This window comes from Phasianus colchicus, chromosome 3 (assembly GCF_987193195.1).
Source record: "Phasianus colchicus chromosome 3, bPhaCol1.hap1.1, whole genome shotgun sequence".
Lineage (NCBI taxonomy): Eukaryota > Metazoa > Chordata > Aves > Galliformes > Phasianidae > Phasianus > Phasianus colchicus.
Genome location: NC_143438.1, coordinates 3,156,512 through 3,281,628, shown reverse-complemented (window position 1 = coordinate 3,281,628; position 125,117 = coordinate 3,156,512). Strand labels below are relative to the sequence as shown.

Sequence of the window (125,117 nt, the reverse complement as noted above, 5' to 3'; positions counted from 1 at the left end):
TCCATGGATACCCGTTTTGACTCCAGTTTGTAGTGGTGACACAACATCTTGTCACCAGTAATGATGCATTCCAGGAAACTGTCACCTTTAGTCCGTAATTGGTTCAATAGGTCCTGACAGATTTGCATATGGTGTTCTTTCTTTCCCCATGTTAGTGTTCATGGGACAGCCTGGTGCAAGCTTTGCAGTATTCCAAGTTGCCACCATCATTTCTAATGCATTGAAGCCAATATTCAGCTCCATATACAGTTTCCTGGTCATAATCCACCTATTTGCATGGTTTAGCTGATTGAGACGCGCTTCATTTCGTGGTGTTACAGCTGTGCACTGCCATCTGGAACATGGTTTGTCTTTCATGTTGTTGTTGCCACTGCTGAAACACATCACCCACTGCCTTATTGTACTAATGTCCACAGTTTGGTCTACATAAACATTCAGCAAGTGTCAATGAATGAGTGTAAACAACTGCAATTTTTTCCACATGGAGGAACTAAGTTCCAATTCTTATCTTCATATGCACTTCTGTATCAGTCATAATTTTGTCAAACTGCTCCTCTGTTGTCATCTGTTGCATTGCAATGAAATACAATGGAATCTCTGTGGGAAGGCTGGACCTCTACTGCCTTACCATGAACATTCACCTCTGATGTCGTGGACCAATATAATAAGATAGGAGACATTACTTTTGGAACAGCCCATGTAGAAGCTCACAAAGCCTTGAAAATGATGCTGCAAATGGCTTCACAAAAACAGGATCCAAAGATACTGGACACGTGGATCCATGTGCTCCAGCCATACATCAGTCATTCGTAACCACTCTGCATGTAGTAATGCATGTGCATTATTTCTTTAATGCTGTGTCCTCCACTGTTCATTCTAAAAGGGAATATTTGAAAAATACTTGAAATATTTGAAAAATATTTGAAAAAACAGCTACTAATCCTCAGTGTGGAATGGGCACTAAAACTTCTTAGTGTCTCCACATCCTTCTGGCCCAGGCAGACATAAATTGACAGCATAGCGTGCGTATTACTGAAAATGGAAAATGGGGAGAAGTTTGTGATAAATAAGTAAACAAAGGACTGTTTTTTGGCAAGAAGAAAGCAGTGAGAAAGCTGCAGTACTCATAAGGCATATAAAAACTCCTAAATAAGAAGTGATCTATGAACAAGCCATTTTGTGTGCACTGAAATAGGCAGGGACAAGTTGTTGGAGCACAGTATGCTTCTAAAACAGTCAGTCTTCACTTTCAGACACAGTATTTATCTAGCCTGCTGCCAGTGTGCAGAAATTACTACCCGTAGGTTTACATCTATTCTAAATGGAATAATCTCTCTGAGCAACAAAATATGCCACTTCTCACACCGAAGATGCAGCTCTTGGGTCTAACAAAATTCAAACCATCTATGTTTGGCTGAGAAAACTTGAGTCAAGACTAGGATAGAAAGAACAGCAAGATCAGAGGGAGGAAAATGTTAAGAGTAGTAGTCAGTTGCCTAGGTCAGCTGTCAGTCCTCATACAAAAGGTCAAAGGGAGGCAAGAAAAAGTGCTCATCTGGAACTCTGTGCAAATATGAACTAGACCATACGTAACCCAATTTTGTTTTCCTTTTTCTATGTCATGAATGTTTGGCTTGGCAACTTTGATTTCCTTTAGCTTTTTTTAGCACTATGTAAATACAAATGGTTCAAGTCCATTCATTGTAGTCTTACCATCATACTTTTAATGGATTAGATATATTAAAAAGAAGAATGTAAGTTATGTATTTATTTAGCAGCCTTCCCTACTCCTTTTCCACAATTCTAAGCTGTCTCTTGATCCATTTTTTTCCACACTACTCATTTTTGTGTTACTACCATTGTCCTAGGCTATTTTTGAAAAACAGCTGAGAGCAGCCGTGTGTATTCTAATGGCCAAAACCACAAATTCCACAAAGGGAGCATCTTGAGGTGCTTGCCTGTTAATACCACAAACACGACTGTGCAGAACTGTGCCAGAACTTCTCTGTAAAATACATTTTCCCAGGGATTTACTTTGTATTGCTGGAGTGAGGTGAAGGGGGAATCCTCTGCTATCAGTCAATCATTTGATTTGCCATGTGGAGAAGGACTTGGGGGTCCTGGTAGACGAGAAGCTGGACATGAGCCAGCAGTGTGCGCTTGCAGCCCGGAAGGCCAACTGTGTGCTGGGCTGCATGAAAAAAGGGGTGGCCAGCAGGGAGAGGGAGGTGATTGTCCCCCTCTGCTCGGCTCTTGTGAGGCCCCATCTGCAGCACTGCGTCCAGGCCTGGGGCCCCCAATACAAGAATATACACAGTCATTGAGGGATCCTGTTGGACCTGGGGAAAGACTTTCTTGTCTTTTCTGTTTAGCTTGTAAGCCTCATTCCCAAGTCTGGAGAAAACTGTAGAAGAAAGTAGCCAATTTCAGACACCTCGTTTTAATAAGAAGCAAAATGCTTTTTGTGTAAAATAGTAATCTATTGAGGGTTTTCCCCTTTTCTGAGAACAAGCTGTATTTACATAGATGTTATGCAGTAGAATAGTTAAAAAACCTCTGATGACCATGAGCTATTAAAACAACCTAAATTCAGCCCAGAAACTAAAGAAAACTCAAGACTGACCAAGGAAGGACACTGTTCCAGAAAAGAATAAACTAGCTTCTGATTTGTGAGGCCAACTTATAGAAAATATGTTACACATTTAACTCATTTTGCTAAGAGAAGTAGTTAACTTTTCTAAAGTCTCTTTGAAGGACTTGATCAAATAAGCTCCCAGTTCATCATTTGTCTCCTGAACAGCTGCATCATAACTGCCAAAGAGTGGAGTTGAAGCTTTCACATCCTCCCGATTTGCTTGGAGTAAAATGAATTTAAGCTCCTCTGCTATCCTATCATATTTTTGATGATCAAATCTGCAGAGACTGGCATCATCAATTGGGTAGGTGATGTCAATAGGGTAGCAGTCCTTTGGAACTGGAAACTCCACATTTTTCAGCACTGGCAACTCACAGAGAAATGTGAAAAGGTGTTTAAGTGCTTGGGATGACAATGGATTTCCAAGAAACTTGAACTCCTGCAGTTTCTGACAAGGGCTTAATGCTACAATCAGCATGTTGACATGAGTGTCTTGGACGTTACAGTCCTCCAAGATAAGACTCCTAAGCACTGGAGAGGAATGGTTAAGAAGCTTAAAGAATGCTGATGGATAAAGTTCAGGAATATTGTGCCCACTCAGGTCCAGTGCTTCCAAGTGATAAGAATGGATACTATTGGCTAAATAGATCATATCAGCATGGTTCAGTGAGCAGTTAGAAACATCCAGCATCTTCAGCGGAGTTTTTAATGGGCTGTAGAATTAAAAAGAAAAGGTTTTATGCCATGAAACATTGAAAAACACAAAATTTCACACTTCTATCCGTATTATGAGTGCAGTCACCTGCCATAATCATTATTTTTCTTAATCTCCTTTTAGACATGAAGCATATGCCAACAATGAGAAATATATTTTGCTTCCCAAGCCCTTCATAGCTCCAAAAGTTTTGGTTTAAAGGGAATTAATATTGTAACATTTATATGTTGTCAGGTTATTTGCTGAGTTAATAACAGATCATTACTACAATAAAAACATTGGTGACTTTTTTCACGGAGCTGTTATCATTCATGAGATTTCAATCATGTCTGTTAAGGAAGGATTCATTCCAAGAGGAAAGCCAATCAGTATTCTAACATATCAGTATTTATTTCTAGTTTTGTTTTTATTTTATGTTTTTAAATGCCCAAGAGTTTTACATGTAATTTTGTTCTGAAGTTTCAGACATTCTGATGAAGAAGATGGCTGGAAAAAGAATACTTGAGATTATGTGCAAATGTTTTAGTTGAATATGAAATAATCTTAACTGATGAAAATAAATGTAGATGTAGAGAACCTCAACAAGAATTCTTCCACGCATCTCAACTGGATAAAGATCCAAAAGCAATGCATCCTATTTATTTCCATGGAAATTACAACAGTTACAAAGAGCACAATAATGAGCAAATTCTCAGCTCCAAAAAATTATTTTTTCAACATAGTCGCCATTATTTTCACAAATAATGAGCAACAGTCTGCATGCTGTGACCTAAAAATCTGCTTGGAAGTCTGGAAAATGGCTTCTTTTTCACATTGTTGTTGCCACTACTGAAACATACCACCACCTTCCTGTGCTAATATCCACTGTTTGATCTCTTAACAACATTTAAATGAAGTGCCTTCTTTGTACAGGAGGAATTTTAGACCAAGGTGATTTGTTTCAAAATTTTTGTCTATTTTTTCCAATGCTCTGGAAAGCGCATAGTCAACTTGATTTTCAGTTCAAATATGAACACAGATCACTGGTGGCTTATTATATTTTTAAGAACTGCCATTCCTTTATGGAAATAATTATGAATGTTCATAGCTTAGCTTAATTTGCAGTAGCGAAAGGCATCGGATCTCTCCTACCCTGAGACTGGAAAACACAATGAACAATTGAAATCAGTCTCAAATCAGTTTAATATCCCTCTAGCTATCTAAAAATAAATTATCTGTGAAATCTGTATTTACTGTCCAATTTTTAGAGGAAAAACATTCACTAGAAATCCTGAAAAAAACACTGACTATGACTTAGATCTTGTATCAAAGGCCAGCCCAAGCTGATGGAGATATAAGCTCAAGATTGCAACATACCTAGGTGTATCTCTATCTTGTGTTAGGAGCCAAAAGCATATTCAAATCGTACTTATCAGATGGGCTCTGGAAGACTCTTCTGATTACATTTGACAACATATTGACTTCTCCCCAACAAACACTCCTTCCTAGTTTTCTGCTTCCCACACTCACACACCACCTGAGATGAGACATTCTCACTTCACTTATTCTATAACGTTCTCATATTACTGATGGCACTCGTTGCTGTTCTTTACATTTTGAACTGACAGTAAGATAAGCAAGTTACCTGAGCAGCTTCCGTATTCTTCCTGTGAGTATAGAAAATGCCAGACTGAGCTCAGTCAGTTGCGTCATTTCCCCCATCTTTTCTCCAATGCTAGTAAGCATCAGTTCATCTGCAGCTGTGAGCCTCCGCACATTAAATGTTCGAGCTGGCAAGGTCAAGGACATCAGTAGAGGGAAGTGAATACTGTTGAAGAGTATTTCCAAGTGTTCCATTTCCAAGCGAACGTTGTGAACCACTTCCAGTTTGCGCAACAAAGAGGGATCGGTGAGCTTTATGATATAGAAGAATTTCTGCAAAGCCAGGTTGTCAGCTCTAAATGCCACACAGCAGATCTTCAGTGGACAATAACGTTTCTGCAGCAGGGCCTGCACTACCAGCTCATAGTTGCGTTCTGTAACAAACAAGTCTATTAGCACATCAATACTGATTTCAAAGGCACGTGGCTTGCACTGCTTTTGTTGCAGGTGGACCAGCACTTCTAAACAAAGCTTTGAAAGCAGCTTTGTCCTGGCCCACCTCCCCATTGTCTTCTTACATTCACAAAGCTGAACTTCAACATCTTTTATACCTGTCAGGTCCACCACTTTCAACCTTTTCACACAAGGAGAAGGATGATTCAGCACATAATCTCTCAGCCCTGTCAGACAGCTCTCCAAGCACACTGAGCATCTTCTATGGCTCAGATCTTCCTGGTAGTCCACAGTAGTTCCCAGAAGTTTTCCTATATTAAAGTCAGGAAGTGGCCAGGTCTCAACCAAGTCATGAATCACTTCCCTTTGCTCCAGTAAATAGCTGGCTTTAAAAAGAAGAGGAAAAAGATTATGGGCAACACTGCCAAGATTCTTCCTTGCAAACTCAGCATGTGACACGAACGCTTCAGCACTAAGGAACTGGAGAGACTTCATTGTTTCTTCTTGCTGTTGTGGAGGGTGACTTCTGGGTTTAATTAAAGATCCTAGTTGCTTATCACTTTCTATTTTTAACTACAGCTGCTGTTTGCTACTGAGGGAAGCCTTGTTGGGAATGTAGAATGAAGAATCACATGCTGATCCTCTGCGTTCTATTTTGGAGCTCTTACTCCGAGTCTGCAGCAGATAGCTTCTATGAGACCTTTATTTTGAGAGCATTAATTCATTTAAATGCTCATATTTATAACAAAACTAGCAACTAAGCATAAATGAGCCATAATGTTAAGATCAGAACAATATATATATATATATATGTATAAGAAAATTTCTGTATCTTTCCTATGCCATGCAAAATGCATTTGGGGTTCCAACTTATACAAAGTGATCTTTATTCCACTATTCATGAAATATGCTACACTAAGATGAATAAAAACAAAGTATTTCCTGGGGATATACATGCTGATTTCAAGAGAGATGTCTCAGCACTGTACTTCACCTCAAAACTATAGCTGCAAGGAAAAACTGAGGGGCTACAGTCACTGAGCTACTAAATAACCCTCTTTTTTTTGCCTGTCCTGTTCAGTAAGGAATAGTCAAATAGAGTGATTCCAGGCAAAAAGAAGAGAGATATTAGAAGAACCCAGACTTTTCGTGACCAGAACACTTACCTGTGGTGAGAGATATAGGCTTAAGTACAAAACGAGGTGAACAAGACAGAGCACAAATTTAAAACATTCTCAATTTCTAGGCAAGTATGCTGTTGCTACTGCTTTGAGCAACAGATGGTCTTTTCTTTCCTACTATACGAGAAATCATGGTTTCATTATGATACAGAAAGGGACAATAGTTGAAGTCTGTTACCTGTCGATAATAGCAGAGATGAAGCTTCTTACTTTCAACCTGGCAGTTGAATGACATTCAGTCTTTTATGCTGCTTTTTTTGGGCAACCAGTGAGAAAGGGAATGAGCATAGCTTGGGGTTACTTCAAACATTTCAGTATACACTTCATATATATGTATATTTGCTTTACATTTGATGTTTTGTGCTGTGTTTTATTCCCTTGTGTGTGTGTGTGTGTGTGTGATTTCAAAATCCACTGGGATATCCTGAAAATTGTGCACAAAAAATCCTGTAAATAACTTTATTTTTTCCTCTGTCACTTAGAAAAATTCTTGAATACAATAAAATTGAAAAGTTTGCAGATGCTTACACTCCCAACTCACATCCACCATCCCTTCTCTTCCCTAACTCACTGTCTTCTTTACCTTCCACCCTCTACAAACAATCTCTGCCTCTTCTCTTCCACATTTTCCATCTCTCCAATGTTACCTGTACAAACCAACTGAGATAATAAGCCTGGCTGGTGGAACTGTCTCTGTCTTGAGCTGACTGTGTTCAAATCCAGATTATTGACCTGAGCTCCATGCTATGCCTCACCTTGCTGTTTGAAATGGCCAATGTGAAAGACTGAACTTCAACTGAGAAATGCATTAGGAACTTACAGCACCAGTAAGGTGATAATAACAAATGTAACACAGTTTATATTCTGTTTCTTTAAAAAACAAAACAAAACAAACAAACAAACAAACAAAACCCCTCAAACTCTCCCCAGCAGACAAGCAATAGTGTTTTCATATTTTAAAACTGCAACAGGTATTTCATGTTTTACATCTATATATATTGCACTGATACACCAGCTTATCTTGGAACTTTTGGACCATTAGAAAAAGCTAGGTAAGCAGATTTAAAGTGTGGATTTATGTAAATAACTGTTCAAATGTTGAAATACAGTAAAACTGTACTTATAAATAATGCAAGCAATTTGTGCATTTTTCTTGTTAGACATGAACCAGGTACATATTTCTGTTTTAATAATTTACAAAACTGCACAAAATACAGTAACATCGACACCACTCCAGCGGTGTTAAAAATATGCAGCACTGGTCAGAAATCCACGCTAAAGTATCCCCACAAAATTAATGGCTCTTTCAGCAGCTTTTCATGTGGAGCATCTGTGTGAGCAGCGTCACATCTGTGGGAGCAGGAGAGATGTCACTTCCTTTGCTAACGAGTTTTCTGAAATTAGAGAAAATGATGGGCTGCTGCTTCTGAGGGATCACAGCAACTTCAGGCAGTGCCACAGAGTGCCAGCAGTGGGGTGATGAGCAGCAGAAAGGGGTGTCCATCCATACACAGTGCACACGGTAGGAACTTTCAGGCTGCGGTCTGACGGAAAGTCTACGTGGAGTCAAATTTCAGAGTTGGAGCCCTGAATTGCAGTGAGTCACACAGAGAGCCTGAGAGCTGCCTTTGTTCCACTCGTGCCTGAACGTTGGAGGAGACACAGCAGGCTCCAGTTTTCACTAACTTATTTTCAGAAGTATAAAATTCATGTTCGCTGAGCATTTCCCCACTTGAGATCTTTCAACTGACTTTCAAAAAATGCTGTCATGGTAAGAATTCTCTCTTCTACGTTATTTTTTTAACCCTCATGCTTCTGTATTACGTTTTTTGTCTCATTCTTTTCCTATCCTTTTTTTTTCAATTTTTTTTTTTTTCTGCACACCTGCTTCAGTCGTGCCTGGTGGAGCTGGGACGTGCTACTACTGCTCTTAGGCTTGTCGATCCGTGCTTGTTCAGCAGCTCAGGTCGTAGAAGGTAAAACTTCTCCAAATCACATCTATAAATTGAGAGTAAGAGTTAATTTTAAGATAAGCTTTCTCAATATAGGAAGAGACTCTGAATTGAAGTTCTTCATTTTCTCTGCTGCTTATTGTTCTTAATTTCATATAGGGAAGCTGTTGTAAGTTACGGCACATACGAGAAAAAGAGGTGATCCAAGAAAACTAGCATGGCTTCAGCAAGGGCAGATCTTGCCTGACCAATCTGATGGCCTTCTGTGATGGAGTGATGGCATCAGTGGACAAGGGAAGGGTGACGGATGTCATCTTCCTGGATTTCTGCAGGGTCTTTGACATGGTCGCTCACCACATCCTTCTCTCTAAATTGATGAGGTGTAGATTTGAAGGATGGACAGTTTGACAGCTTAGGAACTGGCTGGCTGGATGCAGCCAAAGGGCTGTGATCAGTGGTTCTGTGTCAGGGTGGAGGCCGGTCACAAGCGGTGTCCCTCAGGGGTCGGTCTTGGGATCAGTGCTCTTCAACATCTTCATCAACGACAGATGATGGCATTGAGTGCACCCTCAGCAAGTTTGCAGATGACACCAAGCTGAACGGTGCAGTCGATGCATTGGAAGGAAGTGAAGCCATCCAGAGGGACCTGGACAGGCTGGAGAAGTGGGCCCATGTGAACCCGATGAGGTTCAACAAGGCCAAGTGCAGGGTGCTGCACTTGGGTTGGGGTGATCCCAGGTATTTATACAGACTGGGGAAAGATCTCCTTCAGAGCAGCCCTGCGGAGAAGGACTTGGGGGTCCGGTGGACGAGAAGCTGGACATGAGCCAGCAGTGTGCGCTTACAGCCCGGAAGGCCAACTGTGTGCTGGGCTGCATGAAAAAAGGGGTGGCCAGCAGGGAGAGGGAGGTGATTGTCCCCCTCTGCTCGGCTCTTGTGAGGCCCCATCTGCAGCACTGCGTCCAGGCCTGGGGCCCCCAGCACAGGAAGGACGTGGAGCTCTTGGAGCGGGTCCAGAGGAGGGCACTGAGATGGTCAGAGGGCTGGAGCAGCTCTCCTGTGAGGAAAGGCTGAGGGAACTGGGCTTGTTTAGCTTGGAGAAGAGAAGGCTGCGGGGAGACCTCATTGTGGCCTTCCAGTACTTGAAGGGAGCGTATAAACAGAAGGGGGAACGGCTGTTTACGAGGGTGGATAGTGATAGGACAAGGATAGTAGTTATGACAGTATATTTTCATATATATATACATAAGTGAGGCACAAAGAATTGCTCACCACCCACCTACTGATGTCCAGCTATCCTCCCAAGAAAGTAGAAGAGAGCCAGCTGAATTCCTACTTCCTTCAAAACTCTCCTTCCACATGTCTTCATACGGTATAGAATATACCTTTGGTCAGTTTAAGTCAGCTGTCCTAATTCTGTTTCTTCCCAGCTCCTCAGGTCTTTCTATGAGAGCAGTCTTGGCTCTGTACAGCAACTGTAGGCATGTGCATTCTACCAACATTGTTTTCCTCCTAGAACCAAAACAGAGCATCATACCTGACACTCTGAAGAAAACAATCGTGTCCCAGCTAAATCTAAGACAATATCCACCCTTTATTCCATGCCATTTGCATGTGCTCTGCTCCCACAGTTTCTACACATCCTAACTAATTACCATCACCTATCTTGCTTTTTGAAATACATATACACACATATTATTCCTGTAGTCTATGGGCCAGCCGTGTACATGGTCAATGGTATTCATTCACTTTCTAACTTTGAGATCCATCTGTCATACAAGACCGTAAATTCATTGATGAAATACAATATTATGAAGTAATTATCATCTTACAATTTAAATCACTGGCTGTTCTCACCCAACATCAAATCACTTTGAGGTACACAACGGAGATCCCCATCCTTCCACATTAACCGCCATATGCATTAACCACCCAGGTTCTTGAAAGTTTCAAAGTCCCAGCACTCATTACTCTCAGTATAGTTTTTAACAGTCCATTGTATTTTTCAATTTTTCTAGAGGCTGGTGCATGATAGCAGATGTGACATACCCACTCAGTGCCACGCTCTTTGGCCCAGGTGGATGAGAGGCTTTTTTTTCAGATATTAGTACCTTTTTCTAACTCAGTTCTTTCTAGGATGCCATGTCGCCACAAGACTTGCTTATCAAGACCCAGGACAGTATTTTGGGTGGTGGCATGGGGCACAGGATATGCTTCTAGCCATCTGGTGGTTGATTCTACCATTATAAGCACATAGCATTTGCCATGGTAAGCTTATGGAATTGTGATATAATCTACCTACCACGCCTCCCATAATTCATATTTTAGCCATCATCTTCCATGCTAAAGCAATTTTATCTGCTTATCTTTTTTAATTACGGCACAAGTTTCACTTTTTTTTTTTGCTCTCTTGTGTAACTAACTACACGTGTGCCAGTAGACAAGATATTTTTCACTTGCATATAAATGCTATTTCAGTGGCACAGGAGATCCTTTTTGAATGGCACAAGTAGCTCTACAGACAGAAATGCCTTGTTTTAAGTTGGGATTTTCACGAGGAGTTGGTGCTTTAGAAATATGGAAGAGATTTCAAGGATATGTCTCTTCCCTCTGGCCCATACTGTCAGCATCACAACTGAATCTTTTCAATTACTTCAGTCACAATACAAACTTGCTTTGTCATCTCCCAGCAAGGTACAGATTTGTTTCAAAAGAAAACACCATGATGACTTTTCGCATTACAACTTTGTCTATGTTCAAGGTATTACTTTCCACTGATCAGCTGATCTGAATTTTGTAGAAATCATCATCTTCATCCAAGCAAAGCTAATACTCAAGTGTTGGACTTATCCCTAAGTAGTGTTTATTTCAGAATTTGTACTAAAACTGTTACTGAGAGGTAGCAATACATCTTGAATTCTACACAAAAGATCTACTGAAAGTGATGCATGAATGCCAACAAACCTCATTTCTAAACCTCAAAAATGCTGTGGTGTTGTTATTAAGGTAAATAACAGAGTTTATTTGGCCCAGGTTCATATGCAGCCAAATGAGTGCAATCTTTTCTGAAATCTCTTTCATGAATAAGAAACGTAAGCAATTTATTGTGAGGACAAAGTCTGGCAGGATGTGTCACAATCAGATGTGCAGGGCCATTGAAAAGCTGCAAGGCTGGCAACTCAGATGGCATCAGCGGTTTCAGAAAACGACCAAAAAAATGCCAAGCATTTGCCATCATGTGTACACGCTGTCAGTTGGAGGAGACCTGGAGAATGCCAAGTTCAGCAAAGGTATGAAGAAGTATCCCATATGATTACCACTTGGAAGAAACTACTTGGATAGAAGGAAGAAAATAAAAAAGCCACATCATTATCATATCTATTCAACATCTCTTTGAATATATGATTTCATTTCAGCTTCAAGTTTATTGTTTTCTCCCCAAAACATTTGGTCTTGTTGTGAACTGAGACTCTTTAACTTTGACCTAGAAGGATAGTAAAGGAAAACACTAAAATAAAATGGAAACTAGTATGATTTAACTACAGTGTCTTTAATGAATCTTCTAGCACCTATCTTCATCCTTCCTTTATATATATATTTAATATTAGGTCAATGGTCACCTTTACTATTAAGTGGGCATTGTAACACTGATCACCAAAAGGTATATAGCTACTGCTTTAGTTTCAATCAACAGGAATAAAAATTTGTTTGCATCTGCAGATCAGAAAAAGACCTGCACAGTAGGCAGCTAAAGCAATGATGACATCTAGTGGTGAAAATAGACGGGATCGTTTTTAAGATGTGGCAAGTCAAAATTTTTAGTTTTAGTTTTAGTTTTTTAGACTTTCAGTTTAAAACAGGACAGACGATTACAAAATTAGTTGGCTAGATTCGACTAAAACTTTACGAAGTTTTATAAGTAAGTACAAAAGTTTTATATCATCTTTAAAATAACAATTAATTAAAAATAAAATCTAGAGGATAATGTGCCTAGAGAATGAGGATCATTAAATCCTATTTGGTGTATACTTATTTATGATTAGATATGATGCTGACAGTGTGAGACAAGGAATAAAAAATGAATATTACCATTGGCTAACCTAATGGAAATATTAGTCCAACAGGTTTCAGCACCTTAAATCTCTTGGAAGTATTCTTATTTTCCTAAATGAAATACATAAATACTAATCAATGGTTCCTTTTCTGAAAGGTATGGAATCTCAAGATAGGTTTATGTTGAAAGAGACCTCTGGAGGTTGTCTGGTCCAATTCCCTGCTCAAATAGAGCTTCCAAAAGCCACTTGCCAACTACCTACAAGGAGAGAGACTCCACAACCTCTCAGGCATAGCTGTACCAGTGCTCAGTCACCCATACAATAAAGAAGTGCTTCATCGTGTTCAGACAAAACCTCTAGTTTCAGTTTCAGTTTGTACCTGTTTCTTCTAGTACCGCCTCTGGACATCACAGAAAAGAGCCCAGCTCCATCTTCTGTGCATCCTTCCTTCAGGTATTTAAAGGCATTGATAACATCACCCCTGAAATTTGTCTTTTCCAAGATGACCAGTCACAGTTCTTAGTCTTTCACCATAGGAGAGGTGTTCCAGATGCTTTATCATAATTGCAGCCCTTCATTTGACTCTTTCCAGTATATCCGTATTTCTAATATAGGGGAGCCCAGAACAGAACACATCACTCCAGGTACTTCTGAGTAGAGGGGAATTCCCTCAACCTGCTGGCAGCACTTTGCCTAATGTAGCCCAGAATATCCTTGCAATCTTCTTTGTAGCAAGTGCAAATTACTGGCTTGTGTTCAACTTGGTGTCCTCCAAGATTCCCAGATCCTCTTCTACCAGACTGCATTCCAGCTGGTTAGCCTTCAGCATATACTGGTGCATGGGTTGTTCCTCCCCAGATACAGGACTTTTCACTCTATGTTGAACTGCATGAGGTTATTGTCCGCCTGTCTCTCTAGCCTGCCTCTGAACATCAGCAGGGCCTTCTGATCAATCAGTAAGCTTTCTCATTTTCAGTCTTGCTTCAAACTCTGCCCCATCATCTAAATCATCAGTGAAGGTGTTAAACAGAACTGGACCCAGTATTGACCTCTAGGATACACTACCACTCACTAGTCTCCAACTAGTCTTTGCATCACTGCCCTGTGGATCTGGTCATCCAGCCAGTTTTCAATCCACCTCACTATCTGCCCAAGAGCTTGTCTGTGATGATGAAAGTTAACTATTGTCTTACTGCTTGCAGAGAAGGCTTTAAAATCAAGAAGATCTTTGTTTCCACTTTCCTTGTTTGTGTAATACATATAATTTATATATGATTTTTTTTTTAATTGGATTTTTCCATTTTGTTTTTCTAAATAATATTTCCTTTCTGTACATGACTGTAGAAAAGGAAGAACTAAGGTATCATCAATACTGTACAGAGACTATGAATAAAATAAGAGAGCATTTGTTTATAAATTTAGCATCTTAAGGAGGGCTATTAGAAAGAAGAGGACAGACTCTTTAGCAGGGTTTGTTGTGATAGGATGAGGGGAAATAGCTTCAGACTAAAAAGAGGCAAGATTTAGACTGGATATGAGTAAAAAAATTTTTACAATAAGGGTAGAGAGGCACTGGAAGAAGTTGTCCAGAGGGGTGATAGATACCCTGTCCCTGGAGACATTCAAGGTACCATTTCCAACATGATTAAAGCAATAGAAAATCAATCTGTCAAGTAAAGAAGTGGTAGTTTACTGAGGAGTCAGAAGAAAAGCAATATTGAGTATATAGAATGGCAGAAAAGTGAAAAATGTAGCAGCTTAAAGAGAAGCAAGTGCTATAGCAGGATAGCTTTCTTTTCTAATCTCATTCTCAAAACTGATAAATATTTAAATCTCCGGCTTTCAAATAACAAGGGAAAGACTTTCCTTACCATATGTGAATTACAAGGAAAGAACAAAACCTCACATGGTAGGACGTTTGAAGCTCAGGTACTTCTCTCACTTTAGTCAGTTGATACATTTTGTCTCCAAAATAAGTTTTGATGGGACAACTTACAATCAAGTAACAGAGAACAGATCAACTTCTGGTCCTGCAGCTTGCATAAGACATATGTAAATTCTTTAACAAGAGTCATGGCTTTGTGTGGTAATATTGAACTCCTACTTTACATTTCCAATGTGCCTTGCTTAACCTGAAGATTTCTAATGTTTAAATTGCATAAAATTTTATTTCAGACTGGATGGATCAATCTACTTGACTACTAAAATAAACTGCCTACCAAAACAGACTTTAATTTTCTCAGAGCCTGTCTCCAAAGAGACAAGTTGTTTTAATTCCTACTCTGTTCAGTTGAAAGTTGTACATGTCCTGGGATGATCTTCTCCTTTAGAAGTAACTTTCAAATTTCTGACCACGTTCTTAGTCACCCCAACCCCAGCAGTCTGAAAAATACAAAATCATTCAATATTTAACACAAACTGAGAGAACTGATTTCTTCAGCTCGTACATTTGAATTGGAAGAACTCACCTTGATTTTTTGGCTATGAACCTGCAAATGCTTCTAGTTGAAAACTAGTATTCACAAAAGTCAGCAGTTTTTGTCTTACACAACTTCATACTAAAAGTTGCAAGGACACAATGCTGCTGATAGATAGCATTCGTCTTTTAATGACCAGAGATGTAAATGAATTTGGTAAGCCAAGTCTCTAACAGAGGATATAGAAGTTCAGTCACTATTCAGGTTCTATAAGTTGAAGATATAACAGTTGGCATCGCAGGTACAAAAGCAACTCTGGTTCAGCAGAACTCTTCAATTCACTACAGCAGTTTAAATATTCTCTTAAGTGTGTGTTAAAATATTTGGCAAACAACAATCCACAAACAACAGTGGACATGTAATAAGTTGTAAGAATTTTGTGGTTTTTATGCACTTAAGATGCAGATAAATAGAATATGCATATTTTGATTATTCAGAACTTTTCCAGAACTTGAAAATATAGCAGCTTAATATCTTTTCCCTAGCACAATAACAGTAAAAAAAAAAAAGATTCATAATGCAATTCAGAGCCAAATATGACTGTTCAGGGAATGCTTCTGAGAAAGGATCATTGTGTACACATTCCCCTAATAGAACAAGAAGATTTACTTTAGTGTGAGTGACTATTTTTACGTGCAGTCTTTCTTTTAATGAAGAAGATACATTATTAAAATGAAGACATATCTCAAATGCTTCTTCCTTCCATAGTGAATGATAAACTCATCCTGACTTTGCACCTGCCCTTGCTCTTTCAAATTTGTCTAAAAGAAAATGGCAATGTTTTTACAGACAGCTGCATTATTTTCACTATGTTTAAAGAAGAATGGGAGAACATGTCTACTCCAGAGCTGAAAGCTGAACATGGAGATATGATACAACATTATGGCAATGCGTTGCTCTAGGTGCAGGGCTGCTCTTGCTCTGTTGATTGAAACAAAGCAATGTGAATCTGTTAGAACTATTTTCAGTTTCAGACAGATAACTGAAAATTCAGTTACCTCTTCATTGTGCACACATGCAATTCCAAAGAGAAACAGCATATCTAGGCACTTTGCTGCTCGTATGTGGTACATGTAGAAGCATTTTAGGGTAGGCATGGCTTCCACAATTCATTTTTCCTTAATTATATTGTACAGCACTGGACTCTCTGGGATAACTGAATCTTACAAGCTCCAGAGCAGTACAAATATAGGTGTTAAAGCTTTCCTGGTCATGTGCTATTATGGTGAAAAAAAAACTGTAGCATGAAAACCAGGTGAACAGCAAAGGATCAGTTGAAAAGAGCTTACATCGCATACTTGAATATCATCAAGCAGGTAATTTCACAGAATCACAGAACTGCAGGGGTTGAAAGGGACCTCAAGAAATCACCAAGTCCATTCCTCCTGATAAAGAAGGTACCCTACAATAGTTTGCAGAGGTCAGTGTCCAGACAGGTCTTGAATATCTCCATGGAAGGAGACTCCACAGTCTCTCTAGGCAACCTGTTCCAGTGCTCCGTCAACCTTACTGTAAAGAAGTTTTTCCACATGCTTGTATAGAACTTCCTATGTTCAAGTTTTAGGCCACTCCTCCTTGTCCTATCACTACACATCACTGAGAAGAGCCTGGCCTCATCCATTTACCTCCCACCTCCTTTTTTCCATGACATAATTGAAACATCACCGTCTCCTCAACAGCCCTTACATCACTGAGCTCTAGCTTCTGAACCCTTATGCACTCTTCAATTGCAACAGTTATTACATGTGCTTATTTGCTCATTTTTTGAATGGGCTTCAGCAAATAAGAGACCAAATCCATAATACTTCCTATTGCCCAGATTCTGTTGCTTATTCTGCAGAACTAGCAGAACTGAAGTGCTGCTGATTTATGTTCTCTAAGCAACTATAAAATCAACATGCAATGATCATCATTTTCATAAAGTGAGGAACTAGGCTGTAATTACTATAATTACTAGACTGCAGTTACTGTAACAACTAGAGTGATGATACTCTAGTCATTCGTATTTCTCTACTAATCAGTTTATTTTTATCATTAAATTATTTTTCAGTTAAAAGAAGAAAACAAAAGTCTGCATACCGACTTAGGGAAATTTTCTAAACTGTAGCTGCACTGGTGTTTTATTCAAATAGACATCAGCAGGACAAACAATGACTAAACTTAGGAAATTTTTCTCTCTATAGGTATCATTGCTTCTAGATCCAATACTCTGTAAATTCAGGCAGTTGTGCTCAATGTATATTTCATTTTTCAGTAGAAAAGTCTAATCAAAATTCCTAACAGTATGGTTGTCCTTAAAATAATGCTAACATCATATCTACCTGATTCAATTTCTTTGATATGTGATAAAAGATAACTTCTATAAATGTGATAAAAGATAATTTCTATAATAATGGGTTAACAGCAAAATTGTAAGAGTTCGGATACTGAAATCAGCACAGACAGAAATATTTCCCTGTAGAGTACTATCATGGAGAGAAGATGCCCAAATTAATGATTCCTATGACTTCACAAAAAATTTCTTCAAGCTCCACAGAAAGAATGAGAGTGGAAGGCAGAAGGAACAGCTTGCCCAACACACATCATAATCATGGGAAACTCTTACAATCTGCATTAAATGAATACCCATTTGTTAAGTTTCAAATGTTTGTCTTCTGCTCATAGGATCATAGAATGCTTTCCATTGGAAGGATCCATAAAGATCATCTAGTTCCAACCCTCTCTGCTGCATAAATGGGCTGCCCTAAGCCCGATCCACTTTGGCCTTGCACACTTACAGGCTTGAGCTGTCAACTACTTCTGTGAACAAAATATTACAGTGTCTGTCCATCCTCATAGTTAATAGTTGTTTCCTAGTATGTATGTAAGCTAAATCTATACTCTTTAATTTTAAACCCATTACCCTTCATGTTATCGCTACAGTCCCTGACAGAGTCCCTCCACATCTTTCCTGTAAGCCTTCATTACGTACTGGATAGTACCTACTCTTCTTACAATATGTCATCTGCACCACTCAGCTTGGTGACATCCATAGAATTGCTGAGGATGTACTCAATTCTACTGTCCATCTTGCTGACAAAAATATTTATACTGGCCAATGTTAATAACAGTCCTAACACAAACCTCTAAAGATACTACTCATCTTCACCTGTACATCAAAGCCATCAATGTGATTTTATCTTTCCTTATTCATTAAAACTACAACCCTCTCATAGAAGGCCATCAAATTTGTCAAGCATAATTTGCCCTTAGGCTGTCATCAATCATGTCTTCAATTTCCATGTGCCTTAGAACAGTTTCCAGAAGGATTTGCTGCACGGTCTTGCTGAGCACAGACATGAGACTGAATGGCCTCATAGACCCTGGGTCTATTGTTTTTCTTCTTTTTAATTATGGGGTTTATATTTCCCCTTTTCCAATCAGTGGGAACTTCACCAGACTCCATAGCTTTTCAAATACAATGGATGAGATATTGTCTCAGCAACTTCATCTGTCAGTTTTCTCAGGACCCTTGGATGCAAGTCATCAGGTCCCATGGATTTGTGCACCTTCAGGTCCTCAGAAGGTCTTGAACCTTATGTTTTTCTCTGGTGGGTGGTACGTTGTTGTCCTGGTTCCTTTGAATCTGTCCTGGTCTTTGAATTCTGTTAACTGGGTTGTATGAGTAGAGAACTTGCTGCTGAAGATTGAATTTGTTGAAACCTTATCCTTCTTCATATTGGCTGTACCCAGAGTGCACTCCTCAGAGTGCATACAGTTTATTTTATTTTGTTTCCCTATGTACTTGAAGAAACACTTGCTATTTTTACATCTCTAACCAAATTAAGCTCCAGCTGCACTCTGACTTCCATGATATCCTCTCTGCACTCACAGACCGTATCCTTTCTTTTGTTTTAACACGGCAGGCAGCGAAGCACCACACAGCTATTCACTCATTTCCCCAGATGGGAGATAGAAAAAAAAGGTAAAACTTGTGAATTGAGATAAAGACAGTTTAATAGGACAGAAAAAGAGGAAAAAAAATAATAGAAGAATATACAAAAGAAGTGATGTACAATGCAGTTTATTAACAATTACTGACTGATGCCAAGCCAGTCCCTCTGCAGTGGCAAACTCCCCCAGTTTTTTGTTCTGTATGACATCATATGATATGGTACATCCCTTTGGCCAGTTAGGGTCAGCTGTTCTGCTTCTGTCCATTTCCAACTTCTTATGTACCCGTAATCTCCTTGCTGGCAGGTCAGTGTAAGAAGATGAAAAGTCCTCAACTTAGTGCAAGAACTTCTCGGCAACAACAAAAACATCAGTGTGTTATTAACTTTCTTCTCATCCTAAATCCAAAACACAGCACCATATCAGCTACTGGAAAGAAAATTAACCCTATCTCATCTGCAACTAGGACAATATTCACCTTTTATTCTTACCAACATATAACGAACATGTCCAACTCATGGCCCAGAGGCCATATGTGACATCATCCACTTCCCAGCTGAGAGGCCTGGCCCAGCTCCAGGCACGGACCCATCTCTCAGCAACAACCAAATCAATAGTGTGCTATTTATGTTGTCTGAGCTGAAACTGGGAAGTGGGAGGGTGCAGTGCAATGCTAACTCAAGTTTTGGCATATAATTTTATGCATTTTGAAACAATGACTAAACACAGTCCTGTGAATAGCAAAGAATATTTGATCTCGTTTTCCCTTTTGATACAGGATAGGTTTTGCTACTGATGAAAAATCATCAATTTTTGGCATATGCGTGACTCCATTTTCATTTGGCATAAATACATTACCTGCAAATTTTTAAATGAGATTTACATATATTTGCAATCAGATATTCAACTCAAAAATCTGATCATGTCTCTTCATTAGGCTTCTATAAGACCTGCCTTACCAGAGGAAGATCTCTCTTGCTTCACAATAACACCTTACTCATGTCATTGCTCTTTGGCAGTAGGTACATCTGTGAAAAACTATTTTGAAGAATGAAGTACAGGAAGAGTAATATTTCATCAAAAATCTGACAAAACTATGAGAACTCACTAAGAGCAGCAAGCATTTCCTTCAAACCAACCTGATGCATTAGATTCACAAAAGCAAGGTCAAATATCCCACTAGTTATACATTTTTTGTTACTCACTCATTTATGTTTTATTAAAAAATAATAAAAAATAAAATAAGCTTTGTTATTTATGTACATATTTTATGTTTTATGAGGGCTGGTCCAAAAGTAATGCCTCCTGTTTTATTATGTTGGTCCAATATGTCAGAGACAGATGTTGACAATGTACGACAATAGAGGTTGAACCTTACACCAATATTGTTATATGTTGTTGTACAACACGTGGCAGCAGAGGTGCAGTCTGACAAAATGGCATCTGACATGGAAGCACCTCTGAAGTGAAGATGTGCAGATTTCCATTGGTGTAGTGTGCTGGCTCTTGTTCACGGCTGGCAAAAATACAAGTGGCTTATCTCTATATTCAGTCTTTATGTATTTATTTATTTATTTTGGTGGCAATACCTTATGGGGGAGGTTACAGCAGAAAGCAGTGTAACTGGCAGTGCAGAGGCAAAGTCATTTGAGTTGCTGCAGTGTGGAAAGATACTACCTTGGCAGAAAACCTTATTGTGAAAGTATGTCACGTATATGCTCACACAGAATCGTAGAATTCTAGAATTAGAATGGTTTTGCTTGGAAGGGACCTTTAAGATCACCTAGTTCCAACCCACCTGCTATAGAAGGGACACCTCCCACTAGACCAGGTTGCTCAAGACCCCATCTAATCTGGCCTTCCATGGAGGGGGCATTCACAGCTTCACTGGGCAACCTGTTCCAGTGTGTCTCCACCCTCAGAGTAAAGAATTTCTTCCTAATATCTAATTTAAATCTACCCTTTTCCAGTTTAAAACCATTTCCCCTTGTCCTGTCACTACATGCTGTTACAGAAAGTCCCTCCCAGGTTTCCTTAGGCCTCCTTCAGGTATGGGAAGGCCACTAACACTCAAGTCAGTACATTGAAGAACATAAAAGCAACCAGCAGATAGATCAGACCCCTAGAACTGAAGTGGATTTGGTAGATCTGAACTGGCAACATAAAGGTGAACTATCTCTAGCTCAATGGACCCATAACCCCTCAGGTCATCAAGGAAGAAATGCAACATATAATGATGGGCATGTGATCAACGGATTGCCTTGACCATGGGCACCATGTATAGGTTATCCATGAATGTGAAAAATGCACTGCAAATATACCAAAAATTGATGATTTTTTCTCAAATTGCACACCCACGTCCTGTTTTCAGCACAGACAGTGCTGATTGCTCACTAATATGTGGTTGTCATTGAGCCATATGTGCATGCCCAGGTCTGGGCTGGGATGCTCAGAGGGTCAGAGCCACTGCCATGATGGCATGGGACAGGAGCTGGGCTGCACGATGGGCTTTGTCAGGACACATGTGGACTGCAGGCAATTGGTTGGAGGTGCCAGCATAAATGTGCAACCATCAAATGTAAAACCAATCATTTGTGATAGTACAGGGAACAGGGCTAGGAAAAAAAAAGGTACGTTATTTTTTATGTTTCAAGAATCAATAAAGCTTCAGAGGGAATGGAAACCCCTAGAGAAAAGTTCATGTGTTTGTGTGGTAAAGACTTTTGGGAAGCAGAATTCACTACTTTCTTCATAGCCTTGTCCACATATAAAAGTGCTGCAAAACAGCTATGTAATCAGTGCCACTAGTACAACTTCTTGCAGTGCTGGTTAAAGCTAAAGAAAATAAAGACTATTTATCTTTAAGCCCGTTATTAGGATCATACTTGTAGCTACCACCACCTCTGCAGAACGTTAGAGTAGTGTATCTCATGTAGCAAGATAAGTCAAAGGTGATAAGGAATAAGGCATATGTTCCTATTGCACTGGAGTGTGCATTCTTTCTGGGAAGATCATTCATGTTAAGAATCAAGAAGGCTACACTTGAGCCCCGAGATCCTTAGCATTTTCTGCACTGCAAAAACTCCATGTTTTTAAAATTAGTGCCAAATAAACACCCTCCTATCACATGCTCTGAGGATTAATATAAGCACAACACTTTATTCAACTTTTGAACTGGTCCTATCTCACCCTTCTCTAGGCATACCACACTATACCCTGGGCTCTTGGATCTTGTATAAACCTCTAGGCAACGGATGTCCTGACTTTGTCTAGGACAGAGTTAATTTTCTTTGCAGACATTGTACAATGCTGTGTGTCCTGCTTTCAGATGGGACATAGTTGATTTTCTCCATAGCATCTGATGCCATATGTTGGCTTTAGGAGAAAAGCAATGCTGATCAGACACCAGTGTTTTAGATGGTGCTGAACAGTGCTGTACAGAGCCAAAGACATTTCAGTTTTTAAGCTTCTTGTATTGTCCTGCCAGCAAGGGGGCTGAGAATGCACAAGGATCTGGGAAGGGGGCACAGCCAGGACAGCTGAACTAAAACTAGCCAAAGGGATATTCCATTCCATATGACATCATGTGAAAGAAAACTGTAAAACTGAGGAGAGTTGGCCTGAGAGGCTGTCAGTGCTCAGAGACCAGCTGGGCATCAGTTGGCAGGTGGTGAACAATTGCTTCGTGCATCACTTGTTTTGTGCATATATAGATACATATACAATGATTGTTATTATCATCACTATTATTTCTCTCTTCCTTTTTTGTCCTAGTTAATAGTTTCTATCTCAAGCTTTCTACTTTTTTTTTTCTTTCTTTTTTTTTTTTTTCTGAGTCTCTCCCCCTTCATATTGAGTGGGAGGAGAGTGAGTGAAAGGCTGTATGCTGTTTAGCTTCTTGCCAGGTTAAACCACAAAACCAAGTTTTGAATTCATAATGTAAACAGTGTTGATAACACATGACCGATTTTGTTCTTGTTGCTGATTTTTCTGTGTCTAATGCTACTTTGCCTGTGAGAAGGCACAAGAAGATGGGAGAGGACATAGCCAGAATAACTGACCTAGACTGATCAAAGAGACATTCCATACCATGCCATGTCATGCTCAGCAATAAAGCTGGTGAAAAGAAGGTGGAATATGAGGGAGATATTTGGAGTGATGGTGTTTGTCTTGCCAAGTAACCACTAAAGCTCTGCTTCCCTGGAAATGGCTGAATATCTACATCTTGACGAGAAGTAGTGAATAAATTTCTTGTTTTGCTTTGATTGTATGCACAGCTTTTGCTCTACCTAGAAAAACTGCCTTTATTTCAACCTGCAAATTCTCACACTTTCACCTTTCCAATTCTCTCTCACATCCCACTGTAGGGAGACTGTGAAAACAGCTTTGTGGTTCTTAGCCATCAGATGAGGTTAAATCACAACTTCAGAGATGACAGGATCTTGGAATGTTTTCTTGTGGATACCTCTCCTGACCTTCTGCCAGGAAGGTAGGTTTTGTTTTGGTGAGTAGAGAAAGTAGTCTTGAAACCTAGAAGTGTATGTATGGAAAGAGGTGAATCCTGCTACCTCACCTATCATGCCAGAATCTATCTTGATCTGACCTTGTTTTGTCAGCTAACTCCTCAGAGACTGGACTAGATGACCTCCAGAATACTCTTCCAACATAACCACTTCTATGATTCTATGATCCCCTGTCTTATGCCACACAAGTTACATTTTCACTCAGCTACAGCCTCAAGGCTCACAGCCCACTTACACAGAGTCAAATTAAATTTCTTTGAATTACCTTTTGGATATAACACAGATATTTTCAGTATTGAAGATGAACGTGTCAAAATTTCAGAGCAAGTAATTAAATGTTAAATGTGCAAAAATGAAGAGGATTAGATTTTGTAAATAACAGAAAGCAGTAGCTCTAAAAAAAACCCAACTTTGGATGCTTATTTGTTCCAGATTGTTCTTGAAAAAGGAACTTCAGGTCACTAACTCACCTGTAGTTGATAGAATTGAAGGTTTTGTGTGGCACATCTCCTAGTTAACCTATAAGAAGAACCTGTTTTCTTTTGAGGCAGAAGTGATATCACTCAGATCCACAAAAGCATTAAATAAATTTCACTGTAAGCTTTGTCTTCCAGTCTTCCCTTTCCGTAATTGAAGAGTTCATTATCATATTGGTAAGAATGTTTGAATCTTACTTGTGGTTAGGATTTTGGAGTAAACTAGAATTTAATTATGACTCCAAGACAGGAGAAGGCCATGGCAGATTAAGTTTCACTTTATATTTGGTCCAGATTGTAGCAGCTCTGAAATAAAATACTTTCTTCCACGTATCAGAATGTTTAGGTCAAAGTTTCCAGTCTCATCTGAGCATAATACAAATACTGGTAGAAGAGTATCCTTCCCTCCTTCCTTCCTTCCTTCCTTCCTTCCTTCCTTCCTTCCTTCCTTCCTTCCTTCCTTCCTTCCTTCCTTCCTTCCTTCCTTCCTTCCTTCCTTCCTTCCTTCCTTCCTTCCTTCCTTCCTTCCTTCCCTCCTTCCCTCCTTCCCTCCTTCCCTCCTTCCCTCCTTCCCTCCTTCCTTCCTTCCTTCCTTCCTTCCTTCCTTCCTTCCTTCCTTCCTTCCTTCCTTCCTTCCTTCCTTCCTTCCTTCCTTCCTTCCTTCCTTCCCTCCTTCCCTCCTTCCCTCCTTCCTTCCTTCCTTCCTTCCTTCCTTCCTTCCTTCCTTCCTTCCTTCCTTCCTTCCTTCCTTCCTTCCTTCCTTCCTTCCTTCCTTCCTTCCTTCCTTCCTTCCTTCCTTCCCTCCTTCCTTCCCTCCTTCCTTCCCTCCTTCCTTCCCTCCCTCCTTCCTTCCTTCCTTCCTTCCTTCCTTCCTTCCTTCCTTCCTTCCTTCCTTCCATCCTTCCTTCCTTCCCTCCTTCCTTCCCTCCTTCCTTCCCTCCTTCCTTCCTTCCTTCCCTCCTTCCTTCCCTCCTTCCTTCCCTCCTTCCTTCCCTCCTTCCTTCCCTCCTTCCTTCCCTCCTTCCTTCCCTCCTTCCTTCCTTCCTTCCTTCCTTCCTTCCTTCCTTCCTTCCTTCCTTCCTTCCTTCCCTCCTTCCTTCCCTCCTTCCTTCCCTCCTTCCTTCCTTCCCTCCTTCCTTCCCTCCTTCCTTCCCTCCTTCCTTCCCTCCTTCCTTCCCTCCTTCCTTCCTTCCTTCCTTCCTTCCTTCCTTCCTTCCTTCCTTCCTTCCTTCCTTCCTTCCCTCCTTCCTTCCCTCCTTCCTTCCCTCCTTCCTTCCCTCCTTCCTTCCCTCCTTCCTTCCCTCCTTCCTTCCTTCCTTCCTTCCTTCCTTCCCTCCTTCCTTCCCTCCTTCCTTCCCTCCTTCCTTCCCTCCTTCCTTCCTTCCTTCCTTCCTTCCTTCCTTCCTTCCTTCCTTCCTTCCTTCCTTCCTTCCTTCCTTCCTTCCTTCCTTCCTTCCTTCCTTCCTTCCCTCCTTCCTTCCCTCCTTCCTTCCCTCCTTCCTTCCTTCCTTCCTTCCCTCCTTCCTTCCCTCCTTCCTTCCCTCCTTCCTTCCCTCCTTCCTTCCCTCCTTCCTTCCCTCCTTCCTTCCTTCCTTCCTTCCTTCCTTCCTTCCCTCCTTCCTTCCCTCCTTCCTTCCTTCCCTCCTTCCTTCCCTCCTTCCTTCCCTCCTTCCTTCCTTCCTTCCTTCCCTCCTTCCTTCCCTCCTTCCTTCCTTCCCTCCTTCCTTCCTTCCCTCCTTCCTTCCTTCCTTCCTTCCTTCCTTCCTTCCTTCCTTCCTTCCTTCCTTCCTTCCTTCCTTCCTTCCTTCCTTCCTTCCTTCCTTCCTTCCTTCCTTCCTTCCTTCCTTCCTTCTTATTTTGATTAAGGGACAGAAATTCCAACAGTCCACTTACTCAGAAGTCTTGTATGGAAAGTGTTCTCTAAATTTGCTGAATAAATGAGTCTAGCCAAAGCAGTGTAATTCCACCAAAATGATACAATTTATTGCCAAATTTTTCATTATGATATGTTACTAAAACATTTCTATAAAGATGCATTAGCAGAACAACTTGACTTACTTAAAAATATTTGCAATAAATTGACACCTCTTGGAAAGTACACAAAAATCTCCGAATAGCAGCACTCCACAGAGTGACAATTTAAGGCACATGATCATTTTACAAACTTTTTAACATAAATCTCTGAATAGATCACATATTTGTAAAACATAATTTCATACAATTAACTTCAGAGCTCAGAGAGAATTCATCAGAAGTCACATACACATTTTTTTTAACATTGCTAGGACATAGTGCAGCATAATGAATATTGTTAAAAATTATCCTGTACATGGTGAAAAATATATAGAAAAGTCATCAAATATTCTTCATTTTTTCATTTACAACAAAGTGGGCCATAGTTACATGTTTAATAACTAGTAATTATGGAATTCCCAACTTGACTTTCTCTGACATAACATATCATACACACACAAAAAAATCTAAAGATATTTTTCAGCGAGGAAAGCTCAACAAGAACTGTACTGGCCTCACCAGAGGTGAACTGATTTATCGACTGATCACACCAAACTAATTAACTGCTATCTCATATGGTAAAAAAATAAACTGATACACACAGCCAGATCCTCACCAGCTCTAAATCTATGTTACTCTGATGGAAATTAGTGGTCCTCGGCTAACTAAAGTACATTGAACAAGCAAGAAAATCCTTGTACCATCAGGACTTGTACAGAAATCTGGATGTAAATAGAAAGAGTAAAGAAAAAATGTGAGATAGATAATGAAATCTTATAAATTGCTTTTCTTATATACCCGCGTAAACATAGAGAGCAATTGCCATAGAAAAAAAAAATAAAAGGAATTATAATCTACTGTATTCTAGCTGGGAGTATTTTTTCCAGTGTGCAAATTGAGAGCATGAAACTTCTTTTTAAGGACATGAAACATTTCAAACTGAGAAACTTTGCCAATTAGAGCTCTGATTTAGAGGCAACTATATGAGAAAACATCTTCCAGAGTCCTAGGATCTTCATAAATTATGAAAATTATTCCAAGGATAAGTCTTTTCACTGCCAGACTGTCCATTTTATCCTCTGTCTGTTGAACTGTGGCTACACTGCCCTTTTTAATACAGACAAGGCTTAAAGTATTTGGAAGCCAGTGGAGAGCTAAGCAGTTTGTACATAATGCCTTTCCATTTCTCCTGTTGTCAAAAAATGGGCTATCATTTGCTTTGCAAAAACTCCTGTAACTCACAGCCTTCTCAAAAGCAAACAGAATCTTGCTGGCTCCTTACAGAAAATAGTTCATTTATAAAGACTGTAGTGTTACTGATCCTTTTGTTTATCATAAGAACACACAAGAACATGAAAATCTTGTAACTTTGGATTTTAAAAACTGTATACGCTTGTGTGTGCAACACTTAACTGGTGAGAACTTGCATCTGCTGGTTAGGATTTACAAATGCTTTATTGAGGTAGCCTAGGATTACTCTAACAAGCATGCAGAAAACACAAGGCATAACATGTCTCTTCTTCTGACAGCAAGACAGCAATGGCCTCTGTACCATAGCAATAAGAAATGGAAGTCTTGTTCAAAGCCAACACCTTACTACCAACTTTGTTGTTGATACTTCAGCATTACGATGTGAGACTGGAAGTTAGATTTTGGCACATTGCACTTTCTAAGTGAAAATGTCTGAGATCAGTAATGACCCTGCTATGTGTCTGTGCTGATCATTAAAATTACAATACATGTTCCAATCAGAACAGGATTGAAATACTTTACCAAATAGTATATGTATATATATTCAGTTCAGAAAATGTGGTATTTACATCATGGAATTACAAAATTTACTGGAGCTTTCCAATTTTCAATTGAATCTGTGTCCAAGATGATCATGTACAGCTGTTTGTGGATTGATATCCAACAACCAGTACTCCATGTCTGTAAAAGCACAGGTTATGTAACTAGGTTTGTATACAATAATTGCCATTGCACCTCTGCAATTTGAACTAGCCTAGCAGGCAATATTAGCAAAGAGTACAAAGATAAAAGCTATGGGCCTGAATTTTCACATATTGCTTCACTCTTAGAGGACGAGTTGGTAAATCTACAATTGGACATCTCACACAGAGTCAGACAGAGCCCATTTCAAAATCTCAGTAGGTATAGTGAAACAAACACAGATTTCCACTAATAAAATAAAACTTATCAAAGAAAGCTGCTGTTGAATCCAGCATTTAGTAATACAGATACTTCCCTGAAGCTGGCTTAGCTCACTTACATTCATATGAAGTAGAAATAAGGTACACATTAGGATCAAGGAAGTGGTTAAACACTCATCTCCTATTAATGTCAAAGAACCTTTACAACTTAACCACTGAAGATTTTGAGACCAAGGATTGGAGACAATCAGGGCAAAGCAGTCTGGCAGGCAGTATCATACATGAATGAGAAGTCTTAGAGTTCTCATTTTTATTTAGTTTTCATATAGGCTAACTTTCATAATAGGAGTCTAATGCAGTTTTATTGACTGTCATTTTACAGAGAAGTGGGCAGGGGCTGGGGATAGGAAGTTCACAACACAAGCATATTGCCTTTATACAGTACTTTGAAACATGGACATCCTGAGTCATCGTGGCACTAACTCTTGTGTCAAAAATGGCATCTGAGAGGCCATTATCCCAATCAGGTATAGAAAGTGCATTATACATAAATTAACAAGATAATCCAACAGAGTATTTGGAAGATGTCTTCCAAAGCAGCAGGACAAATGACAAATATTTACACTTCTGTGAGGCTATTTAAAATAGAGCAGCTTAATTAAGAATACAAAATTGCTTGTGGTTACATAAGATAAAATTATGAGCTAATTCTGGATATTCTTTCATTCTAATACCACTGAGTTGTGGAAATGGTGATGAATGAAGGAAACGACCATCCAGGAGACCCGGACAAAATTTCAAAATGCAGGACTTATCCCTCCCTGCAAAGATTTCTGCCAGAATCAGTACCTCATGATTACTCAGTAACACACATATCAGAGCAGTAAAACATTTTTTCTTTAGTTTTCACTTATGAAAGGCACTGATCCATTTCAGCTGGAGTAGAATTAGCAGGCAAGAGGCTAACCGTTGACTTTTCCTACATTAATTTCATACAACATAAATACTGAATCCCATTAATGAGGCAAAAAATGCAGCCCATTTTGTCAAAAGTATTTACTGGGAAATAACAAATTATGGCATAACAAATTATTTATATATTAAAAAAAAAGAATACTTCTTGCTTTAGCCTTCCAAAAATAATATTTTTTTTGTAACAGTCTACATGAAAAAATAACAAGGAGGCATATTTTCCCTTCATTATGCACTCTTTTAATATGAATGCGGATTTAAAACTGTAAGTGCAGCAGAAAAGCTCCCAAATTTCTGACATCGTGGGATGTCACTTCCTTTCCATCCAAAATCATTCTACAGTAGGCCCTGTGAACCAAGTGGTTTCTCTCAAATTTTACAGAAGACCTTTGTTCAAAGAATTCTCTCTCAGTTCCTCCTTTCAGGTAAGTCCTGGCTCACAACTGTGTTTCCTCTTGCTCCAAAGAATGTGGAGGGACATGGCAAGATGCTGGAAGCGATGCTAGTTTTTGAAGCTTAGGGTGTTGAAGAGGTTTTGGCTTGTGAAATGAACGTCGGCTTTGTACACGCCTGGCTGCAATGGATCTGTAATTTCCTTGTACATCAAGCAACATTTTCTTCTCTCTGGGCTCCTTCATGTAAGGGTCTTCCAACTCTTCAGGTATAAGTAGAGAATTCTCTTCTTGTGAATTCTCTGACTTGTAGCTAACTTCAGAACAATAACCTGAGTTTATCGTCTCTTTGTTATCTGTATCTGCATCTGTTTCCCAGAAAATATCAGGTACACTTGGGTCACAAGAAGCTATGTACTCGGAGACAGTAGAAAGAGAAATATTCCCTCTGTTTTCCAAGGAAGAATAGTTTTGTGTCCAAGGCATTTGAAGACAAGATGGAAAGAAATGGAGGGGATTCTCTGAAACACTTTCATTTTGGTTTAGTTGGTCAGATGTGTAAGGAGAATATTTGTCATCTGAAGAGGAGTATTCTGTCATTTCAACATCTTGGTCCATATCACCTAGAGAGTACAATTAAACAGAAACGTTTGTACATACATATATACTTGTATATTACTGTTCTGGCTAATGGGCTTTTCTTTTGGCTATTCTTTATGAGTGTCTTATTAAAATGAGTGTTTAAGACCATTTTTGAGCTGGGGAACTGTACCTTGTCCCTGTTTCTGTCTTGAACAACCTAAAATGAGCCTTTTGTCCTCGTTGAGAATCAGGCAAAACTGAGTTTAGTATCTGCAATGAATGCAGCCTGCTTCAATACTTAGGAGATGGAGTTATCATCAGGTTATTATAGTGCATCGTTATCTTGAGACATTTATTCCTAATGCTTATGAAGCAAATCTTTTGAAAGAAATTGCACTCTTTAAATAAAGAAACAGAATGTTTCACCAGAAAATCAACTTAGTCTTAACTGTCATCTGTGATCTTTTTTTTCTTTAGACTACATAGAGACTCTTCACGTTTCCACATTTGGTTTCCAATTTACTTCGGTTTTTAAAATCTATTAATTGAAATTTCAATAAAATTTTCCTATTAGGAGAATTTTATTAAGTATGTAATTGAGAGGACTGTTTCTGAGAATAATCAGAGTCCCAGATTACTTTCTCAGGAAACCTAACTTCCCAAAATACTTCTAAAGAAACACAGCACTCAAAGCCCACAAATCCTGATATTTCAAAGATACCTGCACAAAAACTCATACATAGCAGTTTCTAATAATACAGTCACTTATAATATGGCAATAGAAGTGAGGAAAAGAATAAAGGTTAGAAGTTAAATTTTGGAAAGTATTATGGTCAATAATTTATGACAAGCTAAGTGGGAAAAAGGAGAGGAAGACTTCAGTGTGGCTAAGTGTCAAGAAGTTTTCCTTTTAGAATACTGCTTGTTATTCAAGTTTTAATAAGGACATCAGAATTTAACTCACAGCTCTTTAATTAATCCGACATTTCTTTCAAAACACTGTTTTAATAAAACAATCAAAGATATGTTATATGAAACTGAATAGTCAAACAAATTCATCCCTACAAGTTTCTCCATTAAAGTGATAACTTTCTGTAATTACACTTGAACTAGCACACCTTCTGCAAGACAGAAGCCAGAACAGAATAAAAGCAGAACTTCCTTTTCTCTTTGTTTTCCAAAGATTGTTACATTCTTTTCAAAACAAAATTATGCAGTGTTCACTCTAATACTGAGATCTTTGTCTGAAAAAAGTTTCATCAATTAAGCACTTTCAACTTGCCACATTCCTTTATTTGTTGATGAACAGAATGCACTAGGTCATACATACAGTAAATCATGGATTCTACGAAAGCTAGACAACTGCCTGTCACTTTTCACTGCATAATCAGTGCCCTATGTTCCATTCAATTATGATGGTTGAACTGTGACCTGACCCACCTCATTTACTGCACTGACTCTGTAGATTATAGAAATGAAGGCTGATTTTATGGTGTGGAAAATTTTCACAGAGCAAGAATTAAAGGGCAACTGGGATATTTATATAAAACCAGAGTTGATTTATTTTTAAACCTCTAAAACATTAGAGACAATATGTTATTTACTGTAACAAATTTAATTATTTACTGTGTCAAATGTTTTTCTGCTTCTAAAATAAGATATGGATTAAGAGAAATTTAGACCTCTAAGATCATCCAGTACAACCATCCACCTATCATCAACATTTCCCACTAAACCACATCCCTCAGTACATCTAAATGTTTCTTGAACAGCCCTAGGGACAGTGACTCCACTATTTCCCTGGGCAGCCTGTTCCAGTGCCTGACTGCTCCCTCAGAGAAGTGGCATTTGCTAATGTTCAACTTGAATCTCCCCTGGTGTAACTAGAGGCCGTTCCCTCTGGCCCTATCACCAGTTACACGAGAGAAGACGCCAACACCCAGCTCACTACAGCCTCCCTTCAGGTAGCTATAGAGAGCAATAAGGTCTCCCCAGAGTCTCCTCCAGACTGAACAGCTCCTTCAGCCACTCCTCATAAGACCTGTGCTCCAGACCCCTCACCACCTCTGTTGCCCTTCTCTATACACGCTCCAGGGCTTCAATGTCTTTGTGGTGAGGTTTCCAAAACTGAACACAGTATTTGAGGTGCGGCCTCACCAGAAAGAAGTACACAGGAATGATCACCTCCCTGCTCCTGCTGGCAATACTATTTCTGATACAAACCAGGATGCCAGTGGCATTCCTGGCCACCTGGGCGTACTGCTTTCCTATGTTCAGCCAAGCATTGGCCAGTACCCTTAGGTCCATTTCCTCTACACATTATTCAAGCCACTCTGCCCCAAGCCTGTAGTGTTGTCTGAGGTTGTTCTGGCCAAAGTGCAGGACCCGGCACTTGGTCTTGTTGAACTTCATCCCATTAGCCTCAGCCTGTTCAAATCACTCTGCTGCTTCTACTGTACGCCAAAATATAATAGAGTCCAGTGAGGTAAATGACTCATCTGACCTCTTATAGGCAAAACGTATCTTTTGACATCAGCAGATGGACTGTTTTTATGTTGTGTCATCCTATCTTTGCTTATGCATGAAGACAGTCCTGACAATGTTACTTGAAAGAACAACTGTTTTTTTAAGAATTTGAATCAGAATTATGCCGTTTCAGGGAATTCAGATATGAGTTTTATCTTCTAGAACTCACTAACCAATAAAAATGAAGTCTCTTGAAACTGGATACAAAAACATTTGGATGTTAGGAAAACTTCTTGCTTGGCATTTTAGAATTTACAAGACAAAACAAAGAGCAGTAATATTTTCTGCTCTAAAAATGGTAAGGCTTTTGACCTCAAATAGATGGGCAGGTTCCCTGTGGGAGGAAAATAGAAAGAAGTTTTGTTATTCAAATAGAAGGAAAAAGTCAGGAAATAAAGAGACGCTGGGAGAAGAAAAATCAGAAAAATAATCTTGTCGGTACTCAGGCTTGATACTGATTGAGTTTGATTAAAAATAAAGGTGATAATCTCTTTTAAAATATTACATATGTGTTGATTCTGGGAGAAAAGGTCTGGGTGGTTCCTCTGGGCCATCTGCTAGCAGGAAGGAATCTATTGATTTATTGCTGAGCCGGAACGGAGTGAGCCGTCTGAAGTTGTTTGGAGAATATGGGATCTGCACTCGGGCCCTTTGTGATGGTACCACAGTATCTTCACTAGACAACCATGGTGAGAACTTCATGTAGATGCTTTGATCATCATCAGCTGAAAATACTGGGTTATCAATTCCTAAAAAAATTCACGAGTGACAAATACAGTTAATCAAAATGATTTCTTGGTAACACAGGAAGGTGCTTTGCAAAAGAGGAATAAAAAAAAATAGGCAAAAATGCTATTATATAATCAAAGGTTGCTTTTTCTGGCTTGGTTATAGCTATTTATTTTGGATATTTTTTTTTTTATATAGTGAAGAACTGTATAAAATATGCAGTTATGATTGAGATATCTGGAGAAAATAAATAAAATTGCCAAAAGAATAAACTAACTCATTCCCTAAGCAAAACAAATCAAAACATGAAATAGTTGCAGAAAAAATCAGACCAAATACATAAAAAAGAAGGAAAAGATGAGCAAAAAATGCAAAAAATGAACTGCACATCTCCATGAAGGAACAAGATGTGTGTGAGGGCACTGAAACAAGACATAGAAATAAAAGGAGCCTGTTAATATAAATACCAAATTCACAGATAAAGAAATTGTAAAATCAGTCTAGGCCTGCATTTTGCTAGTCACTTACTTCTGGTTTGATTTCTGTATGTCTTTATAAATATTCAAATGTGGAATTTATCACTGGGCAGTTAAAATATTGTCTCACCCTGACTGTCACAAAAGTACAGACATGAAGATTTTTCTTCAGTGTACGAATGGCCTTACATATGCTGATAATTCAGACACTAAAGCGCTAAAGAGATACTAAACCTCAACACCATACAAATCACATCATATACTATCTCTTATATGTAGTGGTTTACTTTCAGTATGGTATTTTGGAGCCTCTTGGGTCAGGAATTCAGGTCCAGTGAATATTCCTAAATATCTGGAAATCTGCACTTTTCAGTGACTTCTGTAGGTCTGCAGGGAACTGAGGGACTTGTGAATTTAAGGAATACTGCATGAAAGAAGAAATATGGAAGATATCATTGCAAAGTACTTTTATGCAAGTAGAAAACAATTGGCCTGGTGATGTAGGATAACATTAACATTTTCTGTTGCTGGAGATAATTTAGATCTGGGTTAGGCATCATTTTCACATCTCCTGTCAGTATTATCAATAGCAATAGCAAATTTGATGCTCTCCATAATTTCATATACTTGAAATTTGTTACCTTTGCCATAATTTAAGCAAATATCAACCCTAAGAGAAGAGACCCAATCAAAACAAACAAACAAGCAGAAATACAGGCTAAAAATGCAGCATTTCTAGTAATTATTTTTTATATTTGAGTAAAAAAATTCTGCATGCAATTAATATTTTTACCAGCAGGGTTATCTGTGAAATTTTGCTTGGTCACATTAGCCAGAAAATCAACTCCTTTGCCTAGATGCAAAGTTTCATAATCATTATTTTCTTCTGCTTCAGAAAATTCCGAATCTGGAACAACAGTAATAAAAAACATAAGCCCAGTTTGATCACAGATTTCTATCAGTTCTAATGAAAAAGTGAAAGAGCATTACTATACTGGTACAGATACCAAAGAGAAAGGCAAACTTTAATTAACAGCTGTAGCACTGGCATGACTGTGTGAATGTATTTGCACACTGCAGTTTGGGTACCAATTATTTTGAGAAACTCAGCAAAGCTTTCAGCCTTTCATTGTTACCTGGTGTTAGGATAGAGATTTCACATTCTGAATAGACTGTTGGCTAATAGAATTGTGTATTTTTCTGAGTCTGAAGGAAACAAACTTTCGATGTGCGACCACTGCTGCTGTTATATTTTTTGTGCCTTCCTTGCTCATATGTTGAGAAATGTAGTCCCTTAAAATACCTTGTTACTGCTTTTTCATTGTTAGAATCATAGAATCATACAATGAGGGTTGAAAAGGACCACAATGATCATCTAGTGTCAACCCCCCCTGTTATGTGCAGGGTTGCCAACCACCAGACCAGGCTGTCCAGAGTCAGTTAGACAGAGGTTGACATGGAATCCTGACTAATTTCAAAGCTGATGAGGTCACTGCTGCTTCTACCATCATCACATCAGTTTTACTTCAGATTCTAAAGCACTTGTTAAATATGTCCTCCAAAGAAGTCTTTCTTTTTTTCCAATAGATGATGACTTACATGCACAGTCCTTCAACAAGACAGCATTGAATGAACTAATTAGAAGTCTTTGGAAAACACTTTCTATGCAAGGATGTTCTAGAATGTTATGTCTATTTCAGCCAGCACGTATTGCCCCTGTCAGTCAAAGTAATGTTCAGAAGATGTCTTAGGTAGCATACATAAAGAAAAAACTTTGCTTGGATCTAAAGAGAAAAAAATGACTCTCTCTGCTTTACTTCAGCTTTCTTTGAGATTAAGAGTCTGAATAAACATAAGAAAGACCACAAGAAAGGGTTAGTTCAGTGGGCTTTAAATCATAATTCAGTTTTTAAGTGGCACATACTTATGAAGGATTCACCAGTACTCAAACTGACATCTGACAGTTTTCTTTTCAAATCTACCTTCTCTCCTCAAGTTCTAACTTCAACCCAGCTACAACTCTGATTCAGACTCTTCTAAATAAATAGGCGTTAATTCAAATAACATTTCCATTCTGACTGAACTTGGTATGGCGTGGTGTCATGGATGGGCATATCTTGCTGGATGAAAAAAATAAACAAACTTTAGCAAAGTTTGCAACTTATCTAAAAGTAAGCTGAAAGTTCAACTATGTTGCAGCCAGCGTATTGTTTTGTTTTGTTTTCAGGATTTGAACAAGGTATTTTACAACTATGAATAAGAACACTAATTCAAGACTGATTTGTCATCCAACAGCCTAGTTACTAGATACTAGATACTAGATCTAGATCTAGTTACCTAGATACTGTTTTAAGTATGGACTAGATCCCTATTCTGTGTTACAAGTTATGACTAGAAGTCCCTCCCTAATAGCTTCACCACTGCATATAATTAAATTTTTTAAGGGATTATTTACAGACAAGGTAGCTGATGAAATGCTACTGATCTAAAGGTCTTCTTACCTTTTTCCTTCAAAGTATAATCTTGTACAGGATTTTCTGAAGGTATTTTTCCATTTGGTATGACATTGCTGTTTCGCTGAAAGAAAAGAAACAAATTAAATGAACAAAAATGCTACCAACATCCTAGAGCTAAGACACTAACATTCTTTGAAATCACTGTTGAGCAGCATTACCCTGATGTCTGTTGCAATCTTTTTTTGAGGCTCAATATTATTGTCATTAATTTGCTTCTCTATATTGGTACAGGAAAAAAAAAAAGGAACTTGGTCTTTTCACATGATGTAAGTTCCTAGATTCATGCAAATTTTGTGAAATGGTAAATGCTACATCTGTCCTGGAAAAGCTCCCCACAGTGTTCTAGCATGGTTCCAAATCTGCTATTTCTCAAGCGATCAAAAAACTCTCAACCAAAAGAGTCCCAAAGCATGGAGAAAAGCAGCATATGAGAAGATGCCTCTTGATTCATAGCTGAATCTTTTCTTGCTTAGACCCTTTAAGTTACTGAAAATCTAGAGGACAGAGATAGATGCAGGACATAGGAGCCTTGAGAATTCTCCCTGCCCTCCCTTTGTTCTGTATACTAGGTGGCTACATCTGGGTCCTTGTGCAGATATTTTACCCTTTTTTGGCCCCGTTCTCTTTTGTGGATTTTATTCAGCTTCTTGGGATGATTTATTCCTAGTTTAGTACTCTTGAAAGATTCTAAGCGCTTCCTCATTGTCCTGTGGAAAATCTCCTTGTCTTGTTTCTCATCTTCATTGTGCATGATCTCGTGTCGACTGTACAGATGTTTGTGCTGTTATGAGGAAGGGAAGACAATATTCATTTATTTAGAAATAGAGCTGGAAGCCATATCAGTGCATTCAGCTTGTGTCATGAAAACAAAAACAACAACTTTTAAGAATGAACCAAAGCATAATCTAAAGGCATTCTATTTTTTTTTCCTCTTTCCTCGTGTAGGAATGCATGATAGTCATTCAAAGTAAGCCTCTCTCTGTAATGTCTGAACCACTTTGATCTATACAATCCCTTCATTCTCAACTTATATTGGACCTAATTCTGTATTGTGTTAGCCCCACACTCAGACTAGACCATCTCTGTTTAAAAGGCCAGTAGATAAGTGCATTAGTATATACACAAAGAGCCTAACTCCCTCAAGAGTGCAGTTTGGAGTTAAGATCTTTCCTTCTGAGTTTTGCTTCCATATTTTTGGTTTCTAATATCCTAATTTTTGGATTTTAAAACATACTAATGCAAGTCTTCTGCTCTCACCTCCTGCCTGGGCTTATATAGGTACTGTTGTAGGGTGTGATGTGCAACTGTGTCTTCTGTGTCCCTAATGCTTTTCCTCCTCTGCTCTAAAGCTTGCATGTCAAGGCAAACCGGTCCAGCCTTTTCTCTCCTGAAGAAGAATAAAAAACAGAAACAATTTACAGATGAATTTCATATAAGTAATAACTAAATAAATACATGTCAAAACTGGTTGAATCAAAATATCTAATACGAAAAATGAGAAAAGTATTGATTTTGTCATTCAGGAGGTTGTCAACATTTATTTCCCTATTTATATGGCAGGTGGGCTGTTGTGTGAATGAGACAGGAAAGAATTAAGGAAGCAGCAATTTTTTTCCTTGACTCTCCCCTAGTCTTTTCTGGAGCAGACACAGAAATGCTGTCTGGTTCTATCTACAGCAATTGGTGAACAAAAGGTACAAGAAACAATTCTAATGTGGTACTCTGCTTCATCTTACCAACCTTTACTTCAAAATTTGTTTGCAAAATGCAACAGAATAACAGTAATGATAGTATTTTATCACCTATTTTATGTGGGAGGAAGAAATTAACTGTAGTTCATAAAATTTGGATGGAGCCCCTGTAATTCACTTTTTTCAGACATAGTAACTATCTTTTTTGCATTTCATCACACATAAGAAAACAGAACAGAAGCAGAAGACACAATCAATCAGTACAAGTTACTTACAGTAAATAAGATACAGAACTTTCTACAGTACTTGGACGTGGGGTACTGAAATCCACATTCACCATGTTGTCTGTACTTGGAGAACGTATAAATGCTAAGGAGCCTCTACGCTCTCCCTGGCCAAAGAAAGAAACAAGACACATTACAGCTGTAAACACCTGCAGTAAAAATGGGATCAAAAAATGCAGATCATATGAAGCTGTTATACGCAAATGGCACAAGAAATAAGAGAGAAGTTGCATTTAGTAAACGATAACAAAGTTTCTTACTTTATTTTGCTCTTAGGATTTCTTTAAATAAGTGACATCCCAGTGAATAAAGCTAAGAGAAAAGGCTTTCCAATCTTGTAAATCAGTTTTAGTGAGGTGAGTGATTTGTTAGGCCCAACCAGTTTGAAAACTATGCCCTTGTGCTTTTGCAGGCTAACTCCGTCCTTCAGGGATGGACCCTTTACTTTGTACCACCTCACAAGCCAAGCACATAGGAATATATATGTGTAAAATTTTAGGACTCCAAACATCACTGAACTAACAGCAGTGTTTTCAAAGACATCGCACTATGTTTTCTATTCTCTACCAGACTGGAAACAGCAAAAGTTACGTAGTGATATAAGTCTACAAGACTACTTGTAGGTTATCTGGTGAAGAGATGAGATATTAATAGAATCATAAAACCATGAAATGCCATGGGTAGGACTGCCAACCACTAAATCAGGCACTATATCAGGTTGCCCCAGGGCCCCATCCAACCTGGCCCAGAATACTTCTAGGGACAGAGTATTCACTATTTCTATGGACAACTCATTCCAGCACCTTTCAACTCTCTGAGTGAAAAAATTCCCCCCAGTATTTAACTTAAATTTTTCCTCTTTCAATTTAAAACTCTTCTCCCTTGTTGTATCATTATCAGACATTGTGAAATGTCTGTCTTCCCCCTGATTATAAGCTCCTTTTAAGTACCAGAAGGCTGCAATGAGGTCTCTCTGGAGCCTTCTCTTTTCCAGGCTGAAAAAGCCCAGCTCTCTCAGCCTTTCCTCATAGAGATGCTCCAGTCCTCTGATCCTCTTCATGGCCCTCCTCTGAATCCACTCCTACAGCTTTGTATCTATATTGCAAAGGTAAGCTTTGTAATCAGTTCTGAAACTGGCATTACAGAAGTGAGTTTCTGGGAAAGCTCAGATTTCTATCTTCATAGTTTTCCCTACCATTTGCACAGTCTTTTACTTAGGTGGAAGTTAACTGTTGAGAGACCATAGTTATGTAAACTGTTGTAGCAGAAACACTAAGTCATGGCCTAAAACAGGGATGGAGCACCTGGTGGGAAGGCAGGACCAACCCAGGGCATGCAGTGTACCTGAGTGATTGGAAGGGGTGGAACCAGGATCCACCTCCTCCTAGACCTTATTAAAGGGTTGGTAGTGGAAGCAAGCGTATCTTGCCAGAGGTTTTCTGTAGGTGAGCAGCTTTTTTCCTTTGTGTCTGCAGCAGCTGCACTTGGGCTTACCATCGCTTGCTGCAGCCTAGGACTCTGCTACCCTGCTGTCATTGCTGTGTTTTCCATATCATTATAGCGTTGCAACTGTAAACATCTATGGTTTATATCAGAGCAGAAAATAATCATGTATTAGACCTCTTGTATTTTAACATCATGATTTTAACAATGTTAAATCATGTATTTTAACAATGTAGTAAAGAGTACGGTCTCCCTTACTCAATATTGGAAGAGATTTTATCTATGTTTTTTCCATCTACATTTCATTCTCTTTACATTTTTGAAGTCACAGAGAACAAGTCAAACAAATGTTTCCTTGTACTATGGTAGCTCACATGCATGTTACGCTAGAACAGATGTATTCAACTGCAAACCAAGCCTGTCCTGTGGTTAATCCCCCGCCCCACCCTATCATGCTGTTGTTTCTGTCCCATTGAGTGGCCTAGCCTTGCCCCCAGTGAGCATCCATCTTTCAGCAATGGCCAAACCAACAGTGTACTATTTACACTGCTTGAGCTGGAACCATGACCTTTTTCATAAAGGAATTTGAGAATAGGTTTCAAGATTGTTGAAAAAGTCATTAATTTTTGTTATATTTGTGACTCTATTGTCATTTGACATAAATACACTATCTGCAGATTTTCAAGAGGAATGCATGTAGTTGCAAAATCAGATAGTCAACTCAAAAATCCAATCATGCCTATTCATTAGGCTTCCATAAGACCTATATTACCAGAGAAAGATATCCCTCACTTCACAATCATGCCTTATTCTTGTCATTGCTCTTTGGCAGTATGTACATTTGTGAATAACTGCTTTCAAGGATTAGGTATAGGAGTAAAATTTCATCAAAAATCCATGCCCTTGACTTCAGCAAAGCCTTAGGGACCGTCTCCCACAGTATTCTCCTGGAGAAGCTGTCAGCCCATGGCCGGGACAGGTATACTCTTTGCTGGGTAAAGAACTGAGTGGAGGGCTGGGTCCAGAGTGTGGTGGTGAATGGAGTTAAATCCAGCTGGCGACCAGTCACGAGTGGTGTTCCCCAGGGATTGGTATTGGCCTGTCCTCTTCAATACCTTTACTAATGACCTGTGCGAGAGCACTGAGTGCACCCTCAGTAAGTTTGCAGATGACACCAAGTTGACCAGAAGTGTTGATCTCCTGGGAGTAGCAAGGCTATACAGAGGGATCTGGACAGGCTGGATAGCTGTGCTGACGCCAATGGGATGAAGTTCAACAAGCCCAAGCAGTGGGCACTACACTTTGGCCAGAGCAACCCCAGGCAACACTACAGGCTTGGGGCAGTGTCTGGAAGACTGTGTAGAGGAAATGGACCTGGGGGTATCAGTTGATGCTTGGCTGAACATGAGCCAGCTGTGTGCCTAGGTGGCCAAGAAGGCCAATGGCGTCCTGGCTTGTATCAGGAACAGTGAGGAACAGTGCTGCCAGCAGGAACAGGGGAATCATTTAACCTCTGTATTCAGCACTGATGAGACTGAACCTTGAGTACAGTTTTGGGCCCCTCGCTGCAAGAAAAATATCAAGGCCCTGGATCACATCCAGAGAAAGCAACAAAGCTGGTGAGGGGTCTGGAGCACAGGCCTTATGAGGAGCGGCTGAAGGAGCTGGGATTGTTCAGTCAGGAGAAGAGGAGGCGCAGGGGAGACCTTATTGCTCTCTATAACTACCTGAAGGGAGGTTGTTGTGAGCTGGGGGTCGGCCTCTTCTCTGGTGTAACTGGTGATAGGACTAGAGGGAATGGCTTCAAGCTGCACCAGGGGAGATTCAGGATGGATGTGAGGAAATATTACTCTGAAAGAGTGGTCAGGCACTGGAATGGGCTGCACAGGGAGGTGGTGGAGTCACTGACTCTGGAGGGGTTCAAGGATCGTTTGGACATTGTGTTGAGGGACATGGTTTAGTGAGAGCTATTGGTGATAGGTGAACCATTGGACTGGATGATCTTGTAGGTCTTTTCCAACTTTGGTGACTCTATGAAACTTTTTGTAGAACCTGGAAAACTTTAAATTTCTTAGTTTGTTTTTAGCAGATGAGCAAACATTTGTCAGTAGTTTGCCTTCAAGACACAATCTACACAAATATTATTTGAACTCATCAAAAGACAGCCTCCTTGTATTATACAGTATATTAACGTACAATGAAAAAGGCCATTCTTCCAAACAATTAATAATCTAACTTAATTTTACACTAGCGTATGCTGTTTATGACATTATTGGGTAAAGATTCTGCTGATAAATCTGCATAGCTTAGCAATCGGTACAGCCATTCACATCTGTTAAAGAAAAAAATGTAATGAATCTACAAAACAGATTCAGCAGTGAATCTGAGCATGTGTACCATGCTCATCAACATCTAATTTTCCTCCTTAGAGGTGTGACCCAGGAAACGCTTTGGGATAGAAAATTTGTTCTCAAGCAGTCTGAAAGCTTTATGGATAATTTAAAAAACATAAATCTGAGGAAGTTGTTTATTTTGTGAAGCAATCCCCAATTTTCACACTAAAATAATTTCTGATTTTGATCTTATTTTGCAAATTTGATATTTGAAATTCCGTGTTTCACCGTAAGAAGTCTAACAGGCTGTAGTACATTCACCAAAAATGACATTATTATCAGTAGTGGAAGTAAAAGAATTTATTTTAATTAATGAAACTAACTAGTCTATTTCTCAGCTGTAAAATAAAATAAAAAAAATAAATAAATAATCAAAAGAAAAAAGTACATTCAGAGATTAAGGCCTTAGAATGATTATCGCTTCAGAGATCACTTTGCAACATTCCTGTTTAAAATTATCCTTTGCACCGTGTGAACGCTGCATACCTGTGTTGATCTTAACTAAGCCAGCCAACATAATGATGAAGAAGATAAGGAATTCATACATAATCTGTTAACATTGTTTTGGTTTGGGAATGATACTAAAGTAGAAAGGCAGTAACCTTCTTTCATTTAGTAATTTCTGTACTTTACCCAGCAAGTCATAAGTTTCTGTGGTTGCACTTACTGTCATTCTAATCCTAATTTTTGAAATGTAGGTATTATTCTGCCATTGAAATAAATTGCTCTCTTGCTGATCTCTCTTTTTTTTTTTTTTTTTTTTTTTTAATAATAATGTGATCTTGCATAATAAGATAACACTAAAGTCAAATGTTCACACTACATGGAAATAAGATTCTTTAAATCAGATTTGTTATCACATATAGTTGGTATTTGATAGGGAAAAGACAATATTTTACCTGATCCATTTCCAATTGCAGTCTTTCTTGATGCAGTGAATGGTAAAAATTCTTAATATAAAATTCTTCAGAAAAATCCAATAGAAAAATATACCAACATATGTATAACATACTCATATTGGGGTTCAGGCATAATACTGAGAACTATGGTTACCCAAATGGGTGGTAACAAGACTCATAACTCTTAAATTCCATTTAGATAAAACAAATGAAAAGTTTTGTGGTTTTTTTTTTTTTTTTTTTTTGACATCTCCTGCAAAATATCATCTTTAGATTACACTGTAAATTAAAAAACAAACAAACAAAAAAACTAGAAAGGATAGAAAGGAAAAAAAGTAAAAAGTATTTATAAGTACCTCAGCCACATAGCTAATTGCATCCTTCAAGTTGAGTTCATGGAAAACATTAAGGATTTGGTCTCTTGATTTTTGAGCAGATCTTCTCATCAGGAGTTTACTGAGGAACTTCCTATCAAAATTGGACCACCTGATAATTTAAACAAACCATGTTAAGGGCAGCAAGCAATTTTAGTGTTAAATTACGAGCATTCATAATTTATCAGGAAAGATTATTTTGTCAGCTAACAGCACTTAGAAAATGTCAAGCATAAAAATGTGAGGATTTGTATTTCAAAGCTTTTCAAGTAACAGCTAAAGAAAGGAAAAACCTGGAACAGCTAGTTACGCAGCTGACACTAAGCATTTAATAGGTTCACTTAACAAATACTACTGCAGCAGCACAAGTGCTATGATTAATGTATCCCATTTCATAGTCATAGAACATTTTATACTCTGGTAAATCATGCCACCTTCTTTTTCACTCATGATTATTTACTATTATACTTAAAATCTTCATTCTAAAAGTTCAAGTTTCTTTCCTTTATTAGAAGGAAAAGTACTTTTCCACAGGTGTATTGTGATAACCCAGGCTAGAAAGCCAGTTTCTAACCGTTCTACTCCAAAAGCACTGAGAGAGGGCCTCATTTCATGCTATTTGGGTACTCCAGGAGATAGAAGTGGTACATGTTTGCTGTGATTTCCACTTCCAAGATCGTCTGATAGTAAGATATCTGTCATTTTGTGCTTGTGCTCCAGAATTGGTCATTATTCCTCTTCTCTAGCCAGAACATCTGAAAATCAGTTTCCAGGCTGTTGCACCTGAGCATATCACTGAAAATACTGGGATACTGCCATTTCTTTGAAGAAGTAATATTTCCATATATATATATAACCTAGAAAAAGCAGACTTAATGTGGTCTCATTCAAAATACATTTCTGCACACTCTACTGAGAACCTTCGTTAAGCTACTAACAGAAGGCTCTTGTTACTCAAGCATATTACCTTCTGCCATGTGAGAAGACAAACTGTAATCTGCCACTTTAAAAATATTTAGTTCCACCTTTAAGTCAATATTTCAGACCTGATGATGTATTCCACTGCAATGTAATCTGCTGAAATTACTTCCTAAAATGTATGTTAAAGACTAAGATTATCAAAAGAAAAAAAGATGTTCTATTTGGGATGACTAGTGAGAATTCTTCACTGCATAAATGGACACCAAACAAAAGAAATATGTATTATTTCAATGTGTAATTGCAGATATTATGGAGGGATATATTATAAGATAAGTTTCATGGCTTGCCTCGAACTATTGATCTTCTTACTTTGTATATTAAATGCATACACACACACACACTGTATACTTCTGAATTGAACTGGGGGAGAAATGAAACAATGACAACTGTCTCCATGACTGGGTACAGTCAGGTGAGCAATTTTGCTTGTTATCAGAAGTAGCTAGGTACAATCTAGCTCCAGCCTAGAAGTTGTTCACCTGCATGAGTATAATGCTAAACCTACACTATTTTCAGCTTCTCAAGAAGAATTAGAGGAAAGTTCTGCAGATGATTAAGGCAACTGAACGACTTTTGGACTGGAATTGATGTGTTGAGTCAGAACATCAGCAAGTCACAACTATGTGTGTCTGCATCTATGTTATGACCTAAATCCAGAGAGACAGTAACAGTCTAACCCTAAATAACACTGTTAAAGAAGTCCAGATTTAACATTATTTTTTGACATTTGTTCATCTTGCTCATGGAAGTCTACCCCTCTTAATGGTAGTTCTTCACATTCTTTTATGAGAATAGTGTCTGTATCATTCAGGTGAATAATTTTTCTTCTCTCAAGATGAGTAAGCAATTGCAGCTGACATACTTGCTGTCCCTAAATTCACAAGCTTACAGGCTTAAAAAGTCATAATTTACATGTAAGATTTCCTAGCAGTATTTCAAACATTACAAGTTAGTTACTGCTTACTTGTCTCTCAGATAGTTATGTCCTATTTGTCCAGAGATGTCTTCTATAGCAGAAAGGATGTGATCAAAGGCCTAGGAAAGTAGAAGTGGAGTTAGTATCACATACATTAAAGGCATCATTATAAAATATCTATATTTATGTCAGGTTAGACCAAGTAACACTGTAGAAAATTTTTATTGCTGCCAAGCAGATTTTTTTTTTATTTCTTTACAGAAAAGCTTACTACCATATGCCTTTCCTCAAAGGTCTGAGCCTTCTAACAACTCCTTTGCAAATTCACTGACTATTCATAATTTATGAATTACCTCAGCAAGAAGGTACTTAAGCCTTCATTTTATTGACATTCAGTTTTAAGACTCATTGTCAACTCATTTTACATCTCCATTTCTACCCTATAAAGTAATGAGTCATTATTAGCATTGATGATTCAAGTTAGTTGAAAGTATTTCCTAATACTTTTTTTTTTTTTTTTAGGTTTTTCAATATTTTCCCCCAAGGCAGACGTAGAAGTCATTCCTTTAGTACCCAGAGCAAAATGTCATAGTTGATTTATTATCACATTGTTGATAACAACCCTGAGGACTGCAACTTTTGAGTCAAGACAAGGCAGCTGCAGTAGAATTTGATCTTTTGCTTTATATACTTGTTAACATTTTATTCTCTATTGAACTGATTACTACAGAATAGCATACCACTTAAATAACCACGTGTGATATCAATTATTTCTGCATTTATTACTAGTTACTGTTTCAGGAGACATCTGACATAGAAATGGAGAAAATTACATTATAAATAAGGTGCCTCTCTCCTACTCTCTGGGAATGGATAGTGCTCTCCTTAAAGGCTGCAGTTTATATTCCTCCATGATGATATGTGCTAGAATATTGTGGTGAGTCAGTTAACACAATGAAGTGTGAGGATTAACATTACTGTTCAGATCTTTCTGCTCAGTGACACACAAAGGTATATCCCATGTCAGATAGAATATATTTCTGGAAAGAAACTACTGATTTTCAAATAGTAAAACATCAAAATCTTATTTCTGGGCAAACACTGTCTGTAAATGAAGCAACTTTTCTGCTGGATACTAAAAACATAACGTATTTTTTCAGTAGTCTTTAAAAGGATTCCTCAGAAATAAACTCTGTTCATTACCAAGTTGTTGCTCCACTTCAGGTAACCTCCAGCTTGAAAGCAGATTAGAAGGTTCCACAAGTACATATTAAAATGTTTGATGAAGACATAGCTGTGTAAATCTGCAGAGTTACAAATTAAACAAGATGTCTGATAGTCTTACAACCTGTTGTGTGAAGTGAATTGTAAAAGATCCAAGGAGTCATGTTTCAGAATCTCTTCAAAGATTAAATAAATGTGGGTACACACACCATTCAAAATGGGACTAAAAATATTGCCATTAATCTGGGATTGTATGTCATATGCACACTGCAAGGCCTGCTTTCATTTCATGTCCATAAATATACAATAATTAAGAAGGAAAAATAAACTTTCTTTCACATGCTTTGCCCTATCTACCTTCAATCAAACATCTTCCTCTTTTAGATGCAGAGAAAGAATATTATTCCAGCTGTTTCCCCAGTTCCGCCAGTGAATTTTCAAGCAAATGAACAGAAAAAACTTCTGTTGAGTATCCTTTTGTTGGGCTCAATCCAGTAACAAATTACAGTGAATGCAGTAATTCTTGATAAATTTGAAGGCTTTTGCTGTGTAAATATGAATTTGATTGCCTCCTTTCTTCCAGAAATTATTTTTCTTTAACCGTTTTCTCTCTTAAGACATTCTGTAAGAATTCAACTGATGCCACAATATTGTTTAAAAGTATCTTACTCTTCCATGAAGTTTCTCATTGAGTTTTGGCTCTCTGTGTTCACTTTTCTTCACTTTCAGCCACTGTACCAAAGGCTTGATTGTCAATCCCTAGGCAATGAAACATGATAATAAATACTTAGGGTATTAGATTTTCCTCCAGCTGAACAGTGCTAAATAGAGTGGTTTTATACATGTTTATGCTGTTTATCACACTATTCTATTTAATCCCTCTCTCCATTAGAGGTAAAATAATGCAGTACCCACTGCTACTGTTACGAAGGCTTGAAAAGGCATCAAACAGTAGGAAAAAACATATCTTCTATGTAGCACTGTGAGGCTGAGAATATTTCCTGTAGTAGTGCACGTTTGTTTTCCACACACATACATGATTTGTTACGAAAATTAAATTCTCAATACATTCTTGAAGTATACCAACTTTCAAGTTGGTATGTACTGACACGTCTGCATTTATGTTCATATTTTTTTTTTTTCATCCTCAAATCGCTGCTTTGTTGTGTAAATACTTCTTTGTCCCACTGCTTATTGCCATATTTTAAAAGAACAGCTCAGGCTCACTCAGGTAGATCAGCTTAAAGATCGTATTTGCCAATAAATAGAACTGTTCCCTATAGTTATTCCTATGAGATGAAGGATGTTTAGTCAGATATTAACTTCAGTACTATTAATACCAAGCAGCTGAGACTGAACATTTTTTAGCACGGAGGAAATTGTGTTTTGTCCCTTGTGGTTCCGTATGAAAACATAAAATAGGATCTTTGTTACTAAAATTACAAAGTCAATTATGCTTTCAGTTCAGTGAAACAATACGCAACCTTCAGCTGAGAAGGCCTAATACTTTTCAGAGACTCCTTTTCCTTGCAAGAAACATGCATAGGAAGAAAAATTACCTGGAAAATAACAGTAAAAAACACAACAATGATAGTTGTGCTGACAAACAGGTTCTTCTCTTTCACTTTTTTTGTATCCAGAAGTGCAACCAGAGCAAAAGCAACTGCTCCACGTAGTCCACCATATGACATCACTACCTGGTCTATTATCTCCAGTTGGACCATTCTGTAGTGGTTGAGAATCCAAGTCTGTAAAACTACCCCTATAAAAAGCAAATATTGACATGACTAGAAATGCTCTTATTAAATATCAGTATCTCAACAGTGTGTTACAGAAACAGTACAAATTTCATAACAAATTCTTTACACTTTCTACTTCATCCACTCTACTTCTACACTGCCAGGTAGGCTGGGGCCACTTTGTATCTTCCCCTTCACATATAGCCAGAGGAGTTAGAAGAAGCATATTCTACAATCTGGCAACCCTTCTGAGAATGCTGTCCTTTGATATGAGACAAAAATTTTTCTTCCTCTAACATAGGTGCTGAAGGTGAAATGTGCTGTTCTTTGAAATCAATGTCTGAGAAATAACAGAACTTCTGCACTGTAGAAAATTATATATACAGGATATTATAACACCAAGAAATACCAAAACATAAAATTGTTGCAACCCCATTGATTTAGAAAGCATGGTAAGTGTGGTACTTTTTACAAATCATACTAAAAATGTCATCACTGTCAGTGCCTTCTGCAGAGTTGTATTGTTATGCAAATATCATCTTCAGGTCTACAGATGAGATATAGCCTTCTGGCAATGCTTGACCTAGAGTTCTAGAAATCATGATATCACCATGAAGAAGGAAAGATGCTTCAGCACTCCTGCGAGTGGCACAGCATGTGCATCCCACCACAGCAGCCCAGGACCATTACATTTGCCAGAGCAAAAGAAATACTTCTATTTTCAGAGAACTTGGAGGTTATACTAAGGAAAGAAAAATATATATCACTCTGAGAAAGGCCTCTGATGAAGGGGACCTTGAAAATTAATTCACATCACCAATCTAATTCTCTGAGGATATGAAAGCTGTAATCACGTACAAAGACAAAGGCCCAGTATCACCAGACTTTCAGTAATTTATCAAGGTCTAAGTTTAATTACTTCCCTGGATACATATTGTCATTGCTGAATATTTACTGTTTAGTGCTGGCTCATATTACAGGATGGTTAACAATTAGTTCTAGGAATACAGCAAATGATAAAGTTTAGAAAATGAAAACCTGTTTAAGCATATTACACACCCTAATTAGTGAGTAGGAGCAAAATTAAAAATGGTTATAGACTATTTAGAAATGAGGACATGGTACTAGATCTTTTATTCAGCTCATTCAGTCTGAATGTGATCACAGAGTTTAGGAAACCTGCCAGCTATGTAGGTGGCTCAGCTGGTACATAATTTAAATCAAATATTCAAATAAACAAGAAAATTCCAAGATGTGAGCACATGCATGAAATCAAAATGTATGTCACTCGTTTTGTTTCAGGCCTTTTGCTATTTCACAAAACAGTCATAAAATTGTAGAAGTATGCATTTAGGCAAAATGTTATTGTGTATTTTGAATGTTTGCAGACTTATATAAAAGTCCAGTACATTGACAGTATGTAATCCTTACCTGCCACACACTTATTTACTCAGTTTTTCACCAGCCCAGAGAATTATTTCTCACGCCAGGGAACCTGTAGTGTAATTCTGTATGGTCTTACATCACTGTGCATCTCAAATCTGAAGTCAACCATAAAATTAGCTTAAGACAATCTCTTTATTATTACATTGAAAGAGCTAAAGAAAAGAGATGGCTGACAGGACTCACAAGTTTATTTTTCTGGGTTGTAATATAAAAAACAAAGTTAATTTCATTGGGAGATTTTGCAAATAGTGTGTTCATCACAGAGTCTAGTCACTAGATGATCTAGGTGAATTACTTAATTATTGGGCTAGCAATTACCTCACAAAAGTGAAGTCCTACTATATTTTCCACTTATGATAAATCTTACTGTAAAAAACTTCCTAACTAACTGACAACAATCATAAATTCAACCAAAATGAATGAACTGGTTTCATTTGGCTTGTTTTTTTTTTGGTTTGGGCGAAAGAATATATACCAACAACAAAAAGAAGAAGATTATTCCCTTACCAATAACTCTATATACTGAGATGAACACCAGAGTCAAGAGTATAAAAGCTGTATTCCAAGTCCAAATTTCTGGATTTACAGCTGAAATTCCTAGGAACATGAAGATGATAGTTTCTGCTCCACTGGCCAACATTTTCATGGTGTATCTTACAGTCGTAGAAGATTGTTCAGATATATTAGCCTTGACATATTTTTGACAGCAAATGCCACAGAAAGTTATCCTAGGGAAAAAAAAAAAATTCAATTGTTCAGAAAATATTTGATGTAACATTTAATATTTGTCTGTTGCATAGTGTCAATCTCACCATTAACTCCTAAAGCAAATATACAAAAATACACCATTGTTCTTTTTCATCTGCTTAAAAAGCATTTCTCAAACATTTCTCCTGAGGTGATTCCCAAAATGTCTGATGGTAGCATTTCACTGGATCATAAAAGACCTTTTCAGCTTACTATACTGATTTATATGAAAAAAAAAAAATATAATAATTCTTTACATTAGATTGAAGCTTAAAACAATTGTCTATTTTGAGTAACATTTTCAGGTACTAAATATACTAACTGTAATATCTACAAGCATGTCAAGCAAAACTGAGAAGAAAGATATGACAGAAATCAGTGGGTATCAAAGGAAGAAAAACCACAAAAGGTAAAAAAGAGCACAAAAGGTCACTCCGGATATAACAGACCAAATTTAGGGAAACCTAAGGAGGTCAATCTGGAGAGGGAAAGCAACATGTAATGCGTGTCACAGAATGCCTTAGAAAATTATTGTTTCAGTTAGAAATTGTAGAGTGTCTTTAAAAATGGACAACTGATAATTATTGAAGAGGAGTATATGAACCGCAAAGAGGAAAGAACCAAATCTGTATTTTGCACAGAATGTTTTCATGTTGCACAAAAAATATTAGAAAACTTGCATTGCTTTTTAAGGATAAATAATCATGGCATTTGCAAACTATAATCATCTATGATGAAAAGATAGAAATACTCAACATAAGCTTTAGAACTGTTGTATTCTGTAGCTGCCTTATGTAATTTAGGTCTTTCAATATTTACAGAAACGATATTGTCTTCTCAACCCCATTCACAGACAACAGTAAAAAGGACTTACGCAAGGATAGCAGAAAGAGAAAGCATCTCTGCTGTGAGGTAGGATAGGTAGGAAATAATAAAAACAAATCCAGGTTCAATGATTCTAACGTGCTTGGTGAAACGGCTGACCAGTGAGAGCAGAAATGCGAAGAAAATGCCGACGAGTGTCCCTCCCAGGCTTACCACAAAGAATGACACTGAAATACAAGAAAACAAACACAGCTTAAAGAGTAGAAACTAGAACTAGTTCTTCTTTTACTGTATGGCCAGTGAAAACTTTGGAGGACATTTCAAAAATTGTTTCAGAAATACCAGTACAACAAAAAGAATTCTTACGAGTACTTGGTATCGGAACAACATCCTATAGGAAAACAAAACAAAACAAAATGAACAAACAAAAACCAACAAGCTTACTTTCTGTTGAGCATTATCATTTTAGGCTTATTCAAAACCCACTAACTTAGTTTGAACAATTATTTTTCCCCTACTGCTATGGAATATGTCAAAGTCACTGTTAATGCATTGATTCATAGGATAATTAAATCTTATCAAGCTTGGAATGGGAAAGATTGACTAAATTTTTTTGGCAAATATTGCTGCTTGACACTGATTTTCATCAAGTACTACAAAAATCAAGTTTGGTGATGTTAGCAACTGAAATCCACATCTATTGATTCTCAAACAAAGTTGAATGGATAAGTCTGAGAAATTTCCCACATATTCATGAATTTTCACTTATTTTTTTAAAGAATTCTTGCAGGTTTATTCTCTCCTTATACTCTGTAGCAGTGTAGGAATATGATCAGGGAAAAGGCTGAAAAAGAACAGTTTCTGACAGCACAATAAAATTATATTTAAAAGTCAGCATATGTACACCAGTGGTATGTTACAGAATTCAATTCTACCCACCTATGCCTTTGACACATTCAGTACCGGTCACATTCTCTGGTCCTATTGCAACAAAAGATTCAAACACATTGTACAACACCTGAAAAGAAAAGTAAACTGGCTTAGTACTTTCTCCTGAGTTAAACCTACTGAAATAATCTCATTATGGGCCCCAACATCACAAATTCTGAACCTATTTATGACCGAGGGAAATTATGTATGGAGGGAAAAGATTTTGAGAGTTTTCATTTTGCAAAAAAGATACAGTGGGATCAGACGAACCAAAGAAATCAGTTTAAAATGTTTTTCCATTCCTTATATAAATATTATTCTTTATGAGCAATTAGATGGATGTGAGTTTTATAAGACACTTCTCACTCTAAAATCCAAGCTTTTGGCAGAAGATTTTTTAACTGCTTGCATTAGATAAATAAGGTAGTATGAATATAACAAGATATTATTAAGAAGATATTAATAAGATACTGGATTGAAACATGTTTAACATGTGTAAAGATAAAAGAGAATAAACTGTAATTTTTGAACTAAAGCTTTTCAAAAATTGATAATACTGAAAATAAAGAAATCATGTATTACCTGACTTAGGAGATCATGTATTTGTATGAGTATTATTCTTGTATTACGATAGGTACTTGTCTAACCTGTTTTTAATGACTTCTAGTGATGGAGGAGTGCTTTACTGTGGATTTCTCAGCTTTTGTTGTTTCAGCTAAACTCATTAATTTTTATCATATTTACCATTTCTTACCCCTATTTTCTTCTGTAGCAACAGTCTTTTACATATTTACATTTAAAGAATGCCATATCTTTCACTTTCTTATTCAAGGTAGACAACCTTACTTGTTTTATACTTTTTCATAAGCTATGCTTTTTCTTGGTTATGCTTACTGTTCTCTCCTTAATTCTTTTAAACAATTAATCAAGTTTTCTTGTGAAGTATTTTTATTCATTACAGAGTAGCAAAAATTTGTTTCCTTGTGAAAACCAGTGATGTTGATACAGGAGTTCATCAAAAGTTTAATATTTGGTTCTAGAAATACCTCCAAAATAAAGTATTTCATTTATGAGAGTACACTTCAGAAAACAGAAGAAAGCAAACAACAAACAAACGAACAAAAAAAGCCACTTGAGAGTTAGAGTGACCTTGGGATATATAATTTACTTACCACAGTTACAGCATCATTCAGAAGTGATTCTCCAAAAACAATGATGAATAGAACTTCGTTGACATGGACCTCTTCAAATACTGCCAACACAGCAACAGGATCCACAGCAGCAATCAAGCTGCCAAAAAGGAGGAAATCTAGCAATCCACTGTCCAGGTGGCCTTCAGAAACAAAGTACACAAACTATGAGCAGATTCATCTTTGCATTATCTGTAGTAATGTCAGACTGTTACAGATAAAACACAATCCTTGGAAATAGAGATTCTAAGAACTAACTGGAAACTATGGCATATAAACTATTTAACATGTTTCTCATAGGCCTTGTGTCCTATGAGATTTATTAGATCCAAAATTGTACCATCTAACTCAGACTCTGGAAGCAGTACAACCTTATTCTTATGGCGAGGCACATGAGATTAAGTTTTTCCAGATACAAACTGCCTTTGTAGTTATGTGTTGTATCATTTATCTGAAGTAAAATGTCTCAGGATAGTTGACAACAGACAAGATGGTTGAAGTAATATACCAGTACCCCTGAAGTAAATGTTCTAAACTACTTCAGGCCAAATTTGTCTCTTGCTCACTAAGAATGACTACAGTGGGGGCTTAACCACACTCTGTGCAGCTGTACAGCATTTCTGGCCTCCTGGTACCAGTAGATGTGTATTGACAGATGTAGTTGAGCCAGTTGTTCCCAAATTACGTTCATGAAGCCAGTATTACATTGCATGGGCTCTAGAAATAGACGAAGCACTAAAAGTTACAACTTCAATGTGTTTGTGTTGTAGCTCATGAGAATTTTGAATAATGATGTTTTGTTATTGTTGTTGTTCATTGTTTTTTGTTGTTGCTGTTGATTTTTATATTACTTTTTTCTTTTTTTTTTTGTCAATGGTTTCAAAGGTTTAGAAACTACAGGATTCTGGTGACAAAGGAATACAGTACTTATTTATTTCATTAGTTTTTATCTTGTATTACTTATTAAGTTTACTTTGTTCACCTATGGAAACAGAAATATGTGCAAACAGAATGAGGCATGCACTATCATTTTAAATGTAACAGCAAAGGGAAAGATACAAAGATGGCTCTACATAATTTCCTAAAGATCTCGCAAAATTTACCTTCTTCATGCAATCAAGAGTTGGGATCCCAGTCCTTTTTATCTGAGGAACAGATTTTTGCAAGAGTAGAGAACAGGAAAAATCCCTCTGTGCTCATTAGTGGATGGAAGAGAAAACAAGGTTCATCAAGAGGAGAAAAAGATTATATGAGGAAGAACAAAGAAGGAATATGTTCAGAATTCATTCATAAGAACACAGTGCAGAGGTCCATGACAAAAACTAATAGACAGCTGTATCAGGCATGGTTTATATAAGTGAGGGAGAAATTGACCTGAATAAGTTATTTAGAAGAAAATGTCAGAAAATAAACAGACAGTAGCCCTACCCAAGGGATCAATATTGCTTGTAAGGCACTTCTGTTGCAACATGGTCACTCCCTTAGCAGGAACACTTTTTTAAATCCAGAGTGTTTAGTGTTTAAAAAGTAACTGAGAGAGAAAAGATTCCAAATATTTGTTACAAAATACATAGGCATATTTACTCAAGAGAAGGACACTTAAATGGGAAGGCACAGACAGGAGTAGACAATACTCTGTGGTATGCAATAAAAGCCAATGATCTGAGGAAGGTAGGGAAAAACATTCTCCCAGAGGCCTTAGTAAGGCCCTGAAAACTGAAGCTCATAATTTGCATAAATATATATATATATAACTACTATTAAAAAACAAAAGAAAACAAAACAAAGCCACGTGATAGATTTTTTCACTTTTGGACATATGGGACAGTGAATGAGGACTGAATCTTTCCACTTTTCGTGTGAGAGGAAGGTCAAGTCAGCAAGATGGAGACTGTGCCAAAATTTTTGAGAACAACCTTGAACTTAAATCTAAGTAATGATTCCATGCAATGATGTCCATCTCTGCCAAGCTTAAAGAAAGACAAGCTCAATAATTACCAGATATCAGGGCACAATAAGCCTTTAAAATAACTTGGCTCACTGAGACTTCTTATCTTTTTTTTATATGTTACCAATTATAATCATTGGTACATTCTTTGAAGAGCTGCAAAGCTAGTAAGCAAATATTTATGGAAAGGTTAGGACACATCCATAATTCCTACGACTTAATGTCAAGAAGCATGGGGTTGCTAGACCAGATTTTTAGTTAGACAAATAGATATTTCAAAGGGATACAAGATGATTGCTTCCGCTGGATCACTGGAGTCACTAACTGCCAGCAGTAACACTTCAGCAGGCTAAGTTCACTGGGCTCAATTTAAGACTCCCTCACATGCTCAACATATTGCCACAATGACTTGCACAGGGAAAAAAATGCCTAAGTGTTAAGCACAACCACAATTACACAGTGCTAGAGCACTCATGCCTGTGTTGGCTTAACAGCAGATTGTGAAGAGTTCAGTGCAGTCAACCAGAAGATTCATTAGATTCTTCATCCTATGGCTGCTGGTTAATAGGTAAGGTGCTGAAATTATTCACTTCTAAGGAAAGATTTCTTTGTTATTATCACCTTGTCTCTTTCCATTCTGTAAATTATAGTACCTATAGGAACATCAAATGCAAACAAAGTGCTTCTAGTATTTTTATTCATGTAGGAAATCTATGTAATTCAGCTTGGATTAACTGCTTCTATATTGATGGTCGTTGTGAAGTAAATGATTACAGGATGTTTCCATGGTAAAGTTGAAAGAAATGTTTTCCTATACATCTGTACATTAGTAGATGCACATTCCTACACACTAATTATATTACTTTAAGTAGTATTCATTCCAATTATAGAAAAAGTAGAGTAGAAACAAAAATACGTTTTAGAAACTCAGCAAGAGGTACTATGAACTCTCCAAAAAACTGAGTAGCTCAGCACTTCTCTGTCTTCAGCAAACAAGTAAAAACAGCAAGGCTTTTCACAAAGTCTGGTGCTCAGATCTTGATGACATCTTGGAGGTCAACACAGTGAATTTAGTGGATTAGCAGTATGCGTCATGTAGATAATTTGAAGTCTCATTTAGTTTTGACAGAGAATGACACAGTTTAAATTAGGGGCAGGCTTCTCTGGCCTACTCCGTGACTCAAATTAGAGCTCTAGTAGGTTATAGTATGTCTTGTTGCTAAAACAGGTTGTGACAGTTACCAATTACTCTCTTTCTACACACTGAAATTTGTGAGGCATGCCAGTTAATAGTCTGCCTTGGTGAACATCTTCCACATTTAGCTTATAGAGCTTTAGCTGTGGCCTGCATGCGGGATGATTCTCTGCTTAACTGTAAGTTCAGAGTTTCAGTATCAGAGCTAGTTCTAGTATCAGAACTGTTAGCACTACTATCAGTATTTTTTCTAGTATAGTTTTGGTTCTGTCATTGAAAGATCTGCATAGTGATGAAGAAACACATAATCACATAGCAATGAAATAAAGTATGCAGCTATCAAACACAGCTTATACAATTAATCCAGAATTGCGTAAGGATTTGGATGACAGCAAGGAGGTAAATGGGCTTTTCACTTCAAATAACACATTCAAGAAAATATGTTTGAAAAAAAAGAAAATTTTGCATGTCATACAGAGGTCAGTGCTTTTCTCTTCATGATTTTTATAACTTTTTTTTTTAATCAGTAATTATCATTCATTCTATTTTCCAAAAGAGGATGTTACTAAAAATAGGTTGACAGTATTTTTTAAATTGCTCCATGAAATTACCAGAACAAAAACAGTTTGGATGTTAAAAGAAAGAAATTCTTGTCCAATCTGTTGCAGTGTCAAGCAACACTGTGTGGAAAATTATGCCAGCATTTAATACTTTACTGTTTGTTTAATGTTGATGCTTATCTTTACAATACATATGGATGCTACATCTACATAAAAAATCTTTTCCATTTCCCATTGTTAACATTTCTATTCACCAAAGCTTGTATTTAACAACAAGTATGAGACTGTCAGTACAAAATATTGTGCCTATGGGCTGAAAGAACATCTTACCTACACATAGTTGTCAATAGTGTCTGTAGGCATCTTTGTAACTTCTTGCTGCTTACAAAACATGATTTATCTCAAAGTCAGTTAAGTATCTAAAACGTAAGGTATCTCTATCATGTATGTTGATATAAATACTTACGGTAACCACAGAAAGATGGATTTCACTATGAACAAATTTGTAGTCTAGTTCTTCCACACACAGATTTTCATATAAAGACAAGAAATTCAGCTACAGGTTTCCCTTAAAATGAGTGTAATAGGCATCATAATGGTGTGCTCAAAGAAGCCAGCTTCAGATTCTCCTACTCCCTGTGCTGGGTGCTGGGGTAGTATTAGAGACTAGAAAGTGGGATAAAATTCTACGACTATTATCTTCTATAATAATCTGCTAATATCTGCTTTCTTCAAGACAAAATATTTTTCTCTGAAACATCTGCAAACTCTAATATTTGAGGCATTCTTATAGCTGGACTGAAAAAGAAGTCAGAGATAAATTACCCTGAGTGTGTTTTGCACTACTTTTTTTTCAGAGAGCAGACTCATGACTGGTTATTGAGCCTATTCTACAACACAACACACACCTTGACATCTCAGGGCCACTCACGCCATCCAGGATCTCAGCACAGGTTGCACAGAACAGATGGGCAAAGTGCACAGGTAAAGCAGCATTATATTTATACTGCTCAGTAGCACTCAACAGTGCTCTTTAACTACCTTCTGGAACTCACCGACCTAAGGGAATTCTGTCCTAGAAGGGCATTTGAGCTTCAGTGCAGATAACAAAAAAAGCATAAATAGGATTCCTATTTCAAAACACATGCAAAGCACAATTAGTGCTAATTATCGCTATCTAGGTGGCAGTACACAGCTTATATGTGTGTCACATTTGCTTGAAGAGAAAAAGAGTTGTTGTTCCATGTCTTTTCTAGCATCTCCATGCCCTTGTATCCCATAGTGAAGTTAAAATCCATCTTACACGTGCTACTTGGCTCTGTAAGTCTTTACTCAAAATTTTTAGCATCAGAATACAAAATACAGATGTCATGAATACATACCCACTCAGCAAACATTGCTTCCTTGATATTAGACCTGATGGAAGAGAGACATTTCCTTTCAATGTTAACTTTTAAGTTTTCTACCACAGTAGGAAGAAATAAACCCTTCAGAATGTGTTTTTTTTTGTCCAGATGACCACAAGCGGGATGAATCCTCAGCTTGATCCTGAGAATGTATGCAGACTTTTAGAGCATGGAAATATGAGAGGCACAGATACAAGTCCCTTTTGATCTTAATTCAGAGATGAGTTCTGAGATTATTCTGAAATTTGGAAAATATTATTATAAGTTGCTCCAGTTAAAGTCTGACTTTTCTGCTGAAAAGTGCTGTTAAATTGCAATGTATACCCTATTCTAACAGCTAGCATCCACTAACTTTCACAATTGTACCTTTTAACAGATCAAACTTACCCATTATTCCTGTCCGATAGACACCATAGAGAGATAAACCAGTTGTGGCTGCATTCCATATGGTCCCAATGACAGCATACAAAAGGATGGAACCAAGATTTCCAAAGAATAACCTATTTGGCATAAAATATCCAGCATCCAGAACAATGGGAGGCAGCAGATAGAAAAAAAATACCTCTGGCGTAAGGGTAAAAGAGGCAATGTGATCTGCTGCCCATACAATGCCACCAAGGAAGACACCAAGAACAATCAGTAGAGCACTCTCTGGAACCACCCGAGTGACTTTGTGAGACAAGTGGAAAACTGCAATGAAAAAAGGAAAACAGTGTATGAGAACTGGAAAGAAGTTCACCAACAGTTGCTAGCTGCTAAATTTGAAACAAACTTTTTGCTTTCTTTGCTATTAGTACCCCCACAGCATGCATGTAATGCATGGGACACAGCCTGTGTCAGAACCTAAAACCCACCTTTTTGAAAAACAAAATAAAAACATTGATTTTCAGATTTTATCCAGAAGAATGTTTAATTCGTATTTAACCTCGTATGTAACTAGTATTCCACATTTATTTCCTTTCTTGGACTATCTTCTCTTTGAAAGGTCTGCTTAGGGAAAGAAGGCATCCTTTGCAAAAGAGTGCAGTGCAAGAATGAAAAGAAATAGAAAAATGCTGGAAATATATTCTTCTGTGGTTTAGTTCTATATCTAAAAACATGCATTTAAGATCCCAGTATTTGTCTTTAGAAGTAGTCAGGGCACTAGCAGACATGTTGAAGAATGGAAAGAGAAGTAAGCCAAAAGAATAATTAAAGTCAACTCTTTTTTAAATTACTGAAGAATGCTATATGAAAATGTAGCCTGCAACAGGAACAGAATGGAGATCTGACAAAATGGGAGATCACTTTGGGGCCCTTACCTCAAGATATCCCTAGCAAGAATTTCAGTCATAAAACATTCCAACTTCCTAAAGTATAGCAGAAGAATCTTCCCCATGACTATGCAGAGGTCTTAGACCAGGTTAACTCATCCTCGAAGTCTCCCATTTATGTATTTGCCCAAGTCAAACATTTACAAGTTACCTTTTGAAGTAATTTTAGGGCCCCATTTTTGAAAAGTCTGTCTTTCTCCTGGCTGCATCTGCACAGGTAGCATTAGAAGCATAGCGCATCACTACAGCGGTAGCAGAAAAAGCTCCTTACAGTTGTATGACATCCATGAACTACTCAGAAGAGAAAACATTGCGGGAAAAATGAGAGCAGCCTGCCTACATCAGCATTCCCACAACAATGAGCACGAATGTGTGTTTTCCTAAGTGCCTGTAGACGAGATTTGAGAACTAAGCCATTCGAGAAGATATCTTGAGAACGGGATTGAAAAAACAGCAATCACACATGAAAGCAAACAGCACTCAGTGATGTTGGCTGACCTATGCTAGTTTGCTTTATCATTTGGGTCTTGTGATCAACCGCTACATAATACTCCACAGAAACAAATCCTGTGGTTTTCATAGTTTTCCTTCTTTATCCCTCAAATTTTGACTTCGTTTAAAAAAGAGAAGAAAAAAAAAAAAAGCCAATATTCCATGTGTAAAAATTGTGGCATTTAACTTTTTCAAAAGTCTTTACTATTGGCTCTTCTTTATTCCTTGAATTTCCAGTTAGTGAATTATCAACTAATTTATTACCTCATGGAGTAGGGATTATATCCTCATCCCTGAGAATGAATGGTACTGAGCTAATGTTACTATAGTCTGTTTTTCCAACTCCTATTTTAATAGATAAACTGTAACTAAAACAAGCTAAAACTTTAAAATAAAACGGTAAAGACATTTCAAAACAAGATATTGAGAAAACACCAGATGTATTTCAGCTAAAAATTCATGTTCTGTAGAATTCTCATTTTTACCATCAAAACTAGTTTCTCCCAGTGAGTGCTGAAAACTCAACTAAATTTTGCTTATAACACTGTCACCTTCTCCTAGAAGCTGTTCCCATGAATCAGCTACAGCAGCACCCACATCATTGTGTGTTCCTTTTAACACTGATCAGCTGATGATATGTAAAGCATTTGAGTATTATTAGTATCGTTAGCAGAATCATGGTGTCAGTAAGCCTAGAAATATGTAAAAGGAAGATTCCACAATTGATGCAATTAAATGAAATAACTTCAGACTAGGATGCAACTGGAATTTTGAGTTCATATTTTCACTTAAATTCTTTTTCACGTTACGTGCATAAATTATACTTAATAAAGATTGTGTAATGTAGTTATAGCATCTATGGGACTTGATAAACATTAATTCCAAATTCATTCCCTAATATTTTTTTAATACTTATTGTTTACTGGTTATGTCCCTAACATGCTCTGAGTGTGTTGATAGCTTTGGAGAGATCCAGAAATAGCCCTACAAAGTTTTGTACCCAAGATAAAGCAAGTAGAAGAACTGGAAGTTTTAATTACATAGGTTGCTCCAAAAGTAATGCCTCTTATTTATTTCCATGGAAACTATAACAAGTTCAAAGAGCAGAATAATACTATTTGATAGAGCAAATTTTCAGCTACAAATCAGTATTTTTCAGCATAGTCACCATCATAAGCCATGCATTTTTGCCATGGTGAACAAAAGCATGGCAAGCACACAAAAATCTTCATGACTATCTGGAATGTGGTAGTTCTTTCACATCACTGTTGCCACTGCTGAAAAGTACCACCCACTGCCTCATTCTGCTTGCATCTATTATTTGGTCTCCACAAACATTCAGCAACCATTCATGTATGTCAGTGGTGCAATTATTTTCACATGGAGGAATTCGATTATGCACCTTCGCTTCATGTGAACTTCCATGTCAGATGCCAATTTGTCAGACTGACCCTCTACTGTCATCTGTCACACAGCAACAAAATATAACAGAATATTGGCAGTATGGTTCAACCTCTACTGCCTTAAAACCAACATCTGTGTCTGAAATTATGAGCCAACATAATAAAGTAGGAGGCATAACTTTTGGAGCATACCCTCATACATCTGTATGCCTAGCTTCAATACATATTTCCTGAATGAGATGACCTGAATGAGAAGTAAAATATTATCCAGAAATTATGGACAAGGAGTTTAGCATGAACCTATTGTTGTGAAAGAAATCCCAAGGGTCAGTAAGGATAGCAAGCAGTGCAGCTCATATAAATTACTCTGTGAGCGACCCAAAGGTGAAACTTAGCCTGTTTTCACTGCTGTCAACTCCGAAAAGTAAGTGAATGCCTATTAATGAGGCAAGGGAAAGAGCAAAGAAATACGAATAAGCACAATATTTAAAGAAAGTTTTTGCCTTTCATTTGCCATTTCATGCTAAACCTGGCTTGACGGTGGATTAAACTGCACTGTGGATAAATTGCACTTAAATTCAAGTATCACTGAAGTAGAAGCTTCCTACAAAGTTGAGAAACAATTGCACAGCATAAACTTCCTGAAAAAAAAAAACCAACAAAACCCTGACACTTCTTCCTTTAAGATCCATGAAAAGGAACTGCAGCATTTGAAATATCTCACAAGGAAGACAAAACAAATTAACAGATTATTATTTGATAGCTGGGTCCAGTTTCTTTTGAATCCAGTAAAACAATATACTTTAAGTAAGTTTCCCACACTTTAAGAATACAGTAACTTAGATTAAATCCTGCAGGGGAATTTACAACATTCAGTGAACTGTCTGCTAGTCTTTAAAGTTCTTTAAAGGAAGTGATTCGACAGATCAGCCTTTTTCTCATTCACTAAATAAATCGACTTTGTTTCTAAATAAAAAAGGAAAGTTAAGTAACAGGAATAAAAAATAAGAGAGCAAAAAACAAGATGCCACGTACAACCATGTTCAAATCATTTAATTTTGTAGGTCCACAAACAAAAAGAATTTGAAGAAGATTTTTCTTGATTTCTTTCCAAATTCTCTCTAACAGAACCTGTTATTTTCTATGAATACTGAATTTTAGATATCAAGAGAAACACTTCAGGAACTGGATTCCAGAATTTTTGGCTTTGTTTCCAGCTGAAATGAATGTTTCATGACAGAGTTTCCTCCTTCTGAACATGCAGTGTTTTAAAATTAAAAAGCTGGAAATATTTGTTTAATATTCTGTTAAATTCCTGGATTTATACAGCAACTCCAACACTTCCTTAAGAGACTAATGACATTTTCATTAACTTTATTAGTCTAAAGTTGAGCCCTTGTAAATATTGAGAAAAATTCTGATAGTGTCAGAGTCACTGCCAACCACAAAAGCAATAGCATGTAAACAGTATGTACAGGTCATACAAAAAAAATCAAGAGCTGATTTATAATGATGCTATTAATTACCTGCTGAAATGTTTTGTTGTTCTTTTATTTGTTTGTTTGTTTGTTTTAATGCATCTTCAGATAAAATCCAAGGAAAATAATTTAAATTGTAAGTATATTTTTCAGCCTTTTGGCTGCCATAGTTTTCATGAGAGTGCAGAAATCAATTTGCAAATGTTTCTCAGCTCCTTCTACCACTACTGAAGTTTGGTTTATATCAGCTGTATTTTTGCTAGTGGCTCAAGTACACACTGCTAATATGCTATTAGTGTGTTTTTCAGTTTTGAGTTTTTATTTTCATCAACATAGATCAAATCATCATATGATATCAAGTCACAGGTGACTCTAATTTGAGATCCAAGATTTGATTCTCGGTAACTTCTGAGAAGCCTTGCCACTGACCAAAAGTAAAAGCAAAACACTGCAATTTTTAGTGATTCTGCACATTTTCTTTATAGACATGCTTTCCATAGCATCTTCCTGCCAGCTCTCTTGCTTATGCAGCCTGCACAGAGGATCTAGGAATTTCAGTTATGATCATAAGAACTGGAAGAACTATTTGATCACATATCAAAAACCTCCATTATCACAACACCACACTTGATGATCCTCATTTCAGAGATTTTTGCTCCTGCTAAACCCCTGTGAAGGTACATCGTCAGCCTTCACCTCTTTCTATCAGAATATTCATAGCAATTTTATATCCATTTGCCTGTGTGAAAATTATTTCAATTTTCTTGAACGGTTCTTTAACCGTGATGTTAAATCTTTAATTTCTTGTTATATATCCACAGAGAAAAACCTATCTCTTTCTGTTGCTTGCCTTTGTACTGTTACAGTAAGCTGTTTATTTTCAGTCTCCAGCTGAGCTCTGTCTATTTCAATCCGAGTTCAAGAGTCATCAGAAATACAGACTGCATTCTGCATCAGTTACCATAGGAGCAACATGTCCAACACCATTAATAATTTCCAGTCACGGGTATAATCTATAGTTCAGCTACACCCTGGCTTCATTATCCCATTGGTGACTCACAGTCAACCTGTGTACAGTTCATACATACACATGCCCCTCTCTTCTTGTTCACAACTTCACGTAGAAACTCTTGTTACCGTTCCCTGAGTGAAATTTCTCTTAGTATTTTAGCTTTTTTTTTTTTTTTTCATTTTCTCTTGTTCTTAAGATTGCATAATTATTTTAGTTCAATAATGAGATCTACAGTACATGATGCTTATGGAAATTACACCGGAAACCTGCAGTAGGATACTTACTTTTTTGTGCAGTGGTAATTAAAACAAACAAAAAACCTTGTACAAAGACTTGTACAAAAAATGAACATTAACTGCATCTACAAATAATCTCCTTATAGTTTCTTTATTACCTTGCCTACCTTCGATTGCCTAGTAACATGTATATCCATTTAGGTCTAGATCAAGAAAAAAATCTTTCATTGTGTTCTAAAAGGGTTCATTTCAAAGAAACTCAAAGCACTAAACAGCACAAAGCACAAAGAACTGCTTTTCTCATCTGTCCAGGAAATGTCTGAGCAGACTCCACACGGCTGAAGCTGATCATTATAATTTGTATTTGCTTTTTTAAGCTTTATCTACAGAGCACACTCAGTATTTATTTCCTGGTCTGATGACCGATAGCACTTTTTATAGTTTTTCAGACTCTGTTCTGTGGATGTGTCAACAAATGTAGTCTAATGAATCGATTTAGTTGTTTTTGAATTGTTTACATACAGGAGATAGAAAACATTTAAAGAAATAGCTTTTACTCATTACTTAGTCAGAACTTAAATTACTGTATTAATGAATCATATGCTTTTATCAAATCTAGCAAAATATAAAGGATTTACTGGAAAAAAAACAAGAGATATTCTATCAAGGAAGAAACTTGGAGCAAATCTTTTATATTCATGTATCATGTTACAAGTAGTATGAGTATTTTTGGTATAGGTCCTTGGGTACTATCTTAGAATCAAAGAATCATAGAATGGCTTGTGTTGGAAGGGACCTCAAGATCCAATCCCCCTGGCACAGGCAGGGAAGCCAGCCACCAGATCAAATCCTAGATTAGGTTGTGCAGGGTACATCCAACATAGCCTTAAACATCTTCAGGAATGGGGCATCTCTCCGGGCAGCCTGTTCCAGCACCTGGCCACACGCTCAGTAAAAATCCCCTGACATCTAATCTAAATCTCCCTTTCTTTAGTTGAAAACCATTCTCCCTTGTCCTATCTGTATCAATCCTTGTAAAAAGTTGATTTCCTTCATGTTTATAAATTCCCTTTAAGTATTGGAAGGCCACAATGAGGTCTCCCCACATCCTTCTCTTTTCCAGGCTGAACAAGCCTAGTACCTTCAGTCTATCTTCATAGGAGAGGTGTTCCAGCCCTTAGATCATCTTCATAACCCTCCCCTGGACCCTTTCCAAAAGCTCCATACCTTTCTTTTGTTGGACACAGTATTTCAGCTGGGGCTTTGCAAGGGTGGGATAGAGGGGGCAATCACTTCCCTGTCTTAAATAAAGTACTAGAACATGAATATTAATGTCATTCTTGTAGTCATTCTTGTTCTTGGACATATTTTTTGTAAGCAAGACACAAAGTCCTTCATATTTAACTTGTTTAGATAAACTGGTCTGAGCTTAGTTTTATCCAGCTCACGAAAGATTTCTTTATTTGTAACATATGCAATGATTACCATTTAAAAAGCGTACAGCATTTTAATGAGCTCATTAAATAGGAGATTTTGGGTCACTGTTCTCTGTAGGTGAACAATTAACAAAATACATTAGCAATTAAAAGTGCAACCAACATACAGGTCAAGGTTCCCAGCTGACAGGTCATAACATAACAAGATAGCCCCAAGTCAAATTCAAAGAAGTGTGTGAGTAAGCAACTATTATCTCTATAAGCAGTTAGAACATAATGAAGTTTAAGCAGTTGGGTACAGATTATCATAATTATGCCAAGTAGTCCTTATTTGAAGGAACAGTCCCACTGCAGTGCAAGTGTGGGTAGCACATGGCCCTCACGGAACTGAACGACACTAAAAGATAAATGGGAACAGTCAAAAATAATATTTCAAAATGAGAGCAGAGTGCACATTAGAAAAACCTTGAAGTGTAATAGAGGATATAAAACGGGGCAGCAAATTATCAGAAAAACCATTTCACTTCCTGTGTAAAGGTACTAGAATTAAGTTTTAAAGATAATCTTCCTGAACAAGATAATGCTCCTCACAGACTGAGGTCATTTCAGGTTTACTATGACTTTTCTGTGTAAGGATTCTCTTTCAGTACACAATATTCCATGCTTAATATAAATATAAAGGAACACTGCTGTCTGTATAAAGCAAGGAAAACAGTTAGAAATAATTGCGAGTAAAATCATCAACAATTTCCTGGCCACTAGGGTTGTTTTGACTCAAATCATTGCTTCAGGTCAAAAATTCCAGCTGATTTCATGTACAAATTTAAAAAGTATTTTGGGGCAAGAAACTTACCTTACTTTATATTAAAGTCATATATTGAAACTCCTCCGGCTTTAAAATTATCTTCACTGGCACACAGTGAATGCAATTTTTCTGGATTTAATTTTAAAATACCAAATTATTTTCCAGCAATATGGGAAGAAGTGACTGAAATAAATTCTGAGAAATGTTGAGTTGACTCATTTCATACAATGAATTTGAGAAAAATGTTTCCTTACGACCTTTACTTTAACATGATAAATGAATTAAAACAAGTCTCCATTTGAGTATGTTTTGTCTTTTGCTCATACAGATAAAGAACTTCAAAGAAGTGGATTACTAGTAATATATGAAAACAGTTATGGCATTAAGATAAATTACACAAAAAATTACCAAAGCCTGAATGCAGCACAGAATAAGTTATTTTCCTTGTTTCAGTCCATTGTACAAGGAAAAAAAGATAAAAAGGAGGAGAGGGACCTGAGTGTTCTGGTAGACAACAGGTTGGCCATGAGCCAGCAGTGTGTCCTGGTGGCCAGAAGGCCAGCTGTATCTTGGGGTGCATTAAAAAGTGTGTGGCCTGCAGGTTGAGGGAGGTGATCCTCCCCATCTACTCTGCCCTGGTGAGGCACGTTTAGAATACTGTGTCCAGTTCTGGGCTCCTCAGTTCAAAAAAGACAGGGATCTCCTAGAAGAAATCCAGTGGAGGACCACAAAGATGATAAAGGTCCTGGAGCATCTCCTGTATGAGGAAAAGCTGAGTCACCTGGGTCTGTTCAGCCTGGGGAATCTGAATAATGCTTATAAATATCTAAAGGGAGGTGGGAGACTAATGAGGCCAAGCTATTCTTGGTGGTGTGCAGTGACAGGACAAAGAGCAATGGCCCAAAACTTGGACACAGGAAGTTCCATGCAGAACAACTTCTTTACGGTAAAGATGATGGAGCACAAGAACAGGTTGATCAGAGAGGTTGTGGAGTTTCCATCTGTGGAGATATTCAAGACCTGTCTGCATGCCTACCTGTGTGACCTATTGTAGGTAACTTCTTTATGAGGGGGATTGGACTTGATGATCTCTTGAGGACCCTTCCAACCCCTCTAATTGAGTGATTCTGTGAAATAGTTTAATACTGGTGGTTGAAACTGAAAATTTACTCCTAGTGTAGGGACTTCCTGTTCTTCTCCAGCACTTCCTGCAGGGGATTTCTTACTGGTTGCTGCCTATTAGGAGAGATATAATTATAGCTTAAGATCTAAGGGGAATAGCAATGAAGAGTGCTCCAAGTCATAGGGTAGGAAAGCACTTTTTAGTAAATCTCAGTTTTTATAGATTAATTATTTTTACTAACAAGCTTGAATCAGTTTTAAGAGAAAACACTCCTATAGGTATAAGGTATTATAAGGTTTTAAGAATGATAAATAAAATATGCCCAAAATATAAAAGAGAGAGTATTTTCCTAAGATTCTTACAGGGCTGTGGAAGTCCCTCAGTGAAGGATTTGGAATTTCAAAGCTTTGTGAGGAAAACAGAGAATAAGTAGGTTTTCTTTGAGGCTGTCAGTGAAATGATTTGTCATTCACCTATTTCTCCATATACAAATCCCTTTATGGAGCTCCACTTAATGATAGACTCCCTTGTTCAATACTAATAAGTTCCAATCAAAAAGATGGTAAGAAATTGAGGAAGGAAGATGATATCTGTGAAAGATGTAGGTGAGAAATCTAATGTTACAATCCTTACACTTATTTGTTCATTGGAAGTTTCTGAAAGCAACATTTTCACCAATCTATACTGAGAATTTCTATCTTAGGCAACAGAGAGCTAATGACAAGACATGCTTCCTTACTGGATGCATATCTTCCTACCATTAAAAGAAGTATGTTGCCAAGAAATCCATGATTTATTTTTCCAGAGAGCAAACCTGAGATCTTTTCTCACAATTAGGTCAGAGATGCCATTATTGAATACACTCTAACATGGCGCCTGTTGGTTTTTGTTTGTTATATTTTTTTTGTCCTGACAGCTTTTCTGATGGAGTAATATATTAACTCTCATATCTTTATTATCTCCTTTGAGAGCCGAAGAACACGCTAGTAACAAGAAGAATAGTAGACAGGAGAGTGACCTCATATGACATGACATGTTCCATGGAAAGTAGCTTTGGTGTTTCAAAATAGGATAGAAAGGAAATTGCGTGACATTTGTTTCTTCAACTATGCATTTGCATTTTGTAGTGCATACAGAGGCAAAACAAGAAAGCTTAGCGTAACTAAGTATGCAAAAGAAATTTCCTGGTAAGATTAGCTTAATTTGTCACAGTTAAGAAAGTTAAAGGAGGGAAAAATCCAACTGTCTAAAAGCTACATTTGTAATAACTCACATCTCAAATCTAGTTACTGCAAGTAGCTGCATGCTTCAAGAAAAAAGGAAGGTGGAAACAAAACTCAAATCTCTTCCTACCTAAAAATCAACATCCCAGAATATCATACACGTAGACTAAACATGGCAGTCAATACAAAATCATGTCAGCATAGGATCCTTTACATTGTCCTTTATTCCTGTCAACAAGGAATAAAGATTTTACATGTACTCCTAAATACGTTAGTGCAAAATTTATTATGTGGGAACAGTTCAGTATAAATAAAATGTTGCACCTAGTATGTGAATAGTAATGTCTTTTTTTTATCTTTTTCTCCCACACATATATGAGCTATCTATACTGAAGGGAGTTAAATTACTTAACACAGATAAATCAGAAATGAAAGAACGACTACAGATGAAAAAAAAAGTGTATACAGACTTAAATCTAAAAAGCTCAGTTTAGCACTTCCATATGTACATAAATGCCAGGGTAGGTAAGAGAGGGAAAGAAAGAGAGAGAGAGAGAGAGGGGAAAGAAAGCTAAAGAAGAAAAATGATGAAGGAATATCAAGCCAAATTTCAGCTGAATTTTCCACAAATATATGGATTCTGCACTTTCTATGCACACTAGCATCTAAGTAATTGTATGATATAGGGGATATATTTTACCATTTTCTTTTCAGTCCTGGGCAACCTCCTGTAGCTGTCTCTGTTTGAAAAGAATAATTGGACCAGATGACTTACAGAGGTTCTTTTCAACCTCAGACATTTTGTAATTAATGTTTCGTTTGTGAGCAACTAGACCAGTTTCATAAGTTACATGTCCTTTAGTCATATTCATTACTGATACGCATTTCCCAGAGTATCAGGGGAGTTATCAGGAGTCTTTCAGTCACAGATGCAGATAATATGTTTTAGGGACTACAGTACAAGCACTGCTATAGTGACTATTGGTTGTATTATTACATCACTGGACAATAAACAAAAAAATATTTATCAGGTGGCAATGGGTATACAGACCAGATTCTACTGATTCTACTACACGAGGCAGTAAGAGGAAAACAGAGCTACAGACCATTCATTCTTAGCTTGCGTTGGTCTTTCCTAACCTAATATCTAGTATAACCTAGTATCTTTAGGACATAAGTTGAGTTCCCATCTACACATGCAGATTTATCTTCGAGTGGTTTTAATTTTTCCTTCTGAATCACAATATGCATCTTTTCAAATCCTCATACTTTCAGACACCAGTGGCATTTCTTGCCTTGAAACTTCCCTTTTGATAACATAAACTATGTTGTATTCCTTTGGAAAGTCTGAACAATTAAGATACTTTATTGAGTGCTTCAGGGCAAAAAGCTTTAGCATTTCAGTTGATTAGTCATCTTCTTTTTTTACTCTTTTATTCACAACTATTCAAGGCATGAAAATGAGATGTTCTTCTGTCACTGAAATGATAAAGAATACAAGGTTGCAAATAAGAGTAATGTATCATAATAGAATCATGAAATCATAGAATCCTGTTGGAAACAAAGATCATCTTGTCTGACTGTTAACACGTCATCACCACTGCCCGCTACACCATGTCCCCAAGTGCCACATCTGTCCTTCTCTTGAAGACCTCCAAGGATGATGACTGCACCACTTGCCTGTGCAGACTGCTTCAAAGCCTTGCCTCTCTTTCTGAGAAGAAATTTTCTGGATATATCCAACCTGAACATTCTCTTATGTAATTTAAGGCCATTATTACCTTTTGTCCTATTGCAAGTTACCTGGGAGAAGAGGCCAAACCCCACTTCACGACACCTTCCTTTCAGGTAGCTGTAAGAAGCAACAAGGTCTCCTCTGAGCCTCCTCTTCTGCAGACTAAACAACCCCAGTTCCATCACCCACTCCTCATAAGACTTGTGCTTCCGACCCTTCACCAGCCTCATTGCCCTTATTGCTCCAGCACCTCAATCACTTCCCTGTAGTGAGAGAGCCAAAACTGCACAAAGTACTCTAGGTGCAACTTCACCAGTACCAAAAACAGAGACAACCATCTTCCAAGTCCTTCAGGCTACACAATTTCGGATAGCCAGGACACCATCATGTACTAACAAATTGCCACTCTCCCTCACTACGTTATAAATGTAACAACTCTTTTTTTTTTCTGACCCATATTCAAAGTGAAATAACCTTATCCTAACACTAGGTAATGTCTGGTTGTTGATTAAATTAGCATGGGTGAGGGGTAGGTGGAGGTGAATTACAAGGGCCCTGTTGATGACTAATTTCAGTGCTGTATTTATCACAATGTAAAGAAAAGAAAGTGTAGCTTCTGGACTTGTGGTTTTTATTTCTAATGAAACTCTTGGAGAAAATGAAGAGCTTATATTTCTAAACATTATATAGAAAAAAAGGGTAACAAAAAACCCCTCTTTTCCTGGATACTTCTACTTCATTAGATATATGTCTTTTCATTACAATTGCAGTTTCAGAATCTGTTATGGATAGAAGACAGCCACTCAAACAACTGGCTTGAGTGATCTACAATCTGCCTTGTTTTACAACATTTATTTTGTTCTTTTTGAGTGGAATTATAAGAGTTTGCTGCATGATACATTATGGAACACAGAAGCAGAAAAAATAAAGTATGTATTAAAATAGAAAAATAAAGTTTCTGCCACTGTGGATAGCTAAACCATACTTTTAAAAAACCTGTTATGTGTAATGATGCAGAGATCAGAAGCAATGCAGCAACTGGCAGATATATAATCCCCTTTTTAAATGTCCAGACAAAATAAGGGTTTATAGGACTGTTGGGAAAGGATAAGATAGCAGCTCCCCAGATTGAAGGAATACTTAGTATAGCAGTGAAGAGAACAAAGTGATGCTTGCTATTTACCTCACCTATAAAATGCCTTACTAGTGGAGAAAAAATAAGCCTTGCTATGCATGTTCATTTTATACCTCTAACATGCCGTATCCTCTAAGATACACTGTAGTCCAGAAGAAAATACGGAGAGCCTCTGAATAAATCCCCCTGAAGACAGATTTAACAAGACAAGAATCTGTCTTCTTGAAGCCTTATAGAGCAAATTCTAAAATCATTTTATATAACTCATTCATGGCAAGAAATTACAAATAATGGACATATAGAATCTGTCAGTCAGTAGCTCATGAAGAAATTCTTTAAATGAATGGAAAAGTAAAATTAACAGAAAATCTTGTAGACTTTAGGACATATTTATCTTCTTTATGATAACAAAATAACATAAATTTAAAAAGATATGAATTAATATGTAAACTTGTTATACATTCAATATAAAGCTGTTTGAATCTTCTGTGACATATATCTTCACATAATAATTCATCTTGTAAGAAGCTATCTAAGACAAGTTGTAGAAGCCTCAAATAATTGCTGAATGGTTGGAAGAGATCTCTTGATGTCACCTGGTCCAACCCCCCTGCTCAAGCAGAGATACATGCCCAGAACCATGTCCAGACAACTTTTGAACATCTGTTTCCACACTTCTTTGGGCAACCTGTGCCAGAACTCTATCATGCACACAGTAAAGAAGTGTCTCCTGATATTAAAAGGAGTTTCTTCTTTTCTAGGTTGTGCCCATTTTGTCCTGAAATGTTCCTGCCTCCATCCTCATTGCATCCTCACTTCTAGGATCTATAAACATTGATAAATATTGATAAATATTTATCAATATTGATAAATATCCCCCCCTGAGCCTTGTCTTCTCTTGACTAAACAGTTTCAATACTCTCAGCCTTTCCTTAAATAGTAGATGCTTCAGTCCCTTGATCATATTTTTGATTCTCATCTGTGCTGGACTCTCTAGTTACTCCATCTCTTTTGTACTGGGAACCTAAAACCTGGACATATTACTTCTGAAGTGGCCGCAGTGGTGCTGAGGGGAAGGATCACCTCCTTCAACCTGCTGGCAACACTTTGCATAAAGAGGCCAAGAATATTGTAAGTCTTCTTAATGGAAAAGTGGACATTCCTGACTGATATTCAACTTGCTATCTACCAGGAATTCCAGGTTCTTTTCTGTGAAGCTTCTTTACAGCTGGGTCAATCCCACAATGTACTGGTGCCCGGGGATGTTAGCAATTCTCCCTGGTGGAATGTCACGGTTTTATGATTTTTGGTATTCCACATCATAACATCATGTGGTGCACTGGGAGTTAAAGAGTTAATGCTCCAGTTCCAGGTACCTGTCCCAGAAGAGAAGAAGAACTACAGACCCCAGAGGACTCTGCATTCAAAGAAGAGGTAAAATCCCTGGCAAAGTCACAGAACCTTGCTCTCTTCCCTTCTGCTCACCCCAACTGCACATCTTATTTAGTAAATTAGTTTGTTTCTCCCCAGATCGTTGCTGTTGTTCTGTTTTAGGCTGGCCCATCTCTCTATCCTTTTCCCTTATCCCTTTCTGGGGTGTGGATCCACAGGTCCCTCCACACCACTAGTCACAGAACTGGGCCAAATCAGCCCATAAAACATCAACAATGTGGTTCCTGTTAGTTAATTTCTTCAGCCTGTCAACACACCTATGGATGGCAGCACAACTTCCTCCCTCCTCTCCCCACAATTGAATTACATCATTTTTTATTCAACATACATAGTAACAGTCCCATCTGCAGCTTCCATCTTGTTCCTTCTCCCACAGTACATCCTATTCTATTTCTTTCCTCAATAGATCGATGCACTGATCAATACAAACTTTTTTTTTTTAAGTGCAGACCAGATTACTCAGCACATGACATCTACAGTAGCAAGTGTTACAGAAATACATCAAAGTAAACAAAATATTTAGGCAATATTTCTACTTAGAAAATGAAAGCACTAACTTCAGCTAATGATCATCCATGAGAAATAATCTAAACAGATAACTAAACAAAAAAGACAGTTGACATGCACTCCAAATAATGTACCTTGACGAAACTTACAGTTCAACAGCAGAAGTGTGCTCATAGCCAGAGTTAATGCTTACACAGCTAGTTGTGCAGTGAAAGGAACTTAGGAATGGAACATCATATAAGGAGTTGATGGATCACGATGGACATAACTGTTACAGACACAGAAATTTCCTGTTTCCTTCTGTAAATAAAGGATGCACTGCATTTACAGAATATCCACCCACATAACATCTACACTAGTTTTGATTTTTGTTTTGTTGTTGTTGTTTCATTGGAGGGAACAATGAGAGTCTCTTCTTGGGAAAATCCTGTTAGAAACTGGGAAAATGAGACACAATGACATAGTACCAGTTCTGCAAGTTAAAAATAAATAAATAAAAATGATATCAACACTGTACAGAGAACTACAGAAGTGTGCAGTTCTGTATGCAGTTGTGGGTGCATGAGAAAACCTATTATCCTGTTCTGCAGGAAATAAGGAATACTAAGGAATACTACATCCACCACCTCTGAGTTTACATAGGTTGCTGCTGAATCAGTTGGCTATTACCAGTTAACATAACTTACAACACATACATGGCAAATAATACTATTTTCTGGAATATCAGTTCATCCTGGAGAATGATTTAAATTGTCCGAAATAACAGATTAAAATGTTTTATCAGTTAAGAGAAGGCAGAGGAGAGAGTGACGCAGCTCACACAAACCAGTGAAAGAAAATTGAAGCCATTCTAATGAGTAAGCATCCAGGTTAGAGGAGAGTTTAACTTTATGCTGACATCTCACCATTTCTTCCTCTGAGTCATAACCATCACCATAGCCATCATGAATTGTATGGCCACCATATATTTTCCTCTCTTCTAGAGAGCCTCTAGGCTAAGCATCAGAACTGAACTAAAGAACTACTATTCAGGCTGATTAAGTAAAGTTGTATATGCTTAAAATGTCAAGGCTTGAAGATCTACATCCACATACCAATCCATACTACTATCTCACAGGAATATGAGGATTTTAGTATCTCCATACTGGAACAATACTTAGTTGTTAGATGTGTTATACAACCACATAACAACTGTACCTCCAATATAATTGTTAGTACATTAACCTAGAGTTATTTTATGTTATGTCACCTCTCGTTTCTGAATAGCACAATAACACTAAAACAATACAAAAATATTCAAGGAGTCATGATATTTTAACTATGACAAAATAGATAACATAGAATCAGTTTTGTGTTTGGACGAGTCCTCCCATTTGTTTACACTTGGGAGAATTCCATTAAAAATCTCACTTGCTCAGAAACCACAGGTTTCTGAATATTTAATATTTTCCTTCAAGCTCCAATTTTGAAAGCAAATTGACCAATAAAACTTCTACTTTTCTTTTTTTTAAAACTGGTAATTTTTGAAGAGAGAATCATAACCAAATTCTTTTGAAAAGCAGTACAAAATCTGGTTGGAGATTTTCTTCTTGAAGTTTGAACACAGGTTTTTAACATTAGAGGTTGACAAAAGGCCTAGTTTGTTCTTTTTTTTTTTTTTTCTTTCAATAGATAACAGCTGAAGAACTCACATAGCACATATTAATGAATGCAGAATTATTTCTTCTTGGAAGTCCTTGGAAGAAGAAACTCCTATTTTCATTTACTGGAAGAAGAAAACTCCTGGAACCACCTGCTTATAAACCCACTTTCCCATAGGACTTTCAGAACACCTTTCCATTTTCTTTTTCTTCCACAATGAAACATTAAATATTCGTGCTTTAATTAAAAGTGTTTCCACTTGAGGTCTTGCATTCCATCTCGACTCTTCCTTGTCAGCCTGTAGGTGGTTTCAGTATTTATGACTTCACAGTGCTTTACATAGCAGCCAACTGGGTATCAAGTCACTCTTTTCATACTCAGTAAGCTATTTTACAAGAGAAATCAAATTATTACAACAAGGCCAATCAGCCATGCTCTGCAGTTTACAGAGACTTTTAAGAGTCAGTAAATCTAAATGGGTGTCATTCTTAACTAGGTAAAGAATAATCAGAGTCCTTAGTACTTTGAGATATGAATTTACCTGAACTACTGCAGAGAGATGACAAAAATTACAGGCAGTCTGCTGAAAGTATAAAAAGAATATTCAGAAAAGAAATAGACAAGAAATAAGGAGTGTTCTAGATGCAGAGCATTTTGTCCTGGAATAGAAAGAGCCAAACAAAAGCTACAGAATAACTCAGTTATCAATTACTCCATCGCTTCAGAGTACTTAAAAGAGAGTAACTAAAATAGGAGGAAAAGAAGTGTTGTATTTGAATTCAAAACAAAAAGGAAACTGGTTGTGAAACTTACTAACTTCTGATAGACTTCTGGTGGTCTAAGTCAAAGCAATTGGAAATACTGCCTTCTTACTGCCGCATCAAATACGGTCTTACTAAGGATCTCTAATAAACAAAAATTTCAGAAAAACAAAGTTTGGACCTCACAAAAACTTTCACTTGAAGAACTTTGATATATCTAAAAGGGTTTGTTGCTTGCACTCAACTACTTGTCTGCCAGTGGTCTGCTGCTGCATTACCAAATGACAGATTTACAGTCACTGTGGGGCTTGGTAGGTTAAGTAATAAGTGACTTCAGCTCTAAAGACAGTAAATCAATGTTTTCAACAAACCTGACTACAGCATTAAAAGGATTCCATTGTTCTGCATAGAATGCAGAGTAGTTTGCATGCAGGTGCTTGAAAATAATTGATGGCAAAGATCCTTTCTTTGGTATGCATGCCTGAACTGTATTCAGTTCAGGATCATTCTTTAAATGAGACTTTTTCTTATGTAGTTCATACGAGTTGTCACTGCACATTTCCTATTCGTCAGGGGATGTAATCTGAATCTTGTCAAATTATACTGTCCTGATATCTTCTTCCTTACTCTAAATAATTCAGACTTGAGACTCACAAGACCTGGAGAGTGGAGGGGGGAGGAGAAAGAGGGATGTATGTTTCAGGTAGGCAGGAAAAACAGGAAAAGGATGAATAAGATAGAAGAACAGAACAGAAACAAAATGTGGAGATAGATATCCATTTATAAGCCATAAATTTAATAAAGAAATGGCACATACAACTGTTCCTAGGCCTCGAAATGCTAAGGGAGTCTATGATGAAAATGTTCTTTTCAGCTGCCTAAAATGATATCTCAAAAGCTGTTGTGCCTTAGACGGCAGTGATTTTACACTGCTTAACATTTCTTATTAAAAGCTATTCTAAACAGAACTGGACAAGAGAAAGCAGAGTATCTGATTAAAATGAAGGCACCTCATTATATAACACTTTCGCCAGCATAAATTTATAGCATTTTTGTGTAGTTGCTTTGCTACTTTAAGGTAGCTAACAAAAAGATATATCCAGGAAGGAAATGTATGCACTTCCTTTATAAGGATGCCAACCTATTCCAGTTTCCTCTGAGATCACAATAAAGCAAGAAATTTAGTACAAATACACATTTTTCCTCGCTATCTTTATCAGAATACAGGGGAAGGCAGCCAAGAGCAGTCATTCTAGTCACAGTGCAAAATCATTTCTCATCGCTTGCTAATGAAAACAGCTTTTAAAGTACACTATAATTACGACAAAATCTGTGCTTTTCAGAGTCTGGAAATATCTTCACCCCCTGATTCTCTCACTCCATTTTCAGTTAAATACTTACAATGAAGTTCTGCTAAGCAATCTTCAACATTTCTTCTTAAAGATAGCATTTACTAGAGATGGACACAGAGAATTGCCAACGGAAGACCTATTCTCACATTTATACTGTAATTAAAACAATACCCTAAATCGGTTTAGTAGCTGACCCTTTTTATTACTCCTAAAATGTCAGGAGAAATTTGGAGTCAAATGAGATTTTGTTTGCTTTGGAGGAAAGGTACTGATTTCTTTAAAGAAATAAAATTTTACTCAAAGAGTCAAAATTAGGTGGGTTGTTACATATGCATTTCACTGTTTCTTCCCTAGCCCATCCCAACATGCTTAACATTCTCCACAGGAATGCTGGTGTTAACAGCATACTCCTTTCTCAGATAAGTGAGACAATACGAAGGGTCCTAGGCATGCAGAAGCTGGAGTAATTTCTGAGCATCTCAGATCATGGAATCTAAATATTTTAAAGTCTAGAGAAATAAAGGAAAACTAAAACATGATGAAAACAACCTTTTTTCACTGACTTTTTTTTGTTTTATTTTTCAACGAATCCCTATATTCCAGATCAATACATTGTTTACTTACATGTGTAATAATTACATCTTGACTTTAGGGTAGTTTGCTGACTGGATTTCAGTAAAATAAACTAAACTAATTGTAACAGCACTACTGATATACAGTGGGAACCCATCTCTCTGTAAGCTTAAAAACACAGTGCACTTCACAGCTCATTTTATCTTGGGTTCTTTAGAACTGATGGACTCAAACAAGACTGTGTAACGGCATTTGAGGGCTTTGTGACATTCTTAGACTTAGAATAAACTACACTGACAAAAACAGTTGGCAAAGGTTTGACTCGCAGATAATCCAAAGGGTAACTACCCTTCTTCCTCATTCCTTTTCACAGCCACATGCTCTCCTGCCATTTCTTACACTTCCTTATCTGATCCCCGCTGAGCAAATTCAGGAGGCTAAATGGGTGGAAAAATTAAATCTAAAATATAAAGTGTGGATAGGATGTGAGAGACAGCCACACCAGGACACAAGCAAGCCAGGAGGTTCATAGGGTGCTTTGAATGGTAGCTTCCTTCTCCAAGTGACAGAAAATCCAATGAGAGGTGTTCTGCTGGGTCTTTAACAGGGGGCTTTTGGGGAATATAAAGGTCAAAAGCATCCTTGTCTACAGTGACTAGGAGATGATGGAGTTCAGGATACCTAGGGGAAAGAGGAGGGTGAGAAACAAATTCACAAACCCAAGCTTGAGGAGAGCACAAATGGAACTGTTAAAGGATTTGCTTGTCTCATGGGATGTTCTGGAGAGAAGAGAGATTGAAGAAATATGGTTAATATCCAAGGATCTCCTCTAAACTCAAAAGATATCCAAGGATCTGCTCTAAACTCAAAAGAGATTCATCCCAGCAAAGAGAAAGTCAGGCACAAATGTCAGGAAACCTGTATGAATCAGCAAAACCAAAGCTGAACAGAAATAGGGACAGGTAGCCTGTGAGACATACACATGTCCAAAAATGCAGTGATGGAGTTAGGAAAACTGAAGCCCAGATGGAATCAAATCTGGCCACAGATGTTAAAGGCAACAAGAAGGGCTTCTGTAAATACACCAGTGACAGAAAGAAGACTAGGGAAAGCATGGGCCCACTGAATAAAGCAGGGGTTGTGGTTACACAGGACAGGAAAAAAGCTGACGTGCTGAATGTCTTCTGTGGCTCAGTTTTTACTCGCAAGACCGGCCTTTAGGAATCCCAGGTTCCAAAGATCTGAGAGATAATATGGAGCAAAAAAGATAAACTGTTGGTGGAAGAGGATCACATCAGAGAGTACTTAAGCAAACTGAACATACCCAAGGCCATGCATGCTGATGGGATTCATCCAAGAGTACTGAAGAAGTTGGCAGATGTCACTGTAAGGCCACTTTATCTCTCAGAAGGGTTCTGCTATTTGTATTATATGCAGGCATATGGGACAGAGTGAAAAAGAAAAATGGATATGGCATTTTAACAATAACAATGAGCTTAGGCTGGCCTTACTGAGATAAATACCTTGTGCAGTAATGATTAGACCTGTAAATAGTAAGGTCAGTAGTCTAGGTAGCAGAAATAAGGCAGTAAATATTACTCAGACTTCAGTAATGAGCCTCATTGTCACTGGTTACATTGCCACTACAAAAACAAACAAACCAACAAAAAAAAAATGTGCTTTGTGGTTTTTTTTAGTGCAAAGCAATTAACAGTTGTTTGGGAAAATGTTGTGGTGGTCAAAAAGATATAAAACACAAGTAGAAACCTTACAAGTTACCCAATTGTTAATGAAAATATAAAAACTTTCTCTGCATCCTGGGATTTTGAACAAGTGCAGCACACATACAGCAGCACACCCTGGATATCCTCAGGTAAAAAACATACTGCTTTTTTTCTTTTAATTTATAGTAGCTATGAAAAAAAAAAACTTGCATACGATATTCTTAGATGAAACTTGAATACTGTGTCCAAATCTGGGCTCCATAAGTTCAAGAAAGACAGAGATCTTCTAAAGAGACTCCAGCAGAGGGTCACAAAGATGATGGCAGGCCTGGAGCATCTCACATATGAGGAAAGACTGAGAGACCTGGCTCTCTTCAACCTGGAGAAGGCTGAGAGGGATCTCATCAGTGTTTATAAATATCTAAAGCACAGGATCAAGTTGATAGGGACAGGTTCTTTTCAGTGGCATGCAGCAATGGAACAGGGGGCACAAATTGGAACACGGGAAGTTCTATACAAACACAAGGAAGAACTTCTTTATTGTGAAAGTGACAAAGCACTGGAACAAGCTATCCAGAGAAGTTGTGGAGTCTCCTTCTCTGGAAATATTTAAGACCTGTTTGGACACTTCTCTGTGCTGTAGGGAACTTGCTATTTCAGAGAAGTTGCTCTTGATGATCTCTAGAGGTTCTTTCCATGCCCTACAATTTTGTGATTGTGTGATTCTTCGATTTTATCTCCTGAGCTACTTATTCCTTTTCTTCTGCCTACTTCTAGAGTTCTCTTTCTCCCACCTACATTTGTCTTTTTCTACAACACACTTTGCTCCCATTGTTTGTATCTTCAATATTTATGTTTATTAAATGATTGTTTTCAAGTTGTGATCCATTAAAGGCATATAAAGAAATAGGAGAGTGCGTGGCAAAGTGAACATAGAAAGTTACCTAGTCTGTAACTACAAATAATAAGCATGTATGTGTGTGTTTATAATTTTTTCTGATTTTTTGTTTTTTGGTTTTTTTTTTTTAATTATTTTTTATTGATATTACTTTTGCAGTTTGGACAACTGAGATACCAGAATGCAGTCACAGAGTGGAAGAAGTCTACCAGGAGGGTTCTCAGATGTACCTGATGTACTTTCTTCATGGAGATAAGATGTGTTTAAGGCTTAGCTTTACACATGTGAGTACTTTATTAGCCTTATCCCATAAGGATACTCTTGTGTAGTGATAAGAAAGCCTATCAAAAGAGGAAATAAAGATAATTAGTCTGGATGGAACACTGTGAACCTTAGAATAAGGAGCTGGAAGACTTCAAATGAAGAGGGCCATATCAAATCAATTATGACACGTGAAACAGTAGACTGAGGTGCGTCAGATGTTTTATATTAGACACAGACTAAGTATCTTATACTTCACAAAAGCCGACTGCTGAAGACTCTTATTCCACAGTTTTGTGCCAGCACTTAGATTTGTCAAGACATATAATCATTCCTCACATGAAATAAATTAAAAAATTAAAAATAATAATAAAAAAATAAGCATCTTCTTTTGCATATAGTTCAGAACACTAGAGACTTCTTTATGTATTTGAGACACTTAACTTACTTTATATAGTACAGCTGCTAATGCAGAACACTTTGCCAGCACTAAATTAAATTCTGAATGTATGAAACAGAAATAACAAGTTCCAGAAGAGCTACAAGTGTCTTTTATTAATTGCACCCTTCCCAAAACCTTATAATGTCACAATCAGAATCATTTTTGTTGGGGAAAAGAACAAACTAACTATCAAATAACAAAAAATTAAGCTTACTGTAATGCAAAAGAAAGCAAAGCATTATCATATATCTTTCACCCCTAGCTTGCAGTTCCCAAAAGACCTTTTGCTAACCCAATTGCCAGTCAACACTCTACCGTTCTCCATAGTCACAGGGAGGTGATCTTGCGTGATTCACTCTGCCCCCCCTCTGTAAAAGATCCAGAACAAAATCATCATTTTGACTGTACTGTGTTTGCCCTCCTTCAAGTAATACACAGGGTCAGATATTCTTTATTTTCTTCCCCCATTCTTTTCTGTCATCTTTTTGAATTTTGAGATCTTGTTCCTGCACAGCATTTTTGCACTTCAAAATCTTCCGATGGGTTTCTGTCCTACTTCCCAAAATTCTAGACACACACAGGCAGGTAAAAGGCTGACAGCTTTTTAATTTCCATCTCCCATTGCTTTACATGAACATCTTCACGCTTTCTGCATCAATCAACAGTTGGGCAGTGAATGTACCTTTCTGATCTTATTTGTGGCTGGTGGGGAAAACAGGAGCATTTATTCCTCTGCATGATACAGCAGCTGCCCACTGCTTCTTCAGAGACAACATATGGGGCAGTACAGGATTGCAATCATAAATGTGAGAGGAGTCTGAACTTTGAGAGCTTGGGAAAATGATGGAATTGATGACAGACACTCTCTCCTTACTAGTAAGTGATGTGCTCTGTGCAGCCATGAAATAAGTGCAAATAATTTTAAAATAGAACCAGTGCTATTCAGCTTCCAAACTCCAAGAATCAAGTATCTGTGGATATACTACACAGTAAAATGTCTCATCTTAGCTCAAGACAGCCTTATTCCAAGCCTTGGCATTTTAAGTATAGGATAATCTAAGTCTTGTTAGCTGCACTGAGTTTCTCCCACAGCACAGATCTGGCTGTTAAGCACTAATATTATTTTGAATAACACTGGTACATATAGAAAGCAGCCAAATCTTAATAACAGAGAGTTCATACTTACTAAGAAAAGAATGGTTCAGACAAGCAGTCTATTTATTTAGATTAGTTAGCACAAATTTACAGAGGCTCAACATTGTCACTGCTTTTTTCACCATATCTGGTTTCTCCAGTTTTCTACTCTATGACCCATCAGTACAAATCCATTAAATCAAAACTGCATTTTTATGCAATCTAAATAATGTAGCTACCATCTGAAACACTTGTAGTTCAACAGTGATTCCGCTGACAATATTTAGCTTATGTCAGCAAGCATCTAAATGATGCCCATAGTGCTGAAAACCACTTAACAATATAACCTTTGCATAACTTGTCTCCTCCCTTTTTAGAAAAGTGTTATTTGGATTTATTTGAATGTGGAGGCAGTACTTTCCACCCGTCCTTAGTGCATTTAGCTTATGTGCAACTGTATGCATGAGCTGTCTGTTTATATCTTTCATTTGGCGCAAGGTACAAAACCATGGTGTATGATATTCATATCCCTTATCAGTATTATGGTATGGTATAATACAAGTACAGAATATTAGCATGATTTTCAGCTGGTCATGCAATCGAATTGCTACTGATTTTAGAAATTACTTACTGAAAATTGAAAACAACATTGATAATATCAGCCAAACTGACAGTGGTCTCATTTTTGATCCAAAAGGTAAAAGAATCCAGTGGAATGGCATCAAACTGATTCAGGTAAAATTTAGACTGGACAGTAGAAAAAGGTTATTCACAAGAAACTGATTGGGCACTGGAACAGGCTACCCGGAGATGTGGTTGTGACACCAAGCTTGCTGAAGTTCAAGAAATGTTTGTACAATGCTCTCAGATGTAGGGTTTAAATTTGAGATAATCCTGTGTGGAGCCAAGAGTTGGGTTTGATAATCCTTGTGGATTGCTTTCAATACCAGATATTCTATGATTCTATGATTCTAATAGAAGATAATAGCATCGTGGAAATAAAATACATTCTAAATAAGCAGCCACTTTTCTAGTTCAGCAAACAGTATTATTAATGTAAGATTGCTTTTGGAGGTGACACAAGGTTCACCTCCAACAAGAACTGGAGTATTCATACGTATTTACACATACTGCATTCAACTTAGACTAAGTAAGTCACTGCTTTTCATCAGTTCTATTTTCTTGAAGAAAATTCTGTGTGCTCTAAAGTTTGTAAATTTTCAGCTGCGACAAATGATCCAAAAATGTTACCTTTCTCTGCAAAATAATTCTTCTTATTTTTTTTTCACTGGTTCAACATTCCTTTGCAAAGCAGAGATTGCCAAGTTCATAAGTTGGCTTTATTGCGTTTATTTTTGATGGTGGCAGCTAATAAATCTACCAATTACATTTAAAAGAACAGCATATTGTCAGTTGGAATGGGCATTCTGTAAGCAATAAGGCTCAATCTTTGTTTCACGTCCGTAAAAAGTTTTTTCCTGTAATGAAAGGCTTCAAGGAATGCAACCATTTGTAAGGAGTCTGATACAAAAGCCAGAGTCCTAGGTGTTGAAAATGAACTACTTAACTCCCTTGTGCAGGTGAAAATCACACTGCTAAGCGCTATGTGAGGCAGTATTATGAAATCAGGACAGAGTACAGTAAAACCCCTGAAAACGGGTCAGTGGACTTCTGATAAGCTCTCTTCATTTATGTTGGATGTGAGAAGGGAAAAAGAGGAAGGGGAAGGAAGAGGACATATTAATATGTAACTCGGGACTCACCAATTTTGGCCAAGCTGGCCACAAGTATCCAGAGCGTAATGACATAAGGGTCCTTTACGTGATTCCATCGGAAAGAGACGATTGCAAAGCTCTGAGGATGGCTGTTATTTGTAGGGCTTCCCGAGCTTCTCTCTCCTAGCGCTGCTGGGAGATCCATCAGTCCCAGGAGGAACCCCATTCTAGAGACCTCTCTCATCTCCAAGCCACAAAACAAAATCCTGTTTCCCTTTCCCGGAGAAAATCCCTCCTCTTCGGAGGTCCTCGGGGGCGAGGTCCCTGGGGGCGAGGTCCTCGTCTCCTCGCACAGACGCTATCGGGCAGCGGTGCAGGCAGCACAGCGGGTCCCGTCCCGTCCCACCACCGTCGGCACGGCTGCACGGCCGGCCAAGGTGCTTCTTTGCAAAAAAGTGTCAGGGACTCTGGACATAGGCAGATGCTGCGAACTGGGTTCCTGCTGCTTACCCGCACCTGCCTTTATCAAGCCGTTCCAGATCGGTCGGAGGCGGAGCTTTTCTGGCTCCGTGGAAGCAGCGGTGCTGCCCCTTAGCTGAGCACCTTTCGGGATCAGCAGAGAGTTCCGCTCCGCCGAGGCGGCGATAGAAGGCTGTGTGGGTTGTGCCAACCGTCCCGGCTCGGCTCCGAGCACATGGGGGTTGGAAAGAAGTGACCTTGTGCTCTGGGTGCTAGGGGCCAAGGCTGGGGCGCTTCCGCACGCACGTCCGAGGCGGAGCCCAGGATCCGTGCTCAACTCGGGGCTGGATGAGGAGATTCGTCCTGATGCCTTTGAGGTGTAGCGAAACGGGTCAGCCGCTCCGTCAGACACAGCACTACAGTATTCCCAAAGGGAGTGCATTTTTTTTTTTTTTTTTTTTTCCTGCTGTTCAGCTTCAAACCGCCTTCGGATCTGGTTCGCTGAGCTTTTACTTCTGTCCACCAGGGAGCACCTCTGCCAGCAGTTCTCGGGGATGTTACACCAGCGAGAAAGGTTTGACTTTCTGTTTAGATTTGCTTGCAGCTCTTTGTTGAGAAGTACTGTATTAAAAATACTCCTTGCCTTCTTTTCCTCTTCCGTTTTTATTTGTTACGACGTGAAATCTTTTAGAAGGTTGTTGCCTTTCCCCAAAGTCTTCTTTCTTGCTGATAACATTTGCCTGATGTCCTGGGCAGTGCATACTGTACGCCAGCAGCATATGATATTCATCACTGTGAAGAAAAAGGACAGCAAAGCAGCATGGTCCTAGCACACTGTGGCGACATCTCTAACCTCTGTTGCATGCTCTGGAGCATTCCAGCTGCCACATGCTGTCCACCACTTAAGTTACCAATTCAGGAAAAAAAGATGACCTGTTTCACTTGCATAACAAGAAGTTTGGTCAAGAGATCACAAATGGACAGGATCAGGTCTCCATTAAAATGTTCAGAAGGTAAAGAAATAACTTTGATTGTTTCAAACGTTTGAGAGAAAAGCTATGTGCTTTTTGGAAATCCAAGTGAGTTAGTGTAAAGCCCTCTATAAATCAATTAACTGGTAAATTTAAACAAACTTGCACGTAATGCCATTGTTACAAAAGGTGTCTTTCACTATTACATAATCTAACTTATCTAGGGAAGTCAAGGAATGAAGTTTTAAAATATTAATTCATTGAAGATTTGCTTATTATTACTCCAAAGCTGTGTATTGGGCCCTCTTCAAACAGTGAAACGTATTGTTGTTTTTCATTGCTTCTTCATTATTTAAAAGAAAGGAAATTATGTGGGATTTTTTTAGCCCGGGAAACAATCTGAAGCTAGAATATGCAATGTATTTAGGAAGCATGACTGACAGTAAAATATTTTCTTTACATTTGGATATATTGTAGTCAAAGACGTGAAGAATTATTCTGTATCTAACAACTAAAATCCTACCTATATTGTTTTTATCTTTCTAAGTATCACCTAAATACCCAAATGTCCTTTAGAATCTGGGCCCATGTTTTCTCAAAGGGCCCTGATGCACTGCCATTGTAGAAACAGAACTAGAGTTGGAAGTATGTAGGTCTATAACTGTTGCTGAGACCTGGGGATAATAGTAGTTCCTAACTGTTAAGGCCAGTTCTATTTTTGTTGATATTAGAAGAACAATGAACAAGCTGTCAACACTGCTTTTATTATCTCAATGTATTCCATACCCTACTATACTACAATTAAACACATCATTCTAGATGCAGCTGATAAATGGGAACCACAAATGCCATAGGGTCCCATCTTATAAATATATTTCTTCCCAATTCTAGTCCCACAAAATAACAAGTGGTTTAGAAATAAACCACATTAGTGAAAAGAAAAAAAAAAAAGAAGAGAAACCTTTTCCACAGTTTAAAGAAATGCTGACATTTCACTTGAAGCAGCTGCAGCCAACATCATGTCATGATTGCCCTTAGGTAATGTACAACTCATGACAGCAGTGGCGGCTCAGTAACTAAGTTAAATCAGGGTTCTGATATTGCTGGTGGAGGTAAAGAACAGCAAACAGGAAAAATGACGGAAATGCTGTCTTAGCACAAACAAGCTGGTGTTAATCTGCTCATCAGATGCCAGTATAATGTCCAGTCATAATTTTAGAATTTGTAATAATCATTGAAAACCTTTGGTCTAAACTATCAGAGAAGTACATAATTTTGCTCGCTATAAAATCTTTACAAAACATTGTCTAAAACATAGTTAGAATGCCAACACTGTATTTTTTTTAGCAATAAACTCATGATTCAAAGTGTAATTGTGATATTTGTCCTATCATCCAATGGTTCGTGGATATTTTCAAGATGCTCCCTCCAAGCACTGGAAGGCCACAATGAGGTCTCCCCGCAGCCTTCTCTTCTCCAAGCTAAACAAGCCCAGTTCCCTCAGCCTTTCCTCACAGGAGAGCTGCTCCAGCCCTCTGACCATCTCAGTGCCCTCCTCTGGACCCGCTCCCAGAGCTCCACGTCCTTCCTGTGCTGGGGGCCCCAGGCCTGGACGCAGTGCTGCAGATGGGGCCTCACAAGAGCCGAGCAGAGGGGGACAATCACCTCCCTCTCCCTGCTGGCCCCCCCTTTTTTCATGCAGCCCAGCACACAGTTGGCCTTCCGGGCTGCAAGCGCACACTGCTGGCTCATGTCCAGCTTCTCGTCCACCAGGACCCCCAAGTCCTTCTCCGCAGGGCTGCTCTCAAGGGGTTCTTCACCCAGTCTGTAGAAATACCTGGGATTGCCCCAACCCAAGTGCAGCACCCTGCACTTGGCCTTGTTGAACCTCATTAGGTTTTCATGGGCCCACTTCTCCAGCCTGTCCAGGTCCCTCTGGATGGCTTCCCTTCCTTCCAATGTATCGACTGCACTGCTCAGCTTGGTGTCATCTGCAAACTTGCTGAGGGTGCACTCAATGCCATCATCTGTCATTGATGAAGATGTTGAAGAGCACCGGTCCCAGGTCCGACCCCTGAGGGACACCGCTTGTGACCGGCCTCCACCCTGACACAGAACCATTGATCACAGCCCTTTGGCTTCATCCAGCCAGCCAGTTCCTAATCCATCCAGCAGTCCATCCTTCAAATCCACACCTCTCCAATTGAGAGGTATGGATGTGGTGGGACCATGTCAAAGGCTTTGCAGAAGTTCAGGAAGAGGACATCCTTCGTTTACCGTGGTTTCATTCTGTGTCAGCAACAAAAATCCTGACCTGAAGTACTGTTTGTAATAAATATAACAAACCACACAATGGCTGATATTTCCTGACTCTCTCACAGGATTGCAAAAGGAAGATTTCTAGTTTGAGTTTTGAGTGTTTTTTTTGTAACTAGAATATCTCCAACATGGTTGCTTCTGGAAATATTTTGTAAATAATCACTTAGAGAAAAGAAATAGTAGTGTCTTGTACACCCTTCATGTGGTCTATGTATGGTAAAAATAAGTTCTTACGGATTTTTTTCATGCTGAGGTAAAAGATAATTTCAGTTTAAAACAAATAAAAATAAATAAACAGAGTGAAGTGTTTAAAATGTTATTAGTTTTCTCTAGAAAGCACACATTGAAAAGGGATGCTCTGAAAATAATGCCTCTTTTTATTATCTTTGCCCATTACATGAGAGGCAGATGCTGGTGGCATGGCAGTAGAGGTTGAAACTTTCTGCTAATTTTCTATTACATTTTGTCGCTGTGTGACAGATGGCAGCAGAGGGTCAGTCTGACAAATTGACATCTAACATGGAAGTCCATATGAAGCAAAGATGTTTAATTGAATTCCTCCTTGTGGAAATAATTGGTCCCACTGGCATTCATCAACACTTGCTGAAAATATATGGATGCCAAAGTGGATGTTGGCACAGTGAGGCAGTGAGTGGTGCATCTCACCTCCTCTGGTACCAACTTTTACAAGTGCAGCATGCTGGCTCTTGTTCACCACTAACAAAGATGCATAGCCACTGCTAGTGACTATATTAAAAATACTGTTTAGTAGCTGAGAATTTGCTCTATCAAATAACATTATTGTGCTCTTTGTATCTGTTGCAGTTTCCATGGAAATAAACAGGAGGCACTACTTTTGGAGCAACCTAAGTACTAACTTCAGAAGCAGAAGTTATAATTAACTTGCAATATTTAGCATTTACAAACAACTGCAGTTTTAATGAACCCCTTATTTATATTAGCAGCTAATCTACTAAGAGTGGAAAGAAAGAAGTAGCTCTCAGCTGGAAACATTTACCTCACCTATAATACCTGCCAAGGATGGCTCCCTCCAAAAGAAGTTGTGTGTGTGTGATCTGTCTGTCTGTGTAATCTGCAGTAGAAAGGCAATGTGAAAGGGAAATGAGTTGTTACGTAGCACCAGATACCTAACACATTTTAGCATTTTATGTACTTTTATAAAATGCCACGTGTAACAGTCCTCCTTCTTTAAGTTCCAATCACAATGACAATTCTTCTATCATGCATTAAGATTCTCCCAGACCTGCTGCCAGTCAAAGATGACTACAAAGATTTTCGTTTTGTGCCAGCCTGATGGGGTTGAAAGGGTTCCTGAACCCTTTGCATTCCCTTGTTTTTTGACATCTCATTTCTACTCTCTAAACTCCTGGTCTCTGCCCTCCTTCCTTTGAATATGTGTCTTCTGTAAATGAAAAAAAAAAAAAAAAAAAAAGAGAGAGAGAGATCCAGATCCAGAAACACTTATTTATTGTGTAGGCAGTGACAGAGCAATGAAACAAACAGGTTGCCAGAGATTCTCCCTCTTCAGAAATTTTCAGAACCATCTAGATGACATCCTGATCAACCTACTGTGTGGAAAAGTACTGTAGCTGTAAGTTGGTATCCTTGCTTTCTGGGAATGGTCTTGACTACCCTGCTACATAACGCTTTATTTTCTTCCATTGTTATAGATATGGCCAAGGTACTAAGTGAGGGTTAGCAGACCCTTTGCCAGCCTGTCACCACCAGTATCTGCTGGGGGTAATCCTAGGATGGGCACAATAGCAGCCGGTTGCCACTGGTAGTGAGAACTTGGCAGAGACTGACGGCCAGCCACCCTCAGTAACATGAGTACCTTCCTATTAAACTGATGAATGTTAACTTGCCTCCGCATACTTTCTTTGGGATCAGTAAACCGTATGCAAAAGCGTTGGCACTTTTGCAATACACCTACTGAGCAGGTGCTTCGGACCAGATTACTTCTAGAGGTTCATTTCAACCTAAGCCATTCTTTGATTCTAAAAAATCCCAGACTCTGAGATTAAAGAACACACAAAATGTTATTACTGTATGATGTTTCATCCTCGTTATTAATATCTCACATGATTTTCTCTCTTTCCTTTCAAATTCAGCTTCATCATATTTCACCACATACCCTTCTTCCAGCTACTAACACAAGCCTGATCAACACAACTGCATATACAACACTTACGACACAAGTCAACTAGTAGTTTTCCTGGTCTTAAGTTAGTTTGCACAAGTTGATCTTTAAAAATCAAATGTAATTATGCTACGTGTTAAGAACTTTAGTGGATGATTGTGTGACAGAAGCTATAACCATGGATTTCAGAGATAAAGCATGGAGATTTTTGTAGCTTAACTTGTGAAAAAAGGCAAAACAAAAACACACGTACTGAGTAAAAAAGACAGATAAATAACATAATCTTAATTTCTGGCAGGATAATTTTACATTCATTTCTTGCTTTTCTAGCTAGTTTCAGATGATATTAATTTTTGGCTGAGATATGGAGAGGGAATCTTTGCTTTTTCTTATTTTCCATATAGCACGTTTCTTGAAAGTTCATGCCTTCCTGCATAGCTTAATGTGCACCTTAAGAAATCCAGCTAGTTTCTCCTAGAGCAGCTATAAAATTCAATAGAACACCCCCAGAGCATCTTTTCTGACAGTCATGACAGACACGCTCCAAAGCATCTGTGATACCTGCAAGCTGAGACCATACTGCTCGTAGTGTCAAGGATGCCAAATCTAGATCTATCCTCTGTCATTACACATAAAGAAGGTTTTCCCTGAAATATCTTTAGAAGATAGTTGTGAGAACCAAATTTTGCTTTTTTTTTAGCTTTTTTCCCCCATTGTCTGAATTCTAAAACAAATTGAAAACAATGAACCATGGCTGATGCGCAGCAATAATCAAGTAATAATAGCAGTAACTTTCAATTTAAATCAAGGAAATGGAAATAAATTCATTAAAAGAATTATACTACGAACAAAACCTATCAGCATATTTCATGGCTTAAGGGATTCCTTATGGCAATTTGAACAACAACAAAGACAAAAATAACAGTAAGTAATTCCTTGTTATTGATGCGTTGCATAAAACCTGTAGATAATTAAGGCTATGTTAGATGTAATGGGGAATTTTGTTGGGTAATTCCACTTTATCAAAATGAAAGCATCCCACTAGAAGACACACATTTTTATGAATCTTTCCGTAGGTTAATTTTCTTCCTAAATTAGGTAGAATAATATTCCTGCTCAAAGCCAGAGAGAAAAAAAGACTTCACAGCTTATGATAACCTCAGTAATCTGCCTAATTCAGTCCAAAGACTGAATCTAACAAATTTCAAGTGAATGTCATGTCATAACTCAAAATAAAGATGATCCAGATTTAATTTTGTTCTTCATTGAAGAAAAAACAGTAATTGAAACTTCAATTTTCAAACAAAACAATAGTCTTCTTTGCTACCAATTTGGGATTTTTAAAAATATGTTTGATATTAGTTCTTTAATCGTTGCAATTTGTTCTCCGAGTTACAGTGAATTTGGAAGAGTTTGCTTGTGATAATTGAATTGTAAGTTTAAAAGGAATGCAGTGCATGTTTCATAGTTAATTGGACAATTGTGGAGTGGTCAAAGAAGTGATAATACTTCAGTGCTGGGTAAAAAGTGACAGATTCTTTGAAGGAGAAAGGCTCTCTACTTTGAGCTGAATTAGAGAATGTGAACTGGGTTGCTGCTTATCTCACTGCAGCTACAAGGCCATGAGGTATAGCATACATATGGCATGCATTTCTACGTTAAATCCCATCAGCTAACTGGTTAAGAACAGCAAACTAACGTAATGATAAATAGCAAGGTAAATATTTTCTAGATATACAAAATAATTTGACACTGTAGTATTTAGTAATTAATTACACCAATCTCCTTTTACAAAAATCTGGCATTTGGAAGACTTGATCAGAATTACTATTATAAAATTCTCAAAAGTACACATGATATATAATCTTTTTATTAGCAATTCATATATGAAAGGAAGGTAACTTTATCATGATTACTTTAGAGTGAAAACAAGTAAGATACTGATTAGCATCATGAAGCTGTATGAATGGCCTCAATAAAATTATGCAGTGGATCCAGATTTTGTCAGATTGATGTATTTGACTGTTTCCTACAAAGTTACACCTTTGGAGATACAGAAAAGTAAACCACACAGCTGCAGAGTTGAGTAATTCAGTTAATCTGCTACATGAAAACAAGAATCTACACATTAAGCAAGTAATTTGGAAAAACTGTTCCAATTCTTTTTCTTGATTGGTCTTTAGATGAGTTATATCTTCCCTCAGAGAACTGCAGCCCTGAAGTGGGGTGATACCAAAATCAGAGGTATGAATGCTTTATCTGGGATGTCATCAATCATTATATATTGTAACATAGTCTTAAAAAGTGAAGAATAATGCACAAAAATGCTGAAAATATTAAAGAGAAATACAGAAAAATTAGATCATGAGACTGCCCTGGCCACTAAATTTAGTCTTTAAATTTAGAGCCATTGCATTGTATATTTCCTGAATAAATTTACTATACATTATCCTGGAGGTATTGTCTCAGTTACTTTTTACTGGTTAGGGATATTCATATAATTTCATCTGAAAGCTCACAACCTATTCTCTCTTTTTTTTTTGTTTTTTTTGTGACTATAGTTCTTTAATAGTTTCATCTGAGTACTTTACCCTATATAGGTTTGTTAAGCGAAGCTTGTCTACATTCTCTTTTCACTAGTCACCTGATCACTCTTTCTTTGAAAATAAGCTCAAATTAACCATTTTTTAACACAACTCATCAGGAATTGAGGTTTTTATCAAACCCTTTTAGACTGGCAACAGTACATCTTTATTATCACTGAAACGTAGAGCCTGAAACACACCAGAAAAATATTTGCTTTTAATGACAACATCATGGAAACTTTCAGAATTTCCATTCTGAAATCAAAGTACTACACTGTTTTCCACTGGTTTCCAATGAATGAGCTTACTCCTGCCTGTTTTGTTGCCTCCTGCCTGTTTTGTTGCCATTGCAGATGATCGTGCCCTTCTGCTCTTCTCTTATGAGACACCACCTGAAATACTTCTTCCAGTTCTGGGACCCCCAGAAGAATGTGGAGCTGTTGGAGCAGGTCCACAGGAGGGCCATGAAAATGGTCAGACAACTGAAATACCTCCCCTATGAGGAGAGGCTGAAAGAGTTGGGGCTCCTCAACCTGGACTAGAGAAGGTTCTGAGGGGTCCTATAGCAGCCCTCCAGTCTTGAAGGGGCTCTGCAAGAAAGATGGAGAGGGATCTTCGCCAAGATCTTACCATAGCTTTTTCTAACTTGGGTGCTGTGGCTAGAGCACTTGCTGATGAAGACAGGCAAAGAAGTCATTGAGCACCTCATCTTTCTCTGTATCCCTCATGACCAGGTCTCCAGTTTCCTTCTGGAGAGGCCCCACATCCTCCCTGACCTTCTTTTTATCACTGATACACTTGTAGAATTTCTTCTTGTTCCCCTTTGTGTTCCCTGGCTAGATTTAATTCTACCTGGATTTTAGCTTTTCTAACCTGATCCGTGGCTGCTCAGACAACTTCTGTGTAGTCCTCCCAGGTAACCTGTTCTGCTTCCACTCCCTTAGACTTTCTTTTTGAGCTTAAGTCCAGGAGATCCTTGCTGATCCATGGAGGCCTCCTGGCATTCTTGCCTGCATCATTTTTTTTTAGGATGTGCTTGGAGGAGATGGAGATGGTCTTTGAATACTGACCAGCTTTCTTTGGCCTCTCTTCCCTCCACAGGGCTTTCTCCCATGTTACCCTCCCAAGCAGTTCCCTCAAGAGTTCAAAGTTTGCTTTCCTGAAGTCCAGAGTAGGAAGGTTGCTGTGCACCCTCTTTGGCAGCCTAAGGATTTTGAACTCCACCATTTCATGGTCACTGCAGCCAAGGCTGCCCTTGGGCTTCACATTATTTATCAGTCAAAATTTAAGTGATGACGTTAAGATTTAACGGATGTAACTGATGATAAAGATTTAAAAGATTTAAAAGATTTGACTGATAAGTTATTAAGATAAGACACTATTTATATAAAAAAAGAATATATTCAATTCTCGCTTTAATCAATGTGAACACATTTCACAGAATCACAGAATCACAGAATCACTAAGGTTGGAAAAGACCTATAAGATCATCCAGTCCAACCATCCACCTGTCACCAATGGTTGTCATTAAACCATATCCCTCAACACAACATCCAAACGTTCTTTGAACACCTCCAGGGTCGGTGACTCCACCACCTCCCTGGGCAGCCCATTCCAGTGCCTGACCACCCTTTCAGAGAAGTAGTATTTCCTAATATCCAGCCTGAATCTTCCCTGGCGAAGCTTGAAACCATTCCCTCTAGTCCTATCACCAGTTACACGAGAGAAGAGGCCGACCCCCAGCTCGCTACAGCCTCCCTTCAGGTAGTTATAGAGAGCAATAAGGTCTCCCCTGAGCCTCCTCTTCTCCAGACTGAACAATCCCAGCTCCCTCAGCCGCTCCTCATAAGGCCTGTGCTCCAGACCCCTCACCAGCTTTGTTGCCCTTCTTTGAACACGCTCCAGGGCCTCAATGTCTTTCTTGCAGTGAGGGGCCCAGAACTGGACACAATACTCAAGGTGCGGCCTCACCAGAGCTGAGTACAGGGGAACAATTACTTCCCTACTCCTGCTGGTCACACTGCTTCTGATACAAGCCAGAATGCCATTGGCCTTCTTGGCCACCCGGGCACACTGCTGGCTCATGTTTAGCCGAGCGTCAACCAACACCCCCAGGTCCATTTCCTCTACACAGTCTTCAAGCCATTCCACCCCAAGCCTGTAGCGTTGCTTGGGGTTGCTGTGGCCAAAGTGTAGGACCCGGCATTTGGTCTTATTAAACCTCATCCCATTGGCTTCAGCCCAGCTCTCCAGCCTGTCCAGATCTCTCTGTAGGGCCTCGCTACCCCCAGGCAGATCGACACTTCCAGCCAACTTGGTGTCATCTGCAAACTTACTGAGGGTGCACTCAATGCCCTCATCCAGGTCATCAATAAAAATATTGAAAAGGACAGGCCCCAGCACCGACCCCTGGGGAACACCACTCGTGACCGGTCGCCAGCTGGATTTAGCTCCATTGACCACTACTCTCTGGGCTCGACCCTCCAGCCAGTTCCTTACCCAGCCAAGAGTGCACCTGTCCAAGCCACGGGCTGCCAGCTTCTGCAGGAGAATACTGTGGGAGACAGTGTCAAAGGCCTTGCTGAAGTCTAGGTAGACTACATCAACAGCCTTTCCCTCATCCACCAGGCGGGTCACTAGATCATAGAAGGAGATCAGGTTGGTCAAGCAGGACCTACCCTTCGTGAACCCATGCTGGCTAGACCTGATGCTCCAGTTGTCCCGCACTTGCCGCGTGATCTCCCTCAAGACAATCTGCTCCATAACCTTCCCTGGCACCGAGGTCAGGCTAACAGGCCTGTAGTTCCCCGGGTCCTCCTTACAGCCCTTCTTGTAGATGGGAGTCACATTGGCAAGCCTCCAGTCTTCTGGTACCTCACCAGTCAACAAGGAGCGCTGATAGATGATGGAAAGCGGCTCGGCTATCACCTCCGCCAGTTCCCTCAGCACTCTCGGGTGAATCTCATCCGGCCCCATGGACTTGTGACAGTCCAGTTGGAGTAGAAGGTCTCTGACCGTTTCCTTCTGAATCATGGGTGGTTTAGTCTGGTCTCCAGCCGAGACCACCTGGTCGAAAAGTGGAATATCCTGAGGATAACTGGTCTGACCTTTAAAGACAGACGTAAAGAAGGCATTCAGGACCTCTGCCTTTTCTTTATCCTCAGTAGTCACATTCCCGGCTTCATCCAGTAAAGAATGGAGATTCTCCTTAGTCCTCCTCTTACTGTTGATATATTTGTAAAAGGATTTCTTGTTTCTTTTTATTCCAGTGGCCAGGTCGAGCTCGAGCTGGGCTTTCGCCTTTCTGATTTTCTCCCTGCATATCTTAACAACTTCTCTGTATTCTTTCTGAGTTGCCCGTCCCTTCTTCCACAGGAGGTAGATTCTCTTTTTCTCCCGGAGCTTCAAGAATAGTTGCTTATTCATCCATGCCGGTCTCCTTCCCCGCCGGCTCATTTTGCAGCTCAGGGGGACAGCCCGCTCCTGCGCCTGTAAGACTACCTTCTTGAAGAGCAACCAGTTGTCTTGGACCCCTTTACCCTCTAAGACTGAATCCCAGGGGACTCCCCCTACTAGTCTTCTAAACAGTTCAAAGTCCGCCCTCCGGAAGTCCAAGGTAACAGTTTTGCTGTTCTTCCTCCTGGCTCCACCAAGAATCGAGAACTCTACCATCTCATGGTCACTCTGTCCAAGACAGCCCCCAACCTCCACATCTTCCACCAGACTTTCTCTGTTTGTGAACAGCAGGTCTAGCGGGGAACAGCAGGTCTAGCGGGAATTTATAACAGTTGTAGGCTGTGGGATAGAGGAAAGAGGAGAACCAAAAGCGATTTGGTGGAAGTAAATTGTTTATCAGTATTCTCTAAACTAAATTCTACAGGCATTCCCAGGAACTTACTTACAAGGCGTCACAAAAACCTGCAGGCTGCTCAAAATTATAACAGGAGTTGAAAAATAAAATTCAAAGAAAAGTCTTGAAATAAATACACAGTTTGCACCTCGTAAGAGAAAAAAAAGATCCAGAAAATTATACTTCTACTCTGATATTCCATCTTTTCCGTTATTTCTACAAAAGAAAATTGGTCATTATAGAATCTTTCTATGTAGCTATACTATATTTAAAAAATGTGGAAGTGAAGGAAAGGCTTTATCAAATGCAGCCTAATAAGGTGTAGTGAAGAACTGGAACAGGATTTCCTAAGAGTTGGTGAAATCCCTGTTCCTGAAGACATTCAAGTTCAGGGTGAACCAGGTTCTGAACAACCTGATTTAGCTGCAGATGTCCACATTTATTGCAGAGGAGTTGGATTAGATGATCTTTAATGGTTCCTTCAAACTGAAACAATTCTATGATTTTATGATCCTAATGTCCTTGTACTCCACAGAAAGCATCAGATATATACCACTGTCAGGGAACCATGTACTCGTTCAGTTTGAAGCACTGTGATTTTCTGTATATTAAGTGTGATTTTCTGTGCATTCAAATATCGTATCACGTTTAGCTCTAGAATTAGTGCTCATCCGTAACATTTTATATCAAATTTCATGACCTAGAAAATAATTAACAAAAGAAAAAGAAGATAAACACCATTAACCTCATTACTGGTGAGGTTTCTGAAATAGATTTCCAAAAGGTCAGAAGATATCTTAATTAGAATGCAGTCGTGTATGAACAATTAAAAGAAAAAAGGTTAAAATCATCATCATCAGTTGAGTTTAGACAATAATAAGGGTCTATATAAGCAAGAAATGTTTTATAAAATAAGAAAGTATTTAGCCTGGATAGTTGTTAAAAAATAAAAAGACAGGGTTTGAATTCACAGAAGAGAGAATTCAGTGGTTTTATTATTTGTAGAAATGTGGCACCCATGAATATCAACTAAAGTCTTTCTTGATCTGGAACTGTAGTTATAGACTGAGTGATTTTTTATTTTTATTTTATTTTTTTGAGTTTTGAATTTCCTACAACTCCTAATATTCCACACTATCTTAATATTTTCTTATTATGTGATAGGAAAGAGAAGAGGTTCTGTCTTATTCCCTGCTATTTTATAATGTGTAATTATAATACACCTTCTTCATTTCACTCTTAAACTATATAATTCTTTCCACCTGTTCTTCAAATCCAATTATTTTTTAAGCAGTCCTTCCAGCTTTGATTATTCAATCTATTCTTCAGTGTTTGCTTTCAGATTAACTTTGCATTGCATCACTGAAGTTAGGACCGTAATGACATTCGCTTTCTGTACTCAAAGGAAAGACACAGGCAGTCCGTAGGAAAACTTGGGGCATTCCAATATACAAATGACTGTCTGGAGTTGCATTAGTTTATTCTTTTCATATTGCTAGTAGAGTGATGGGCATCTCCTTTCATCATCTAGTTGTCTCAGTGATGCTCTTATTAAATGAAAAGAATGTGGACACAATTACAGATATTTAATAAAGTACTATCTTATTTAGAATGAGATAATTCTAAGCAAGATTCTTATTTAGAATATGGTAGCTCTTTCAAGCTGTAAAGTTATTTTCTACTCTCTTCCATAATCCATGATTAGATCTCTATATTTTCAGCAAAATAATTTATATTAATCAATGCTGGCTTTCATTGTATCTTAGCCCCTTTGAGTCTCCTCACAATTTTATCTCCCTGAGTAGTTTCTTTCTAACATGCTGTTACTTGTATACTTTTAAATGTATTAAATTGAAACTTATTACATTTTAAATTTAAATACCTTTGAAATTGAAGCGTCTTTGAACAATTTCTCTTATGGAGATAGATTAAACTTTTCAATCAGTTGCAATCAAGAAAAAGATATCAGTTGAAAACTTGTTTTCAGATGCAGTATTTGCAAAGGCTAAAATCCCTTCAGTTTCACAGTTTCGTGAAAATGATTAGTATGTTCAGTTGAACTTGTGAGAATATGATCTCATTTAAGATCAAACACAACATTGCTTTAGTTGCAAACTAAACTATAATGATCAGTAAACTCTAATCTTGGCAATGTGACAAATGCAACAAGAACAAAGCCACTTCTAAAAGTTATTCTTCCTTACAGCTATGAGTAACTTCCCATATATCAAACACTAAGCTTAATATAGTTTTGGTCATTTTTCTCCCCCTTGGGGGTCTCTATAAGTTGTATTGCTTTAGGAAATTGAATACAATTACGACCACCAGACATATTAGAGGAGTAGGGAATATGCAATCAGCAAAGAGATCTCTTTAGTTGTTGGATTTTTTTTTTATTATTTTTATTTTTTTTTGCACTTCCCACACATTTTCACTTGGAATATTTGAAAAGAGAGGAACAACAGAATGTATTTTACTCGTCTTCTCAAGTAACCACTATGCCTGATAGAACTGTAGAATCATTGAATCACAAAAGTTGGAAAAAACCTCTCAAAATTCTCAACCCATCATCACCATGTCCACTCCACCATGTCCCTAAGTGCCACATCTATAGGATCATAGATAATGGAAACACCTCTTTACAGAAAGGGTTGTTAAGCTCTGGAATAGGCTGCCCAGAGAGGTGGTTGAGTCACCATCCCTGGATGTGTTTAAAAACCATTTGGATGTGGTGCTCAGAGACATGATTTAGCAGAGGATTGTTAGAATTAGGGTAGTATGGTTAGGTTGTGTTTGGACTTGATGATCTTGAAGGTCTTTCCAACCTGAATGATTCTATGATTCTATGATTCTATGATGAAGCCCTGCTTTCTTGGAAGCAGATAGACATTTGTCTGTTGATGGGAAATATTGTGTGAATTCTTTATATTGAGCCTAGGGCCACGTGTCTTGTTTCTACTTCATGTCTTGATGCATCCTCCTAATTTTATCTCACTGACAACCTGTGATCTTTCACAGATTCTTGGATTGGATCTCTTGTCTCACAGTATCAAATAGATAAAGTAATGGAAACCAAAGCTAAGAATAGAAGCAAAAATGACATTAATATATACTCTTTTCTTTTGTTGTTTTTTTTTTCCTCTCCCATTCCTTCTTTTTCACTGTAAAATTGATGGTGATTATCTAGTTACTACAGTTCATCACCTGAAGGGAACAAAAGTGTTTCTATTTGGAGAAAATTTGATTGGAGAGAAAAATAACTAAAATTCCCTTTGCTTTTTGTTGTTGTTGTTGTTGTTGTAGTTGGAATGCTACTTTCTCAGGTGTATACAATGGAAGGTGCAAAGGTGCATGTCTGATGAATCGTGACATTACAGCAGACTCTCTTAGGATGCAAGAAATCATATTTTGTGTATTAAAGTAAAGGATAAGACTTTTTAAGATAAAGCAGATGTTTGGACAGTTACAATGAGGAGACAGCTTCAAAAGTCAAAATAGATGGCTTTAATTCTCTTCCTATTTACATTATTTTTTTCTCCCCTGTATCTTCAAATGTTTTGAAAGAGTGTAGGCCTTCATGCTTTTGAATGCTACAGGAAAATGTCTTCCTAGTGAAATTTTTGCTTATTAATTTCTTACCAGCTTGCCATCACCATCCTAACTTTTCCCTCTATTTTACATCCTGCCACAGTGTTGAGGAGATACTGCAGAACATCCACTTCCCCGGTGACATAACTGGAAAGGAATTTACGGTTGTGTCAGAAACTGAAATTGAGTTGCTTTTGTTTGCATTAAGCTATTAAGTATCACGGATTTCCTCTTCTCCATCTTTGGTTCATACGGGGTGTGATTAAGGAGATCAAGAAGAGAAATTCATAATGAAAGCAAGATAATTCAGCTGCCTCATTAGCACATCTGGTGGAATTTTGTGAATATTTTACCTTTATTTTGGATTTCCCATCTGGTTTAGTCATAGTCATGAAGTCCTGTCTACTGTACACTTTGTTGTTCAGACTACTTTTACCAGCCACTCCTACAGTAGTTCAAACAGGATAGCTGAGCACCACAGTTCATTCACAACTCTTGTTGACAGGTATTTCTGAACAGAAAAAAATAGCAAGTAAACAATTGCTAGGCAAGAATATTCCTATTTTGCTGAACAGCAGGACAGAATCTATAGTAGAAGGATTAAAGCAACAAAAGAAAGTACTTCACATCACCTTTAAAATTTTTGAAGCTGAAAACTGCAGTGGAAATGATATTTCAAAACTAAAATGATCTTTCCTTCTATTCCTTAATGACGAAATAAAAGGTCTATAAGCAATGCAAAGCTATCTTAAATATCCTGAAGTAAGTCCGTACTATTTTCACTTCCCCAGAGACAAACTTTGTTGTTCCTGAAACTCACAAGTTTTTCTACTCATTTGAGAGTACAGTCATCAGAATTTTGAGCCATAACAGGAGACACAGAAAATTGCTAACAGTGCTAAAATGTGTGGGAGGGAGGTGTTCATAATAGTTTTGCTATTCCAACCTCTTGCAACAAAGTAAGAGCTCAAATTATTACAATCTAATTCAATGTATTTTTGAATACAGCTGTAGATGGATATTATGAAATATTCGAACTGGACCAAGGTTTTGTCCAAAATGACTTATAATGAAGTGATTTAGCTCAGACTTAAAATATGTTGATCTCGGTGTTTATATACACTGAAAGCTGTTAATCTTTAGGTGATGGTGCAAGAGTGTCTTGTCATTTATAGGGTAGAGGGGGAATCTGCAGCTAGGACAGAGAAATATTTTCTGAAACAATAGAGCAGATGCATAGGAATACCAGTCAGTTAGTCCCTTTCCTATTACTTTACCCCTGTCTATACAGAGGTAGATGGAGCAGACAATAGAACACCAATCTGTGTTACAAGCAGGGAGTCCATTTACTCAGTCCTTCCACCTATTTAACCTCTAATGCACGTGTCTGACTCCAGAACCACTCATCAATAAGCAAATGTGAATCACTTGTATAGAACATATATGGGGACCTTTAAACTATGCCCAGGAGGAAAAATACAGCATTTCTTAAAGAAAGTATACAGATCCCTGAATTGGCAGATGCAATGTGCTCTTTCAATATGTGCCAGTAATTTCACATATATGTAGACACACTCCCTTGTGACAGAATTATTAGCAAACAGTTAATGAGCCAGCAGTGTGCTCTTGCAGCTTGGAAGGCAAATGGTATCCTGGGCTCCTTCAAAAGTGGGGTGGCCAGCAGGGACAGGGAGGTGATTGTCCTTCTCTACTCTGCTCTTGTGAGGCCCCATCTGCAGTACTGCGTCCAGGTCTGGAGCCCCCAGTACAAGAAAGACAGGGAGCTGTTGGAGAGGGTCCAGAGGAGGGCCACAAAGATGATCAGGGGACTGGAGCACCTCCCCTATGAGGACAGGCTGAGGGAGCTGGGCTTGTTCAGCCTGGAGAAAAGAAGGCTGCGGGGTGACCTCATTGCAGCCTTTCAGTACCTAAAGGGAGCCTACAAACAGGAGGGAAATCAACTCTTTGAAAGGGTTGATAACTGCAGGGACAAGGGGAAATGGTTTGAAATTGAGGGAGGGAAGATTTAGGTTGGATGTGAAGGGAAAGTGGTGAGGTGCTGGAACAGCTGCCCAGAGAGGCTGTGGATGCCCCGTCCCTGGAGGTGTTCAAGGCCAGGTTGGATGGGGCCTGGACAACCTGGTCTGGTATTAGATGGTGGATGGTGGCCCTGCGTGTGGCAGGGGGTTGGAGATTCGTGATCCTTGAGGTCCCTTCCAACCCGGGCCATTCTGTGATTCTGTGATTCTGTGAACAGCTACTTTTTGTCTGGACTTCTGCTGGAATTTTATTGACTTTGCACACACTGCTACAAGGCATACTTATCTGTCATTCACTCTCTTTTATATTTGTGGACAGACTTCCAATACAATATTCCAATATTCCAATTCCAATATTTTCTAAATGGGGATACTTAGTTGTTTAATAAATATTCTGACATCAAAGGGAGATAGACACAGGGAATATCACTAATAAGACAAAAGAGTAGGAAATTGCTTTCCAGCTGTTGTAGTACCTGACTCAGAAATGTTTCGTATGTTTCTTCTTGAATTATCACCTATCACCATAAGTAACAGTTTAAAACTCCATTACCTTGTGTATTACAAGACACAAGAGTTGTGATATTTCCAATGAGCTAGGGAGTTCTATGGACATAGCCTATCATTAACCAGGAAGAGCAAAGGGCCATTTCACAACCTTTGGCCATTTCCTTGGAATCATTCTGAATAAATTAACAAAAATATGCACGTGTGATGTCTTAATAACTACTTCCAGTAAACTCTGGGCTGTTTTTTCTAGTATTAATTGTATCAATTTGTATCCCGTAAGTTCCTTAATTAATGATGAAAGAAGATATGATGTTATCTGAAATTTCCCCTAACTTTTCCCCTCAAGAGAAAGGGCTTATTATGTGTTCCAAAGGGTAACAACATAGCATGCTGGAGACATGCAAATTGAAAAAAAATGGGGTATTCCATCAGATGTTGACGTCTGCACTACTATCTCCAGTGAATGTCAGTTCAGGAGAGCCAGCAAATTGCTAGTGCTGCTGCAGATAGTAAGATGTAAGACTTCCTCATGACTGCTCTAAATGACCCAGTAACCTGGAGATACAGAATTACCAGGATGAACTGAGAGCTGAACCAAGTGGGGAGCTTCTACACACTTCCAACAACATGTATAGACATATTTTGCACTGCAGAATTCATGTGTTGTAGAAATCCAGCACAGAAGCCTTGTAGAACATCATGGCAAAAAAAAGTCAGATTTGCTTAATACCCTAAGTAACAAAGATTACTGGTAGAAAGTACATTATTTCAGAGCTTTATATGGCCACATATAGTGTAAATCAAAAACTCCTGAAAGCATTGTTCCGTATGCGTGATTTGATCAGTAACAGCTCTATTTAATGATCCTGAGATTTAGTGCCATGTTCATATTAGCAGCTCATTTGGGATAATACTGAAAAAGTCCAGATACGATAATGTATTTAGCCTCCACAGCTATATGTATACAGGAAGCAAAGTAGGATTGAAAGGCCATCACCCATGTCATGAATGCTCCAATGAATATACAGTCCCCTAGAAAAGAAGTCTGAACTTCTTCTGTAATCCATTGTATTCACTATCAGTTTGAACAGATCATTATCTGCCTTACTGATGTTCAAAGATCAGACTACATCATTGGGAAAGCAAAAACAGCAATAAAAATGGAGTGAAGCTAAATGTTATATGTCATCTGCATCTTTATGAAATTAGAGCCCTGCAAGCCTCAGCATTCCACTCACAACCAAGTACAACGATGCAAAGCCATTTCAGGAATATCTAAATACTGGTCAGCCTTTGCTTAGGATATCTACAAGGGAGAGTAGGGCCTCTAATATGTTCTCCCCCATTCAGTATCTTGATTGACTGCGTACAGTTAGACCAGAAAAAGAAGACTGAATTTACTTCCAAAAGATAGACAGTACCCTTGGGCACAGCCCTAAGCAAAGGTTGGTGTTTAATCTTCATAATGGCAGTGGGAGTCATAGGAGGCACTGTGTCCCAGAGACACACCCCAGGGGCAGAAAACATATACATGATTTCCTCATTGCTTCAAGGGGATAATAATTTACTATTCCATCAACAATGTTGGCCATCGTCTTGGGGAATGTGTGAAGTAAAGTTTAGACTGTTTCTCCTTCATGTTTTCTTCCTGCCACCATGCTCTAAGATGGTTGTGGGTGATAAGCAGCCTGTGTAAGGAAAGGAAAGAGTGTCTGTGAGGGTCCTTCTTTCTCAGTTCCTTTTGTAATTTTCTAACCCACATAAATCACTGAAGACCTTTTTTTTTTTTTTTTTTTTTTTTTTTCTGTACAAACTGTGGCCTCCACAAAACCTAGCACTTCCTTTTTTGTCCTCAGTTCAACTTTTGTGTATAAATTACATTTGCTGCCTAGATTTTACCTAGCCATAAGCAAAAAAACTGAAGGCAGTATTTAGTAGAGAAAAAAGGTGAGTAAATAAGGTATGGTGAGAAGAAAAGCATACTTCTTTTTCTTCTTTTAATTTTTTCATACAAAGAAGCTTGAAAGCAAAACTTTCTATGCCGAACTTTATTGTAATTATATATAGAGATTAGTTACAGTCGTTTGTACGATCCTAAGAAAATTTTTGTAAAATAACGACAACAAAAAAAGCATTATAAACTGTTTAAAAATAATTTTAAAATAATTCATATACTAAAAGACTTCCTATGTTTTTTACTTTCAGCTAACCAACACGTGAATTTTCCTGAGGGAAGAACGTGATGAAGAAAAAAATTTGCTTAAATTTTACCAAAAAGGTGCTATTTGTGCTTCACATTATTTTTGATCAAGCTGTAATTACTTGGTATTTTTTTCTTTGCAATAGTTCATATACTCTGCTATCCTAAATATAAGATTAATCTTTTAAAAGTGGCTTCTGTAGCTTGTTCCTGACACTGCTGAAGCACTGGAATTCAACACCCGCCACTGGTTTTAGACTGTCTCATTCTTCTGAACTATTTTGTGTACTAATTCCTATCTCCCTACTCAACCCAACTTGCAGGATCTCTTCTTCAAGAAAATCTGGAGCAAATAAAGTGGACAAGAAGATCCTCACTGCTTCCAGAGCTTCAGTCCTGTATCAGATTATGTTTAAGGAATACAAACTTTGAATAGTTTCCAAAATTCCAAAATGCATATCCTGTCTTGGTGTGTAGCTCCTTTTATGACACAAGATGCTGATTCATTATTATAATTGTATGCAAGACTTGGGGACTTTCTGATTCCTTTTACTGCTCATACTTGTTCTTTTTCTTAGCTTACACAGTCTTTTGATTCTTGGAAATAATTATGATGAGCTTAATAGCAAAGAGCATGGAATGTGAAGTACAGTATGGCAGGATGTGTTAAAGCTTTGGCATAGTAATATACAATAAAAGACAATGTCTGATATTACACTTCAATCTGTTGTATAAATTTGAGCTGGAACAGAGTCAGGTTTTTTCATTGTAGTTTGTACGATGCTGTGTTTTCTATTTGTGATGAAAACGGTGTTGATAATAAGCTGATCATTCAATTCTTGCTGAAAGGCATTAACCAGCATCATGGCCTTCTCTGTTTCTCATGTTGATCCAACATTAAGTAGGCTGAGCTGGAAGAGCACGACAAGCTAGGAGGTAGGAGAAGACACAGCCAGGACAGTTGACTCCAGGTGTCCAAAGAGATATTCCATACCACATCATGCTCAGTGGTAAAAGCTGGAGGAAAGGGGAGTTGTGGCAAGGGGTATATTTGGAGTTATGATGTGAACTTTCCAAAGTAGCTAGCCCTGCTTTCCTGGAAATGGCTGCCTACATTTCCTGGAAATCTGCCTACAAATAGGAAGTAGTGAATGATTTCCTTATTTTGCTTTGCTTACCTGCACAGCATCTGCTTTGTTTATTAAACTGTCTTTAACCCACAAGAATTCTCACTTTCACCTTTCTGAAGGGTGGGGGTGGGCTGTGTGTGAGCAAGGGGCTGTGTGGAGCACAGCTGCCTACCAGACCTAAACCACAATAGTCTTTTTTGGTACCAAACATGGAGATCAAAGGGTTCAAAACTGATTGGAGTGTGCTAGTCTGAGTTTGTAGCTGCTAGAGATGTTTAGCAATAAACTCACAGGCTCCTGTGCTTACCATGTGGTTTCCTTGCCTTACTGTATATTACTACTTTTTAGTAGTTGTGTTTTATTTTAGTGTTTACTTAATTCCTTATCATTCTATCTTGCTTGAGAACAGCAATATCCAAGTACTTGGGATGGAAGTTGTTCAAGGTATTGTTACTATTCCTCTCCTGCGATACTGGAAAAGGTGAAAGACCAGTGTGAACTGTGTTGAAGGGACTGTGACTTGTGGATAAATCCGAGCAGGAGGAGATACACCATGAAATATCTTTGGCCAAGGATAAACCTATACCACAATAGGATGTGCCTTTGAAGGGTATGTGACTGATGGAAAAGGCCATGCCAGAGCAGGAATACCTTCGTACAGACTTCTGTCTGTTAAAAAGTTCATCCTGCAGCCAGGGGCAAGCAAAGGAAATGTTAAATTCTATGGCTGCTCCAAAGGACGTACTGTAACAGGAACTGCTCAAACTGACAGAGAACAAGCCTCACCACAAGGCATCATAATGGTTATCTACATAATAGTCAGAACACAAGTCATGCACTTAATGAAGTCAATGAACACGTAGATATTTTATGGACTTTTCACAGAGATGAACCATAGATTAAGGTAATGGTCTCTCTGTATAAAATAACATGAAGGGGAGGGTAGTTATGAGTTAGTGTGGGACTTCCACATAAAATAAATGATAGAAGAAAAGGATTGGAGATCATGTGAACTCAGTCTGGAATATAATTAATTTTCTTCATGGTATCTTTTATACCAGTATATTTTAAGATAGTTATGAAAACAATATTGATAACACAGCAGTGTTTTAGTTATTGCACAAAGTCCTCTGTTCTTCATGCTGCTCCACCAGCATTAGGCTGGGAGCATACAGTGAGCTGGGAGTGGATGCAGCCAGGATATAAGATCCGATCTGACCACATGGGGATGTGCTCAGCAGTGAAAGCTGGGGGGAAAAAAGAAGAGTGAGGAACAAAGGAATGTATGGTACTTGTCTTCCCAAGTAACCACTATGCCTGATAGAACAGTAGAATTTTTGAATCATTAAAGTTGGAAAAAAACTCAAAACTCTCAACCTGTCATCACCATGACCACTCAACCATGTCCCTATGTGCCACACCTATAGAATCATAGATGATGTATAAATTCCTGATTTCCTGGAAGCGGATAGACATTTGCCTGTTGATGGGAAGTATTGTGTGAATTCTTTGTCTTGCTTTACTTGTACCCATGGATTTTATTTTACTTATTAGACTGTTTACATGGGTGGATAGTGATAGGGCAAGGGGGAATGGTTTTAAAATGAGACAATGGAAGTTTATGTTAGATATTAGGAGGAAGTCTTTCACCCAGAGGGTGGTGAGGCACTGGAATGGGTTGCCCAAGGAGGCTGTGGATGCCCCATCCCTGCAGGCATTCAAGGCCAGGCTGGATGTGGCTCTGGGCAGCCTGGTCTGCTGGTTGGTGACCCTGCACATGGCAGAGGAGTTGAAACTAGATGAGCATTGTGGTCCTTTTCAACCCAGGCCATTCTATGATTCTGTAATAAACAATCGAAGTATCTGAGTGATGTCTCATCTCTATTTATGCCTGTATGTTACTGAAGACAAACTATGAAGTCTCTAGAATACAGTGCATCTGTGATTGTTGAATCTGATGAGAATACTCAGACACAAGCTTTCCATAAAATGAGAGGTTAAAAAACATTCTTACATCTTCCGTGGAACTTTTGCATGTATTCTGGAAAAAGTTCTCAAGCATTGTAACTTGGAAATCAAGATATAATGAGTTAGTGGACTACCTAGACTGACTAAATACCTCAAAAAATAAGTTAAGACCAGATCAGACCTGCTCCCTGCCCCAGAGATTGCTTTTGAAACTAAAGGCCCTAAGCAGAGATGGCTGTAGAAAGGGTATACCTGTGGTCTTGAAGTTATGTGCAATGCAGAAGCATCTGTCACTTAAATTAATACAGGCAGTGTGACGGGATACGGATTGACCAGGGGCAAGGATTGAAAATACAGATTACCTTAGGTAATGCAGCTAAAATGATTTGTATCAATGGGCCAAGGCAAACTGTATGAGTTTCAATAGGGCCAAGTGTCGGGTCCTGCATTTTGGTCACAACAACCCCAGGCAACCCTACAGGCTTGGAGAGGAGTGGCTGGAAAGCTGCCTGATGGAAAGGGACCTTGGTGTACTGATGGACAGGCGGCTGAATATGAGCCAGCACTGTGCCCAGGTGGCCAAGAAGGCCAGTGGCATCCTGGCTTGGATCAGGAATGGTGTGGTGAGCAGGACCAGGGAAGTCATCCTGCCCCTGGACTCGGCACTGGTGAGGCCTCACCTCAAGTGCTGCGTTCAGTTTTGGGCACCTCAGTACAGAAAGGACACTGAGGTGCTGGAGCAGGTCCAAAGAAGGGCAACAAGGCTTGTGAACAGCTTGGAGAATATGGCCTATGAAGAGTAACCAAAGGAACTGGGGCTGTTTAGTCTGGGGAAAAGGAGGCTCAGGGGAAACCTTATTGCTCTCTTCCAATACCTGAAATGTGGTTGCAGTAAGAGTAGGGTTGGTCTCTTCCTACTGGTGACAGGTGACAGGATGAGGGGAAATGGCCTTAAGTTGCACCAGGGGAGGTTTAGGTTGGATATCAGGTCAAACATCTTTACACAAAGGGTTGTTAGCACTGGAATAGGCTCCCCAGGGAGCTGGTTGAGTCACCATCTCTGAATGTGTTTAAAGACCATTTGGATGTGGTGCTCAGGGACATGATTTAGGGGAGGGTTAGAGTTAGGGTAGTATGGTGGGGTTGTGGTTGGACTTGATGATCTTGAAGGACTTCTCCAACCTGAGCAATTCTGTGATTCTGTGTTTCTATATCGGCTGAAAAATGATTTTAAAGGAGAATTGGATTTACCTATTCTAAACAATTGCAATACTACAGTCAGCTTTAAGAAGTAAATACCTTTGAAGTTTGACTTCAAGTTTCAAAGCAGTTATTCTGTTACACTACACACTACTGGGGAAAGCTAAACTGTTAGGTGACCTAGTGACAGCAGAACTGTAAGACATCTAACAATCCCAGAAGATAAAAAGCATTAAAAAAAAAGCCACCATTGTTCTCAGTTTGCATGAAGTAAACACAAAAAAAAGGTATGTAAACACAAAGAAAGGATTTCCCGCAAGTTAGGTTATTCAAAGCTTGTAACAAACTGAATCAAATTGAGCCAAAATAGCAAGATTGCTAGGATCTCTTAAAATGTAACACAAGGGGATGTGCCTGTGTCCATATGTGCACGTGAGTGAGATGGTATTTCCTACATCTTTGTTGCAGCAGATGATATAACAGTGTTTGCACAACAGCAGTTTCCTGTTACTGATATTTAGGTATTTTCTATTTTAGAATCGTAGAATCTCCCAAGTTAAAAGGGACCCATTAGGATCATTGAGTACAACTCCTGGCTCCACACAGGACCATCCAAAAATCAGACCACATGACTGAGAGCATTGCCAGACACTTTCTGACCTCCAGCAAGGTCAGTGCTGTGAACACTTCCTCGAGGAGATTTTTGCAGTGCCCAGTCTCTCCCTCTCAGGGAAGAACTTTCTCCAGATATCCAGTCTGAACCTCCTATCACAGCCTTGTTCTACTCCCTTGGATTCTATCACTGGTCACTGAGTGAGGAGATTGGTGCTTGCCCCCACATTCCTCCTTGTGAGGAGGATGTAAGTCACCGTGAGGTCTCCCCTCAGTCTCCTCTAGGATGAACAAATCAAGGGACTTCAACTGCTCATAATGCATCACAGAATCACAGAATCACAGAATTGCCAGGGTTGGAAGGGACCTCAAGGATCATGAAGCTCCAACCCCCCTGCCACATGCAGGGCCACCAACCTTCCCACCTAATGCTAGACCAGACTGCCCAGGGCCCCATCCAATCTGGCCTTGAACACCTCCAGGGATGGGGCATCCATCCATCCATCTTCCCCTTTGTAAGTATTGAACATTGAAATAGATTTGGTTTTATTATCTGAATCAATTCCTGGAGGAGATTCAGTGCCCAATCTAGAGACTATAGAGAAGCTAAATATTGTAACTCTGATGTACTTCTCTGTTGCAACACTGTGAAAATGTGAGACTCACAAAGAAAAGTCGTAGTTTACCGATTAAGCAGAATTCTTTGGCTGCTTTTAGATTTTGCAGGGCGAGTTATTCAACTATTTCAAGAATTTTTATTTTAAATGAAATTATAATCATTTCTGTGGTGAAAAAAGGAGGAATTTTCATTACCCCTGAAAGAATGCAAGTCACTGACCAGTGACCAGTCAATCCTATTCTCTTCAGGAGTTGGTATCACCAAAATGTCTCAGCTGTTTCTTCGCTGACAAAGTGATCAATCTTATTGCAACTGAATCAAAAGTTCCTCCATTCTTTTCCACTAAATCTTTAACTTTTGTTAGGCAAGTTATTTTTGCTTGCATAAAGTGATATGCACAGCCCTGGAAGTCAACACTGATCTGTGAACTATTTAAAATGAATTCTCTTTGCTGAAGAAACAATTGAAATCAGATAGGAAAGATTATGTTTGCAAAGACAGGAGGAACAAGGCAGTTGCTCTGGCATAAAAATCATTGGAATTTCCTGTGCCAACCAAAAGAACCTCTAGAGATCTTGACAGTGAAGGAGAAGCAATATCAGGTTTATTTTTCATAATCATTTGACAGCACCTGACTGTATTTTTATACATATATATATATGTTTATATATTGAGCAGTGGGTTGTAAAGGATATGATATGCATATGTATGATGTAAAGTACTGATTGCTTCCATCTATTGAAAAATACTATAATAGGATGCAGGAGACAATATGGGAAATGCAGATCCAGTAAAGTAGGCTTCACTGCCTCCAGTCAGTCATGGACCATATTTATTTGTCAGTCATGCAACGTGAAGCTTTGGTATGTGAATGTCTCTTCTTCATATAAAATAAAATTACAGGAAAACTCTGAAAAACTTTGTAGATATTTTTGTTGCTAAAGATTGATCACACATTAGGGCCAGTTAGAAACACAGAATGACATAAGTAACCAGTATTTTTGTAACACAAAAGTACTCAGAACTGACATGGAGTGATTTTTTTAAAGGGAAAAGAAGAAGGATGAACATTTCAAGTTACTAAGAAGCAAACACTCTTATAGCATTCCTGCACTTAGGCTGGATTTTTAACTCTCATTCTAACTAAATAACGTTTCGCACACAATCAGTCCATGGAATACGAGGGATTCTGTCTTTTGCAGAACATTATACCAGCTCACATGCTCCATAATGAGCACAATGTAAAGTTCTTAGAAAAATAAGTTCAGATGGGATCAGCATAAAAATTATGAATGTTACTCATTTTGATCATGAAATACTAGGGAGTATTCATATGTGGTGATAAAATTATTATTAGCTAAGACTCTGTTGTATGTTCTTTAGAACCCAGTTTCAAAGCAAATTGAGTATGGTGTCCAAGCAGTCATTTATGCCAAGGTATTATTTATACTCACAGCTGCTGTAAATACTCTCATTTTACCTGTTAAGAAACCAGGAAACAGTATCTTCCAGTTTGTCCAAGATCTCTGTGCAGTTAATACTGTTGTTTTATCAACCTTTCCTGCAGTACGTAATTCTGCTAATGTCCTCTCTTCTATTCCAGCAACGGCAATTTGTTTTACAGTTGTGAATCTTTACTCCATTTTCTTCTCTATTCCCTTGCAACTTGATAGCCTATTTTTCTCATCTTTCAGGACAAACAAGATCAAAAATATGCTTCGGTTCATCTCCCTCAGATGTACTGTACACCTCCTCTGACTTAGAGACTTGCAAAGAGAACCTTCCTTGTGCCCCTGTGCAGTTACCATGAGCACCCTGCTAGCAGAAAAAAATGGACTCTGTAGTGTTTGTAGACACCTTAGCTGTAGCTCATTCTATTGCTGCTGTTGTTCTCACCTACGCCTGTATTCTGGCTCAGGGTTAACCTGCAAGTATCCATTCATGCTTTGCTTTTGATGTCACACAAAATTTTGGTCAGCTTACAGAGTAGCATGGGTTTCTTACCTCTGCAGATTCCAATATTAAAAATAGTTATTAAGTGGAAGCTTTTTCACAAGTCCTTCTACCCTCCTTAGTTGTTAAAAAGTAAGGCCTATGTTACTCCTTATGATGATGTCACAGAAGGAAGTGACCAGACTAATCATTTGTCAGGACCATGGGCCTTTCTGGCCCTCAGGATGGGTTTTGTTCTTATTTGTGTCTCTGGATCTGATTCACGTTCTCCCTTTGAGAGAGAGCCTTAGTAGCTTGATTTGGTGTTTCTCTTACTTTATGTTGTGATTAAGTCTTTCATTTCATGAGCCAAGAGATTAAGAATAATTACAAAGTTTTAATCATTAATCAGCATTTGCACTACCCCTACCATCCTCAATCCAGAGGTGCAGAAGAAAGAAGAAACTCTGACTTGGCATGGAAGTCAACTAAAATATAAAAAAAAGAACTGAAAAGGACAGAGGCACTGCTGCTAGCATTGATGCATATGTGAAGTACAGCAAATGGGAAACATCATCTCTCTCCTCATGAAATTCCAATATATCTTCCTTATTCTATACCTGAAGCATTGCATAAACTTGACCTATGATTCAGTATTAAACATTGTGGGGTCCTGATGAAACATGTAAGATCTTCCATTCACAAGTAAAGGAAGCTTTTCCAGGGCATGTCTGCAGGATGCCTCGCTTTCTGAAACGAGGAGACTGGGTCAAGATGCCCCAAGATGTACCAACAAAAGAACTCTCTCTATCCCAGGCAGAAAGCACCACATCAGGTACTCGTAATCATTAACTCTGCCATCACAGATGATGTGCCACCGGGTACATGCATCTCAGCTAACAAAACAATGCAGAGAAAAGTTCTGCCTTCACTGAACAGAACATAGATCTTGGATCCTAAACCTTCTTATCTGAATCTGATTTTGTAATTTGGCTGTGGTCTCGAAGACAAAGGCTAATTATTCAACCTCCAACCAAGCAAATTAGACACATTTTGAATGGTTTATTTGATCACTGCATTTATTTTAAAATAGCATTTGAATTAGTTTCCATGGTTTACAGTCATCCAAGCTGAAGTTTTTTATACACTGTTAACACTTAAAGTGAAGCTCTAACCCCTAACCAGAAAATTGTTAGACCACATTCTACATGGACAAGAAGCCTATAGAATGTGGAGAGTTAACTTTTTCCTTAAAGTTTCAAATCAGTTAGTTATTGCAAGTCACAGAATCATAGAATCATAGAATCACAAGGTCGGAAAGGACATACAAGATCATCTAGTCCAACTGTCCTCCACTACCATTGCTACCACAAGCACTAAACCAGATCTCGCAGCTCCTCATCCAGACGCCTCTTGAACACTGCAGGGACGGCGACTCCACCACCTCCCTGTGCAGCCATTCCAGTGCCTGACCACTCTCTGAGAGAAAAAGTTCTTCCTTATGTCTAACCTAAACCTCCTCTGGTACAACTTGTGGCCATTTCCTCGGGTCCTGTTTGTTGCCTGGGAGAAGAGGCCAAACCCCTCTTCATCCCAACCTTCAAATCTTTCAGACTGTTGGATTTGCATCCATATCCCCCAGCACATGAATCTGGGATTCCTATGGTTCTCATTCTACGGCTGAAAGCTTGGACAAAATAGTGACCACAAGAAAATTTTACTCATTTCACAGCTTCAAAACACCCCGTATGGATCCAGCCATAGATTTCCCCTCCCACAGAATCTTCTTGCTTCTCTCAAAAAGCAATACCAGTGATAAAAATTATTAACTGGATTGGAAACTATTCTCATTTCTTCAGCTCAAATAAACAAAGCTGCAGCACTATACATTAGGCATATCCACGTTGGTTAGAAATTGAGGGAGCCATATGTGAGTGGGAGAGCTGAATACTGGTCAAAGCTACTTGGCCTACCCTGTTATATTTACTATTGCCTTTCCAAATACAAACAACTTATTACAAGATGTTTCCCACCAATAACCCACCTTGCTTCTGTCATGCTTACATGATTATTATCCTATTTCTTTTCCAAAGTAAAGTTAGGCAGTTTGTAGTAAATTGTGATGAAGGCTGGTAGTTGTAGCAAATGTAAACTAAAGCAGTGAGTAACTTGTGAATTAGGATTACCTGCAAAAGAGTGCAGTGGACTTGGACTCAAACACTACTTGACTAGTGGGCTGAAAGACAGCAGTGACATCACAGCAGAACTGTAAGATATCAAAATGCACTGTCTTAGAACAACGTGCTTAATTTGTCCTGTAGTTGTATGTATTGCCTCACATGTATGAGAACTACCTCAAGGCAGACAAACATGTGACAGTTTTACATGGTTGTTTTACTGCCCTGGCAATTACTAATTAATTTCTCATACAAGAAGCTCAAACATTAAGACTGTCATAAGTGTCTCTATCCAAGAACAGCAGGAAAGCCCTTACATACAAGTGCTCTTCATTATATCTACGCATTGATAACTGAAAATGGCTTTACATATCTGACATTCTCTAAATCAAAGAAGGCTATCAACTGTACAGCTGTGTAGGTTTCTTATGCTACCCTCCAAAGATCACAAGCAGAAAATGCTATGTCGTCGTTTAATATTTGTATAGAAAGCCCACCTACAGTAAGGAGAAACATAGAAAAGAACAAGACTTGTATAGTGGCACATCTGAAACACTGAAAGAAGATATATTACAGAGACACACTTTGTTATGCAGCACTTGTATTCCTTTGTGTTATTTTGGAGTCTTTGAATATATGATGATGATATAAAAGGAGAATCCATGATCCAAAAGTGTAAGAAGAAAAAGTTAACTCTTCTTTCTGACAAATACTGTTGATATAAAAATCTTGGACTAGGCTTTCAGAACATTGTGAACATTCTGGAGACTACCTTACTGTGTATTTCAAGTGTGCCTGTTTGCTCCCTGACCATCATTTACTGCCTTTCCCCTCCCCATCCTTTCTTCTTCATGGCATTACAGCTACAAGGCAAAAAGAGGAAAAAGTTATCTTCCTCACATTCATCACCACTCCCTATTCATCACCACTGTGACATGAAACCTCACAGTAAAAACAGGTTGCCCAGTCAATGTGGAGTACAGAATGACCACTGTCGTGCTGGCTCTCCCACAGATATTGTAAAGCCACATAATGACAATGTAGTAAGGAAAAGCAGAGAGAAATGCATGTTTTTTCACTCAAAGTAATCACTTACACGTTTCTTTCAAACAGTCATCTGGATATCATCCTTTTCAGAAAATAAAGTGTCCAGCAGGCAGAAGTGAAGAGATAAAACACCATGACAGGGGGCACAGAGTGGAACACAGTAAAGCCACATGTTTATATGTAGGTAGAAAAATAGAAATAGGTAAGTGATAACAAGTAGCATGCAGGAAAACTGAGTAAGTCAGGGTGGTAGGAAACTCACTTTGAATTCATGAAACAAAGAAGGGCTGGCATTGAGTTATTTAAATCTCCTCATTCACAAATACTGAAGTTATATTCTTCTGTATCAATTTCTAATTGCTAGATTTTGAACCATACCTATGTTTGAGGTTGATCTTCAGTGTTTTTCAGGGTTTTCTAGTTCTCCGTATCTCTGTTTGGGCTTCTGAGCTTCATTATTCCAGCCAATACTATATTTGTGTTACTGAGACTACCAAGTTAGCAAGACACCATGCAGCTTTTCATAGAAATAGCAGAGCATGGTCATTTTCATCCAAAAATCATTAATTTAGCAAAATCAGAACTCACTTTTATTTCTGCAACACAAAAAATCATCCCATTTTTTCTTCCATCTGCATACCAATAATGGTGACTGCTTATAAAACTGCATTAAACTAGCACATATCATTCTGGTGAAAAAATGCTCTACTCTAAGCATGCCAGTATATTAACTATGGCAACACTTTATTTGGCAAATGAAACATCACAAGCACAGCTTAGGTTTGTGAAGACTTTATGATTAGGCATAACTGCACAGAAGACTTCAGACCAATATTTATACAGTTCAGTGACAGTTTGGTACTGCTCTCCCATCCAAAAATTGATCTCAGGATCTGTACAGAGATGTGCTGATGTAAAAAGGAAACTGAGCAAAATAAGTGCAGTTAATACAGTATATCCATGAAGCCATGAAACTACAGCATAGCCTCCGACTTTCATCTTTAAGAAGTGCTATAGTCAAAAATCTTTCCTTTTTGAGTCCAGTTTTCAGCTTAGAGGGTAGAATCATAGAAGCTATACAAGTGCTTGAAAATGAACTTTCATCTGAGATTTTCATGTTTAACAATAAAAGACTTGGTGTCACATATTCACTTCTACTAATTCCCTGTCATAAAATTTAGCAGATCATTCATCAGCTAATATCAGACAGTTAAGGTATCTGCAGTATGATAACCTACCATCAGGTAAATTTGTCATTAACCTTGGGTAACCCTGTTTTCTTGGTTTTATAATGTCACATAATTCTGTGCAAAAAAAAGAGGCTCAAAAGGAAAGTATTCAGAGAGAATTTTATGTTCAAATGTAGAAAACAAATGATGTGAAACATACAAAAATATGTATGAATTATTTGTTAAGCCCATATATATACATATTTGGTCATTACTGCTCTGTGTTTGTATGTTGCAATACAAATAGTGTCAATTTATCAGCCAATAAGTAACTACTGCCATCTATTGGAGAAATTACAAAACCATAGAAATTACACTGCCAGAAAAGTATTTAGACTACAGTATTCTTTCTGTGGGGAAAAAAAAGTCCTTAATAGTCTATAACATACAAAAACTGTTGCAAGAACAACATCAGTGGCTGTTACCTTGTGTATAGATTGCCAATAATTATAAACAAAACAAAATTTGTTCTGTTCAATTTCAGAACAGCTGTTAAATGTCGCTTCTAAGATACCAAGAAATTGTAATCAACTGCATGTAACACACAGCTATGCCAACAGAACAGTGCTACATATATTACATCTACTCTTCAACTTGACCTCTGACAGCTCTTTTCAACAGCAGATTCCATAATATTTGGATATCTTTACAACATCTGTCCAGCTACAAGTGTCCCAACACTGTTTAGTTTTGTGGCATAGACTGCTCCCATTGAGTCTCATTCCTGGGAACAACAACAGTGAACAAAGAATTCACAGCAGTCAGCCTCAGACTTTTTACTTCTTCACAATGCCTATGGTGGCAGCAGCAGGGGCCCTGAAGGTATGAAATAGTGACCTTGAGGTTACAGCAGCTGAAGTAGCAGATGACGGTGAGTGGCCACTATCCTGTCCCACTCTGCGGGCTAGGTGATGTCAACCTTTTATTTCTCAGTGTGGAAACCAAAAAGAAACAATTACTCAAGAAGTTAAAACAAACCATGGACTTATGGACACATGGACTTAAAACTCAGCAGAATTAAAATTGATAGCGGCTTGGCAAAACTTGCAACAATATTATCTTATATGAGCAGAAGGAGAGGTGCTCCAGCCCTCTGATCATCTTAGTGGCCCTCCTATGGACTTGTTCCAAGAGCTCTGCATCTTTCTTGTGCTGGGGGCCCCAGGCCTGGACGCAGTGCTGCAGATGGGGCCTCACAAGAGCCGAGCAGAGGGGGACAATCACCTCCCTCTCCCTGCTGGCCACCCCTTTTTTCATGCAGCCCAGCACACAGTTGGCCTTCCGGGCTGCAAGCGCACACTGCTGGCTCATGTCCAGCTTCTCGTCCACCAGGACCCCCAAGTCCTTCTCTGCAGGGCTGTGCTGCTCTCAAGGAGATCTTCCCCCAGTCTGTATAAAGACCTCAAAAAATTGCATGACACCTGTGCTTGTTCCTCTTCACAGAAGTCTTTAGTAAAAGGTGAAAGATTTATACGATCTGAAGAGAAACCAGAATATCACCAATCCAGCGATGGCCTCTGCTCATAGTTCTGGTCCTCTAGTGGCCAGCATGAGCACGGCTCTTTAGAGTTTGTGCCTTCAGTAGTCTGATTCACATACACTCAGTCCACTGTTCTAGGAACTTCTAGGGTGCACCCGCTCAATCCCTTATTTTAGAACCTTCCAGAAGGGTTTTGGGAAGGTGTAGAGGGGTAGGGTACTACTCTTGCACTCTTCCCCCTCTCTTACTGTAAGTCCATCCAGAAAGGTGCTATCCAGTCTTTTCCAGGTAATTGCAAGACTTTAGTCTCTCACAGGTGCTTCCACAGGTGACAGTAACATCTCCTTTTTCTGATGAGAGTTTGAGACCTTAACTCAGCTCTGTCTCTTACAACCACTCACCATTTAAACTGCAGTAACTGAATTTGTGTTTGCTCTTATTCCAACCTAAGATGCATTTAAAAAAATATATTATCCCAAATCCTCCTACTCTAAGACTTGCCAAAAGCCAAGAAATAAAGTCTAATCTCTCTAAGTTATATATATATGTAACTTAGATAAAGTGAATACTCATCCACAAGCTCCCCTTGCAGTACATTGAAAGTGATTGAAAACATTATTCTTTGTGTTACAAAATATTTACTCAAAAGTGTCCACCTGAGGCCCACCCTCATGGACCATAAGTTTAAAAATAAAAATATAATTTTGCTACCTGGTATTTTTAAGTGTTTATAAGACCTTCAAGATCATAAAGTCCAACCACAACCCAACCATACTACCCTAACTCTAACAACCCTCCCCTAAATCATGTCCCTGAGCACCACATCCAAATGGTCTTTAAACACATTCAGAGATGGTGACTCAACCAGCTCCCTGGGGAGCCTATTCCAGTGCTAACAACCCTTTGTGTAAAGATGTTTGACCTGATATCCAACCTAAACCTCCCCTGGTGCAACTTAAGGCCATTTCCCCTCATCCTGTCACCTGTCACCAGTAGGAAGAGACCAACCCTACTCTTACTGCAACCACATTTCAGGTATTGGAAGAGAGCAATAAGGTTTCCCCTCAGCCTCCTCTTCCCCACATTAAACAGCCCCAGTTCCTTTGGTTACTCCTCATAGGGCGTATTCTCCAAGCCTATCACAAGCCTTAGAATCACAGAACGGCCTGGGTTGAAAGGGACCACAGTGATCATCTAGTATCAATCCCTTTCTACGTGCAGGGTTGCCAACCACTAGACAAGGCTGCTCAGAGCCTCTAGGTGCCCTTCTTTGGACCTGCTCCAGCACCTCCATGTCCTTTCTGTACTGAGGTGCCCAAAACTGAACGCAGCACTTGAGGTGAGGCCTCACCAGTGCCGAGTCCAGGGGCAGGATGACTTCCTTAGTCCTGCTCACCACACCATTCCTGATCCAAGCCAGGATGCCATTGGCCTTCTTGGCCACCTGGGCACACTGCTGGCTCATATTCAGCTGACTGTCCATCAGTACACCAAGGTCCCTTTCCAACAGGCAGCTTTCCAGCCACTCCTCTCCAAGCCTATAGGGTTGCCTGAGGTTGTTGTGGCCAAAATGCAGGACCTGATACTTGCTCCTATTTAAACTCATACAATTTATCTTGGCCCATCAATCCAGCCAATCCAGGTCCCTCGGTAGTGCCTTTCTACCCTCTGGCTGATTAACATTCCCTCCCAACTTGGTGTCATCTGCAAACTTACTGAGGGTGCACTCAATCCCCTCATCGAGATCATTGATAAAGATGTTGAATAGGAGAGGTCCTAATACCAAGCCCCGGGAGACACCACTTGTGACTGGCCACCAACTGGCCGCCAACTGGATTTAACCCCATTGACCACAACTCTTTGGGTCCAACCATCCTGCCTGTGTTTCACCCAGCAGCACGTATGCCCATCCAAACTGTGAGCAGCCAGGTCATTTGTGAAGATGTTGTGGGAGACAGTGTCAAAGGCTTTACTGAAGTCCAGGTAGACCACACTGATAGCCTTACCTTTATCCACTAGGTGGGTCACCTTGTCTTAGGATGAAATCAGGTGAGTCAAACAGGATCTACCATTCATGAACCCATGCTGACTGGGCCTGATCCCCTGGTTGACCATTAATTGATCCATAACGTCTCCTAAGATTGTCCATTCCATGACTTTCCTTGGCACTGGGTGAGACTGATAGGATCATCTTTCCGGCCCTTTTTGAAGATGGGTGTCACATTTGCCAGTCTCCAGTCCCCAGGACATCCCTGGTTAGCCAGGACTGCCAAACGATGATGGAGAGTGGCTTGGCAAACACATCCACCTCAGTACTCTAGGGTACAAACCATCAGATTCCATGGACTTGTGAGCGTCCAGCCTTCAGAGCAGGTCCAAAGCCATCTCATCATGGATTATGCAGAGCCTAATCTGTTCCCCATCCCTATCTACCAGAGCAGGGGGCTGTGTGCCCAGGGAGTAACTAGTCTTACTAAGACTGAGGCAAAGAAAACATTAAGTACCTCAGCCTTATCCTGATCCTTGGTCACCAAGTTCCTCTCCGTGTCCAACAAGGGATGGAGATTCACCTTTGCCTTCCTGTTACTGTTGATTTATTTATAGAAAAAAAATTATTGTTGTATTTCATCTTAGTGGTCAAGTTCAGTTCAGCTGTGCTTTGGCCTTTCTAATTTTCTCCCTGCACAGCATCACTACATACTTGTAATCCACATAAGTTGTTCGCTCCCTCTTCCAAAGTTGATAAACTTTCCTTTTGTTCCCAGGTTCCAGCCAAACGTCTCTGTTCAGCCAGACCGGTTTCCTTCCCTGTCAGCTCATCTTCCATGACTAATAATGATTTAAGTCTGCCTTACTTTGTATTTTCCTTCTAGTTGTAAATGAGAATGAATAGGCCCTCAAAGACTTCGTACTTCTAGTTGGCCATGAACTAAAAACAGAAGGAGAAAACAAGGAGTTCCGCAATGACCTTTCTGAAAAAAGAAAACAAAAGTAAACAAACAAAAAGGAATTCCTCCTTCTTTCGTAAGTAGAAGTGAAGAACTGCACAAAATTGTTGCGCATTTCCTCATTTATCAGCTGATCCTGAAAGGTCTGGATTGTGACTTTCACAATGAAACTTGTTTCAAATGCCGTACAACGAAGGAAAAGGCTACTTTTCAGTCTGAAACTATATGCTTCTGTACAAACATATGATGTTCCTTTTATATCTCCATTCAGGAGGAAGGTGAGTCTAGATTTTCTACAGGAAGCAAAAGTTCTTTCTATTCTCTTCAGGTTGATGCATCCATAATAACTAGAAAGGTGGATGCTTCCGAAGACTAACTGTAATCCAATAGTTATGCAGGCCTAACATTACTATCAAGTAACATAAGAAAACAGTTCTTTGTGCTGCTAGTCAATTTAGCTTTTGCGTGCTTTTTGATTCTTGTGTTCCTAAATAATCTACATTACTGTAGGCAATAAACTACCTACAGACAAGATTGGGAACTACTTGTTCGCTGCTGTCTTTGTCCAGACCAGATGAAAAGCTATGATGAAAACTTACCTTAAATAATATCTTTTGGGGAATGATATTTTCTCTAAATAGGAAGTTATGATGGCACGATATGGATTATTTTGTTACTTATGAGTGCAATTAAGTTTTCACATTATGATGCTAATAAAATAAAGATGTACAGATGTAAACTTTTTTTTAAAATGTTTTTAATGTAACAAGTGGCCACCATTTAGGTTGATCTAGATTCGTGTGAATCCATGCAAACTGGCAATATGATTTTACATCTGTGACCAGTACTGTAGCTGCTGACTCACATATAACTCACTCAGTTGCTGGCAGCACAGGCACCACTGTGATGCCAGTTTTTGGCAATTACACATCAATATGCATGTATGTGCACAGAATAGAGTTGCCTCAGTCAGGAACTGAATTTACTAAGACAGTACTAAGACAGCTAGATCAAGGGCATGGCCCCACAAGTATACCAGCAACAAGCCTAGCATCCTTCAATTTTTCTTGTACTAGTTTATCCCTTACTACCTAAATAGCTGCCTTTGTTCTTTTTTTCCCATTTATTAGGGCTGCTCCAAAAATCTCCTATTTTATTATGTGGGTCCACTAAATCAGATGTGGATGCTTGTGATATGGCAGTAGAAGCTGAACCTTCTTGACAATACTCTGTATATATTTTTTTTTGCCATGCTACGGATGGTAGCAGAGATGCAGTCCAACAAAGGATGTACGACATGGAAAAGTGTATGAAGCAAAAATGTGAAACTGACTTCCTCTATGCAGAAAAAACTGCCAAACGTTCATGGAAACCAAGCAGTGGATGTTAGCACAGTGAGGCAATGAGTGGTGTGATGTAGCAGTGGCAACAGCAACAAGTGGATCACCTCTGCCAGTGCAAAGAGCATGCAGGCTCTTCTTCCTCTTCAGCCACAATGCCAATGACTAGCTTTGTTATTAAAACTAGGAAAAGAAGTGGTAAAAAATAAAAAATCTGTTAATAGTCAGAGCACTAGCTGTTCATGAATATGTATTTTTTAATTTGTACATTAGCAATTTGCTTAACATCTACACTGTAAAATAATTGTTGCAACAAAGTTTAACAGCAAGCATAATTTACTTCAAGAAAACCAGAAAATGATGTAGTAACACATTTATTGATCACTTTACCAACTAAAGATACAAATTTAAACAGTCAGTCAACAGCAGTAACATACTTGATGAGAACTCCTGCTTTAAAAAACGGTGTTTACAGTATGGATTTCACTACAACTTCCCAAGCCAAGCTTTTACAGTGCTATTCAAGTTGCTGTACTTCAACTTTTTCCCTAAAACTTTGATAGTAACATTGGAGACAAAATAGATTTTCCATTGTTAATACTTTTTTAGAATTTAATGAATCAACTCTGGAACGTTTAAAACATCCATAGCATTGTCATTACTATAACACTCACACTGATAAAGTGATACATTTAATACTTTCTAAAATTAATAAACAGTGTAAAAATATATTGCATATATATATATAATTTGTTTCCCTTTCCTGAAAAAAAAAAAAAAAAAAAAAAAAAAAACTAGTACAAACTAGTAGTATATGATCCCCCTTCAAGTTTATTTGTTTTAAAGATCGAGTAGTAGTAATTTTAAATTAACAGAAACACAGATATGGAAAGAGGGAATCAATTTTGTGATCCCACAAAACTTCTTGTCATGCTTATTAAGCATATTAACCCCGTTATAATGGTGGTTCTATTTTTGCTAATGTCAGAATTCTCATGGTGTCTGCAGTGGTGGTAAGATTTTGCCTAGCGTGCTTTGCACTAGACAGTGCCTGGACCCCTTTACAATGTGGTTACAAGTCTTTGCTCAGGATATAGTCTTTGCTTAGGTTTAGCCATTACAGTTGAGATCAGGAAATGCTTTGCTCAAATTGTTCATTTGCAATAATCACAAAAAGATTTCTTGACGTACTAGGGAGAAAAATGTAAGCTTTTGCAAGATTAAATAATCTTGCAAAGTTTTTGCCATGCTGAAAATTCCACAGTGAACAAAGTAGGCAGTAGAGCTGATGGCTAATACTATAAATGTCAACAAACACTGCAGGTAGCAGCTTCCTGGGCTTTTTGTTTTGTTTTGTTGGGGTTTTTTTTTAGACCAAGATGAAAAAGAAATCAAAATAAGAGCAAGAAATAGTAAAATTCACTGAAGGCTTTTATCATGCTTGGACAGTACTCCATGGAAGACTATGTCAAGATCCACCTCAATAATTCAACAATTAGATTTTAATAAGTGCGCCAGGTCATCAAAGATAAAACAGTTTTGCCTCTTTGCTTTACAGTCATATCCTAGGGGCAAGCACATTCAAATCTGTGCAAATAAATAATCAAACCACCTAAATAAAAAGAAAAAACTGGGATAGCATGGACAGATAATTAATCTAGCAAAGGAATAAAGCATGATGTGAATAGGTAAATAAATGGTTAATGACTGAAGAAAAACAACCCCAAAGATTCCAAAAATATAATTCTGTATAAATATGTTCCTCTTGCAATATTTAAATCTGATACATAAAACCGTGCAAAGAATAAACATCAACATATGAGGGATGCTCTGAAAGTAATGCCTCCTATTTGACTGTGTGGGCCCATGACATCCTCTGGGTGGATGTTGGTGGTATGGCAGTAGGAGCTGAACATTCCTGCCAATATTCCATTCCATTCTGCTGCTGTGCAACAGATGCAGCAGAGGGGCAGTCTGACAAAATGGTGTCTGAAATGGAAGTGTGGATGAAGCAAAGGTGTGTCACTGAATTTTTCCATGCAGAAAAAATGGCAACCACTGGCATTCATCAATGCTTGCTGAACGATCATGGAAACCAAACAATGGATGTGAGACAGTGAGGCAGTGGGAGCTGTGTTTCAGCAATGGTGAAATTCTGGCTGGCACAGAATTTTACAAGCACTGCATGCAGTCTCTTGTGCATAGCTGGTAAAAATGCATAGCTAATGGTGGTGACTGAGCTGAAAAATAAATGCCTCATAGCTGAGAATTTACTCTACCAAATAGTGTTACTGAGCAATTGTACCTGTTGTAGTGTCCACGGAAACAGACAGGAGGCATTACGTTCAGAGTGGCCTACGTACTTACCCAA

The 125,117-nt window shown here is 38.4% G+C and overlaps 2 protein-coding genes and 1 non-coding gene across 5 annotated transcripts; all 3 read right to left on the bottom strand.

Moving 5' to 3' along the window:
• Positions 1–1,926: 1,926 nt before the first annotated feature.
• Positions 1,927–5,959, bottom strand: LRRC14B (leucine rich repeat containing 14B). Of its 2 annotated transcripts, XM_090138315.1 has the most exons (3): positions 5,543–5,959; positions 4,975–5,365; positions 1,927–3,348 (listed from the first exon to the last, which is right to left on the bottom strand). In XM_090138315.1, exons 1-3 carry the CDS (start codon positions 5,877–5,879, stop codon positions 2,703–2,705), a joined length of 1,374 nt encoding a protein of 457 aa, XP_089994441.1. In that variant the 5' UTR covers positions 5,880–5,959; the 3' UTR covers positions 1,927–2,702. The 2 variants fall into 2 exon arrangements, with proteins under 2 accessions (XP_089994441.1, XP_031464180.1); XM_031608320.2 differs by having other exon boundaries at positions 4,975–5,959.
• Positions 5,960–29,328: 23,369 nt separating this feature from the next.
• On the bottom strand, positions 29,329–85,141 carry SLC9A3 (solute carrier family 9 member A3). Of its 2 annotated transcripts, none has more exons than XM_090138313.1 (16): positions 84,431–85,141; positions 58,919–59,221; positions 53,405–53,565; positions 52,242–52,320; positions 51,352–51,529; positions 50,238–50,458; positions 48,105–48,307; positions 47,215–47,304; positions 45,370–45,440; positions 43,407–43,536; positions 38,307–38,422; positions 37,598–37,727; positions 36,945–37,121; positions 36,326–36,401; positions 34,618–34,731; positions 29,329–30,134 (listed from the first exon to the last, which is right to left on the bottom strand). In XM_090138313.1, exons 1-16 carry the CDS (start codon positions 84,624–84,626, stop codon positions 29,557–29,559), a joined length of 2,823 nt encoding a protein of 940 aa, XP_089994439.1. In that variant the 5' UTR covers positions 84,627–85,141; the 3' UTR covers positions 29,329–29,556. The 2 variants fall into 2 exon arrangements, with proteins under 2 accessions (XP_089994439.1, XP_031464172.1); XM_031608312.2 differs by lacking the exon at positions 29,329–30,134 and adding an exon at positions 33,121–33,368.
• Positions 85,142–118,364: 33,223 nt separating this feature from the next.
• On the bottom strand, positions 118,365–118,473 carry LOC116238565 (U5 spliceosomal RNA). Its single transcript, XR_004168969.2, has one exon. It is a non-coding gene; the product is annotated as a U5 spliceosomal RNA (small nuclear RNA).
• Between the last annotated feature and the right edge of the window lie 6,644 nt (positions 118,474–125,117).

What these genes read in the sequence shown, in the direction of transcription:
- LRRC14B (XM_031608320.2), bottom strand. Translation starts at nt 5,879, where the DNA reads ATGAAGTCTCTCCAGTTCCTTAGTGCTGAAGCGTTCGTGTCACATGCT. An exon ending in AGAATACGGAAGCTGCTCAG is followed by an intron (nt 3,349 to 4,974) that starts GTAACTTGCTTA and finishes TTAATTCTACAG; the next exon opens with CCCATTAAAAACTCCGCTGA.
- SLC9A3 (XM_090138313.1), bottom strand. Translation starts at nt 84,626, where the DNA reads ATGAGAGAGGTCTCTAGAATGGGGTTCCTCCTGGGACTGATGGATCTC. An exon ending in TGAATGATGCTGTAACTGTG is followed by an intron (nt 52,321 to 53,404) that starts GTAAGTAAATTA and finishes TTTTCTTTTCAG; the next exon opens with GTGTTGTACAATGTGTTTGA. An exon ending in TTTTTACTGTTATTTTCCAG is followed by an intron (nt 47,305 to 48,104) that starts GTAATTTTTCTT and finishes TTCATTGCCTAG; the next exon opens with GGATTGACAATCAAGCCTTT.